We start from the raw sequence: 144,179 nt of genomic DNA on the forward strand, positions 1-144,179 counted from the left end.
TCAGTTCCAGAATGTTTATCGGGAGAAGAGATTCTTCCCGAGACCATAGACCCTGAGCTTTCAGGGGTTCCCAGACCGCGCCCCAGCCCACCAGACTGGCGTCGGTCGTGACAATGACCCACTCTGGTCTGCGGAAGCTCATTCCCTGTGACAGGTTGTCCAGGATTAGCCACCAACGGAGTGAATCTCTGGTCCTTTGATCTACTTGAATCGTAGGAGACAAGTTTGTATAATCCCCATTCCACTGTCTGAGCATGCACAGTTGTAATGGTCTTAGATGAATTCGTGCAAAAGGAACTATGTCCATTGCTGCAACCATCAATTTAAACACCAAAAAACTCTTAGCCATCTCCGTGGAGATGTTGCCTGTGCAACGGCAAAGAGAATGACTGGGGTAGGCGGAGCCTAGGAGGGATCATGTGACCAGCTTTGCTGGGCTCTTTGCCATTTCCTGTTGGGGAAGAGAATATCCCACAAGTAAGGATGACGCCGTGGACCGGACACACCTATGTTGGAGAAAATATATTATTCTGATCTCTGTGCTGTAAACTGGTGTAGCATGTGTGTCTTATAAAAACTAAACTAGATAGTTCATCAAGAAGACCAATAAATGTTTAATTCTGATCTGTAGAATGGATATTTCACTTGTGATGCTGAGTATGCATCTAATGTGTAATGTGCATATGTTACAATCTAGAGGCCAATTCTCTTTTAGATCAACTGTACGGTTCACAAAGGAAAGTTTACCATTCTGAAGAAGAAAAAGAAAAATCTAGCCATAACAAAGTAATCCCTCCTGTAATAAAAAAAAGGAACCAACCAACTCAGAAAATAGAAGCTTTACCAGTTTATTGCATAACACCAGGGGCACATAAGCGTAGAACTGGTGCTTGAAGGAAGAACATTGTTGTGCCGTGCTTCTTTTTTTGCTGTTGCTTTTGACAAAACAATGTTTATTAATGGATAATCTTTATGTTTTTCAAACGGAATGCATATATAAAATGGTGTTGTGGTTACTTATTCATATAATAGTCTGTGAAATGATTGTTTCTCATATGAAATCCAAAGGATTATATTTTCCCATAAATGAGATGAAGGTAAAGTTCTGCAACCACATCAGCATCCAGAAAGCATGCCTACAAAATAAAGTAAAAAGCATAATAAGAAGAGTGTTTATTATGCTGTATATGGTTACAGTTAAACAGTTTAGAAATAACTGAAATAGCTGAATTTGCCTATTGAAACTGACAACCTAGATTATGTATGTCAGGAATCTTTAGACTTGGAAGACAACAGCAAGGAGAGAGTGAAAAGAAGGAAAAGGCTAATTTAATTTACCGACAAAATGATTGAGGTCTGAGAAGGCACAGTGACAAGCATAGCAACCTGTAAATATATTTGTTCTCATTGGGAGATCAGTGGGTTTGCTCTTATTTCAGTCTCATAAAAAAAAATTAAAGCATCTTTGGAAACAATTAACTTTTCACTGCTGCTTCGCTGCATATAATCTCCCTTTAAGGACATGTTTTACACTATTTTATTCTTTACCTGTTTCTGTTTTGCAGGTTTGTAAAAGTGATTCAGATATTTCTATATTATTCAAGCACACTATTCATTCTATGGATGCTTCCCCTTTCAGAGATCTTATGGTTAGATATAAATAGACTAGCAATAGCTGATGCTCATATTGCCCATCTGAATAGTATTTGTCTTAATGTTAGGATATGCTATTTGAGAATGTTACACTTAGAGGTCTATCTATCAAGCCGTCAACTTTTTTGCATTCGACGGCACCAATACGCTCGACTAACATTGCGGCCCCGGACCTGAATATGATCTCCATATTTATATATGCTATTCGGCTTTTTTCCAACTTTATTTATACCCTGTCACTAAACTCCGCCACTATACTAAAAAGTTTAACCCCTATCCCGCCGCTCCCGGACCCACCGCAACTAAATAAATGTATTAACCCCTAATCCCCTGGCCTCCCACATCACTACCACTAACTAAACCTATTAACCCCTAAACCGCCAGCCCCCCACATTGCCATAAACTAAATTAAGCTATTAACCCCTAACCCTAACAACCCGCTAACTTTACATTAAAATTACAACATCCCTATCTTATAATAAATTAAAACTTACCTGTAGAATTAAATTAAACTATATTAAACTATTAATTAACCTACCCTTTTATACTACAATTACATTAAACTATTAATTAACCTACCCGAACTTTTATACTACAATTACATTAAACTATATTAAACTATTAATTAAACAACCCTAACTATTATACTAAAATTACATTAAATTACAAATTAAATTAACTATATTACATATTTAAAAACCTAACCCTACTCAAATTATTTAAATCTACAATTAAAAATTACTAAATTACCCAAAAAAATATGCTAAGTTGCAAAAAATAAAAAAACCACATTATCAAAAATAAAAAAGAATTACACCTAATCTAATAGCCCTATCAAAATAAAAAAGCCCCCCCAAAATAAAAAAACCCCTAGCCTACAATAAACTACCAATGGCCCTTAAAAAAAGGCCTTTTGCGGGGCATTGCCCCAAAGAAATCTGCTCTTTTACCTGTTAAAAAAATACAAACACCCCCCAACAGTTAAACCCACCACCCCCCAACTAACCACCCCAAATAAAACCCTATCTAAAAAACCTAGGCTCCCCATTGCCCTGAAAAGGGCATTTGTATGGGCATTGCCCTTAAAAGGGCAGTTAGCTCTTTTACATGCCGAGACCCTACTCTAAAAATAAAACCCACCCAAAAAAAACCTTTAATAAACCTAACACTAACCCCCGACGATCCACTTACAGTTTCTGAAGTTCCGCTTGAAGGATCCATCCAGCCAGCAAGAATTCTTCATCCGGACGGCCTCTTCCATCTTCATCCAGCCGGCAAAGTGTTCATCCATGCGGCCTCTTCTATCTTCATCCATCCGGAGCGGAGCAGGTCCATCCTGAAGACATCCGGCACGGAGCGGGTCCATCCTGAAGACATCAGATGAGGAGCTCCTCTTCAATATGGTTTTGGCCGTAAACTGGATCTTCAATGCAAGTGATGTCATCCAAGATGGCGTCCCTTGCATTCCTATTGGCTGAAAGGTTCCAATCAGCCAATAGGATTAGAGCCACTAAAATCCTATTGGCTGTTCCAATCAGCCAATAGGATTTAAGCAGCTCTCATCCTATTGGCTGTTCCAATCAGCCAATAGGAGGAGAGCTGCTCAAATCCTATTGGCTGATTGGAACATTGGATGACGTCACTTGCATTGAACATCCAGTTTACGGCGGAGACCGTATTGAAGAGGAGCTCCTCGTCGGATGTCTTCAGGATGGACCCGCTCTGCGCCGGATGTCTTCAGGATGGACCCGCTCCGGCTGGATGAAGATGGAAGAGGCCGCCCGGATGAAGACTTCTTGCCTGCTGGATGGATCCTTCAAGCGGAACTTCAGAAACTGTAAGTGGATTGTCGGGGGTTAGTGTTCGGTTTATTAAAGGGTCTTTTGGGTGGGTTTTATTTTTAGAGTAGGGTCTGGGAATGTAAAAGAGCTAACTACCCTTTTAAGGGAAATGCCCATACAAGAGCTAAGGTTTTTTAGATAGGGTTTTTATTTGGGAGGGATGGTTGGGGGGTGGTAGGTTTTACTGTTGGGGGTGTGTTTGTATTTTTTTTTAACAGGTAAAAGAGCCGATTTCTTTGGGGCAATGCCCCACAAAAGGCCCTTTTAAGGGCCATTGGTAGTTTATTGTAGGCTAGGGTTTTTTTTTATTTTGGGGGGCTTTTTTATTTTGATTGGGCTATTAGATTAAGTGTAATTCTTTTTTATTTTTGATACTGTGGCTTTTTATTTTTTGTAAAGTAGTGTTTTTTATTTTTTGTAACTTAGTGTTTTTTATTTTTTGTAACTTAGCGTATATTTTTTGGTAATTTAGTAATTTTTAATTGTAGCTTTAAATAATTTGAGTAGGGTTAGATTTTTAAATATGTAATATAGTTAATTTAATTTGTAGTTTAATATAATTTTAGTATAATAGTTAGGGAAGGTTAATTAATAGTTTAATGTAATTGTAGTATATTAGTTAGGGTAGGTTAGTTAATAGTTTAATATAGTTTAATGTAATTTTAGTTTAATAGTTAGGGTAGGTTAATAGTTTAATATAGTTTAATGTAATTGTAGTATAATAGTTAGGGTAGGTTAATTAATAGTTTAATATAGTTAAATTTAATTCTACAGGTAAGTTTTAATTTATTATAATATAGGGATGTTGTAATTTTAATTTAAAGTTAGGGGGTTGTTAGGTTTAGGGGTTAATAGCTTAATTTAGTTTATGGCGATGTGGGGGGATGGCGGTTTAGGGGTTAATAAGTTTGGTAATGGTAGTGATATGGGAGGCCAGGGGTTTAGGGGTTAATAATTTTATTACAGTTGTGGCAGGGTTTGGGAGCGGCGGAATAGGGGTTAATGATTTTATTACAGTTGCGGCGGGGTCTGGGAGCGGTGGGATAGGGGTTAATAAATTTTATTTAGAATGCCGCAATGTCGGGGCGGCAGATTAGGGGTGTTTAGACTCGGGGCTTATGTTAGGGTGTTAGGTGTAAACGTAATTTGTTTTCTACCATAGAAATCAATGGGATATCTGGCAGCATCGAACATAAGCTTTCGCTGCTCTCAGACTCCCACTGATTCCTATGGCATCCGTGGCCTCCAGGGTGGCGGATTGAAAACCAGGTACGCTGGGCCGGAATAGTGGCGAGCGTACCTGTTAGAAATTTGTTGACTTGCAAAAGGTGTCAGATAGTGCAGAATTTGTGTCCGGAACATCTGTAATGACGTAAGCATCGATCTGTGTCGGATTGAGACCGGCGGATCGTATGTTACGTCACAGATTTCAAATTTTGCCGGTCTGTAGGCTTTGATAAATAGGTCGGATCAAGCTCGCCACAATTACACTGCGGAATTCCAGCGTATTTCAGGTTGACGGCTTGATAAATATCCCCCTTAATGATAATTTATCAAAGATAAATGCTGGTGCATAGAGCATATCTAAAAATGCTTCTTGTGGACATTCACAGTAAAAGCTCTTACTGAAAACATTGATCGCTTTTATTTATTTTTTTCTAATACAAGTATACTGCAAAAAAGCCTCTATTCAAAATTGAAATGCACTGGTGTGCATTTCAGTTTTGGCTGGTATGTACCTTTAAGAAGATCCATAAATCCGGATTTTGCTCTTCCGCATTTTTATGGTCTTATGTTTTATACCCAACATTTTAATTAAAATTAACTTGTTCTTCACAATAGTGCACCCTTCATATATAATAATAATAATATGTGAGATGTGATGAGAAAGGAATTAGGAAGACTTTTTTATGTAACGGCTTTCACTTTATATATATTACTGTTTGCACACTGTAACATAATTTTAACTCTGAATCTGAGTCTTATATATGTGATCAGCTTACCTTTGTATAGTATTTTTTAGCAGCTGCACTGTCTTGTTTAATACCCAGCCCAAGATGGAGACATCTTGCCAAATAAAAGGTGGCCATTGCAATCCCTTTGGTTATATATGCAGCAAGACAATCTGTTTCTTTTGCCAGCTGATCAACATTGTCATATAATACGACCCTATTTTAATAAAGAACAACAGATATTAAAGTATTGCATTACATTTTCAAACTCTGAAGATTAGACAAGTTTTCATAACATTGGCCAACTATTATTTAGGTATGCTTATTCTGAAACATTTTATTTATTTTTATTTTATTCTATAAGTTGAAGACATAGCTTATATATAATATAATGCATAATTATCAGTTTCTCTGGTTTTACTATTTATAGGTATGGGTTTGACTAAAATGAACCTTTTTGTTTTATTCTATAAACTACTGACAACTGTTTTCCTAAATTCCTAATAAAAATATTGTCATTAAGACCATTTGCTTGAAGAAAATGACAATTAGTCAAAATCATGAAAAAAGATGCAGACCTTGAATAATGCAATGAAAACAAGTTCATATTAATTTTTAAACAACACAATACTAATGTTTTAACTTAGCAAGAGTTCAGAAATCAATATTTCTTTCATGTAATTAGCAAGAGTCCATGAGCTAGTGACGTATGGGATATACATTCCTACCAGGAGGGGCAAAGTTTCCCAAACCTCAAAATGCCTATAAATACACCCCTCACCACACCCACAATTCAGTTTTACAAACTTTGCCTCCCATGGAGGTGGTGAAGAAAGTTTGTGCTAGATTCTACGTTGATATGCGCTTCGCAGCAGGCTGGAGCCCGATTTTCCTCTCAGAGTGCAGTGAATGTCAGAGGGATGTGAGGAGAGTATTGCCTATTTGAATACAATGGTCTTCCTCTAGGGGATCTATTTCATAGGTTCTCTGTTATCGGTCGTAGAGATTTCTTCTCCTACCTCCCTTTTCAGATCGACGATATACTCTTATATACCATTACCTCTACTGATTCTCGTTTCAGTACTGGTTTGGCTATCTACTATATGTAGATGAGTGTCTTAGGGTAAGTAAGTCTTATTTTATTTATGACACTAAAGCTATGGTTGGGCACTTTATATGTTCTAAATATATGTGTTTAAACTTATATTTGCCATGATTCAGGATAATCAGTATTCCTTCATTCAGACTGTCAGTTTCATTATTTGGGATAATGCATATGAATAAATCTCTTTTTCTTACCTTAAAAATGTTGAATTTACATTTTTCCCTGCGGGCTGTTAGGCTCGCGGGGGCAGAAAATGCTCCAATTTATTGCGTCATTCTTGGCGCAAACTTTTTTGGCGCAAAATTTTGTCATTTCCGGCGCCATAGTTGACGCCGGAAGTTTGTTCGTGGTTGCGTCATTTTTGACGTATATGCGTTACAGACGTTTTTTTGCGCCAAAAATGTGGACGTCGTTTTTCGGCGTCAGAGGATGTGGCGTCATACTTGGCGCCAAAAAATATGGGCGTTGTACTTGGCGCCAATAATGTGGGCGTCATTCTTGTCTCCACCTTTTTTCACATTATTTAAGTCTCACTTTTTCATTGCTTCTGGTTGCTAGAGGCTTGTTTATTTGGCATTTTTTCCCATTCCTGAAACTGTCATTTAAGGAATTTGATAATTTTGCTTTATATGTTGTTTTTTCTATTACATATTGCAAGATGTCACAACCTGACCCTGGATCAGAATCTACTTCTGGAAAGACGCTGCCTGATGCTGGTTCTACCAAAGTTAAGTGCATTTGTTGTAAACTTTTGGTAACTGTTCCTCCGGCTGTAGTTTGTGTTAGTTGTCATGATAAACTTTCTAACGCAGATAGTGTCTCCATTAGTAATAATCCTTTACCTGTTGTTTTTCTTTCAACATCTAATGTTCAGGATGTTCCTGTTAATGTAAAATAATTTGTTTCTCATTCTATTAGGAAGGCTCTGTCTGTTATTCCTCCTTCCAGTAAACATAAAAGGTCTTTTAAAACTTCTCATATTTCAGATGAATTTTTAAGTGACCGCCATCATTCTGACTTATCTGTTTCTGATGAGGATCTATCTGGTTCAGAAGATTCTGCTTCAGATATTGACACTGATAAATCTTCATATTTATTTAAGATGGAGTTTATTCGTTCTTTACTTAAAGAAGTGTTGATTGCATTAGATATGGAGGAGTCAAGTCCTCTTGATACTAAATCTACTAAGCATTTAAATTCGGTTTTTAAACCTCATGTAGTTATTCCAGAAGTTTTTCCAGTTCCTGATGCTATTTCAGAAGTAATTTCTAGGGAATGGAATAGTCTGGGTACTTCATTTACTCCTTCTCCAAGGTTTAAGAAATTGTACCCTGTGCCATCTGATAGATTAGAATTTTGGGACAAAATCCCTAAAGTTGATGGGGCTATCTCTACTCTTGCTAAACGTACTACTATTCCTACGGCGGATAGTACTTCCTTTAAGGATCCTTTAGATAGGAAGCTTGAATCCTTTCTAAGGAGAGCTTATTTATGTTCAGGTAATCTTCTTAGACCTGCTATTTCTTTGAATAAATAAAAAGAGAGAAGCGCTCAACCTGGGAACGAACAATAGCATAATAGCTTGTTCTATGGCTAGTTACCACCCTAGAAGCAGCCTCTTTTTGCTCAATATGTGCCTTTCACAGAGAAGAACTTTCCTGTAGCATATCAGTCTGATCCTGACTTCACAGTACAGTCCAGCCCCGAAATACCAGGCAATCCCTCTCTGAACAAGAGAAACAGCAAAACCCCAGACGTACGTTTCGGCCTATTGTGGGCCTCATCAGTGAGGTGCAGCCATATCCCTCTAGGCACACTGATCAACGGATCCACGTCTGGATTCCCGCATCACACTTAAGGAGACTCCTTAAGTGTCATAATTTGCATAAATAAAAAGAGAGAAGCGCTCAACCTGGGAACGAACAATAGCTTCCCAGGTTGAGCGCTTCTCTCTTTTAATGTATGCAAATTATGACACTTAGGGACGTCTCCCTAAGTGTGATGCGGGAATCCAGACGTGGACCTGTTGCTCAGTGTGCCTAGAGGGATATGGCTGCACCTCACTGACGAGGCCCACAATAGGCCGAAACGTACGTCTGGGGTTTTGCTGTTTCTCTTGTTCAGAAAGGAATTGCCTGGTATTTCGGGGCTGGACTGTACTGTGAAGTCAGGATCAGACTGATATGCTACAGGAAAGTTCTTTTCTGTGAAAGGCACACATTGAGCAAAAAGAGGCTGCTTCTAGGGTGGTAACTAGCCATAGAACAAGCTATTATGCTATTGTTCGTTCCCAGGTTGAGCGCTTCTCTCTTTTAATGTATGCAAATTATGACACTTAGGGACATCTCCCTAAGTGTGATGCGGGAATCCAGACGTGGACCCGTTGCTCAGTGTGCCTAGAGGGATATGGCTGCACCTCACTGACGAGGCCCACAATAGGCCGAAACGTACGTCTGGGGTTTTGCTGTTTCTCTTGTTCAGAAAGGGATTGCCTGGTATTTCGGGGCTGGACTGTACTGTGAAGTCAGGATCAGACTGATATGCTACAGGAAAGTTCTTTTCTGTGAAAGGCACACATTGAGCAAAAAGAGGCTGCTTCTAGGGTGGTAACTAGCCATAGAACAAGCTATTATGCTATTGTTCGTTCCCAGGTTGAGCGCTTCTCTCTTTTAATGTCTGCTATTTCTTTGGCTGATGTTGCTGCAGCTTCCACTTTCTGGTTGGAGGCTTTAGCGCAACAAGTATCAGACCATAATGCTTATAGCATTGTTAAACTTCTTCAACATGCTAATAACTTTATTTGTGATGCCATTTTTTATATCATTAGAATTGATGTCAGGTATATGTCTTTATCTATTTTAGCTAGAAGAGCTTTATGGCTTAAATCTTGGAATGCAGATATGACTTCTAAGTCAACTTTGCTTTCTCTTTCTTTCCAAGGTAATAAATTATTTGGTTCACAGTTGGATTCTATTATTTCAACTGTTACTGGGGGGGAAAGGAACCTTTTTGCCTCAGGACAAAAAATCTAAAGGTAAATATAGGGCTGCTAATCGTTTTCGTTCCTTTCGTCAGAATAAGGAACAGAAGCCTGACCCTTCCTCTAAAGGAACGGTTTCTGTTGGGAAACCTCCAGTCTGGAATAAATCCAAGCCTTTTAGAAAGTCAAAACCAGCTCCCAAATCCGCATGAAGGTGCGACCCTCATTCCAGCACAGCTGGTAGGGGGCAGGTTACGATCTTTCAAAGATATTTGGATCAATTCGATTCACAGTCTTTGGATTCAGAACATTGTTTCACAAGGGTACAGAATAGGTTTCAAGGTAAGGCCGCCTGTGAGAAGATTTTTTCTCTCACGCATTCCAGTAAACCCAGTGAAGGCTCAGGCGTTTCTGAAATGTGTTTCAGACGTAGAGTTGGCTGGGGTAATTGTGCCAGTTCCAGTTCTGGAACGGGGTCTGGGGTTTTACTCAAATCTATTCATTGTACCAAAGAAGGAGAATTCCTTCAGACCAGTTCTGGATCTAAAAATATTGAATCGTTATGTAAGGATACCAACATTCAAAATGGTGACTATAAGGACTATTCTGCCTTTTGTTCAGCAAGGGCATTATATGTCTACAATAGACTTACAGGATGCATATCTTCATATTCCAATTCATCCAGATCACTATCAGTTCCTGAGATTCTCTTTTCTAGACAAGCATTACCAGTTTGTTGCCCTTCCGTTTGGCCTAGCAACAGCTCCAAGGATCTTTTCAAAGGTTCTCGGTGCCCTTCTCTCTGTAATCAGAGAACAGGGTATTGCGGTATTTCCTTATTTGGACGATATCTTGGTACTTGCTCAGTCTTTACATTATGCAGAATCTCATACGAATCAACTTGTGTTGTTTCTTCAAAGACGTGGTTGGAGGATCAATTTACTAAAGAGTTCCTTGATTCCTCAGACAAGGGTAACCTTTTTGGGTTTTCAAATAGATTCAGTGTCCATGACTTTGTCTCTAACAGAAAAGAGACGTCTGAAGTTGGTTTCAGATTGTCGAAACCTTCAGTCTCAATCTTTCCCTTCGGTAGCTTTGTGCATGGAAATTCTAGGTCTCATGACTGCTGCATCGGACGCGATCCCCTTTGCTCGCTTTCACATGAGACCTCTCCAGCTTTGTATGCTGAACCAGTGGTGCAGGGATTATACAAAGATATCACAATTAATATCCTTAAATCCCAATGTTCGATCTTCTCTGACTTGGTGGTTGAATCACCATCGTCTAATTCAAGGGGCCTCTTTTGTTCGTCCAACCTGGACTGTGATCTCAACAGATGCGAGTCTTTCAGGTTGGGGAGCTGTATGGGGATCTCTGACATCGCAGGGGGTTTGGGAATTTCAGGAGGCGAAATTACCAATCAACATTTTGGAACTCCGTGCGATTTACAGAGTTCTTCAGTTCTGGCCTCTTCTGAAGAGAGAATCGTTTATTTGTTTTCAGACAGACAATGTCACAACCGTGGCGTATGTCAATCATCAAGGTGGGACTCACAGTCCTCAGGCTATGACAGAAGTATCTCGGATACTTGTATGGGCGGAATCCAGCTCCTGTCTAATCTCTGCGGTTCACATCCCAGGTGTAGACAATTGGGAAGCGGATTATCTCAGCCGCCAGACGTTACATCCGGGCGAATGGTCTCTTCACCCAGAGGTATTTCTTCAGATTGTTCAAATCTGGGGACTTCCAGAAATAGATCTGATGGCCTCTCATCTAAACAAGAAACTTCCCAGGTATCTGTCCAGATCCAGGGATCCTCAGGCGGAAGCAGTGGACGCGTTGTCGCTTCCTTGGAATTATCAACCTGCTTATATCTTTCCGCCTCTAGTTCTTCTTCCAAAAGTGATTTCCAAAATTCTAATGGAATGTGCGTTTGTATTGCTGGTGGCTCCAGCATGGCCTCACAGGTTTTGGTATGCGGATCTCGTTCGGATGGCAAGTTGTCAACCTTGAACACTTCCGTTATGGCCAGACCTTCTATCTCAAGGCCCATTTTGCGATCAGGATCTCAAATCATTTCATTTGAAGGTATGGAGATTGAACGCTTGATTCTTAGTCATAGAGGTTTCTCTGACTCAGTGATTAATACTATGATACAGGCTCGTAAATCTGTGTCTAGGAAGATTTATTACCGAGTCTGGAAGACTTACATTTCTTGGTGTTCTTCTCATAAATTCTCTTGGCATTCTTTTAGAATTCCTAGAATTTTACAGTTTCTTCAGGATGGTTTGGATAAGGGTTTGTCTGCAAGCTCTTTGAAAGGTCAAATCTCTGCTCTTTCTCTTCTTTTTCACAGAAAGATTGCTAATCATCCTGATATTCATTGTTTTGTTCAGGCTTTGGTTCGTATCAAGCCTGTCATTAAGTCAATCTCTCCTCCTTGGAGTCTTAATTTGGTTCTGAGAGCTTTACAGGCTCCTCCGTTTGAACCTATGCATTCTCTGGATATTAAATTACTTTTTTGGAAAGTATTGTTCTTTTTGGCCATCTCTTCTGCTAGAAGAGTTTCTGAGTTATCTGCTCTTTCTTGTGAATCTCCTTTTCTGATTTTTCAGCAGGATAAGGCGGTGTTGCGGACTTCATTTAAATTTTTACTTAAGGTTGTGAATTCTAACAACATTAGTAGAGAAATTGTTGTCCCTTCATTGTGTCCTAATCCTAAGAATTCTATGGAGAAATCTTTACATTCTTTGGATGTAGTAAGAGCGTTGAAATATTATGTTGAAGCTACTAAAGGTTTTAGAAAGACTTCTAGTCTATTTGTTATCTTTTCTGGTTCCAGGAAAGGTCAGAAGGCTTCTGCTATTTCCTTGGCATCTTGGTTAAAGTCTTTGATTCATCATGCTTATGTAGAGTCGGGTAAGTCCCCGCCTCAAAGGATTACGGCTCATTCTACTAGGTCAGTTTCTACTTCCTGGGCTTTTAGGAATGAAGCTTCTGTTGATCAAATTTGCAAAGCAGCAACTTGGTCTTCTTTGCATACTTTTACTAAATTCTACCATTTTGATGTGTTTTCTTCTTCTGAAGCAGTTTTTGGTAGAAAAGTACTTCAGGCAGCTGTTTCAGTTTGATTCTTCTGCTTATAATTTCAGTTTTTTTCCTTATAAGATTAAAACTTTTTGATTTGGGTTGTGGATTATTTTCTCAGCGGAATTGGCCGTCTTTATTTTATCCCTCCCTCTCTAGTGACTCTTGCGTGGAAGTTCCACATCTTGGGTATCTGCTATCCCATACGTCACTAGCTCATGGACTGCTAATTACATGAAAGAAAACATAATTTATGTAAGAACTTACCTGATAAATTCATTTCTTTCATATTAGCAAGAGTCCATGAGGCCCACCCTTTTTTGTGGTGGTTATGATTTTTTTGTATAAAGCACAATTATTCCAATTCCTTATTTTTTATGCTTTCGCTCCTTTCTTATCACTCCACTTCTTGGCTATTTGTTAAATTGAATTGTGGGTGCGGTGAGGGGTGTATTTATAGGCATTTTGAGGTTTGGGAAACTTTGCCCCTCCTGGTAGGAATGTATATCCCATACGTCACTAGCTCATGGACTCTTGCTAATATGAAAGAAATGAATTTATCAGGTAAGTTCTTACATAAATTATGTTTTGCTGGAATAACCCTGATTTTCAATCACACATTTCATGTATCTTGGCATGCTCTCCACCAGTCTATCACGTTGTTGGGTGACTTTATGCCATTCCTGGCACAAAAATTCAGGCAGCTCGGCTTTGTTTGATGGCTTGTGACCATCCATCTTCCTCTTGATCACATTCTAGAGGTTTTCAATGGGGTTCAGGTCTGGAGATTGGTCTTGTTCTGGTGTTCCTCAAATTGTCTTGTCTGTGTGGCATTGATTATTGTCCTGCTGGTAAAACCAATCCTCAGAGTTTGGGAACAATGTCAGAGGAGGGAAGCAATTTTTCTTCTGTGGAAACATACGTGGCTTGATTCATGTGCCCTTTATCTGCCAGATTCCAGCCTTGCTGAAGCACCCCCAGATCATCTCTGATCATCCACCAATTTTCACAGTGGGTGGGAGACAAAAAAAAAGAAAAGAAAAGCTGAAAATTGGACTCATCAGAGAAGATAACTTGCACCAGGAGTGGCATAAAGTCACCCAACAGCAAGGTGGAAGACTGGTGGAGAGCATGCCAAGACGCATGAAAGCTGTGATTGAAAAACAGTGTTATTCCAGCAGATATTGATTTCTAAACTCTTGCTAAGTTAAAACATTAGTATTGTGTTGTTTAAAAATAAAAATGAACGTATTGTTCGGAGGAGGGGGGCACTGGAATATTGTACTTATGTTTAGCTAAGTTGAGGCAAGGAAAAACAGATGCATGTCCTCATACAGAATACACAAATGTAATGCTGTGCTTAACTTGAACAAGCTCTGCCCACTTGTTCACGTCTGTACAGCAAGTTATTCAAGCAGACTGTTCTTGCACTTAGTACTGTCTGCAGGTGAGTGTTTTTATGTTGCTAGACTCCAACCCTAGCTTGGGCTGCTTTTTTTGAGTGCATGCAGGGGGCTAACTGTTTGGATCCTCCTATGCTTAGCTCCTGAGATTTACTTTATACTCTAAATATAGCTAACTAAATTGCACTGCTGATATGTAGGATCAAGTGCTGATAGGGGACAAGCAATACATACATAATAACCCGTAGCCAGTCCCGAGGTAAGCTGATAAATGTGAGTACAGACTGAGATGCGTACTAGAAATCTGTAGTTTAGTTTGCTTTACAGTTTTAATCTTGCAAATTGTGCTTATAGGCTTAAGCAAATTGTGCTTATAGGAAAGGAGATTTAATCTCCTGCAACGGAAACGTTTTTTCACTGTAAGAGCAATAAAAACATAATTTATGCTTACCTGATAAATTTATTTCTCTTGTAGTGTATCCAGTCCACGGATCATCCATTACTTATGGGATATTAACTCCTCCCCAACAAGAAGTGCAAGAGGATTCACCCAGCAGAGCTGCTATATAGCTCCTCCCCTAACTGCCATTACCAGTCATTCGACCGAAAACATGCAGAGAAAGGAAAACCATAGGGTGCAGTGGTGACTGTAGTTTAATGGAAAAATTACCTGCCTTAAAGTGACAGGGCGGGCCGTGGACTGGATACACTACAAGAGAAATAAATTTATCAGGTAAGCATAAATTATGTTTTCTCTTGTTAAGTGTATCCAGTCCACGGATCATCCATTACTTATGGGATACCAATACCAAAGCTAAAGTACACGGATGACGGGAGGGACAGGCAGGCTCTTTATACGGAAGGAACCACTGCCTGAAGAACCTTTCTCCCCAAAAAACAGCCTCCGAAGAAGCAAAAGTGTCAAATTTGGAAAATTTGGAAAAAGTATGAAGAGAAGACCAAGTTGCAGCCTTGCAAATCTGTTCAACAGAAGCCTCATTCTTAAAGGCCCAAGTGGAAGCCACAGCTCTAGTAGAATGTGCTGTAATTCTTTCAGGAGGCTGCTGTCCAGCAGTCTCATAGGCTAACCGTATTATGCTACGAAGCCAAAAGGAGAGAGAGGTAGCCGAAGCTTTTTGACCTCTCCTCTGACCAGAATAAACGACAAACAGGGAAGACGTTTGTCGAAAATCCTTAGTTGCCTGTAGATAAAATTTCAGGGCACGGACTACATCTAGATTGTGTAGCAGACGTTCCTTTTTCGAAGAAGGATTAGGACACAAAGATGGAACCACAATCTCTTGATTGATATTCCTGTTAGTGACCACCTTAGGTAGGAACCCAGGTTTAGTACGCAGAACTACCTTGTCTGAATGAAAAATCAGATAAGGAGAATCACAATGTAAGGCAGATAACTCAGAGACTCTTCGAGCCGAGGAAATCGCCATTAAAAACAGAACTTTCCAAGATAACAACTTGATATCAATGGAATGAAGGGGTTCAAACGGAACCCCCTGTAAAACATTAAGAACTAAGTTCAAACTCCATGGTGGAGCAACAGTTTTAAACACAGGCTTGATCCTAGCTAAAGCCTGACAAAAAGCTTGAACGTCCGGAACTTCTGACAGACGTTTGTGTAAAAGAATGGACAGAGCTGAAATCTGTCCCTTTAAGGAACTAGCGGATAAACCCTTTTCTAAACCTTCTTGTAGAAAAGACAATATCCTCGGAATCCTAACCTTACTCCATGAGTAACTCTTGGATTCGCACCAATATAAGTATTTGCGCCATATCTTATGGTAAATCTTTCTGGTAACAGGCTTCCTAGCCTGTATTAAGGTATCAATAACTGACTCAGAAAAACCACGTTTTGATAAAATCAAGCATTCAAAGTCAGCTTCAGAGAAATTAGATTTTGATGTTTGAAGGGACCCTGGATCAGAAGGTCCTGTTTCAGAGGTAGCGACCAAGGTGGACAGGATGACATGTCCACTAGATCTGCATACCAAGTCCTGCGTGGCCATGCAGGCGCTATTAGAATCACTGATGCTCTCTCCTGTTTGATTCTGGCAATCAATCGAGGAAGCATCGGGAAGGGTGGAAACACATAAGCCATCCCGAAGGTCCAAGGTGCTGTCAAAGCATCTATCAGAACCGCTCCCGGATCCCTGGATCTGGACCCGTAACGAGGAAGCTTGGCGTTCTGTCGAGACGCCATGAGATCTATCTCTGGTTTGCCCCAACGTCGAAGTATTTGGGCAAAGACCTCCGGATGAAGTTCCCACTCCCCCGGATGAAAAGTCTGACGACTTAAGAAATCCGCCTCCCAGTTCTCCACTCCCGGGATGTGGATTGCTGACAGGTGGCAAGAGTGAGACTCTGCCCAGCGAATTATCTTTGATACTTCCATCATTGCTAGGGAGCTTCTTGTCCCTCCCTGATGGTTGATTTAAGCTACAGTCGTGATGTTGTCCGACTGAAACCTGATGAACCCCAGAGTTGTTAACTGGGGCCAAGCCAGAAGGGCATTGAGAACTGCTCTCAATTCCAGAATGTTTATTGGTAGGAGACTCTCCTCCTGATTCCATTGTCCCTGAGCCTTCAGAGAATTCCAGACAGCGCCCCAACCTAGTTGGCTGGCGTCTGTTGTTACAATTGTCCAGTCCGGCCTGCTGAATGGCATCCCCCTGGACAGATGTGGCCGAGAAAGCCACCATAGAAGAGAATTTCTGGTCTCTTGATCCAGATTCAGAGTAGGGGACAAGTCTGAGTAATCCCCATTCCACTGACTTAGCATGCACAATTGCAGCGGTCTGAGATGTAGGCGTGCAAAGGGTACTATGTCCATTGCTGCTACCATTAAGCCGATCACCTCCATGCATTGAGCTACTGACGGGTGTTGAATGGAATGAAGGACACAGCATGCATTTTGAAGCTTTGTTAACCTGTCTTCTGTCAGGTAAATCTTAATTTCTACAGAATCTATAAGAGTCCCCAAGAAGGGAACTCTTGTGAGTGGAAAGAGAGAACTCTTCTTTTCGTTCACCTTCCATCCATGCGACCTTAGAAATGCCAGTACTAACTCTGTATGAGACTTGGCAGTTTGAAAGCTTGAAGCTTGTATCAGAATGTCGTCTAGGTACGGAGCTACCGCAATTCCTCGTGGTCTTAGTACCGCCAGAAGAGCACCCAGAACCATTGTGAAGATTCTCGGAGCCGTAGCCAATCCGAATGGAAGAGCTACAAACTGGTAATGCCTGTCTAGAAAGGCAAACCTTAGATACCGGTAATGATCTTTGTGAATCGGTATGTGAAGGTAAGCATCCTTTAAATCCACTGTGGTCATGTACTGACCCTTTTGGATCATGGGTAAAATTGTCCGAATAGTTTCCATTTTGAACGATGGAACTCTTAGGAATTTGTTTAGGATCTTTAAATCCAAGATTGGCCTGAAAGTTCCCTCTTTTTTGGGAACCACAAACAGATTTGAGTAAAACCCTTGTCCTTGTTCCGACCGCGGAACCGGATGGATCACTCCCATTAATAAAAGATCTTGTACGCAGCGTAGAAACGCCTCTTTCTTTATTTGGTTTGTTGACAACCTTGACAGATGAAATCTCCCTCTTGGGGGAGAGAATTTGAAGTCTAGAAGGTATCGCTGAGATATGATCTCTAACGCCCAGGGATCCTGGACATCTCTTGCCCAAGCCTGGGCGAAGAGAGAAAGTCTGCCCCCCACTAGATCCGTTCCCGGATTGGGGGCCCTCGATTCATGCTGTCTTAGGGGCAGCAGCAGGTTTCCTGGCCTGCTTGCCCTTGTTCCAGGACTGGTTAGGTCTCCAGCCTTGTCTGTAGCGAGCAACAGCTCCTTCCTGTTTTGGTGCAGAGGAAGTTGATGCTGCTCCTGCTTTGAAATTACGAAAGGAACGAAAATTAGACTGTCTAGCCTTAGGTTTGGCTCTGTCTTGAGGCAGGGCATGGCCTTTACCTCCTGTAATGTCAGCGATAATTTCTTTCAACCCGGGCCCGAATAAGGTCTGCCCTTTGAAAGGTATATTAAGCAATTTAGATTTAGAAGTAACGTCAGCTGACCAGGATTTTAGCCACAGTGCTCTGCGTGCCTGAATGGCGAATCCGGAATTCTTAGCCGTAAGTTTAGTTAAATGTACTACGGCATCTGAAATAAATGAGTTAGCTAACTTAAGGGCTTTAAGCTTGTGTGTAATCTCATCTAATGGAGCTGATTCAAGTGTCTCTTCCAGAGACTCAAACCAAAATGCTGCTGCAGCCGTGACAGGCGCAATGCATGCAAGAGGTTGCAATATAAAACCTTGTTGAACAAACATTTTCTTAAGGTAACCCTCTAACTTTTTATCCATTGGATCTGAAAAGGCACAGCTATCCTCCACCGGGATAGTGGTACGCTTAGCTAAAGTAGAAACTGCTCCCTCCACCTTAGGGACCGTTTGCCATAAGTCCCGTGTGGTGGCGTCTATTGGAAACATCTTTCTAAATATCGGAGGGGGTGAGAACGGCACACCGGGTCTATCCCACTCCTTAGTAACAATTTCAGTAAGTCTCTTAGGTATAGGAAAAACGTCAGTACTCGCCGGTACCGCAAAATATTTATCCAACCTACACATTTTCTCTGGTATTGCAACTGTGTTACAATCATTCAGAGCCGCTAACACCTCCCCTAGTAATACACGGAGGTTTTCCAGCTTAAATTTAAAATTTGAAATATCTGAATCCAGTTTGTTTGGATCAGAACCGTCACCCGCAGAATGAAGCTCTCCGTCCTCATGTTCTGCAAATTGTGACGCAGTGTCTGACATGGCCCTAATATTATCAGCGCACTCTGTTCTCACCCCAGAGTGATCACGCTTACCTCTTAGTTCTGGTAATTTAGCCAAAACTTCAGTCATAACAGTAGCCATATCCTGTAATGTGATTTGTAATGGCCGCCCAGATGTACTCGGCGCTACAATATCACGCACCTCCCGAGCGGGAGATGCAGGTACTGACACGTGAGGCGAGTTAGTCGGCATAACTCTCCCCTCGTTGTTTGGTGAAATATGTTCAATTTGTACAGATTGACTTTTATTTAAAGTAGCATCAATACAGTTGGTACATAAATTTCTATTGGGCTCCACTTTGGCTTTAGCACATATAGCACAGATATCTTCCTCTGAATCAGACATGTTTAACACACTAGCAAATAAACTAGCAACTTGGAAATACTTTTCAAGTAATTTACTATAATATGAAAACGTACTGTGCCTATAAGAAGCACAGAAAAAGTTATGACAGTTGAAAATTAATAAACTGAAAAGTTATAGCATCAAATCTTTGTAAAAAACACAATTTTAGCAAAGGATTGCTCCCATTAGCAAAGGATAACTAACCCTGATAGCAGAAAAAAAATAAAAAAATAAATAAATACAGAAATAAACGTTTTTTTATCACAGTCAACTACAATCTCACAGCTCTGCTGTGAGTGATTACCTCCCTCAAAACAAGTTTTGAAGACCCCTGAGTTCTGTAGAGATGAACCAGATCATGCAGGGAAGACAATAAACTTCTGACTGAATCTCTCCCTCACACATAACAGTGAGAGAGATCAGTAAACTGTCATAAATTAAATAAAACGACTGCCAAGTGGAAAAAAAAATAGTGCCCAAAACATTTTTTCCTCAGAAAATTAAACGATTTTACATGCCAGCAAAAAACGTTTAACATTAATAAATTGAGTGTTATTAAAAAGCCTGTTGCTAGTCCCTGCAAATTAGGCTAAAGTTTTATGCATACAGTATAATTCCAGTGAAGTGCCATTCCCCAGAATACTGAAGTGTAAAATATACATACATGACAGCCTGATACCAGTTGCTGCTACTGCATTTAAGGCTGAGTTTACATTATATCGGTATGGCAGAATTTTCTCATCAATTCCATTGTCAGAAAATAATAAGCTGCTACATACCTCTTTGCAGATTAATCTGCCCGCTGTCCCCTGATCTGAAGTTTACCTCTCCTCAGATGGCCGAGAAACAGCAATATGATCTTAACTACTCTGGCTAAAATCATAGAAAAACTCAGGTAGATTCTTCTTCAAATTCTACCAGAGAAGGAATAACACACTCCGGTGCTATTATAAAATAACAAACTTTTGATTGAAGGTATGAAACTAAGTATAATCACCACAGTCCTCTCACACATCCTATCTATTCGTTGGGTGCAAGAGAATGACTGGTAATGGCAGTTAGGGGAGGAGCTATATAGCAGCTCTGCTGGGTGAATCCTCTTGCACTTCCTGTTGGGGAGGAGTTAATATCCCATAAGTAATGGATGATCCGTGGACTGGATACACTTAACAAGAGAAATTGTGGAACTCATTACCAAAGGAGGTAGTTAATGCCAATACCATAGATACATTTAAAAATAGTCTGGATACATTTCTGTATATAAACAAAATTCATGGATATGATTGCTAGTATTAAATGGGTCACATTTTAATGGGGTTATTTAAGCTTAACTGGAGCTTTTTGTAAGTATTTTAGATTTGTATAGGTTGAACTCGATGGACTTCAGTCTTTTTTCAACCTTATCTACTATGTTACTATGTTATAGCAAGTTTACAAAGTCTACTCCAAGTGCTGGGGTGGAGCATTGCTAAATGTGGCAAAGAAAGTGCAGGAAGTCTACTTTCTTAACCTTGCTGTACATCCTTTCCATTTTTGACATTGTTGGGTAGCAAGCATTTTCAATGGACGTTGATGTATTTTGATTTTTAGAATTTTAAGTTACAACCCCAATTAAGAAAAAGTTGGGACACTATGGAAAATGCAAAAAATCAGACAAAAAAGTCATTCAAAATCAAATTCACCCTGTACTATATTGAAAACACATTATTAATACATTATTTGATGTTTTACTTTGTGAATTTAATGTATTTTTGAAAATATATACTCATTTCAAATCTGATGACTGGAACATGATCCAAAAACAGGGACAGGGGCAATTTAGGACTAATATTGATGTGACAAGTTGAAATAAGAAGGTGATGTGAAACAGGTGAGGCAACCGTGTAATCATAGTATATAAGGAGCCTCCAAAAAAGGCCTAGTACTTCAAGAGCAAGGATGGGTCGAGGCTCGTCAATCTGCCAACACTTTGAGAACATTCCCCAAAGACAAATAGGTAGGATTTTGGGCATTTCACCTTCTACAGTGCAGAATATAATAAAAAGATTCAAGGAATCCGGTCAAATCTCTGTGAGTAAAGGGCAAGGTGGAAAACCACTTCTCAATGTGCGTGATCTCCGATCCCTCAGACGTCACTGTCTCAAAAACCGTCATGAGTTTGTAATGAATATCCTGACATGGGCTCAGGAATACTTTGGTAAACTTTTGTCAGTCAACACCATTTGCTGCTGCATCCACAGATCCAAGTTAAGGCTTTACTATGCAAAGCAGAAGCCATACATCAACACTGTCCAGAAGTGTCGCCGATTTCTCTGGACTTGGTCTCATCTAAGATGGACAGTAGGACAGTGGAATCGTGTTTTGTTGAAGTCAACATTTCAAATAGTTTTTGGAAAAAAAGCTGTTGTGTTCTCCAGGCCAAAAAGGACCATCCAAGCTGTTATCAGCGTTGTGTCCAAAGGCAAGCATCTGTCATGGTATGGGGGTGTGTCAGTGCCCATGGCATTGGTAACTTGCACATCTGTGAGGGCACCATTAATGCAAAAATATATGTATACGTTTTGGAGCAACATGTGCTGCCATCCAGACGTCGTCTTTTCCAGGGATGTCCCTGCATTTTCCAGCAGGACATCGCCAAACCACATTCTGCTTGGATTACAAGCGCATTGTTGTGTATGCAGAGGGTGCGGGTGCTAGCATGGCCTGCCTGCAGTGCTGACCTGTCTCCGGATTGAGAATGTATGGTGCATTATGAAGTGCAAAATAAGGCAACAAAGGCTCCATAAAGTTGTGCAGCTGAAGACATGCATAATGGGTGAATGGGGGGAAATTCTGCTTGCAAAACTTAATCAACTGGTATCTTCAGTGCCCAAACATTTAATATATGTTATTAAAAGAAAAGGTGATGTTACACAGTGGTAAAAAGTCGACTGTCCCAACATTTTTGGAATGTGTTGCAGTCATCAGATTTGAAATGAGTGTATATTTTCAAAAATACATTAAATTCACATCAAAACATCAAATAATATGTTAATAATGTGTCTTCAATATAGTACAGGGTGAATTTGATTTTCAAATGATTCTTTTTGGGGTTATTTTTTGCATTTTCTATACTGTACCAACTTTTTCAGAATTGGGGTTGTAAACTGCAAGGTATTGGTGGTCTTAGGCAAATAGGGATTTGAATTTGAAGATGCAATAGTTAAGTTTTAGCAGTAACATGGTACTGATCTGTAATTGAACACAATGCATTATTCAGTAATGGAAACAAATTCTAGTCATCTGCACAGTGGTTTAAGATGGTGAAATTTAGACTAAGGGGCCTATCTATCAAGCCCCGAATGGAGCTTGAGGGCTTGTGTTTTTGGCGAGCCTGCAGGCTCGCCAGAAACAGCAGTTATGAAGCAGCGGTCTAAAGACCGCAGCTCCATAACCTGTCCGCCTGCTTTGAGCAGGCGGACAGACATCGCCAGAATTCAACCCGATCGAGTACAATCGGGTTGATTGACACCCCCCTGCTGGCAGCCGATTGGCTGCGAATCTGCAGGGGGCGGCGTTGCACCAGCAGCTCACGAGCTGCTGGTGCAATGCTGAATACGGAGAGCGTATTGCTCTCTGCATTCAGCGAGGTATGTCGGACCTGATCCGCACTGTTGGATCAGGTCCGACATACCTTTGATAAATATCCCCCTTTGCATTGATATCTAACTGCTTGCTTTATTAAGCGATATTTTGCTTGTTTGCTGATGATACAAAAATTTGTAACAGAGTTCCAGGAGGGTTGATCATTCAAATGAACAGTGATATTAAAAAAATGTGTGTGTGGTAGTACACACTATTCAAGACGATTAGTGCAGGTACATCATTTCCCTCAGTTAATAGATTTCTATGAGGGCTCAAACTTAAATTCAACTCTTGAGCACAAAGCTCACAAAGAACAAAAATTCAGCTCAAGTTATGGAGTTTTTGGTTAAGTTCCTTTGCTATAAATCTTCTGTATTTTGAATGCACAAAGCAAATAATAATAGTTAAAGGGATACTAAACACAATTTTTTTTTCTTTCATGATTCAGATAGAGCATGCAATATTAAACTTTCTAATTTACTCCTATTATCAATTTTTATTCGCTCTCTTGCTATCTTTATTTAAAAAGCAGAAATATAAAGCTTAGGAGCCAGCCCATTTTTGGTTCAGAACCAGGGTTATGCTTGCTTATTGGTGGCTAAATGTAGCCACCAATAAGCAAGCCCTATCCAGGGTGCCGAACCTAAAATGGGCCGACTCCTAAGCTTACATTCCTGCAGTTTAAATAAAGATATCAAGAGAACTAAGAAAAATTCATAATAGGAGTAAATTAGAAAGTTGCTTAGAACTACATGCTCTATCTGAATCATGAAAAAAAATTGGGTTTAGTATCCCTTTAATACCTTGCTTTTTTAAAAAAAAAAAATTAAGAGAAAGCGGAATTTCAGATTGTGCACGAGTACAGACGACTTGTAATACAAGTACAATAAACATTCCTACTGCTGCTAGATAGACAGTTGCGCGCGAACAATACTGAGTTTTTCCTGGCTATTTGCTTGTGACCAAAATAGCGCGTGTATTACAAGTTAAAAGTAAACACATTTGCTTGAGCGCAATCACGATTGAGAGCTTGTAAGTACAGTTACACTCATATAAACACTGTCTGATAAAATATTTAAAAAATATATATATTTAAAAAGTTATAAGGGCTCAAAGATTGATGGTATAAGGTGGTCAAAAAAAAAAGGGTTGCAAAAGACTTAAAGAAACATTATACACTCATTTTTTCTTTTCATAAATATTTTGTAGATGATCTATTTATATAGTCCATGAAGTTTTAAAAAAAAAAAAAAAAAAGTTTAGTTTTGCTTTTTTTAAATAATATTGCTCTGATTTTTAGTCTCCTAACCAAGCCCCAAAGTTTTATGTGAATACCGTCAGCTACCTTCTCCAGCTTGCTCCTGTTTGTGTAAAGGGTCTTTTCATATGCAAAAGAAGGGGGAGGGGGGGAGTGTCTTATTTCCCACTTGCAGTGGGCTTTCCAGCTACCTTTTCAACAAAGTAAACTGAGAGCTTCTAAGTAAGTTTTTAAACAGTTTTATACTGGATTTTTATATTAGTATCTGTGCATCTTATTCTTTATAGTAGTGTCTACAGGGAGTGCAGAATTATTAGGCAAATGAGTATTTTGACCACATCATCCTCTTTATGCATGTTGTCTTACTCCAAGCTGTATAGGCTCGAAAGCCTACTACCAATTAAGCATATTAGGTGATGGGCATCTCTGTAATGAGAAGGGGTGTGGTCTAATGACATCAACACCCTATATCAGGTGTGCATAATTATTAGGCAACTTCCTTTCCTTTGGCAAAATGGGTCAAAAAAAGGACTTGACAGGCTCAGAAAAGTCAAAAATAGTGAGATATCTTGCAGAGGGATGCAGCACTCTTAAAATTGCAAAGCTTCTGAAGCGTGATCATCGAACAATCAAGCGTTTCATTCAAAATAGTCAACAGGGTTGCAAGAAGCGTGTGGAAAAACCAAGGCGCAAAATAACTGCCCATGAACTGAGAAAAGTCAAGCGTGCAGCTGCCAAGATGCCACTTGCCACCAGTTTGGCCATATTTCAGAGCTGCAACATCACTGGAGTGCCCAAAAGCACAAGGTGTGCAATACTCAGAGACATGGCCAAGGTAAGAAAGGCTGAAAGACGACCACCACTGAACAAGACACACAAGCTGAAACGTCAAGACTGGGCCAAGAAATATCTCAAGACTGATTTTTCTAAGGTTTTATGGACTGATGAAGTCTTGATGGGCCAGATGGATTCGCCCGTGGCTGGATTAGTAAAGGGCAGAGAGCTCCAGTCCGACTCAGACGCCAGCAAGGTGGAGGTGGAGTACTGGTTTGGGCTGGTATCATCAAAGATGAGCTTGTGGGGCCTTTTCGGGTTGAGGATGGAGTCAAGCTCAACTCCCAGTCCTACTGCCAGTTTCTGGAAGACACCTTCTTCAAGCAGTGGTACAGGAAGAAGTCTGCATCCTTCAAGAAAAACATGATTTTCATGCAGGACAATGCTCCATCACACGCGTCCATGTACTCCACAGCGTGGCTGGCAAGAAAGGGTATAAAAGAAGAAAATCTAATGACATGGCCTCCTTGTTCACCTGATCTGAACCCCATTGAGAACCTGTGGTCCATCATCAAATGTGAGATTTACAAGGAGGGAAAACAGTACACCTCTCTGAACAGTGTCTGGGAGGCTGTGGTTGCTGCTGCACGCAATGTTGATGGTGAACAGATCAAAACACTGACAGAATCCATGGATGGCAGGCTTTTGAGTGTCCTTGCAAAGAAAGGTGGCTATATTGGTCACTGATTTGTTTTTATTTTGTTTTTGAATGTCAGAAATGTATATTTGTGAATGTTGAGATGTTATATAGGTTTCACTGGTAAAAATAAATAATTGAAATGGGTATATATTTGTTTTTTGTTAAGTTGCCTAATAATTATGCACAGTAATAGTCACCTGCACACACAGATACCCCCCTAAAATAGCTATAACTAAAAACTACTTCCAAAACTATTCAGCTTTGATATTAATGAGTTTTTTGGGTTCATTGAGAACATGGTTGTTGTTCAATAATAAAATTAATCCTCAAAAATACAACTTGCCTAATAATTCTGCACTCCCTGTATTACATGCAGTTATATAAAAATGAGTGTATATTGTCCCTTTAAACGTATATATGCGCACATAGACATGCGTCTGAGGAAGGGGATACTTTGTCGCCGAAACGTTACTACTTTTCACAGTAAAAACATAATTTATGCTTACCTGATAAATTTATTTCTCTTGTGGTGTATCCAGTCCACGGATCATCCATTACTTGTGAGATATTCTCCTTCCCAACAGGAAGTTGCAAGCGGATCACCCACAGCATAGCTGCTATATAGCTCCTCCCCTAACTGCCATATCCAGTCATTCGCCCGACGACAAGCAGAGAAAGGAGAAACCATAGGGTGCAGTGGTGACTGTAGTTTAAATTTAAAAAATACCTGCCTTAAAATGACAGGGCGGGCCGTGGACTGGATACACCACAAGAGAAATAAATTTATCAGGTAAGCATAAATTATGTTTTCTCTTGTAAGGTGTATCCAGTCCACGGATCATCCATTACTTATGGGATACCAATACCAAAGCTAAAGTACACGGATGAAGGGAGGGACAAGGCAGGAACTTAAACGGAAGGTACCACTGCCTGTAAAACCTTTCTCCCAAAAATAGCCTCCGAAGAAGCAAAAGTATAAAATTTATAGAATTTTGAAAAGGTATGAAGCCAAGACCAAGTCGCCGCCTTGCAAATCTGTTCAACAGAAGCCTCATTTTTAAAGGCCCATGTGGAAGCCACAGCTCTAGTAGAATGAGCTGTAATCCATTCAGGAGGCTGCTGGCCAGCAGTCTCATAAGCTAAGCGTATTAAACTCCTTAGCCAAAAAGAAAGAGAAGTTGCCGAAGCCTTTTGGCCTCTCCTCTGTCCAGAGTAGACAACAAACAAAGCAGATGTTTGACGAAAATCTTTAGTAGCTTGTAAATAATACTTTAAAGCATGAACCACGTCAAGATTGTGTAACAGACGTTCCTTCTTTGAAGAAGGATTAGGACACAATGATGGAACAACAATCTCCTGATTGATATTCTTATTAGATACCACCTTAGGTAAAAACCCAGGTTTGGTACGCAGAACTACCTTATCTGCATGGAAGATCAGATAAGGAGAATCACATTGTAAGGCAGATAACTCGGAAACTCTACGAGCCGAGGAAATAGCTACCAAAAAAAGAACTTTCCAAGATAAAAGTTTGATATCTATGGAATGAAGAGGTTCAAACGGAACCCCTGAAGAACTTTAAAAACCAAATTTAAGCTCCAAGGTGGAGCAACAGGTTTAAACACAGGCTTGATTCTAACTAAAGCCTGACAAAATGCCTGAATGTCTGGAACATCCACCAGACGCTTGTGCAAAAGAATAGACAGAGCAGAAATCTGTCCCTTTAAGGAACTAGCTGACAATCCTTTCTCCAATCCTTCTTGGAGAAAATATAATATCCTGGGAATCCTGACCTTACTCCATGAGTAGCCCTTGGATTCACACCAATAAAGATATTTACGCCATATCTTATGATAGATTTTCCTGGTGACAGGCTTTCGTGCCTGAATTAAGGTATCAATGACTGACTCTGAGAAACCACGCTTTGATAAAATCAAGCGTTCAATCTCCAGGCAGTCAGCCTCAGAGAAATTAGATTTCAGATGGTTGAAAGGACCTTGAAGTAGAAGGTCCTGTCTCAGCGGCAGAGTCCATGGTGGAAAGCATGACATGTCCACCAGATCTGCATACCAAGTCCTGCGTGGCCACGCAGGCGCTATCAAGATCACCGATGCTCTCTCCTGATTGATTTTGGCAATCAGACGAGGGAGCAGAGGAAACGGTGGAAACACATAAGCCAGGTTGAAGGACCAAGGCGCTGCTAGAGCATCTATCAGCGTTGCCTTGGGGTCCCTGGACCTGGATCCGTAACAAGGAAGTTTGGCGTTCTAGCGAGACGCCATGAGATCCAGTTCTGGTTTGCCCCAATGATGAATCAATTGTGCAAACACCTCCGGATGGAGTTCCTACTCCCCCAGATGAAAAGTCTGTCGACTTAGAAAATCCGCCTCCCAGTTCTCTACACCTGGGATATGGATAGCTGATAGGTGGCAAGAGTGAATCTCTGCCCAGCGAATTATCTTTGAGACTTCTAACATCGCTAGGGAACTCCTTGTTCCCCTTTGATGGTTGATGTAAGCCAGTCGTGATGTTGTCCGACTGAAATCTGATGAACCTCATTGGCGCTAGTTGAGGCCAAGCCTGAAGAGCATTGAATATCGCTCTTAGATCCAGAATGTTTATTGGAAGGAGTGTCTCCTCCTGAGTCCATGATCCCTGAGCCTTCAGGGAGTTCCAGACTGCTCCCCAGCCTAGAAGGCTGGCATCTGTCATTACAATTGTCCAATCTGGCCTGCGAAAGGTCATTCCTTTGGACAGATGGACCCGAGATAGCCACCAGAGAAGAGAATCCTTGGTCTCTTGATCCAGATTTAATAGAGGGGACAAATCTGTGTAATCCCTATTCCACTGACTGAGCATGCATAGTTGCAGCGGTCTGAGATGTAGGCGTGCAAACGGCACTATGTCCATTGCCGCTACCATTAAGCCGATTACTTCCATACACTGAGCCACCGAAGGGCGAGAAGTGGAATAAAGAACACGGCAGGAATTTAGAAGTTTTGATAACCTGGACTCTGTCAGGTAAATCCTCATTTCTACAGAATCTATTAGAGTTCCCAGAAAGGAGACTCTTGTGAGAGGGGATAGAGAACTCTTTTCTTCATTCACTTTCCACCCATGCGACCTCAGAAATGCCAGAACTATGTCCGTATGAGACTTGGCAATTTGGAAATTTGACGCCTGTATCAGAATGTCGTCTAAATAAGGGGCCACTGCTATGCCCCGCCGTCTTAGGACTGCCAGAAGTGACCCCAGAACCTTCGTAAAGATTCTTGGGGCTGTAGCTAACCCAAAGGGAAGAGCTACAAACTGGTAATGCCTGTTCAGGAAGGCAAACCTGAGAAACCGATGATGATCTTTGTGTATCGGAATGTGAAGATAAGCATCCTTTAAATCCACTGTAGTCATGTATTGACCCTCCTGGATCATAGGTAGGATGGTACGAATAGTCTCCATCTTGAATGATGGGACTCTGAGGAATTTGTTTAAGATCTTGAGATCTAAAATTGGTCTGAAGGTTCCATCTTTTTTGGGAACCACAAACAGATTTGAGTAAAATCCCTGTCCTTGTTCCTCCTTTGGAACTGGATGGATCACTCCCATAACTAGGAGGTCTTGAACACAGTGTAAGAATGCCTCTCTCTTTATCTGGTTTGCAGATAATTGTGAAAGGTGAAATCTCCCTTTTGGAGGAGAAGCTCTGAAGTCCAGAAGATATCCCTGGGATACAATTTCCAACGCCCAGGGATCCTGGACATCTCTTGCCTAAGCCTGGGCAAAGAGCGAAGGTCTGCCCCCTACTAGATCCATTACCGGATAGGGGGCTGATACTTCATGCTGTCTTAGGGGCAGCAGCAGGCTTTTTGGCCTGCTTACCTTTGTTCCAGGTCTGGTTAGGTCTCCAGACCGACTTGGACTGGGCAAAAGTTCCCTCCTGTTTTGCATTAGAGGAAGTTGATGCCGCACTCGCCTTGAAGTTTCGAAAGGCACGAAAATTAGTCTGTTTGGCCCTTGATTTGGACCTATCCTGAGGAAGGGCATGACCTTTTCCTCCAGTGATATCAGAAATGATCTCCTTCAAACCAGGCCCGAATAGGGTTTGCCCCTTGAAGGGAATGTTAAGCAGCTTAGACTTTGAAGTAACGTCAGCTGACCATGATTTAAGCCATAGCGCCCTGCGCGCTTGAATAGCAAAACCAGAATTTTTAGCTGTTAGTTTAGTCAAATGAACAATGGCATCAGAAACAAAAGAATTGGCTAGCTTAAGTGCTCTAAGCTTGTCAAGTATGTCATCCAATGGGGTCTCTACCTGTAAAGCCTCTTCCAGAGACTCAAACCAGAAAGCCGCAGCAGCAGTGACAGGGGCAATGCATGCAAGGGGCTGTAGAATAAAACCTTGTTGAATAAACATTTTCTTAAGGTAACCCTCTAATTTTTTATCCATTGGATCTGAGAAAGCACAACTGTCCTCGACAGGGATAGTAGTACGCTTAGCTAGGGTAGAAACTGCTCCCTCCACCTTAGGGACTGTCTGCCATAAGTCCCGTGTGGTGGCATCTATTGGAAACATTTTCTTAAAAATAGGAGGGGGAGAGAACGGCACACCTGGTCTATCCCATTCCTTAGTAATAATTTCTGTAAACCTTTTAGGTATTGGAAAAACATCAGTGCACACCGGCACTGCATAGTATTTGTCCAATCTACACAATTTTTCTGGCACTGCAATTGTATCACAGTTATTCAGAGCAGCTAAAACCTCCCTGAGCAACACGTGGAGGTGTTCAAGCTTAAATTTAAATGTAGACATATCAGAATCAGGTTGAATCTTTTTCCCTGAGTCAGAAACATCACCCACAGAAAGAAGCTCTCCTTCCTCAGCTTCTGTATATTGTGAGGGAGTATCAGACATAGCTCTTAAAGCGTCAGTATGCTCTGTATTTCTTCTAACTCCAGAGCTATCTCGCTTTCTTCTAAACCCAGGTAGTCTGGATAATACCGCTGACGGTGTATTATCCATGACCGCCGCCATGTCTTGTAAAGTAAATGCTATGGGCGCACTAGATGTACTTGGCGCCATTAGAGCGTGAGTCCCTTGAGCGGGAGTCAAAGGGTCTGACACGTGGGGCGAGTTAGTCGGCATAACTTCCCCCTCGTCAGATTCCTCTGGTGATAAATTTTTTAAAGACAGAATATGATCTTTATTACTTAAAGTGAAATCAGTACATTTGGTACACATTCTAAGAGGGGGTTCCACCATGGCTTCTAAACATAATGAACAAGGAGTTTCCTCTATGTCAGACATGTTTAAACAGACTAGCAATGAGACCAGCAAGCTTGGAAAACACTTTAAATCAAGTTAACAAGCAAAAAATAAAAACGGTACTGTGCCTTTAAGAGAAACAAATTTTGTCAGAATTTGAAAAACAGTGAAAAAAAGCAGTAAATCAAACGAAATTTTTACAGTGTGTATAATAAGCTAACAGAGCATTGCACCCACTTGCAAATGGATGATTAACCCTTTAGTTCAAAAAACGGTTTTGGACAGCCTAAGAGCCCTTTAGAGAGGTCCTATAGCATTCAGGGGACTCCTGGAGGAAGCTGGATGTCTCAGTCTGTAAAAGTTACTGCGCAATAAAGCGCTAAATTAGGCCCCTCCCACTCATATTAAAACAGTGAAAAGCCTCAGGAAACTGTTTCTAGGCAAATTTAAGCCAGCCATGTGGAAAAAAACTAGGCCCCAATAAAGTTTTATCACCAAAGTATATATAAAAACGTTGCCAGTATTACCTCTGAAAGTTAGCATGATACCAGTCGCTATTAAATCACTGTATTCAGGCTTACCTTACATAAATATGGTATCAGCAGCATTTTCTAGCATTTACATCTCTAGAAAAAATTTTAACTGCACATACCTCATAGCAGGATAACATGCACGCCATTCCCCAGGTGAAGTTACCTCTCTTCAGTTATGTGTGAGAACAGCAATGAATCTTAGTTACAACCTGCTAAGATCATAGAAATCACAGGCAGAATCTTCTTCTTTTTCTGCCTGGGACAAAATAGTACAACTCCGGTACCATTTGAAAATAACAAACTTTTGATTTAAGAAAAAAACAACCATGTTTCACCACTTCTCTCTTACTACCTCCATGCTTGTTGAGAGTTGCAAGAGAATGACTGGATATGGCAGTTAGGGGAGGAGCTATATAGCAGCTCTGCTGTGGGTGATCCTCTTGCAACTTCCTGTTGGGAAGGAGAATATCCCACAAGTAATGGATGATCCGTGGACTGGATACACCTTACAAGAGAAATAGTTTTTTGAAAAAGGACCAGCAAGTACAAGTTTTTTGTTACAAATATATATATATATATATATATATATATATGTATTTAAGTAGTATTGTACACATTTCACATTCCAAAGTTATTTACTTACAGGATAATGTACTTTTTATTGTAAATACATATTTCTATATATGCATACAAACAGAGAAGCGCTCTACCAGGAATGAACAACAGCTCATATATATTTCTATATACAGTACCTATTCCTGTATGTCTATTCCTACAGAATTGCTAACTTCAATGCGCATTATTGAAATATTACATATAAAATATTTTTTAAAAATAATAATAATTTAAAATTATTATACATAGTGTAAAAAATATAGATATATACTATGGAATATTTAGAAAATTTTACAACATTTAGAATAATTTTAAATAAATGTTTTAATATTTTATATGTAATATTATAATAATGCGGATTGAAGTTAGCAATTCGACATGTGTGCTAACCCCATCGCATTAGTCCTAAATTGTGTACCCTAATGCAAGTTACGCATATTTTACATTCCTATGTTCGTCACACACAAAATTATGTACTTTTTATTATTAAATATATATTTCTTTATATATCTGATAATGTTAAAAACATAGCTATACCTATATATCTATAGAAAGATATACAGAAATAGTTATATATAGAAATATGTATTTACAATAAAACGTACATTCTGTATGTGAAGAACATTGGAATGTGAACTATTAACTTCTGTCGGGTTAGCACAGGAGTATAGGTGTACGTTTTTTTTCCTAGTTTGCTCTCTCCATTAACTTCTATGGGGAGAAGACGTTAACACAATCGCAATATTTGTGCATTGGGTTTCACTCGCGAGCAAACTTTTTACTTTCAACTTATAATACGCGTGCTACTTGACTTGAAAAAATCTCTGTCTAGCAAAATGTACACTTAAAACAGAAGCGCCAAACAGCTTTGGCTAAACATTGTAACTAACAAATTGGTCAAAATTAAGAAGATACTAAACAGGGATTAGTTTAGTTTCTGTTGCAATGCATAAATAGGTTAGGCAGTTTAATGTTTGTTAAAAAAAAGTGCTTCAGAAAAGAAGACAAACATCAAATCCTCTGCATGCAGAACCTATTGTAATTCCTGAAAATGTCTGCTGTAGATGAGTTAGTAAAGGCTGCTTAGGTAAAGAATAATGGAGAAGGGACAAAGCAGGGGGATAGTATATTATTCACTATTATAGATGCTACAAAACCGAGACAGTTGTGTTCTGTCCTAAAACCAAGCATTTATTGCAGTGACTGTAGCACAAGTGTGTTTTGTTATAATCAACAAAACCTGTGTTATTTGTTCAGTGTTTAAATGAAGATTCCTACAGTACCTATGAGAGATAATATTTTTAGAAACATTCTGTAATTTAACTAAAGATGACAACATTTGCTATCTGTACAGTCTTGCACGTTATTTTTTTTTTGCAAAATACAGATAAAATACAAAGGGCTGGATTACGAGTTGCGCACAAGCGCAAAAGTATTTATCACGTATATTTGCATGTGTTGGAAGTAGCACAGTATTACGAGTTGAAAGTAAACCCATTAGCTTGCGCACAATTGAATTTAACTAATTGAGTTTTGAATTTTGAGCAAACTACACCTGCATACAGCTGGCAAAACAAATCAGTTTGTTTAAAATGCTTAGGAATTTTCACAAGGTGAAAAAGCTTCAGACACCCTGGGAAGTCCCCTGTTCAGCCCAGGGAAGTGCCCTCTCCCTCACACTTTCTGAAATTGGCAGTTTTAGTTTGTGTAATAATAGCATGATCTGTCAGAATTCATATATATATATATGTGATATCACTGTAAGAACTCAGCTGTATGGTCAAGAAGGGGTTAACTCCTCAGATACTGAAATATAGAGAGATCACATTACCAGGCCCTGTCTGCTAATTATGACCAGCTGGTGTAAGTGAAATATATATATATATAGAGAGAGAGAGAGAGAGACCCTTTTGAGTGACCAAATGCTCTTTCCCTCCCCCGACTGCTTGGCAAAGCTGAAACCAAATACCTGGACATGAAAAAAAGGGGACTTGCATATGAGTGACATCATCATTGTGGGAGGGTTGAAAGACTTACAATAAAACCCATCAACACACACGGTTCACTCTCTTATCTTTGGGATCTTGCTCTGATAACCTCACGTGAGCACTGAGACATCCATTACAGCACACCACGCGCACTCACATTAGGATGGGCAAATGTATTAGTGTAATATTGATGTTTAGTTCAGTGCTGTGTATTTATAAGTGATCTGCATATGTGTAATTATATTTAATCTGCATATTGTAATAATGTTTATTTAGCCTCATTGTAATAAAAGCTTTGTATTGCTGAAGTAAGACTTTGTGAGTTAATGTCCTTACAAGTAGTTTAATTAAGCTAGTGATTGTGTGTTAATATTTTATAGTGAGTATAATAATTCATAAGGGATTATTAAGAGTAATATTAGAAAATCACTAAAGGGTATAGCAAACAGACACTAAGAAATATAGAGTCTTAGTTATCATTCATTTATTTCAGTTGCAGCAATGCAGCAAATTCAAGATGCAATGTAATTTTGTATATATTAACAGAAATATACAAAATATGATCATAATTTGTTAAAGTAACCCAGACGACTCATATCACGCAGTGCTGTATTGCACTGGGCTTGTCTCGCCTTAATATATAGAAATGAGAGAGATCTTGCAGTGCTAGAGAGTTCTGCCCTTTTTCTTTTGAATATTCAGTGAGTTTAGCCCCTGTGAAGTCTGAAATTGCAATTTCTCCAAACTGGAGAACCTTTGAATATCAGGGCCTCAGTCGCTATACAGCCCAGAAGCTTTCCAATAGTACTCTCCTTACAGGTACTACATAGCTGGGGGTCACAGCCTTACGCCTGAGGAGCTTCACCTATGTGTTTAACATAGGAATTTGGGGGAATGAGGCACTGGATAGTTCTTATCTAGCATCCTTAGGGCTCCATAGCAGCTCAATTTACAATTGTTTACCTCAAGAACCTTATTTTTGCATATTTATTTTTACAAATGGGTACTGTCTCCTTAAGAGCGCCAGTAACTACCTTGTGCAATTATCAGTTAGATCTCTCACAGTGCAGTTGGGCAGGAGGACACAAGGGGCCTTAGGAGAGGTGTTTTTCTACAAATTTTAAATTTTGACGGTGTATTTAAAAATCCTGCACAGGCCTTGGACCTGCATATTGTTATGGTAATAAGCTCTGCCCCCTCTCCTTGACAACCTTTTTCCATTCTCTGCATCATCTGCTGTGAATTTGATCTGGTGTATTCTTTCTAAGGTATTTTGGTGTTTTATTCTGGCAAGTTTAACCCCTTTTATGCTCTGGAGGTAAGAGCTGCTAAGGGGGTTGGGTGTTAAGAAGTTTTTCTGTGATACTTAATTTTCATTCTTGTTAGGGTATTGCTGAGTGGTATTGGATAAACTACATATGTATCACATAATTTAATATTTCATGTTAGCCAATATCTACTTTGATATGAATTGATTTGGCTATAGCCACAGCAGAGCATTTGTAAATGACTAAGAAGGGTGACACAGACCATCCCCCTCGCTGCTTAAGACATCTAAGAGTTCAAAAGAGAACATTTATCTAAAATTGTAAGAGTTAAAGTCACTTCAAAGAAACTTTTGATCACTGCCTGGAATTGTGTAATAAGACTTCCTATTAGATCACTTGAACCCCTGTGGTCAGAGAGGCCGGAAGTCTGCAGTTTGAGATACATTTTCTTCTTAAATGGAAAGAGTCCAAAGCTGCATTCATTACTTTTGGGAAATAAGAACCTGGCCACCAGGAGGAGGCAAAAACACCCCAGCCAAAGGCTTAAATACCTCCCTCACTCCCCCCTGTCATTCTTTGCCTTTTATCACATTAGGTTGGCAGAGAAGTGTCAGAATTTAATTTGTCTCTTATGGAGGATAGTACTCTTCGACATGGGACAGGAGTTTTTAGTAATCCTATCAGTCTCTCAGTGAGGGATTGGATGAAAGTTAGAGGATGCAAAACCATGCAAAACCATCCCGACTCATTTTAACAACTCCTCAAGCAATCAGCGTTGTCGAACTTTGCTCCGCTGCCTGCTTTCTTCTCTCAAGTCCATAGTGGAGGCGATGCTACTATCCGTCACACTTGAAGGGCCGTGTTCCTGTTCCACGGCGTAGATTCCGCTAAGATCGTTTCATTTCACTTTTTCGTGAATGTACTGTAATTCAGATGTTTTCCCGAGAGGCTACCAAAAGCCTTGCGGGTCTAACTTAAAGGGACAGTAAACCTAAAATATGTTATATAATTCTGCACATAGTGCAGAATTATATAACATTATATTAGTGCTATCGTTATTAAACCTTATATTCCCTTTTAATTTTTTTAAAATATGCCAGTTTTTCAGACCCGCTCTCTGTACTCTGCTGAGCGGGTCTGTTTTTATTACACAGCGCATCGGGCCAGCTGTATAGTCACAGCCCGGCCCGACCGCGCCATAACACTAAGTGCAGCTCGCTCCTGCTTACAGCTGGCCCGATGCGCTGTGGAATAAAAACAGACCCGCTCAGCAGAGTATAGAGAGCGGGTCTGAAACTGGCACATTTTAAAAAAATGAAAAGGGAATATAAGGTTTAATAACGATAGCACTAATATAATGTTATATAATTCTGCACTATGTGCAGAATTATATAACATTATATTTTAGGTTTACTGACACTTTAACATAAGGGTCTCAGTGAGTCGTCTTTAATATCTTAGAATCAAGGGTTAATATCTCCTGTTATTGAACAGGGTTTTTTTTAATCATGTTTGTTATGTGATTCAACCTGCTTATGTGTGGAGTTAATCGGGCTCATGGTTGGAACATTAAGGCCTCTGGTTGGGCACGCTTTTTTGGACTTTACGGTTCACCTTGTGGCCGGGCGTGATTACGTTCTGTCATCCATTCCTGACCGTGTGGCAAAGGAGAAATTCTAGTCCGCAGGAGTCTGATCCATAGGAGGTGGTGAGTGCCCTAGCCATTGGGGGTGTCAGGTGCCGTTTTGATTTACTTCTTAGTCCATATTTGCATATCCTCTACCCAGTTATGGAGGATTCTGATGCTGAGAATATTTTAATCTCCGATTCAGATTCTGTGTCTGGTGACGAATCCGGAATGGCCTTGTTGACACATGTCAGCCATTTATGATCTTTATGCCATGTGAGAGCGCCTTGTTCCTCTGGGAATCAAGGGACAGCTGAGCCATCCGTATCTGGGGATCCCGTCCCCCGAGAGGCGAGTTCCCTACCGTTCCATGCTTCTGCACATGCGGGTAAACCAGTTTATGATTATTCCAACATACAGGTCGGCGTGTTCCCCCCCCGGAGGTTGCAGCCACTTTCGCTTCCACGTATTTTTGGCAATTATTCGTCTGCAGAGTCCAGACGTTTATTTGTGATTGTGCTCGTGCCCTATTGTCCCGGGTCTCCCGCCTTGGGGAGGGCCTCTACAGTTCCCTGTGGGTTGTGCCTTTCGTTACAGAATTGCACACCTTCTCGTATTACACAGCCATGTTTTTCAGTTATTAAATGACCCTATCCTTGTCGGGTACGGGAATTTTCAGTCTGCTAATTCGAATGGTGCACCTCATTAGACATGTGGGGATGATGTAATCTTCTGATTGTTATTTAATGGAGGATCAGGGCTCTGTTTGGCTGGTCCTGCGGGCAGGCCTGTTTCTTCTTGGGCGTTAACCTCCGAGTTGCCTTATATTTCCTTTTATCCGATGGGGGATGTCTTTTGTTTTGTTTATGGTTTCCTTCGGGAACCTTCTGGGATCGATACTCTATTACTTCTTTGGAAGTTGTTTTGGACATGTTAGTCCTATGTTAAAAATGTCTGTTTTCCTTTATTCCCCTCTGAGGGCCCTGGGTGCAGGCTGGTCCTGTTAGGTTTATTCTGTCTTGCGGCTGTTCAGACACGTGGCGCTGTTCTGCTCAGCTGGTTCGGTCGAGGCGCCGAGTGCTCAGGTTATCATTGTTTTACATGTTTTCAACTAAGCATTAAAGAGGACCTGTGGGTCCGTGAGGCGGGAGGGATTGTTTCAGTCCATATAGCCTTCAATCATGGATGACTGGGTCAGTGGAGCTTCCGCTGCTTCACTCTCTCTTACATCTGGTATTATCAGAGTTTTTATTTTTAGTAGACAACCCAAAGTATTGATCTAGGCCTATTTTGGTATATTTCATGCCACCATTTCACCGCCAAATGCGAGTAAATAAAAAAAATAGTTAACTTTTTCACTAACTTTAGGTTTCTCACTGAAATTATTTACTAACAGCTTGTGCAATTATGGCACAAATGGTTGTAAATGCTTCTCTGGGGTCCCCTTTATTCAGAAATATCCGACATATATGGCTTTGGCATTGCTTTTTGGTAATTAGAAGGCCGCTAAATGCTGCTGCGCACCACACTTGTACTATGCCCAGCAGTTAAGGGGTTAATTAGGTAGCTTGTAGGGTTAATTTTAGCTTTAGTCTAGAGATCAGCCTCCCACCTGACATATCCCACCCCCTGATCCCTCCTTGACCCCCCTCAAACAGCTCTCTTCCCTCCCCCACCTCACAATTGTCACCGCCATCTTAAGTACTGGCAGAATTTTTTTTTTATTTATTATATATATATATTTTTATTCTGCAGTGTTGGATCCCCCCTTAGCCCCCAACCTCCCTTATCCCCCCCAAACAGCTCTCTAACCCTCCCCCCTCTACCTATTTGACGATATCTTGGGTATTGGCAGCCAGTACCCAGTTTGATAAAACCAAAGTGTTTTTTTTTTTTTTTTTTGGCTTAAAAGCCAATTTTCTGTAGTTTAGCTGCCCCCCTCAATAGCCTTCCCCCTTCCCAGATCCCTTTCTTTATATTTAATTACCCCCCTTTCCCTCTCTCTCCATCCCCTCACCTTAAATGTATTAGTACTAGCGCGCACGCTCCCAACCACTTGCGCGCACCGGATCAGGAAGTGATCCAGCGATGGGCCACCCACCCGCCTCCCTGCTATGGCTCCCACCCATCAACGATCGGCACCATTACTGGCTGATGCAGAGAGGGTCACAGAGTGGCTCTCTGCATCAGTGGGTAAAAAAAAAAAAAAAAAAAGGTATTGCAGAGATGCCTCAATATCGAGAAATCACTGCAATACCCTTAAGCGGCTGGAAGAGATCACAATCACTTCCACCGCTTGAAACTTAACTTAAAGTGACTTAAAGTGATGGGCAAGAGCGCTTTCTTAGACCGCCCCCTGGCCAATCACATTAGCACATTTAATGATATGCATGAATACATTTTTTCCCATGTGCAAAAGCCTCCACGTGCGCCCCCCTCTATCATTACTGAGTGCGCAATGTCATCATTGAGTGCCCGATAACATGGGCGCTTCCCAGGTGCTGTTGACTAGTGGTAAATATACAGAAAGTGGCAACATACTGAGTAAACAACGTGCTTGATATAGGGAGCTAATGGGTCTCCAACAGGGTAATGCAAGCAAAACTGAAGAGGTGTACCTAAAACCCAAGCCCCTATAGGGTCAGATACGTATCAGGGGATATCGTGTGCTGTTGTTTAGGATAATCAGGCAGGGAGAAGGACACAATGTGGCAGCTATCTACCCCAACAGATGGGCAGTGGTTTAAAAAATGTGAAAGGCTGTGACAACCAGTACAGTCAATACATTTGAGATTCACTAAACCGTCACTACCGTTGCCCTTCTCCTAGTCCACCAAATCCAAACACGAGAAAAATGCAATGATGAACACAGACGGGCTTTTATTGAGCGTCCGTGTTCACATTTGCGTGATGTTATCAGAGGGCAGGTATAACTGCTAAGCAAGGAAGGGCTAAACGCACCATGTGATAAAAGTTATCACAGGGTATAGACAAGCATGTTTGAAAATGGAATGTACAAAAATGATTTATCTATAACAAATATTAAGTGTATTTATTGCTTTGGACTGGCATACTTATCTTTTTGAGTGCTTTTGATTAAACATAATTCATATTTTGGGTAAATTGTCCCTAAATTAGCATTTACAGAATCCTATGAATAATCTCGTAGCCCTAAGGGATCTTTTCAGAGAATCGTCTGAGGAAATAGCTTTGGAGAATAGGGCCCTTGGTGACAGAACACCTCCTACAGTCCAGTAGCAAGGGTAAGCCACTAAGACAGTATTATTTCTGGTATATAAAGTGCAAGTTGGTGGGAAATGGGTTATTGTATCAGAGACACTGATATAAAATAGTATGCTCCGCAAGGAGTTACAACCAAGTTATATGGTTCCTCTGTTGTGAAGTGAATGTAGCCACCAATAAGCAAGCTCCTAATCTTTACATTCCTGCTTTTTAAATAAAGATAGCAAGAGAACCAATAATAAATTGATAATAGGAGTAAATTAGAAAGTTGCTTAAAATTGCATGCTCTATCTGAATCATGAAATAAAACATTTGGGTTTAGTATCCCTTTAACAGTGTTGGTTATGTTGTACTATGAAAGATTGTGATCTATTATTGTGACTCAGCAGAATATCAAACCACCTTTTTATAAATAATTTATGTATAATGTAATTTCAAGGAGTCCACAAACTTTTATTGCAACTGTAAATGTATCTCTCTTGCCCTGTGATGTCACCTAACCAAATGACTTGTATTATAAATAGCTTTATCTACAGACCAACATTAAAATTATTTAGGTAAAGTAAAATGTAATTCAAGCAAGTTTGTATGTATCAATATAATTAATATAAAACAAAATATTTTAAACAAATCTAGATGGTTATGAGAGCAATGCAAGTGATTTTACCTCTTGGCTAGCTCTGTGGTCATTGTATAAAGCTTCTTGTGGTAGTAGTAGCTAACCAGATGTCCCTGTGCATATACATTCCCCCTCTCTGCAGCCTGCTTCAGGCATTCCACAGCTGACTGTAAATTTGCCCGGATTCCATGTCCATGGAGATACATCACACCAAGTGCTCCTTGTGACTCTAGACTTCCATTACCACAAGCTTCTGAATGCCAGAAAAAAGCCTATAAAATAGAGAATAATCTCTTTAAATTAGTTCTACTGTACTTAGTTGTGTCTAGCTTTTTCATATAAGGAGCGACCTTTATTTTTAGAGACAAGAGAACAAATTATATTAAATAAGCAATACTTTAGAAAGAAGTTGAATATACACACAAGCCAAGACGGATATAATGGAACAACACAGATAGGACAGGTATCTGTAGTTTGTAGGAGAGATGTAGAGAAGTAGTGTGGTATAGAAAAGTAAAAACCACATTGTGGTCCTTGTGTCTTAGTTTTATATCAGACAGACAGAGGTGGTGGGCAAGATTCAAGAGCCACAAAAGTATAACAGTTCAGGATAAAGTACAACCATATGGAGTTCATGATCAATAGTACAGTATGGCCTGCTAGCCATTTATTTTACTGGTTACTGTATGCCCTTCATTCTGGTGGTACCAAAAAAAGCATCTCATGCAAATTGTTCTCATCCTGCAATCTGTATAGTCAATAAGCTGAGGAGAAAGGCTTTCCATTAGAGCCATAGATTTATCATGCACTTGATCTAATGTATCCTATGCTGAAGAACTGCCTCGGGCAGCCCCTTCATCTCACATATTAAGTTTTACCAATTTATGCCAAGTTTATATAGTTGCTAATAATCATGGTTCCCAAGTGTAAACCAGTAAAAGTATTACTTCTTAAAATCCAGCATTTGCTTTTATTTTACACATTTTATAATTAAAGGACAGTAAAGTCAAAATGAAACATTCATGATTCAGAATGATCATGTAGTTGTAAACAACTTTCCAATTTACTTATATTATCAAATTTGCTTTCCTCTCTTGGTATCTTTTGTTGAAAAGTAAATTTAGGTGGGCTGATAAAAGCTCAGGAGCGTGCACGTTTTTAGCAGACTATGGCCTCTATTTATCAAGCCGTCAACCACAAATACGCTGGAATTCCACAGCGTATTTGTGGAGAGGCTGATTCGCCATAGTTATCAAGCCCTACAGACCGGCAAAAGTAGAATCTAGTGACGTAACATACGATCCGGCGGACTCAGTCCGACACAGATCGATGGTTACGTCACTCCAGATGTTCCGAACGCAAGTTCGGCACAATCTGACTACTTTTGGAAGTTATCAAAGAACAACCAGGTACGCTCTGCACTTTTCCGGCCCAGAATACCTGATTTTCAATGGGCGGCGGATCCCATAGGAATCAATGGGAGTCTGACAGCAGCGAGAGCTCATGTTCGCTGCTGCCCGATATCCCATTGATTCCTATCGGAAGTGTCTGCACCTAACACCCTAACATGTACCCCGAGTCTAAACACCCCTAATCTGCCCCCCCTACACCACCGCCACCTACATTATACTTATTATCCCTAAACCGCTGCTCCCGGACCCCGCCGCAACTAAATAAAATGTTTAACCCCTAAACCGCCACTCCCGGACCACGCCGCAACTATAATAAATTTATTAACCCCTAAACCGCCGCTCCCGGACCCCGCCGCCACCTACATTATACCTATTAACCCCTAATCTGCCGCCCCCTATACCACCGCCCCCTACATAAAGTTATTAACCCCTATCCTGCCGATCCCGGACCCCGCCGCAACTAAATAAAATGTTTAACCCCTAAACTGCCGCTCCCGGACCCCGCCGCAACTATAATAAATTTATTAACCCCTAAACCGCCGCTCTCGGACCCCGCCGCCACCTACATTATACCTATTAACCCCTAATCTGCCGCCCCCTATACCGCCGCCACCTACCTGCCGATTCTGGACCCTGCCGCAAATAAATTAATTGTTTAACCCCTAAACCGCCGCTCCCGGAGCCCACCGCCACCTACATTACATTTATTAACCCCTAATCTGCCCCCCCCCACACCGCCGCCTCCACCTACATTATATCTATTAACCCCTAAACCTAAATCTAACCCTAACACCCCCCTAACTTAAATATTATTTAAATGAATCTAAATAAATATTCCTATAATTAAATAAATTATTCCTATTTAAAACTAAATACTTACCTATATAATAAACCCTAAGCTAGCTACAATATAACTAATAGTTACATTGTATCTATCTTAGGGTTTATTTTTATTTTATAGGCAACTTTGTATTTATTTTAACCAGGTACAATAGCTATTAAATAGTTGTTAACTATTTAATAGCTACCTAGTTAAAATAAATACAAATTTACCTGTAAAATAAAACCTAACCTAAGTTACAATTACATCTAACACTATACTACCATTAAATAAATTAAATTAATTAAATACAATTACCTACAATTAAATAAAAATAACTAAAATTAACTAAAGTACAAAAAAAACCCTCTAAATTACAGAAAATAAAAAAGAATTACAAGAAGTTTAAACTAATTACACCTAATCTCCCCAAAATAATAAAATTCCCTACCCTATACTAAATTACAAATAGCCCTTAAAATGGCATTTTGCAGGGCATTGCCCCAAAGTAATCAGCTCTTTTACCTGTAAAAAAAGAAATACACCCCCCAACATTAAAACCCATTAAAAGGTAGGGTGATCTTCAGAGGGTTAATCATGTGTTTGCAGGATACCAGATAAACCAGGGGCCTCCAGTGATTCAGGGAGAGGCCTAGCGCAATAGGCTCCTCTCAGCACTACTTTTTGCTGAGAGGAGCCTATTGCGCTAGGCCTCTCCCTGAATCACTGGAGGCCCCTGGTTTATCTGGTATCCTGCAAACACATGATTAAGTCTGGTGGATGACCATATTGATTCCACTCTGCCTCTATAGCATCAAAGGAGATGCTACAACAAATGTGAGTACCCATCTTAATAATTCATCAACTCATATTTGCCAAGACAATACTAGGCCATATAGGCACCTTTGTCCCTTTGTGTTGTTCATCTAGACACCACATCCACAACGGAATTTGGTCTCCTGGGTGACTAATAGAAATCCCAGACTGCTACAACAGCACCAATTGAGGTGCTTCTCTAAATGTGAGTTTATATTGATTATCCACACATATCTATATTCTGGACCAGACAATATTGGGCCATGTGGCGCTTCTGTCTCTTCTTGTCTTCTTCAATCGGATTGAAGTTCAATCCGATTGGCTGATCCAATCAGCCAATAGGATTGACCTTGCATTCTACTGGCTGTTCCAATCAGCCAATAGAATGCGAGGTCAATCTGATTGGCTGATTTCATCAGCCAATTGGATTTTTCCTACTTTAATTCCGATTGGCTGATAGAATCCTATCAGCCAATCGGAATTCAAGGGACGCCATCTTGGATGACGTTATTTAAAGGAACCGTCATTCGTCGTTTAGTCGTCGGGATCGATGGATGCTCCGCGTCGGATGTCTTCAAGATGGTGCCGCTCCTCGTCGGATGGAAGAAGATAGAAGATGCCGCTTGGATGAAGACTTCTGCCCATCTGGAGGACCTCTTCTGGCCGGATTGGATGAAGACTTCTGCCCATCTGGAGGACCACTTCGTCCGGATTCGTTGAGGACTTAGGCCCGGCTGGGTGAAGACGGCTCAAGGTAGGGTGATCTTCAGGGGGTTAGTGTTAGATTTTATTAAGGGGGGTTTGGGTGGGTTTTAGAGTAAGGTTGGGTATGTGGGTGGTGGGTTTTAATGTTGGGGGGTGTATTTCTTTTTTTACAGGTAAAAGAGCTGATTACTTTGGGGCAATGAACTGCAAAATGCCATTTTAAGGGCTATTTGTAATTTAGTATAGGGTAGGGAATTTTATTATTTTGGGGGGATTTTTTATTTTATTAGGGGGCTTAGATTAGGTGTAATTAGTTTAAACTTCTTGAAATTCTTTTTTATTTTCTGTAATTTAGAGTTTGTTTTTTTGTACTTTAGTTAATTTTAGTTATTTTTATTTAATTGTAGGTAATTGTATTTAATTAATTTAATTTATTTAATGGTAGTATAGTGTTAGGTGTAATTGTAACTTAGGTTAGGTTTTATTTGACAGGTATATTTGTATTTATTTTAACTAGGTAGCTATTAAATAGTTAATAACTATTTAATAGCTATTGTACCTAGTTAAAATACAAAGTTGCCTGTAAAATAAAAATAAACCCTAAAATAGCTACAATGTAACTATTAGTTATATTGTAGCTAGCTTAGGGTTTATTTTATAGGTAAGTATTTAGTTTTAAATAGAAATAATTTATTTAATTATAGGAATATTTATTTCAATTAATTTAAATAATATTTAAGTTAGGGGGTGTTAGGTTAGATTTAGGTTTAGGGGTTAATAGATATAATTTAGGTGGCGGCGGTGTAGGGGGGCAGATTAGGGGTTAATAAATGTAATGTAGGTGGCGGTGGGCTCCGGGAGCGGCGGTTTAGGGGTTAAACATTTTATTTAATGTGGCGGGGTCCGGGATCGGCAGGATAGGGGTTAATAACTTTATGTAGCTGGCGGCAAGGTATAGGGGGCGGCAGATTAGGGGTTAATAGGTATAATGTAGGTGGCGGAGGGGTCTGGGAGCGGCGGTTTAGGGGTTAATATATTTATTATAGTTGCGGCGGGGTCCGGGAGAGGCAGTTTAGGGGTTAATAAGTTTATTTAGGTGCGGTGGGCTCCGGGAGCGGCGGTATAGGGGGTAAAACAGTATAGTGTGGGTGCTTAGTGACAGGCTAGCAAGAAAGCTGTGAATAAGCCGATGAGCAGCGAGATCGATGACTGTCAGTTAACAGTCCGCTGCTCATCGCACCGTACTTGGTGCGCGGCTTTCTTTCATGTAATTAGCAAGAGTCCATGAGCTAGTGACGTATGGGGATATACATTCCTACCAGGAGGGGCAAAGTTTCCCAAACCTTAAAAATGCCTATAAATACACCCCTCACCACACCCACAATTCAGTTTTACAAACTTTGCCTCCCATGGAGGTGGTGAAGTAAGTTTGTGCTAGATTCTACGTTGATATGCGCTTCGCAGCAGGCTGAAGCCCGGTTTTCCTCTCAGAGTGCAGTGAATGTCAGAGGGATGTGAAGAGAGCATTGCCTATTTGAATACCATGGTCTTCCTCTAGGGGATCTATTTCATAGGTTCTCTGTTATCGGTCGTAGAGATTTCTTCTCCTACCTCCCTTTTCATATCGATGATATACTCTTATATACCATTACCTCTACTGATTCTCGTTTCAGTACTGGTTTGGCTATCTACTTTATGTAGATGAGTGTCTTAGGGTAAGTAAATCTTATTTCTATTTATGACACTCAAAGCTATGGTTGGGCACTTTATATGTAAAGTTCTAAATATATGTTTTAAACTTATATTTTCCATGATTCAGGTTAATCAGTATTCCTTATTTCAGACTGTCAGTTTCATTATTTTGGGAAATGCATATGAATAAATATTTTTTCTTACCTTCAAAAATTTTCAAATTGACTTTTTTCCTTGCGGGCTGTTAGGCTCGCGGGGGCAGAAAATGCTTCAATTTATTGCGTTATTCTTGGCGCAAACTTTTTTGGCGCAAAATTTCGTCATTTCCGGCGCCATAGTTGACGCCGGAAGTTTACACATGGTTGAGTCATTTTTTGACGCATGTGTGTTACAGACATTTTTTTGTGCCAGAAAATGTGGGCGTCTTTTTTGGCGCCAAAAAAATGTGGGCATCATACTTTGCACCATTTCTTTCACATTATTTCAGTCTCACTTTTTTGTTGCTTCTGGTTGCTAGAGGCTTGTTTGTTTTGCATTTTTTCCCATTCCTGAAACTGTCATTTAAGGAATTTGATAATTTTGCTTTATATGTTGTTTTTTTCTATTACATATTGCAAGATACTTTGCTGATGTTCCTGAATCAGAAGATACTGAGGGATTCCTGATGACTGATATCAGTCCTACCAAAGCTAAGTTCATTTATTTTAATGTTATGAATGTTTATATTTAGCTATGGTTTGTAATACGTTTTTATGTTAAACTTTTACATGCAGAGTCCATTAGTATTTATGCATTATCTATTGCTATTCTTTTTACATCTTATGTACTAGATATATTTAGGAATTTATAAGAATATTTTTCTGATTCTAGTATAAGGCTTTGTCTGCCATCCCGCCTTCTAATAAAAATTTTAGGTCTTTTTTAAACTTCTCATTTAGTTGATGAAGTTTCAAATGACCAACAACATACTGAATTATCCTTCTCTGATGGTGTTTTTTTCTCATTCAGAATATTCTTCATCAGATATTGACACTAACAAATCTACTATTTTATTTTTTAAATAGAGTACATTAGTTTTTTTGTTGAAAAGGTGTTGATAATTTTGGATATTGAAGTAACTAGTTCTTTTTGATTAAGACTAGTTAACATTTAAATTCTGCTTATTTACCTTCTGTGGTTTTTTCAGAAGTTTTTTTCCAGTTCCTGATACTAGGGAATGGAATAGGCCAGGAATTTCTTTTATTCCTTCTTTAAAGGTTTTTAACTGTATCCTTTGCCGGCAGTTAGTTTTCAGTTTTGAGGAAGATCCTCCAAGTTAATGGGACTCTCTCTACTCTTGCTAACATACTACTATTCCTATAGCAAATAGTATTTATTTTTTTCCTTCAGATGGTTGTATCTTATTTAAGGAAAATTATTTTCAGGTACTTTTCTTAGACCTGTAATTTATTTGGCTGATGTTGCAATTGCTTCATCTTTCTGGTTGGATACTTTAAGATCAAGTATCGGATTATTATTTGTTTAGCATTGTTAAAAGGACAAAATCTACTACTCATTTGAAGTTCAGACTAAGTGCTATTGCATTTTCTAGTTATCTTGCATTTGTTGATTGTGCAAGTCCAGTGTGTTGACTGGTCCTTTAACTTGATTAACATGCTAATAATTTCATTTGTGTTGTCATTTTATTAATTATTTTCGCAAATGAGGTTTAATCTATGTCTTTAGCTATTTTAGCTAGAAGAACTTTGTGATTTCAATCTTGGAATGCTAATTTGATTTCTAAAATCCATATTTCTTTTTTTCCAAGATAATCAATTATTTGGTTCATAATTGGATTTAATTATTTAACTGTTACTCTGGGCTTCAAGATTGAGTTCTAAGACTAAAACTTTAAGCTTATATTAGTTTTCTGTTCTTACTAAGGAACGGAATCCTGAATTCTTCCCCAAGTAACATGTTTATAATTGGAAGTTTTTTTCTTCATTCAATTAAGCCTTTTTAAAGTTTAAAGCTTGGCTGGTAAGGGGCAGGTTAAGACTTTTTTGAAATTTGTTTGGTTCTATTCGGTCCAAACTTCTTAGACTTTGGGTACAGAATAGGATTCAGAGTAAATCCGTCTGTGAGAAGTCTTTTTTTCTCTATCATATTCCAGCTATTCCAGTAAAACTAACACTTTCCTGAAGTGTGTTTCAGACCTATATGTTTTGGGTACTGGTGAAGTGCGGCTGGTCACCCGTTGGGGCTCAAGCGCTGCTCAGACCTGGAGTTTTCTGGGGTATTTATTCCAGTTTCATTTTAGGAACTGGGTTTTGGGGTTTTATTCAAGACTATTCATTGTTCCAAAGATAGAAAATCTTTTTGAATTGTCATATAAGTGTACCATCTTTTAGAATGGTGTTTATATGGTCTATTCTGCCTTTTTGGTCAGTGATGGCATTATTTGTTTACAATAGATACAATAGATGCATATCTTCATTTTCTGTTTTCATTCAGATTATTTTTATTTTCTGAGATTCTCTTTTTTTGACAAGCATTACCAATTTGTTGCTTTTCCTTCTGGTCTAGCGACAGCTCTAAGAATCTTTTCAAGGTTCTCAGTGTTCCTTATTTGGACGGTATCGTGGTACTGGCTCAGTCTTTTCGTTCTGCGGAATCTCATACGATTCAACTTTGTTGTTTCTTCAAGACATGGTTAGAGGATCTTTTTATCAAAAAGTTCCTTGATTCCTCACACAAGGGTCACCTTTTTTTAGGTTTCCAGATAGATTGTGTCAATGTTTTTGTCTCTAACAGACAAGTGACAAGTTTATTGGGTTCCGTTTGTCGGAACCTTTAGTCTCTATTATTTCCTTCAAGTTGCTATATATGCATGGAAGTTTTAGGTTTCATGGCTGCAGCATTGGATTCGATTCCCTTTGCTCATTTCATAGGAAACCTTTCCAGTTTTTATGCTGAATAATGGTGCAGGGATTCTAGGATATCGCTTTTTAGATCTTTGAATCCTAATGTTTAACTATCTTTGATTCGGTGGTTAAGATCACCATCATTTAGTTCTACAGTTCTCTTCGGTTCTTTCAACCTGGACCATGATCTCTACAGATGCGAGTATTTTAGGTTGGGAGGCTGTCTGAGGATCTCTGTCAGCTCAAGGGGTTTGGAAATCTCAGGAGGCGAGATTACCATTTGATATTTTGGAACTCCGTGCATTCTCAGAGTTCTTCAGTTGGTTTCTTTTTGAAGAAGAGACATTTATTGTTTTTTCAGAAAGACAATGTCACAACTGTGGCGTATGTCAATCATCAGGGTGGGACTATCAGTCCTTAGGCTATGACAGAAGTATCTCGGATATTTGCTTGGGCTAAATCCAGCTCCTATCTAATTTCTGTGGTCTTTTTCCCAGGTATAGACAATTGGGAAGCGGATTATCTCTGTTAATCAAGCTTTACATCCGGGAGAATGGTCTCTTTACCCAGATATGTTTTTCAATTTTTCAGATGTGAGGGCTTCCAGAAATAGATCTGATGGCATCTCATCTAAACAGGGAACTTCCCAGGGGCCTATTCAGGTCCGGGATCCTCAGGCGGAAGTAGTGTATGCATTGACACTTCCTTGGAATTATCAATCTGCCTATATTTTTTCATCTCTGGTTCTTCTTTTAAGAGTGATTTTCAAAATCATCAGAGAGCAATCTTTGGTGTGGCTGGTGGCTCCAGCATGGCCACACAGGTTTTGGTATATGGTTCTTGTTCGGATGTCCAGTTGCCGATCTTGGCTACTTTCATTAAGGCCAGACCTTATATCTTAACATTCGTTTTTTTCATCAGGAATTCAAATTATTAATTTGATGGTATGAAAATTTAACGCTTAGTACTTAGTCATAGAAGTATCTCTGACTCAGTGATTAATACTATGTTGCAGGCTCGTAAATCTGTGTCTAGTAGGATTTATTATCGAGTTTGGAAGATTTACATCTCATGATGCTCTGCTTATGAATTCTCTTGGCATTATTTTAGAATTCCTAGGTTTTCATAGTTTCTTCATAAGGTTTTGTCTGCATGTTCCTTGAAAGGACAAATCTCTGCTTTTCCTGTGCTGTTTCACAGTAAGAATTGCTAAATCTTTCTGATATTCATTGTTTTGTTCAGGCTTTGGTTCGTATCAAGTCTGTCATTAAACCAATTTTCCTCCGTGGAGTCTTAATTTGGTTCTGAGGGCTTTACAGGCTCTTCTGTTTGAGCATATGCTTTCTTTGGACATTAATTACTTTCATGGAAAGTATTGTTCTTTTTAGAAATCTCTTCAGCTAGAACAGTTTTTGAATTATCTGTTCTTTATTGTGAATCTCCTTTTTCTGATTTTTCATCAGGATAAGGTGGTTTTTGCTGTCCTCATTTCAATTTTTACCTAAAGTTGTGAATTCTAACAACATTAGTAGAGGAATTATTGTCCCTTCCTTGTGTCCTAATCCTAAGAATTCTTTGGTAAGATTCTTACATTTTTTGGATGTGGTAAGAGTTTTGAAATATTATGTTGAAGCTACTCAGATTTCAGACAGACTTCTAGTCTATTTGTTATCTTTTCTGGTTTTAGAAAAGGTCAGAAGGCTTCTGCCATTTCTTTGGCATCTTGGTTAAAGCTTTTGATTCATCATGCTTATTGGGAGTCGGGTTAATCCCCGCCTCAGAGGATTACGGCTCATTCTACTAGGTCAGTTTCTACTTCCTGGACTTTTAAGAATGAAGCTTCTGTTGATCAGATTTGCAAAGCAATAACTTGGTCTTCTTTGCATACTTTTACTAAATTCTACCATTTTGATGTTTTCTCTTATTCAGAAGCAGTTTTTGGTAGAATAGTACTTCGGGCAGCTGTTTCAGTTTGATTCTTCTGCTTATAATTTCAGTTTTTTTCATTATAAAAATTGAAACTTTTGATTTGGGTAGTGGATTAATTTTTCAGCGGAATTGGCTGTCTTTATTTTATCCCTCCCTTTCTAGTGACTCTTGCGTGGAAGTTCCACATCTTGGGTATCTGCTATCCCATACGTCACTAGCTCATGGACTCTGGCTAATTACATGAAAGAAAACATAATTTATGTAAGAACTTACCTGATAAATTAATTTATTTCATATTAGCAAGAGTCCATGAGGCCCACCCTTTTTTGTGGTGGTTATGATTTTTTTGTATAAAGCACAATTATTCCAATTCCTTATTTTTTATGCTTTCGCTCCTTTCTTATCACCCCACTTCTTGGCTATTCGTTAAACTGAATTGTGGGTGTGGTGAGGGGTGTATTTATAGGCATTTTTAAGGTTTGGGAAACTTTGCCCCTCCTGGTAGGAATGTATATCCCCATACGTCACTAGCTCATGGACTCTTGCTAATATGAAATAAATGAATTTATCAGGTAAGTTCTTACATGAATTATGTTTTTTGACAGCTTTCTTGATAAATTTGGCGAACGTATTTAGGTCCGCGGCGGCGATGTTAGGCGAGCTTAGGCGAGCGTATTGGGGCCGGCAAATGCAGGTAAGTAGACAGCTAGATAACTAGAGGCCTATGGCAGCAATGTTTGCAACTATATATAACATTGCTATAAACAATATTGCAAACACTGCTGCCAGAAGACACGTGCATGCTCCTGAGCTCACCCAGGATTACCCTTTAACAAAGAATACCCAGAAAACTAGGCAACATTTATAATAGAAGTAAATTAGAAAGTTGTTTAAAATTGTAAAGCTCTATCCAATCCAGGTATGTTTAATTTACTGTTCATTTAAAGTAGTAGCATGTGTACATTAGACTTCATATAAAAAAAAAACACCTTTTGTAGATCTCTTGTGGGAGGTCTTGAATAAAACATTCCCAGTATACTCTGTGCCTTCACACTTGCTTTGGGATTCCCATTATCAGCAGCAAGAAGCCACCATCTAAAAGGAAATTGAAATCAGTTTTTAAAGGATCATGCTATACGGAAAACAAGGCAAGGACAGAAAAGAGTAGCAATTACCGTTCTGCTTCAATATCTGAATAAGGCTTTCCACACCCTTCAAAACATGCTCGTCCTAAATTGTAGGCTACTGCAAATTTAAGGTGTTTAGCTTTGGAGCTGCTGGATGTGAAAACTGTTTGCATGTATTCCACTCCTTTTACCTACAAATGTAATATCAAATCATTTTATTGGTAAATATATTTACATGAATAAACATATTGTACAGTGCCTGTTGAGTATTCTAACTAATGCTCATATTACTTTACATTTTTAAAATGACAAATATTACTAAAAAAGCAGTATCTATACGCAGATTTGTTGATGCCGATTTTTGTCTATAACCCTTTTTTAATCACTCATGCATGGTCTGTAGGAAGTAATGAAATACAAGCTTTACTTTACTTTAGAAGCAAGCAAATCTACATGTAAATATAAATTTCTAAGTCTAAAAACAATTTAGTCTAACAAAATAAGGCCTTTATCATATGTAAATTGCTATAATAGAGCTACAATTAAAAAAAAAACTAGCAACCGCAGAGTTCTCATTGCAACTCCATTTAAGCAACCTGATCAAGCTCACGCTACAATATGCAGCACAGCAAAAAGTGGAGTAGTGTTGTTCGAGTTTATGATACTGGTATTTATATTACAAACAGACCAGCCCTTCCACTCTAACCGCAACAGCCCTAACTATTACATCCACCTACAAAAAATATGCACAATGACTGAGCCTGCCACAGTCACTATCCTATCCAAGATCCCCCATTAGAATATCTTTAGTTTTAAACAACCCATCTGCACAATCCTGCCCCTAGTAACTCTCTCTACATGATCTCCTTCCCCATCACAAATCCTCCCACTAGGGGCTCCATGTACTAAGCAGTCAGCGAGCTACCCGCAACAAATCTCGCGTCAAAACTCGCAAACTGATATGTACAAAGTCGTCAACTATGTTCAAACTCGCATCTTTAAAATTGCGAGCGTACTTATCCGCCAAACCTCGCTACCTCTCCATTTTTCACTGTAATTAGACACATTTGACCACCAACTCGCCAAAAACGAATGTACTAAAAAATCTATTTGTCCGCTCGCTACAATTTCCGCTCCCACCTCGTTATTTTTGCCTCGCCACCTTTTAGGTGGCGGGCAAGGTACAAAACAATAGGAAAGTCAATCTAGACGCCAGTCTAGACATATATAAAAAGCAGTAATATCAGCATTGTACAGCATAACTGGCGTCTAATTTGTCTCTCATTTCCATGTACATAAATTGCGCCAAATTTGTCGACTGTAATTAAAGAGTAATCTATATTTTAAATTTGTATTGTATAGTTGTCAATCTTTATAATTATTTTTATATTAATATTTATATATTATCAGATCCAGATGAAGCCATATCCAAATTGTAAATAAATATTACAAAAATAACGCTCTGTTATCACTCTTCAAAAAATTTTGAACAATAATAAAGTTGTTTAGATAAGTTGAACTTTTATGGGAGCAAAATTCTATTCCCGCGACTACTATGATGTTCGTGACACCTTGCATGTCACGTGTTAATAATTGGCCAGACAATTCAACTGAAAGTTAAGTACATCAGCTTAGTCGCGGCGAGCGAGGCGTCAAATTTATCAATAATCCGCCACTGCTCGCGGCGGGCTAGACTTGTCTATTTATTGGGGGATTATTAGTACATAGTGACACCGGACACCATTTCGCCCGCGGCGAGTAACGGCGAGTTTATCCGCGTCTAAAATGACGGATGAATTGACGGCTTAGTACATGTGTGTCCCCTCACCCCTTCCTATTTGATCTCCTCCACCTTCACACTTAAACAATCAGGATTGCTGATGGATGGGCTTACTATAAAATTGAGGCAGCACTCTCTTCTGGTCAGGCATTAACCCTTACCCCTCAGCATTACATGGGTGTGTTATCCTTATAGATGGGTTGCATGGGTGAAGGGTCCTACTGGTGAAATGGTTCTTATAGAGAGATAATTTAGGTAACATAGGGTATGGGGAAGCAAATGACTATGTACAGAAACTAATAGTCCTGTGACTTGGTGGGGGTTGTATAAATGGTGGCAGAACAGCACTTTTTAGAGAGGTAAATACTATTTTAAGCCTTAAAATTAAACCAATACAAATTTGTTCAAAAATATAGGACCAGCTATGCCAATTTAATACAACAGTGGATATTTAAGTTTATTGGTTTAATAGGCTGGGAGTATTGGCACTGAGGATCTTAAGGTAGTTGTTAAAGAGTTAACTACAGTGGAGAGATTAATATGGTGGCAAGAATGACACAATGCTATGCTAGTGTCCATAGCATACCAGTTGCCACTGAAAGTGACAATATAGTGATAGAAAAATGGTACAGTCTATCCATCATGTTAACATACATTCACATGGTTTAGCAGTGGTGTGGATGGAAATGGATTACAGACTAGGTTCCTATTATATAAATGTTTTTCAGGAATTTCTCTACAGATCATTGCTTTAATAAATTATGTCTAATTTAAGGACTCTCCCCTAGGTTGGCCAAGATGGAAATGTACTTTCCAATATAACTTAAAGGGACAGTCTACTCCAGAATTTTTATTGTTTAAAAAGATAGATAATCCCTTTATTACCCATTTCCCAGTTTTGCACAACCAACACAGTTATATTAATATATTTATTACCTCTGATTACCTAGTATCTAAGCCTCTGCAGACTGCCCCCTTATTTTAGTTCTTTTGACAGAGTTGCATTTTAGCCAATCTGACTCCACGGGCGTGAGCACAATGCAAACCTGTCAAATGCATTCCGATAAGAGGCAACCTTCAAGGGTTTAGAAATTAACATATGAGCCTACCTAGGTTTAGCTGTCAACAAAGAATACCAAGAGAACAAAGCAAATGTGATGATAAAAGTAAATTGGAAAGTTGTTTAAAATTTCTTTGCTAGATATATAATCATGAAAGTTTAATTTTGACTAGATTGTCCCTTATTCTAATGTTATGCTTTAGAAATAGAAAATTTCTAAGATTTAGTGAAATGTGTCCTAGAATAATATGTGAATAGGAGGAAATGGAGAGATTATTACAGTTTTAGTGAAACTCTTAGTGATATAATGCGGCAGCTTTGTATTTAAAGGGCTATTTATTTACCTTTCAAATATAACATTATATTATATATCTAGCAAAGAAAGAAGCTACTATCTTAAACATAGTGCAGAATTATCATACCTGGTCTGTTGTAACTCCCAGTCCGTCATAATACATTACTCCTATTTGATACATAGCTTGACAGTCATTTAACTTCACTTTGTCAAAATATAATAAGGCATCTTCATACCAACCCTGCAAAAGAAAGACAAAACATCAGCAACTTACTGACCAGAGTCCTCTATGTATGGATCCAATATATATATATATATATATATATATATACATAAAATGTCTGTGGCTGTGCATGTATGTGTGTGTCAGAACCGTAGTAAAAGACTGTCCAGATGTGGACCCAGCAGCTGAGTTACACTTAAACCAGGGAAAACTCTGCAACTCCCATAGTATCCTTTATAGACTAAAGTATTAACAGCCAGCAGTCACTATATTTGTCTATGAAAAAGCCCTTACAATCCGAGGGCTAAAATTAAATTATCTTAGTTTTTATCATTTTAAGCTAAACTGCACGGCTGAAATAACAAATTATTTTAATGGGAGACAGGTTTAAACCTCGGTAAGCAACATTAAAAGAAGGACTGGAGAGACAGAGCTACAAAGTGTATTCCAGCCACCAAACTTCTTTAAAAGACCTTTATTTTCACATAGGGTCTTCAGCAGAAAATTACAACGTTTCAAGCCTCAACAGGCTCTTAATCAAGTATAATTGAACATACACAGGTAAATGTCTTTATATACCCTCACCTTTTATTCAACATACTTGGATTGTTTGGGACCAGGCAAGTCCTTTATTCCGTGCCCCACAATAGAAGAAGAAGGTGTGCTGTTTTTCCTTAACCTTTTGGTGACAGAGACAGAGCTACACCCATGATCGTGAGTCTGGAGTAACTTAGCCTTTATGTGTTTTGTCAGGTGATCAAGTAATAATCCAGAGTAATTACTAACTATAAATCGTAGGAAACTGCAATGTAAATTGAGTGCTGGAAGCAAAACATAGTAAGTTGCTAAAATTAAACAACATGGCAAAAAGGATAATGAAAGTTGCATATATGGGACATCCCAGAGGTTTGTAGTTAGAGGGAGAAGCAAAAGTCCAGAAATCTGATTGTTGTTTATGGATGGTTATAAGGATATAAAAATGAATATGACTGCCCTGAGATTGTCTACCATTAAAGTCAGTCTGCTACTAGGAAGGTGTCTAAAAGCCTCTGAATATACTGGAGTTAGGACTTGTTGGGTTTCTATCTAAAATTTACATGTGATGGAATGAGAAACATCTGACCAAGAGCGATTATTCCAAATAAAGTGACAATATGTGAAGGATGGAAAGCGGCTAAGAGTTATGGCACTTTAAAGATTAGAGACTGTAGACAGATTAGTAAATATGGAATACAAACTTAAATAGGGTAGAAAAGAATAGTAAAGGAAACTCAAAGATCCCGGCACTCAAAGACCATAGTAAGATAAAAAATCCAAGTTTATTCATCAAAGTTTAAAAATAAAATGGCACTTGCACTGCACCATAAAAACAACACAAAGAGGCAAAGTGAGAGAGCCTAGACCCTCCGGATAGAAAAGAATAGTAATTTATTTGTTTTATAGAATTAGTTTTTTTATCCTTGAATCTTATAGATTAACTGACCACTTATTAGGCAATATATTAAAAAAGTCAAACCTCTTCAAAGCAAAGCTGTCCCAAAACAAAGTTTGCTGTGGTATCTCCTTCCTTAATCCTCAGTTTTAGATACTGTTCTGCCATCTCCAGTAAAGCATCACGAGTATACTCTAATAAACCAAAAATAAACAAAAATGCATACTTTATAATTCACATTGTGCATGTTTATAATATTAGAGTTGTGTCACACATCTGATATCCTGACTTGATACTAAGCTCTATTCTCCTTCACATTTATCTACTATGAAAGGAGACAGATAAATAAATAAAAAAAAAGTGCTCAGCACTAACCCAACAATGTTAAGCTGTATAGACCTGACGTTCTGAGGAAGGGAAGCATTTCCCCCGAAATGTCACAATAAAATATTAAACTTAACATCGTTGGGAGAGTGCTGAGCATTTAATTTTGCGGCATATTGTGGACTGCATTTCTCAAGTACTCTGAAGGTTTACACATAGAAGTGAGAGTGCACTAATTTAAAACTGAGATATATATATATATATATATATATATATATATAGATAGATAGATAGATAGATATAGATCTAGATATATATATATACACATACACACACATATACATATACACACAGTATCCCACAAAATTGAGTACACCCCTTACATTTTTATAAATGTTATTATATATTTTCATGTGAAAACACTAAAGAAATGACACTTTGCTACAATGTAAAGTAGTGAATGTACAGCCTGTATAACAGTGTAAATTTGCTGTCCCCTCAAAATAACTCAACCCGCAGCCATTAATGTCTAAACCGTTGGCAACAAAAGTGAGTACACGCCATAGTGGAAATGTTCAAATTGGGCCCAAAGTGTCAATATTTTGTGTGGCCACCATTATTTTCCAGCACTGCCTTAACCCTCTTGGGCATGTAGTTCACCAGAGCTTCACATGTTGCCACCGAAGTCCTCTTCCACTTCTTCATGACGACATCACAGAGCTGGTGGATGTTAGAGACCTTGTATAAGGTTTGTTTCCAGGTTGTGCAGAAATATAGGAAGTCAGCTGCAGACTTAATGAGAACTGAATATGTATCACTTTGTTGAACAGGCTATTAATTAGCATAGACTGTTTGAAAAAGTGAAATAAAGTTAATGTAATTTACATAGGTGGAGATAGAGTTATAATTCACTCTATTATTGTAACTGATATCAGTATAGGAGTAAGATTCTGAAATGTAAGCAGAGTTCCAAATTACTCATACATAGAATAGCAAGCAGGTATTGAGGGGAGTAATGTGCACAGAGAGGATTAGCACAGTTCGTCCAAAAGGTAAGCTAGCAGGTTTTAACAAAGGACTTAGGTGTTAAGTTTTCCTTCACAGCGTTACCATGATGAGGGAATTACATACGAGACACAGAGTCTTTGTACTAGCCCGCTATAGAGCCGAGATTAGTAACCGCTGGTAGGAGGAGCTGAGACTCTGACTGACAGCGGCACAAGCGGCAGTGAAAACTGTAGCTCCGGTCACAGAAGAGGTAAGCAGCTGTCTCTAAATGAGAGTTTGAATTGTAGGTTAGACAACCGGTTGAGTGCAATGTCAGAGGGCTTGATAAGATGGTAAGTGAAGTCCCACAGAGAAGGCGTGTGGCTTGTAAGCAGCTGCAGGGAAAGTGCCGATTACGGCAAAACATGAAATGTGATAAAACCTTTGTGCAGCAGAGGGTATTAGGAGCTATTTGAAAGTTGCTGTGTTATAATCCTCCTGAGGTAAAAGGATAAGTAGAATCCAGGTGACAAAGGAATAAAGCTTTGTAATCCACAAGGAGAGCTTGATAGAGAACTCAGTAGCAAAGGATAGCAGGACTGCTACAAACAGCTACATGTGCAATAACTAAGCACCTGTCTGCAGTCAGGTGATGACTTAAATGCAGACAGGTAGAGACCATGTGATTGAAAGGTAACTGGAAAAAGCGGACTGGAATCCTTACATACGCCCCCCTTCAAGGAAGCTGATCCTCGGCTTGATGCTTAGGACGATCAGGGTAGCGTCTATGGAACCGAGAGAGAAGACGAGGGGCATCAATGTGTGTATAAGGCTCCCAGGTGTCGTCGTCTGGAGAGAAACCCTTCCATCGAACAAGATACTGTAGTTCACCATTCAGAATCCTGGAGTCAAGAAGGTCCTGAACTTCAAAGGAATCGGAGTCCATAGGCAAAGCTGGAGGGGGTAGGATACTAGAAGTAGGCAACAAATCGGTAGCTGGTTTTAACAAAGAGACATGGAAGGTTGGATGGATGGGTATGGTGGATGGAAGTTCCAAAGTCACAGCATTGGCGTTGACAACTCTAGTAATGAGGAACGGACCAATGTACAAGCCAGAGAGATTTTTACATGGAACAGGCATTTTGATGTTCTTTGTGGAGAGCCATACCCTATCACCAACAGCATATGTAGGAGCAGGTCTCCTACGTAAGTCGTAGTACTTCTTTTGAGAGACTTGAGAGTTTTGCAAGTTCCGTTTCAAGAATTGGAAATTCTCTGCTATGGTTTGCAGAAGGTCATCAACTGTTGGGGAATTGACTGGTTGGTTATCATGGATGTTGAAAGAGGGATGAAAAGCATAGTTAGCGAAGAATGGTGAAAGGTTAGTAGAACTGTGGTTGGAATTGTTATAAGCAAATTCTGCCAAATATAAATACTGTGCCCAGTTGTTTTGGTGATACGAGCAGTAACAGCGAAGATACTGCTCAAGCCACTGGTTTAGCCTTTCAGTTTGTCCATTGGTTTGCGGATGAAAAGCTGTGCTTAGACGATGATCTATCTGCAAATGCTGTGAAAGATGTCTCCAAAACTTAGAGGTGAACTGCGTACCTCTATCAGTTGTTATGATACTAGGTAAGCCATGATAACGAACAACGGTATTCAGGAACAACTGTGCTGTTTCACTGGATGTGGGCAGTTTATGGTATGGAATGAATATAGCCATTTTGGTAAGAATGTCCGTGACAACTAAGATGGTATTGAAGCCCGAACTACTGGGTAGTTCTACTAGGAAATCCATACCTATGTGGAACCAAGGTCTATCAGGTATTTTGATAGGTAGAAGTTGACCATAGGGTTTGTTCCTGTCCTTTTTAGAGGTAATGCAAATCGTACAGGCTTGTATATACTTTTTAATAGTTGATATCATATTAGGCCACCAATAACATCTACAAAGAAGGTTTTTGGTTCTATTTATACCTGGATGACCAAGAAGAGGAGGGTCATGGTGTTGCTTGATTAGATTCGTCCTAAGGTCTTCTGGCACGTATAACTTATTTCCATGGAAGTACAGGTTGTTTCGGAAGGTGAGTTGTCGATGAGGTATGCCGTTATCTGATTGTAGAGACCGTTGTACTTGTGATTCAAAGGTAGGTAGGATACCTAGAAATCTTTCAGCCGGAATAATAGAGGTGGTTTCTTGTGTGTTTGGTGGTCTAGGTAGGCGTCTGGAAAGTGCATCAGCCTTGCCGTTCTTAGCACCAGGTCTGTAGATGATTTGGTAATTGAACCTGCTAAAGTATAGGCTCCAACGAACTTGTCTACTAGAAAGCGTTTTATTTTTTTGGAGGTATTCTAGATTGCGATGATCCGTATAGATGAGTATGGGGTTAGTCGTGCCCTCCAACAGATGTCTCCAGTTCTCGAAAGCCCTCTTAATTGCAAGCAACTCCTTTTCACCTATGGAGTAATTCAACTCAGCAGGAGAAAGTAACTTAGAATAAAAAGCAACAGGATGTAGAGGCTCCTTTAGACTCTTCCGTTGGGACAAAACCGCTCCAAGAGCATAGTCCGAGGAATCAACTTCGAGAATGAATTGGAGGGACGGATCAGGGAACTGTAGTATAGGGGCCGAGGTGAAAGAATCCTTGAGTGAAATAAAAGCTTGAGTAGCAGCTTCATTCCAACTATAGTAGTTGCTGAACCCGAGAAAACGTTGCAAATCCTTCCTGGTACTCGGTTGAGGCCAAGATCTAACGGCATCAACCTTGCTATCTTGCATCTTGATGCCATTCGGTCCAATAGTATAACCCAGAAAATCTATTTTAGTCGTATGGAAGACACATTTCTCCAACTTAGCATAAAGCCGGTGGACTTGAAGACGGGACAGTATCCAACTAACATGTTTGATGTGTTCATCCAAGTTGTTCGAATAGATTAAAATATCATCGAGGTAGACAACTACGCAAGTATCAAGAAGGTCATGGAAGATGTCGTTCACAAAATATTGGAACGTTGCAGGAGCATTGGTGAGGCCAAAAGGCATGACGAGGTATTCGAAGAGGCCATACCGAGTTCTAAAAGCGGTAAGCCACTCGTCGCCTTCTCTAATCCTAATGAGATTATAGGCACCTCTTAAATCCAGTTTAGTGAAAATTTTGGCGTTTTGTAGCCTTTCAATAAGTTCCGGTATAAGCGGCAATGGATATCTGTTCTTGATTGTGATTTTATTCAATTCTCTGAAATCTATTATAGGCCGTAGAGAATTGTCCTTGTTCCTGACAAAGAAGAAACCAGAAGCTGCTGGAGAAACAGAAGGACGAATGAAGCCTTTCTTAATATTCTCGTCCAAGTAGGTCTTAAGGTGATCAAGTTCTGGTTGTGACAAAGGATAGAGATGCCCAAAAGGTGGTGACGTACCAGGTTTTAGATCAATGGGGCAGTCGTAGGACCGGTGAGGTGGCAGCGTTTCTGCCTCCTTTTTGCTGAATACTTCTGCAAATTTCGAATATACCTCTGGGACCTGAGTGGAATCTACGATTTGCAATAAAGGATAATGCTGGAAGCAAGTTTGTTTGCAATATGGTGATGTAAAATCAACCTTTAGGTAGCTCCAGGAGATCTGTGGTTCATGTAGGCGCAGCCAGTGTATTCCTAACACAATAGGGAAAATAGGTGAGGTGATAACATCAAAGGTGATGTATTCCTGATGTAAACCAAGAGTAGTAACAAGAATCGGGATTGTGTGGTGGATGATAGGACCAGAGGATATTTCAGAACCATCGACTACTTTAATAGAAACAGGAGACAATTTTTTAATTAGAGGTATTTTATTTTTCGCTACAAGGGAAACATCAATATAATTGACCTGTGATCCGGTGTCAATTATAGCCTCAGTCTTCATGTGCTTGTTGTCCCACTGTAATGAGAGAGGTAAGATACAATGAGCAGGTTGATCATACACAATCAGAGAAGTCAAGGAAGAATAGGACTTACTGGTTTTGTTCTTGCGTAAAGAAGTGCACTCTCTGATTGAGTGAGAAGCTGATCCACAATACATACACAATCCTCTTGTCTTTCGTCTAAATCTTTCTTCAGAAGAGAGAGGGCCTCTGAAGAAACCTATTTCCATAGCCTCAGGATTACTTGAGGTAGCAGTATGAGAAACTGGTACATGAGCAGGTAGGGTAGACTTTCTAGGACTGGAGTCAGTGTATTGGCGTTCGGATCTTCGTTCTCTCAACCTCCGGTCGATTTGCATGGAGAGTCTAATAAGTCCTTCCAGCGAATCAGGGAGCTCAGTGCGAGCCAACTCATCCTTCACCTGATCCGATAGTCCCAGGCGAAATTGATTCTTTAATGCGATGGTGTTCCACTGGCTGTCAGTAGCGTATTGTTTAAAGTCTGTTATATAAGATTCAACAGGCCTGTTCCCTTGTTTTAGTTTCCTCAGATTGGTTTCTGCTGTGAGCTGTAGATTAGAATCTGAATATAGCTCATCCAAAACTGCAAGAAATGACTCAAGTGAGGACAAAAGGGGACTATCGGTCTCAAACAGGGTATCAGCCCAGGTGCGGGGTTCCCCGCGTAGGTATGTAATCATAGTTAAGACCTTCACCCTGTCATTTGGGTAAGTATATGGTTTTAAATTGAAGGTTAAGAGACAAGCATTTCTGTATTGGCGGTATAGAGATCTATCCCCGCTAAATAAATCCGGGGGGGAAATATGCGGTTCCACAGATGACTCAGTAGTATATGATTTAGAGGGGGCTATGTCTTTAAAAGCCTTCCTTAAGCTGTTGTTTTCAGCCTTAAGTTCCCTCATACCTTGGGTGAGCTCATCTACTCTTTGAGACAGATTATACACAATGTTACGTAAGTCTGCTGGTTCCATCTTAGAAGTGGCTTAGTTATTCTATAAGGTTGGTTTCCAGGTTGTGCAGAAATATAGGAAGTCAGCTGCAGACTTAATGAGAACTGAATATGTATCATTTTGTTGAACAGGCTATTAATTAGCATAGACTGTTTGATAAAGTGAAATAAAGTTAATGTAATTTACATAGGTGGAGATAGAGTTATAATTCACTCTATTATTGTAACTGATATCAGTATAGGAGTAAGATTCTGAAATGTAAGCAGAGTTCCAAATTACTCATACATAGAATAGCAAGCAGGTATTGAGGGGAGTAATGTGCACAGAGAGGATTAGCACAGTTCGTCCAAAAGGTAAGCTAGCAGGTTTTAACAAAGGACTTAGGTGTTAAGTTTTCCTTCACAGCGTTACCATGATGAGGGAATTACATACGAGACACAGAGTCTTTGTAATAGCCCGCTATAGAGCCGAGATTAGTAACCGCTGGTAGGAGGAGCTGAGACTCTGACTGACAGCGGCACAAGCGGCAGTGAAAACTGTAGCTCCGGTCACAGAAGAGGTAAGCGGCTGTCTCTAAATGAGAGTTTGAATTGTAGGTGAGACAACCGGTTGAGTGCAATGTCAGAGGGCTTGATAAGATGGTAAGTGAAGTCCCACAGAGAAGGCGTGTGGCTTGTAAGCAGCTGCAGGGAAAGTGCCGATTACGGCAAAACATGAAATGTGATAAAACCTTTGTGCAGCAGAGGGTATTAGGAGCTATATGAAAGTCGCTGTGTTATAATTCTCCTGAGGTAAAAGGATAAGTAGAATATAGGTGACAAAGGAATAAAGCTTTGTAATCCACAAGGAGAGCTTGATAGAGAACTCAGTAGCAAAGGATAGCAGGACTGCTACAAACAGCTACATGTGCAATAACTAAGCACCTGTCTGCAGTCAGGTGATGACTTAAATGCAGACAGGTAGAGACCATGTGATTGAAAGGTAACTGGAAAAAGCGGACTGGAATCCTTACACCTTGCGTTTCCCCACCTTCTGTTTGAGGATGCCCCACAGATGCTCAATAGGGTTTAGGTCTGGATACATGCTTGGCCAGTCCATCACCTTTACCCTCAGCTTCTTTAGAAAGGCAGTGGTCGTCTTGGAGGTGTATTTGGGGTCGTTATGATGGAATACTGCCCTGCGGCCAAGTCTCCGAAGGGAGGGGGATCATGCTCTGCTTCAGTATGTTACAGTACATGTTGGCATTCATGGTTCCCTCAATGAACTGTAGCTCCCCAGTGCCGGCAGCACTCATGCAGGCCCAGACATGACACTCCCACCACCATGCTTGACTGTAGGCAAGACACACTTGTCTTTGTACTCCTCACCTGGTTGCCACCACACACGCTTGACACCATCTGAACCAAATAAGTTTATCTTGGTCTCATCGGACCACAGGACATGGTTCCAGTAATCCATGTCCTTAGTCTGCTTGTCTTCAGCAAGCTTGTTTGCAGGCTTTCTTGAGCATCATCTTTAGAAGAGGCTTCCTTCTGGGATGACAGCCATGTAGACCATTTTTTTGCAGTGTGCGGCGCATGGTCTGAGCACTGACGGGCTTAACCCTTAAACCTCTGCAGCAATGCTGGCAGCACTCTTACGTCTATTTCCAAAAGACAACCTCTGGATATGACGCTGAGCACGTGCACTCAACTTCTTTGGTCGACCATGGCGAGGCCTGTTACGAGTGGAACCTGTCCTGTGAAACCGCTGTATGGTCTTGCCCACCGTGCTGCAGCTCAGTTTCAGGGTCTTGGTAATCTTCTTATAGCATAGGCCATCTTTATGTAGAGCAACAATTCTTTTTTTCAGATCCTCAGAGAGTTCTTTGCCATGAGGTGCCATGTTGAACTTCCAGTGACCAGTATGAGAGAGTGTGAGAGCGATAACACCAAATTTAACACACCTGCTCCCCATTCACACCTCAGACCTTGTAACACTAACGAGTCACATGACACCGGGGAGGGAAAATGGCAAATTGGGTCAAATTTGGACATTTCCACTTAGGGGTGTACTCACCTTTGTTGCCAATGGTTTAGTCATTAATGGCTGTGTGTTGAGTTATTTTGAGCGGACAGCAAATTTACACTGTTATACAGGCTGTACACTCACTACTTTACATTGTAGCAAAGTGTAATTTCTTCAGTGTTGTCACATGAAAAGATATAATAAAATATTTACAAAAATGTGAGGGGTTTACGAACTTTTGTGGGATACTGTATATGTATGTCTGTGTAAAACTAGCAATATTTTGTTGTTGCTATGTTTGATGACAACATGAAGCTACTGAAATTTAATTAATATAACAATTATAACAGACTAACATGACTATACACTGCAGTCAAGAGCAGGAAGGCAACTAAAAGGTCAGATATATTCTAAAACAGGACCATTAATAGGTGATGATTGTAATAAAATAAGGAATATTTAAAATAAGGATAATTAGTATGTCAGTAGAGTCTGTTAATTAGCTCATATATGTATATTCAAAAGTTTGTTACTTGTTTAGCTTGATATGTAGCTTGGAGTTTTGAACATTTAGTAATATTTGCTGTTATATTTAGCTTCATATAGGAGCAATTCATATATACAAGCTGAGGGATTATACATATTATCTCTTGGCAGACATTTGTAGCGGACAAGCACTGTCACTACGTAGAAGAGTACTGCTAGTCCATTGTAGTTGCAGAGGGAGGGAGGGAGTGAGCTAATGGGAGCTCAATTGTTATTTTAAAAAACTTGTTAGCGGCAAAACATGGGTGATATAGGTGTCTGGTACTAGTTTATACAGACCCCAACTGGGGCTAGTGGTTAACGTAAATCTATTCGCCAGATACTTGATTAATAGTTGTGTACCGAAGCAACGCTAAAATCACCTGGTCTCTTGCTGGTTAATAACGGACCTGAGATATCGCAATACTCACTGTAAAGACACTGTTGCCGAGTCAATGACTGCTTAAATTATTAGTATAATTGACTGGTGTTACTAAAATAATGAAGCGATCATGCTATAAATATATTAAGGTGCTAAGGTATCATTAAGTATAGCGTATTATCCAGCTATCAAGAGCTGGTAACAAAAACGTCAATAATAACTCTAGTATTAGGTGACCGACACGCTCGAGTATTCTATTTTATAAAAGTGACAATTTGACAATGTAAAATAACTCTTAAACTCCATATTCATTGAGTGTCACTTATAGAATCAGTGAGAAAGTGTGCATTGGCCTTTTACCTGATATATAACAGGCTGACAAACAATAATACGCTTGCTCTTAGCACAGACGCATAGCAGGATCTGTACTGAGATACACATTCCAGCCCAATAACTCTCAACCTAATAATAGTAAATCGATACAATATATCAACATATACTACGATACAAATCTAACGTAAGATTTACTACTGAGTGGGCAATCAGTACTATTAACAGTACAAACCAGTTTAATTATTTATTTTTCTCACAAGCAGACCGGCACTTTTGTCTACAATAATAAACTTATGTGATTCATTAATACAGTCTGCCATATCCGAATCCTGAGAGGAGACAGCAACTAGTACTACTCTAATCAGGTGGTCTAATATTTGACCCCCAGTACAATATTTAGTTGCTCTTCTAGATTAACACTCAGAGAACCAGTGATAAGAGACTTATTAAGTAAATATAATAAAGTGTACACCAAACACGTTACAATACACTCCAACTGCTATGTAATTGGGATTCCATTAATCATGGTGGCAAGCTGTTATTTAAAACAGACAACACAATACTTGTGTATACTGTTCAACAAATGATAAAATAGAACAAGTAAATTTAAATCTGATTTTTATGTTATATATTTGAACTGACATTACTTAGGTCCTATATTCAGATTGCAAATTGGTAAGTGACACCATTTCCAAAGTAACCCTGACACAATGCTGAAATAGTGTATATAGTGTTACTTTAGTGTCCTCTTCAGACCTATCAGTTCTAATATCCTGCCACCCACTAGTGAATTATATTAGTACTAAATTGAATCCTAGATAATTTATCTACCAGCACCAACCTAATATCTATTAGATGAAAATCATCATCAGTTTTCTGCTAACATTTTAGTTTTAACTACACCCATTATTTTAAATATGTTTTAAATTAAGTGAATTATCTAGTTCTCCGTTCTAATTTGTCCATAAAGTCTTAGGAGTGCTAACATAGTATCCTTATTCAATTCTCTATTGAATTTAAGTTAATATAACTTTGATACTAAGCACCACACCTCAGCTATATAATATAGTTTTAGGCGAATTTTCCCTGATCCATGATGGTGATAAGACTTTAAAGATTTATCCATAGTGGTGCCATCATTTACTTCTCTCTAGTAATATTCTAAAACAGGACCATTAATAGGTGATGATTGTAATAAAATAAGGAATATTTAAAATAAGGATAATTAGTATGTCAGTTGAGTCTGTTAATTAGCTCATATATGTATATTCAAAAGTTTGTTACTTGTTTAGCTTGATATGTAGCTTGGAGTTTTGAACATTTAGTAATATTTGCTGTTATATTTAGCTTCATATAGGAGCAATTCATATATACGAGCTGAGGGATTATACATATTATCTCTTGGCAGACATTTGTAGCGGACAAGCACTGTCACTACGTAGAAGAGTACTGCTAGTCCATTGTAGTTGCAGAGGGATCTCAATGCTCATACCCTTAATTTCTATTCTCAAAAGTTCAGAGACCCAAGAGTATATACCAGCCTGACAACCTAACTGGCTCCGCCCTCCCTCCCCTTTTTTAACTCACTTTGAGCGTCTCTTGCCCGCTGATTTCCCCCTCCCTAAAACCCATGAAGCCAACCCCCGCCATGCCTCAATATTTTTCAAATAATCATTCTAATATATGCTTTCCTAGTGCAACGCGGGGATCATTTTTAATCCTCATATTATGCAAAAATATAAAACCTTTAGTCTCAGCTTAGATAGTCCAATTTCCTCGCTAACGCTTTAAAAAGGGGCTTGAAGAGTCCCTTCTATTTGCTTCTACTGCCTAGTCACCCTTATAGCTCCTCCATATCTCTAGCCAATTTGGGATTCATCACTCTGATAATAACTGTCATCATGCACTACTTTTTAAACTCCTAAATATATATTAAGTTGGCATAATCTGTATTAGTTGACTTGGCAGTATTCTTGTAATAGCACTGTATATCTTTTATTTGCTATTGCTATTGTTTTTGGATATATCTCCTTTGTTATATTTGTTTATGACTTCAATAAAAAATTAATTAAAAAAATAAATAAAAAAAAAATAAGGATAATTATGATTATTATGTAAAATATACTTTTGTCCAAATCATATGCCAACCTGCTTTAAACAGCTAATTACCGGTTAGATTTCAAAATAGTTTAAAAATTCCCATTTTCAAAAACAAAAAATAAAATATTTTGCATTCAAAATTATTGGCAGTACAAGCTATGTCTTTGGATAACCTTTCCCACATCCTATAATATAGTTAGCTTAAAGGGATAGTCTAGTCAGAATTAAACTGTCATGATTCAGATAGGGCATGCAATTTTAAACAACTTTTCAATTTACTTTTATCATCAAATTTGCATTGCTCTCTTAGTATTCTTTGTAGAAAGCTAACCTTAGATAGGTTTATATGCTAATCTCTAAGCCGTTGAACCGCCTCATATCTCAGTGCATTTTGAAAGTTTTTGACTGTTAGAAACTGCTAGTTCATGTGTGACATAGATAATATTGTGCTCACTCCTGTGGTGTTATTTAAGAGTCAGCACTGATCGACTAAAATGCATGTCGGTCATAAGCACTGAGATAAGGGGCAGTCTGCAGAGGCTTAGAAACCAGGTAATCACAGAGGTAAAAAGTGTATTAATATAACCGAGTATGTTATGCAAAACTGGGGAATAGGTAATAAAGGGATTATCTATCTTCTTAAACTATAACAATTCTGTAGTAGACTGTCCCTTTAAATTTGACCTGTGTCCCACTGTCCATTCTGTCCCTTACTACCCAAACCTTATACAAACACTGCCAAAAACCACACAAACTGCCCATACCTCACTTGATCCCTGTTTAAAGACTGCAAAATACTGCCCAGACCTCTTCCAAACACCACATAGACTACCCAACCCCTGTCTATGGACTGAAAAATATAAACTGGACTGCAAAAAACTAACCCGAACCCTGCTCATAGATTGCCAAATACCATTTTGACTACACACATATTACCCATCCCACCCATAGATTAGATTCCAAAACCACCCAAACCCCCTCACATCACCAAAATACTACCCATAGACTGCCAAACTGCCACCCACACTTTAGGCATGATTACAAAATGAGTGTTAACGCAAACATTAGGGTTATAGGTGATAGGGTTATTCTGGTCGTAGCTGCTGGATTGCAGCAAACAAATATGTGGGACTGAAGGAAAGTGCAGTTTATACAAACGCCCACTCATTAAACTGTGGAAAATAAAGGTGAAGTGATGCTCAATCCATTTTAAACATAATCTCACTTTTACAATGAGGCCCTTCGGCAAACATGAGTGTCTATGAATGCATTGTCTTTTCCCTAGATAACACTATGGATATGCATGTTGACACTAGAAAAGAGGACTCAAAAAACCAATTGTACATGTCTACTCCTGCTGATCACCCAGCCTTAGAATTGTGACACAAATTTGAATTTGCAAAAATCCTGTGCAAAATCTACAAATCATTGAAGAAAAAAATACATTCATGGGTATTGATTTGATTATTAACATAGATTCATTTATGTGATGCCATGTTTGTAATGCTATAGAATGAGTAAAATGTATCTATATGTATTGGATAATATAATACCAGGTGCCCCAGATGTTCCAAGCAGCTTCTTGTCCTGTGAGAAATCTGGCAGCTGACATATAATATCCAGGATGCTCCCGCTGTATCTTTTTGGCAGGTCCTCTGAGCTTAGCTTCATTGTTAACACAGCTGTGACTAAAGGACGGGAAACATAATTTTATAAGTTAATTTAAAAGCACAAAAGCGTTACAAAGGCTGTTACTTTCTCATTAAACAATTTATGTTACTATAAAAAAAACACCATCTGCCTTACTTGGAGGATCCAATCAGGGCTTGAGTCTGCAAACAGTAAGGCCAACCACGGTCATAATGTTAGTATGTTGTTGCAGTTGTTATGAGTTAAAGCCAATTAAGAACAGATTTGTAGCAGATCTGCAGGGTGCATTTCAAGTTCTAGATACCTGAAATGTTATCTTATATCCTTAGATGACCACAGTTTAACATACAGGTGGTGAATTCCTAATTGTACATCAGGGTAGGTTTTTATTTATTGTGAGTGGATATTATCTCATGGCACAAAATTCTTTTTTGAATCTTAGCCCATTCATCAAATGTTTTGGAACCATAAATATACTATTAACCCCAAGGTTGCCAGTGACCCAAACGCAGAAGTGATGTAACTACCTTATCTACTGTCCGACATACATGCAATATAATCCATCTTATAGAGGGCTGTGCTGCCTCAAGTGTAGAAATAAGATTTGTAATTTGGGATGAACGTCACAGAATGTGTATGCACATAAAATACAGAGAATATAAATGAATTTATAAATATAACCAAAATACTCAAACAGAATAAACTTATCTCAGGTCACAGAGATAAGTCCTGGATCAAATGTACTTTGTAAAATAGGATGAACAAAGTTCTTATATCCGTTTTACTCCTTGGTGAAATGCACAATCCAGATGCAGCACCTCTCTAACTTCACAAAAGAGCAATAGAGATCCTAGATGAATAAATCAGAGGGCCCTTTATGTGCATATAAGTAGTTACACAACCAGTGTGAACAATAGTTAAATGGTTTTATATTAATACATATGAATCTGATTTGTATGAATAGAATTCCACCTGCTTGATCCTTTGGAGGAAGCTGCCTATCCTTTGCTTAGTGAGCTGGAGCACTGTGAGTCTCCAGAGTGCTGCAACATATTGTGAGTACCCTGCACTACTATTATTCACACTGGTTGTGTAACTACTTATGCACATGAAGCGCCCTCTGATTTATTCATCTAGGATCTACAATAAAATTTGAAATGCATTTATGTGCATTTTAAATATGACTAGAATTTCCCTTCAAGGAGGAAGATAGTAAAAAATGGACATGAAGTAGGATAAGGGAAGCATGAGGCACAGGATAAGAGTAAGGAAAAGGGGAATCGAAAAGTAAAAAAGAGAAACTTTTGGTGTTGGATAAAGTCATGAACTAAAGGAGAGACAAATGAGGACAAAGGTGAGGGAACAACCCTAGATACAGGGAAAAAATAGGAAACCAAAAGGAGAGAGGAGAAAGCTAATGTTATATTTTGTTCCAAAGACACATGCACACTCTCTTGATCCTACCCTAGCGTTGCCACCCATCCCTTAAAATACAGAACACTTATAAGCTACACATGCTGCAGGGTGTACAGGGAGGAATCTGAATAGTGCTGTCCAGAAACACAATACATGTTCCTCCCTGCACACCCTGCAGCAGGTGTAACTCATAAGTGTCCAGGAAAACATGGCTGTGTTGGTAACCCTAGCCTACCCAGCAGTGGCGGTTCTATGGGTTTGCTAAGCGCACACATCGCTCTAGCCGTTGCTAGGGGCACAGGATCTCATTCCCTGCTCGTTGCCAGGGGCTGTGTCGGGTCCGGATGCATGCGGCGCTGACGTCATCGCCTCACGCTCCTTTCTCTCAGATGCCGGTCTGGATTCTTGTGGCACGAATCCTGCACCTATGTAAGTCCCTCAATAACGATCAATCACTGCCCAAGTATAGGTGTTACTTTGTGTGCTCCTGGGTGTGATAGATAGTTACTACAGTATTGCGTTAATGTGTTTGAACCCTGCCTGTCTAACTACTCTGCCTGTTATACCCCTAATTTGCTGGATTGATATACTGCTGCTGAACCCTGCCTGTCTGACTACTCTGCCTGTTTAACCCCTAATTTGCTGGATTGCTATACTTCTGCTGAACCCTGCCTGTCTGACTACTCTGCTTATTAACCCCTGTTGTTCTGGGTTGCCTCTTTGTTGCCGAACCCTGCCTGCCTGACCATTCTAGTGGTGTGCCCTTGGACTGCTCTACTGTTATCAAAATCCTGCCTGCCTGAACATTCTAGTGGTGTGCCCTTGGACTGCTTTGCAGTTGCCAACCCTGCCTGCCTGACCATTCTAGTGGTTTGTACTTGGACTGCTCTGCCGTTGCCGCTGGGGACTGTCCTGCCTGTGGTGGTGAGTGTTGCCTTCCTCATCTTACTAACTTTCTCTGCTCGGGGATATTCCCTATCACGCCGGGATAACAAGACTACTGGCCGAGTTCGGTCTGATAGAGGAGTATCCCACGAGCATTACAGTTGAGCTGCAAAGGACTCTATATATTATGTGTCCAAACTTTTTCGCCACCTTTATTAGCACCTTTTTTAAAATATTAAGTTATAGAACCGCTACTGCTGCCCAGGTATCCTCTCCTGGAAAGGAGCTAAGTTTCAACATAGGGGAAAAAAAACATAATTTATTCTTACCTGATAAATTAATTTGTTTCTTGGTAGTGAGAGTCCACGTTCCTTATTCTTGGCCACCAGGAGGACACCCTACCTGAGCTTTATATATATCCCTCCTACTTCCCTTCCTCTCCCAGTAGTATTTATAGCCGAGGAAAGAAAAAGTAAGAAAGATAGGGTAAGAGAGGTGCAAACTAGGACTGCCGCCACCTGAAATACACTGTTGGGTGGTTCATGGACTCTCACTTCCAAGAAAGAAATTAATTTATCAGGTAAGAATAAATTATGTTTTCTTTCTAATAGTAGTTAGAGTCCACGTTCCTTACTATTGGGAACCAATACTCAAGCTGTGGAGACAACCAAAAAAATAATGGGTGGGAAATAAAAAAGGTAAGGCAGACTCCTAAACGCTAGGTAACACCCCTGAAGAACCTGTCTACCAAATGCAGCCTCCGCTGAGGCAAAAACATCAAAATGATAAAACCTTGTAAAAGTGTGGAAAGGAAGACCAAGTTGTGGCCTTGCAAATATGTTCTACAGAGGCCTTATTCTGAAAAGGCCCACAATTTAGAAGAATGAGCAGTAATCCTAACAGCTCTGCGAATTACACTCTTAAACCAAAAGGACAAAGTCACTGCTGCAGCCCTTTAGCCCTTACGTTTACCGGAGATAAAATATTGAATATTGCGCGATACGCACCCTCCTTTTTTGGAACTATGAAAAGTGTTGAAAAAAAAACCCCTTTTGCCTGTTCCTTGGGCGGAACTGGAGTAATAACTCCCATGCAGCATTGATGTGAACAATATGTATGATTGCATCAAAGATGAATAAATTCACCATCTTCAAGGCCTGAATCTTGTTTTGTATCTCTACCAAAGAAAATTCCTTAGAAACTAAATCAGATAGGGAATTACACCAAAAAGATGCTGCTCCACCAACTGTGGCAGTACCCACTGCAGTTTGAAAAAGAAATCCTCCCTGCCGAAATGCCTTTCTAAGGTAACCTTCCAGTTTCCTGTCCATAGAATCTTTAAAGGATGTACTGTCCTCTAACAGAATAGTCGTCCTCTTAGCTTATGTAGATATTGTACCCTCTACCTTAGGTATGGTGCCCCATAGTTCTAAACTAGCCTCAGCAACAGGGAAGTTTCTTAAATGTTGCTGCGGGTGTAAAAGGTACTCCTAGTTTGTCCCATTCCTTTGAAATAATTTCAGTAATTAATGAAGGAACAGGAAATGTCTCAGGAGTGAGAGACCTTAGTCTGAATATGAGATTTAATTTCTGCACAGGTTTCTCTAAAGCTGGTTTTAGAATCCTGGACACCTAGGGTCCTCAGGACCTCTTTTTAAAAGAAAGGTAATTTCCTCAGGTTCTTTAACTCTGAGCACTCTCAAGCAGGTACCACACCTTCTGACGTAGTAGATAAGCCCTTCAAGTCAGAACCTGGAGACTGACTAACAGATCTAGTGCCAGAAGTGTTACTCTTTGATTCAGGAGTATAATGTTTTGTTTTGTGATTCAGAAACAGCAGTTTGCAAAGGAGTTTAAATCCCTCTGAAAAATCAGATGTCTACTTATTAGTTACTATAGGTACCTTACTAATAGGCAGAACTACTGGAGGTGCAGCAGGTGCAGTGGCATCAGGGCCCAAGTGAGGGAGTGGGCACATTAAACAGCACAGCTGCAGGCACCATGTTAGATGGTAGAGTCTAAACATGGACATTTTCTAATAAAAAAATAGAGGTGGGTGGAGCAAAGCAGTGTGTGTGTACATGCAGTGCTCTTCTAAAGCATGATGCAGAGTGAGTGAAGCATGGCACTTCTGGCTACACTGCCTACCTGTCTCTTACAGTGCAGACAGACTGATAGATCTCTCCTGCTCTGCCCTCCCTCTAACCTCCCACTCTGGAGCTGTCTGCAGTGAGTTTGACAGCATACAGGGCAGGAGTGATATAGTGTCCCAGACAATATGGAAGGAAAGGGGGCTGTGTGTGGGGGCATCTTTTCTTTTCACTTGCTTTTGGGGGGGGTTGCAGCCTGGCTGGTCTAGTAATAGGTTCCTAGTTGGCTATATTAACTCCATTGTGTAACCTCTGACTTGTGGCTGGTATCACTCACAAACTTGTTTTAACCAATTGGATGACAGAAGGATTGTACTGTAGAAGCCAAGCCAAATTTAGCTATTCATAAAAAAATTAAAAAATTCTTGTACATAAAATTAAAAATGTATGACCGGAAAAGCCCCTGGCCCAGACGGCTTCACTAACTACTACTATAAAAAATACAGTAAGATTCTAGCCCCACACATGCTGACCCTCTTTAACTCCATTTCCGGTAAAGAACCATTCCTTAGCAATTCCCTTGCTGCACACATAACACTAATCCCAAAGGAAGGTAAGGACCACTCGAGAGTCGAGAACTATAGACCGATATCACTACTGAACACCGACGTGAAGATATATGCCAAGCTGCTGGCGACCCGGTTGAACGCCTTACTCCCAAACTTAATCCACGCTGATCAAGTGGGCTTCGTTCCCACAAGGGAAGCCAAAGACAACACTGTACGAGCCCTTAATTTGATAGATTATGTTAATAATCGCGGTGTTCCGACTGTGGTAATATCCACGGATGCTGAAAAGGCGTTCGACCGGGTCAACTGGCAGTTCCTCCGGGTGGTCCTTATGAGAATGGGCCTTGGCGAGACATTTGTAGATAGGGTATTTGCAATGTACCATTGTCCGACAGCTAGAATCCGGGTAAACGGATCTTTATCAGCCCCATTTGAGATATCTAACGGAACCAGGCAGGGATGTCCGCTGTCCCCGCTCCTGTTTGCCTGTGTAATAGAAATGCTGGCACTTAAGGTTAGACACACGGTAGACATTGAGGGAGTTGAGGTTAGGGGACATCAACATAAGATGCTTCTATATGCAGATGACGTGCTCTTTTTCTTGACGAACCCTAGACAATCTATACCAGGATTATTGAAACAGCTAGATGCATTTGGAAAGATTTCAAACTTTCTTATCAACCAGAATAAATCAGAAATCCTAAACATAAACATACCAGAAGGGGATTTAATACCTATCTCACGTATATGTACATTTAAGTGGCAAAAAAGCAAATTGAAATATCTAGGGATATTTTTAACCCCAAAGATTACCCAAATATTCGAGACAAATTTCCTACCACTTCAATCATCAATAGTATCCACCCTGTCTTCCTGGCGTAGAAAACCTCTATCCTGGGTAGGCAGGATCAGTGCCATTAAGATGAGTATCCTGCCAAAAATATTATATATCATACAGACACTACCCATAGCCCTTCCACGCACTTTTCTTACGTCCCTGCAAACTAAAATATTTGAATTTATATGGAACAAACGACACGCACGGATCAATAGGAAAGACATGTATCAGACACTAGATAACGGGGGAATGGGGGTACCTGACCTCGTCGCATACTGGAAGGCTACACACTTACAGAGAATAGTGGACTGGTATACTAACTTTAACTTTAAAATCTGGGTTCGCCTCGAACATGACATAGCTGGTACATTGCACTTAGGCACAAGATGCTGGACACCATCAATTAATAGATCACCCTAGATATACGTTGCACACACAGTACAGGAGACCATGCTGATATGGGAAAAGATACTAGTAGAGCACCCCAACATCTCGTCCACCTACTCTCCCCTTACCTCTTTCATCTCTAATAAAGAATTCGCCCCTGGCCTAGTAGCAAAGATAAAAAATGACACACAACCGGACAGGGAATTGATGATGTGCCACCTGGGTACTGAAACTCAGTTGTTCCCTAGAATGGCCCTAACTGAACAAGGCTTTAATTGTTTCAGAGATTGGTATTTTTATATGCAGTGTTACAATTACCTGTCAGGACATCCGCATAAAAGGAATATGTTGAGGCCACTAACGACATTCGAGTCCTTATGCCATAAAGAATCTCCTACAAAACACACCTTATCAATGATTTATGCACTACTGAAACAAAATTCACCAGGTCACACCCCTCACTTCATCAATAGATGGGGGGAGGAATTGGGAATTCAGATATCACACATTGACGCCTCTAAGATATTTATAGCCATTAAGAGATCTGCCACATCTAGTAACCTCATTGAGTTAAACCTGAAAATTCTCCATAGATGGTATCTTACTCCATCAAGATGCCAGAAAATATTCAGAGAAGCCTCCAACCTCTGCTGGAGGTGCCATGATCAAATCGGCCATATGGCACATATCTGGTGGCTTTGCCCTAAAATAACCCCAATGTGGGATGAAATCACAAAGGAAACATCAAAGTTACTAGATAAAGCCTTACCAGTAGACCCACTCTTGTGGCTGTTTCACATAGTCCCCAAAAAATTCACCTCAGAACAAACTAAATTATTTAACATAGCAAGTAACAGCATCAAGAAACTAATAGCCAAGAACTGGAAAAGTTCTATAATCCCGACCACTGCGCTATGGGTTCAGGAGTGCAATCGCACTATACAGCTAGAGGAATACCACTACCTTAAACAACGAAGGTTAGACAAGTACATACAGATTAAGATTTTATGGGAAGAATACTTGAGGAATAAGTTTGATACCAATAGGATATAAAACACCAAAACATATGACACTAGACACTGACAGAAGAGGTGGAAACTGACCTTGAGATACTGGAGGGGGAAAACATGAGGGACAACAGGAAGCACAATGTGTTGTTTATGTTGTTTATTCGTTTAATATGTTACTATATGATTTATTGTTTATTACCTTTATCACTACATGCTTATTTGTTTACAGCATTGTATGTGTACAACCCACACAGCTGTAAAGCCATATTGAATTGTAACCCTAACAAAAGTGCATTTACGATGTATAACTTTCTTATCTGTAAAATAAAACTATTTTTGAAAAAAAAAAAAAAAAAAAAATTAAAAATGTATGTATCTGTCAGAAGAAAAAAAACATACATACTCACACGCACATACACACACACACATATATATATATATATATATATATATATATATATGTGTGTAAATAAATGTATTTATTTATAGATCTATAAATGTATATATATTTATAATTTTCTATGGTTTAGGGTCTGATCCATTTTCTCATGCAAACTATGCAAACACTGGATGTCTTGGGGGGGGGGGGGGGAAATAAATTCTTGCACCAGGGCCCCCTGTGCATTAGGTCCACCACTGACTGAAAATGAGACTGTAGAACAAATGTCAAACGTTTAACATAATTGTGCAGAAGGGCAAACGACCACCTTCTCAAACATTTATTGTTAGGAACCACCATAACCATAACCTTATTCTCATATTACAGGGTTAGCCTCACTATTTTCAGTTTGCTCCATAACAACCAAAGATATAGGAGATTTCCAAATTACAACACAACTCCTATATATTACTTGTATATATTATATCCCACACTGTATAGTAATACATTTTCCAAACATCATTCCCATATAATCCGGCTGTGCCGGTATATTAGGAGCCTTAACAGTGTGAGATCGGCTAACAGTATGTAAAAGGAAAAAAAGGTTTCAAGTGCAGCAAACACATAACTAGTATCCTACTCTCCCCAGCACCAGTGACAATAGACCCAGTCTGACTGTGCCCTGTCACCAATAAAGGATATCCTAATTATGGGGAATAATTAGGGAATACTAAGTCAGTGACGTGGTAATTGCACACAGAGGAGCACCACCCTCACCCCTGTAACCTGCATAGTTACAACTGTAGCAAGCTACCATTGGAGGAGGCTTGGTTACTTCCCCGTGACACCAGCAACCTCCTGCACACAAACTTCACTTAGAAGAAGTATAGTGTACCAGCTGTAGAATAAAAACCCTCTATTCTGGGAACTATCCACTGAGGCTAGTAAGAAATTATTTTTATAACACTTCTACTCTCCTTGAATAGGCAAAGAAATACTGAGAGAGGAAGGGAAGTAGCAGGGATATATATAAACCTCTGGTAGGGTGTCTTTGCCTCCTCCTGGTGGCCAAGTGATGTAATCCCAAGAATAAGGAATGTGGAATCTCACTACCATTAGAAAGAAATTAGTATAGAAGTACATTTTGTATTTTTTAATTGCATGCTCTGAATGAATAATTAATAATGTTTTCATTCCATAATAAAGCTTTTTGTGTTCATTCACACGTGTAACATAGTTACTATTTTACGTGTGTAATCAAACTGTAAAATAAATAGATTGTAATTTTATGTGCAACTATATGAATTTGTGCTTACCTCTCTGTATTATAAATGTACTACATGTGTTCAGAAACAGTCTGAAGACAGCATACTTGTACTATTCTTCCTGGAATCATGTAGATAAAAAGAATATCAATACAACATTCACTCTCATTTGTGTTACAAAATATGAATATTTTACGTTGAATTTCAGTGATTAAATATATATTCCAATACACATATTAAATGCAAGTGTATCAACAGCTACGTCGCAGAGTAACTGTTTAAAAACAAAAACGTATTGGTAACATTAATCAGTGCTTACATACTACACGTACATCGCTATGACTATATATTATCAACATTATTTAGTGCTCATGTTTATAATGGATTTATATACTGACTGCAATATTAAAGTAAGAATAAAATGCCACTGTGAGTTATACCCGTTTACATTATATGCGACGCTGGCTTATTTTTCCTGAACCAGTATTGACCCCTCGGTTTGCTGCAGTTACCAGAGCGACAGTTGCCTGGCAACACCTCAAGCAAGCAAGTAACCCGCTATAGTGTTGCTTGCGTATGATGTCATCACGCTGGGAGCGGCGGCGTGGTTCGTTTTCTTTACGCTATTTATAAGTGATCACGGCGGAAATGGAATGGGCCGTGCTCTGATTATGTACAGCAATCAGTATTACTGTTTATCCTTTTTATAACAAGGTGATACTTTAAAATTCAGGGGGGAAAAAGAGCGCCTTTTAGGAAGAATATTTCAGATGACACAAGAATAATTTTCTAATTTGTACACTGGTTAAAGTGTATTTCTTATGTGCATGTGTTTACATGGTTACATTTACTTTTTCCTAAAGGAATACTGAACCTGTGTTTTTTCTTGCATGATTCAGATAGATCATGCAATTTTAAGCAACTTTCTAATTTACTCCTATTATAATTTTTTTTTGTTCTCTTGGTATCGTTATTTGAAAAAGCAGGAATGTAAGCATAGGAGCCAGCCCATTTTTGGTTCATCACTCTGAATAGTGCTTCCTGATTGGTGGCTGCATTTAGCTACCAATCAACAAGCGCTACACCAGGGGCTGAACCAAAGGTGGGCCAGCTCTTAAGCTTACATTCCTGTTTTCATAAAGATACCAGGAAAATTAGAAAAATTGATATATTAGAAAGTTGCTTAAAATTGCATGCTCTATCTGAAATATGAAACAAAAAAGGGGGTTAGTATCCATTTAATGTTATGATAATGGTTGTTGGGTTATTTGGTCACATTGAAATCCTTCATAAAATGCCTAGCAATGCTATCTCATCGAAGGCCAAGTCTCCTGGTCATACGCAATATCTGCCTATTTAGCATTTGTGGCCCTGGCGTTTATATTTATTGTTGCTGTTTTGTTCATACTCTGCTTGAATTACCTTTTGAAAGGATCCCATGTTGTGGTATGAGGTTTTAAAATCTCCTGTCATAACCCTCCTTGATACGTTAAAGGGACATTAAACACTTAGAGATGGTAATATACAATGATACATTCTTATATATTAAAACATTCTGCAATATATTTTCATTATTTAATTTGCCCCTTTTTCCTGTAATTCCATTGTGAAATTGTGAGATTTTCAGTTCTTGTTAGCAATAGAAGTGCAGAACACTGGTATATTCCACACAGCCATTGGCTGCACACTCTATTGACCTATTTATAACTGTCCCTAAATGGCCACAGTAGAGAAGGTAACCTAAGTTACAACATGGACGTTCCCATTGCTTTATAGACACTAAATACTTATTTTGTCAATATTTAAACAGCTAATTAAACTTTAAAATGCATCTACATGTTATTCTCAAACTAATCTTTTCTTTGACTGCATCATTCTATCTAGCATTTATTTAGTATTTAATGTCCTTTTAAAGGAATTTTTTTCTTTCACAATTCAGATAGTGCATGTGAGTTTGAACAACTTTCCAATTTACTTCTGTTATCTAATTAGTTTTGTTCCCTTGATATCCTTTGTTGAAAAGCATACCTAGGTAGACTCAGAAGCTGCTGGTTGGTGGATGCACATATATCCCTCATGTTATTGGCTCACACAGTACATCAGCTAGTACCCAGTGGTGCATTGCTGCTCCTCAACAAAGGATACTAAGATAATTAAGCAAATTAGAGAACAGAAGTAAATTGGAACATTGTTTAAATTTGTATTCTCTATTTATATCATAAAATAAAAATTTGGGATATTATGTCCCTTCAATATTAGTCCATATTTTCGAAATAAGAATAGCTGCTGCAACAAGCATATCCAAACTATCACAGGGTAGATTAGAGTTTAGCCAAGAACATAAGGTAATCATTTTTCCACCCATACAAAAAAAATCCCCATTTACACAAATTGATGGTGAAATACATTCCACCATCAGCTCTTTAAGCATGTGCAGGCTTGAACGAGTGTGCATGGCGTATTATACATATACCCTTCTTGTGCACAGTATTAGCCATCGTTGCCATAACAACTTTCACAAGAAGCATTTTTTTCTAATATGAATTTAATGCAGAATTATTCTAATCAAAACTAAATACACTCAAATTGAAAATTACATTTTTACTGCCACATCATACATGAATTGAACTAAACCCATTACACTAGGATTACTCAAAACTTTATTTTTTATTGAGGGCTGGTCTCAAATGGCAAGACTGGCTGGTCAAAATTACATTATACTCTCATTATAATCTATTGTTTACATTTTGCTTGTTTAATATATGTTTACATATGATAAACCTTGGGAATATGGTTATTCCAAATGAAGTTTAGCATGTTCACATTAGACATGTAGGTTTGTTTGAATTGGTACTATTATTTTTGTTATGCAGTTAGCACATTAAAGGGATAGGAAATGATTAAAGGGACACTGAACCCAAATTATTTCTTTCATTATTCAGATAGAGCATGCCATTTTAAGCAACTTTCTAATTTACTCCTATTATGCAATTTTCTTCAGTCTCCTGGTATCTTTATTTGAAAAGCAAGAATGTAAGTTTAGATACAGGCCCATTTTTGGTGAACAACCTGGGTTGTTCTTGCTGATTGGTGGATAAATTCACCCACCAATAAACAAGTGCTGTCCATGGTCTGAACCAGAAAATGGCTGGCTCCTTAGCTTAGATGCTTTCTTTTTCAAATAAAGATAGCAAGAGAACGAAGAAAAATTGATAATAGGAGTAAATTAGCAAGTTGCTTAAAATTGCATGCTCTATCTGAACCACAAAAGAAAAATGTTGGGTTTAGTATCCATTTAAGATAGAGCATGTCATTTTAAGACACTTTTAAATTCACTTCTATTTTGAAATGTGCTTCTTCGTTCTCTTGGTATCCCTTGTTGAAAAATAATACACATATATCCTACACTAGTGGGAGCTAGCTGCTAATTGGTGCCTGCACACATTTGTCTCTTGTGATTGGCTAACTAGATCTGTTTATCTAGCTGCCAGTAGTGCAATGCTGTTCCTTCAGCAAATGATAACAAGAGAATGAAGCAAATTTAATAATAGAAGCACATTGGAAAGTTATTTAAAATGGTATCTTCTATCCAAATCATGAAATAAAGATTTGAGGTTTCCTGTCTGTTTAACCATATCGGTACTTTTCTACTAAGGGACTGCCACTCTGTTGATTAATACAGAATGCCAGAAGATGGCACTATAGAGTTTTGGTCCATTAATGGAAAGTACCATTATTTTCAGAAGCATAACTTCCCTCTTAGGTGCTTCTCTTTTGTTGCATTGTTTTGTATATTTAACTCAGTATGAGACAATTAACACATAGATAATAGATATTTACATTTCCTGGCCATCCTGGAAAACATAAATTATGCTTACCTGATCATTTTCTTTTCTTCTGATGGAAAGAGTCCACAGCTGCATTCATTATTTTTGGGAAATAAGAACCTGGCCACCAGGAGGAGGCAAAGACACCCCAGCCAAAGGCTTAAATACTCCTCCCACTCCCCTCATCCCCCAGTCATTCAGCCGAGGAACAAGGACCAGTAGAAGAAATATCAGGTGAAAGGTGCCAGAAGAATAAATAAGGACGCCCCACAAAAAATTCACTTGTGGGGAGCTGTGGACTCTTTCCATCAGAAGAAAATAAAATTATCAGGTAAGCATAATTTATGTTTTTCTTCTTAAATGGAAAGAGTCCACAGCTGCATTCATTACTTTTGGGAAAACAATACCCAAGCTATAGAGGACACTGAATGCCAAGACGGGAGGGTACAATAGGCGGCCCATACTGAGGGCACCAGGCCTGAACCTCTACCCAACAAAAAAAAAACGCTTCGTCCGAAGCCGAGAAAAACCTTAAAAGGAAAGGCCCCAAGGACACTAACCCGCAGATAGTCCAGAAGCCAAGCTAGAGACCGCAAATCGGACTCAACTGAGCCAACAGTCCTTCAGGAGACACCGTCGCCCAACAGTCGGTCCCTTACCACACACCCTACAGTAATGAAGGGGACACCAGCCTAAACTACCAAGGGAACAAGGCAAAGGAGAACCGAAGGAAACTGAAAGGTCACCCCAATACATAGATGAAACCAATAGTGAACCCAGCTCACAAAGACCCAAATGGGCCCAAACAGAGAAAGGAGGCTACTCCTAGACCAAGCTGAACCCGGGATAAGACCGAGCATAGATACAGAAAAAAGTATTTTCTCCAACATCCTGCAAGCACTGAAAGACAACTGAAGACAGAGTCCTCAGAGCGTCTAAACCTAGAATACAAAAGTATACAACCACTAAAAAATGTGTAACAGACCCAGACGAAAAACCCTGAGTCGAGGACAAAGAGTCTGCATCATGACGACACAGAGGATACTTGCTAGGAAGTAGAAGCAGCCAATCACGAAACCAGACTGCAAACGCAACCTCCATTTACAGAGGGCACGCTCTAGGCAACCTAAGCCGCCAGACCTACACACAGGTCTCCAAAAGGGGAACACAGAACGTCAATTGAGGCCCCCGAGATGGAGAGGATACACCCAGAGCCCGAAGGAAGTGTAATCCCTCCGCCTGTAAACCTAGGGAGCTAGTTGGAAGCTAAATCTATATCCTAGCAGGCTGAGCTAACAGGATAGCTCTCAACTATGCTACCTAGATCCTGAAAAGGACAACAACTCTCGGAACCCACACCCAGCCGGACCAACTCAGCATCAGCGGATCCAACACAGGGGAACAGAAGAACCCCGAACCAGCTAAAGAACGAGTGGAAGGATGGCCACCCATCCCCATAGAGCACAGGTTCAACCCGACTCCTAAAACAGACGACAAGGCCATAGACCCAAAGGATCTAACAAAAGGGCCCAACAAAGTCTCACTTGGAGCCAGCAAGACTCCAGATGGAACATAACAATCCACAGTTCCAACCTCCTGGAGAAGCCCCAAGAAAGGGACTACACCTCCATAAGAAGTAGAATAACCCCTTAAGAAAATGGATGTAGCCGGAAGGGCAACCTCTGTCCTCAAGGCACGAAGCCACCTACACAGACATCCTGGAAAAGGACCCCCCTAAAAGTAGCTTGCCAACACAGATCCCCTGTGTAATGGATGCAGCAGAGACACTGCCAACCCAATTGCCTGCAGAGCAGAGAATCCAAGGGTTACCCCAGCAAGCTGACCTAGGGAATGCAACCCTAAGGCGCATCAAGCCCAATGAGTAATAAACACTCAGAAAAACCTTGACAACCATGACCAGGTCAGGTAGATTGAGCAAAGGACATAGCCCAAGTTCCCACTACCGTGGAACACCCAAACCAGCCCCAAGGCCCAAGATTCCAGTAATAACTCATAACAGGGCCCACAAGGAAAAACTCAGAGCGAAGCCTCAGCAACCGAAAGCCTCAAGGAGGAAACGGGTCCGGACACCCAATTGTTCAGGCAAACAGTACCCGAGAACTGAACACCCCATCTGACAAAAAAACAGACACAAGGGATATGGATGCAATATTCAGATCAATCCGGATAGCGAGAAGAACTTGTAAGTCCCGACCAAAGTCCTGCTAAAGTCCTACGCTCCAAGGAGCAAGGCGAGAAAAGTCGTATACGACCCTAGAGCCCCTAGACTTCTCAAACAGCCTCAGGACAACAAGCAAGGGATACCTCAAGGTCAAAATCCCTCAAGCAGGGCAAGTCTCCACATCACCTCCATACAAACAGAAGAATACAGGGAGAAAAGGCGCGAAGCCTTCCCAGCTCTGGGGAAACCCAACCTAAACCCAATGTCCCCACAGGGATCAACCATCTCCCGGGAACCCAGATCCCTATAAGGAGACCTAACTCATCCGGAGACAACGGAAGAAGACCAAAAGGTCTTATAACTCAGCCAGACAGTACACAGTTAAAGTGCAAGGGCTGCAGCTGGTTGCATTTTAAACAGCTTACGTGCACACATTCAAGGTGCAAAGAGCTGCAGCTGGTTTCAAACTGCAAACCTTCCGCATGCTAGACAGCTATTCATCATCTAGCTGTTGATGGACCAAGTTCAAAAGGACAAATCCAGAGCCTCAAAAACGAAGGCCAAACCGCTCAAACAGCGATAAGAGGGCGCTAAGCCCTCCAACCCACCACTGCGTGGGGGAGGAAACTCTAGGGTCCGATAATACCAGACGTAAGAGAGAGTGACGCATGGAAGCTCCACTGACCCAGTCATCCATGATTGAAGGCTATAAGAACTGAAACAATCCCTCCTGCCTCACGGACCCACAGGTCCTCTTTAATGCTTAGTTGAAAACATGTAAAACAATGATAACCTGAGCACTCGGCTCCTCGACCAAACCAGCTGAGCAGAACAGCGCCACGTGTTTGAACAGCCGCAAGACAGAATGAACCCAACAGGACCAGCCTGCACCCAGGGCCCTCAGAGGGGAAGAAAGGAAAACAGTGTGGTATTGAAGAGATATGAACTATGTGCTGTGTGGTATGCTAAAAAAGTCTATAGAAGCTTCCTCAATGATTCAAAAGGATTCGAACATGTGTAGTAAGGATTAGACTTCCTAGCGCTCAAAGCAAATACCCCATAAGAAAGAGTTAGTAAAAAACAAAATAGGTAAAAATAAATATTTAATATGACTGAAAACAATATATATATATATATATATATATATATATATATATAAAAGTTGATCGATAAAATGTTAGTCGATAAGAATTGCTCAGGTGAGAAATATATTCAAATGAAAAATATTCCTTAGTGTCTTTAAAGCATTGTTTGAATGTTAGGTTGGCCAACCTAATTGTACCTAAAAAGTATTATAAAAACAATATGTTGTGCAAAAGAGCTAGAGAGCAAGTTCAATGTGAAGTGATGGGATGGGAAAACAGTATATGTTTTATATTTAATATTGGTCTGTGCTGTGTACCAAATAATGTAACTATTAATTAGTCAAATAAGGGACATATAGTTGCAAAATGGTTGCAAACTAGTGCATCTATAGTTGAGCTTTAAAGCGTGTTGAATACTGATAGTATATGAGATTTATAGGGTCTATGATCTATATGATCTATATGAAAGACTGTGTATATAGCGCAAATATAAGAGGTTAAAAAGTGTCTGCTTGGCATAATAGTGGCAGATTAGCTGTGTATATAAGTTACAACATAGTATCCCACAATCATTAAGATCGCTCAGTGAACAACAGCCTGTACATAGAAACTGCTAAGATCGTGGTTTGTAAATAGTTTCAGAGTCTTGTAGTAGGCAAAATAGAATTTGAGTGTGTCCGTTATTCCTGTTAGCAAGAGAAGCATGATCGTTTTCTTTGAAGTTGGATTTGTGTCTGTAGTTAAAAGGTATTTACGCTTTAATAGCGTTTGTGTTAATGTTCCTGTAAGGATTTCTAACCTGTTAAGTTTCAGCTGTCTTGCTGAAAACACGATCGTCGGTCCTTTCACCCGCAGTGGGTCTCGTTACAGCCGCTCACTCCCCAGGATATTCAAAAATCACGCGCCTTGAGTGTAGGCTTCCCGTGATTGGTCCTAGGGGGAAGTGTACCCGGCGTTGCTCGCTTGCAGTTCTTGTGATTCCTTTGGCTCTATCGGTCGATCTGCTGTGTAGTTTTTCTTGTTTGTGGCCATTTATGACCCAAAAAGGTTGAAGGTTTTAGAGATGTAATGTTGAGATGGTATTCCACTTTTCTTGAGAGATTTAGCATTCAGAGGATTGCAACGCGTTTCAGCTGTCAAATACAGCCTTTGTCAAGCATATCCTCTATCTTCTGTGGTTTCCTTATATCCCGGATCTTAGTGTCTGATTGGTTCGAGTTTAGTTAATTGCCAATAACATTTCAAAACACCTTGGTTTATAGTAAAGTTTGAAATACTAATGAAAAAAATATTATTAAGTCAATTCACAGTACATAATACATAAATGTGGGGATGTAAATTACATATTTCAATTCATAATGATAAATACTGTTTTATTGCTCAATAGTGGTTTTTTGTTGACAGACATTAAGGAAATATACCGGCAAATATTATATGCACAAAGAGATCTAAATTTATATACACATCAGATGGGGTGAGAACTGTATATATTTATAAGATGTGTTATATAAAAATTTGGTGATATAAAAAAAAATTTTGTGGTGTAAAAAGGAAGAGTTTTAAAAGGACAATTTTTTTTGAGAAAAGGGGGGAGTTTTAGAAACCACAACCCATAATATTTTGGTCAATTTTGCAACTTTTTCTTATGGGGTAATTTTAACCATGTTCTTTTTAATGGTTAAGAAAGCAGTTTAGACTAAAGTATATATTCAATCCTTTAGGTTTAAGGGTCTGGATTTCAAATAACCATTTGGCTTCCTTTTTAAGTAAATTGTTACTTTGGTTCCCTCCTCTTATGTTATTTCTTACTTTTTATATTGCTGTAAAATGAAAGAATTTTAGATTACTATCATTACACTTTCTAAAGTGTCTTGGTACTGGAAGTTCTTTGTTTCTTTCTGTACCAGAGTTTTCTATAGATAGATGTTCTCTTATTCTTTCTTTGACAGTTCTTTCAGTTTCGCCAATATACTGTTTCTCACATTTGGTGCTCTTACGTTTTTCACACTAAGCAGGGCGCTCCGCCGATCCTCTGGCATCCACCCCAAGTGAATATTGGGGAATGATGTTTACAAGGAGCGCTTCACCCACCTTGAACGCCCCAGGCCGAGGCAAAAAAGATAGTCGAGATGGGTGAATTTCTTCACCTATGGGTCTTTTTCCATTAACGAACCAAACCTCTATTGCATTATCTTCTGGTATTCTGTATTCACAGAGTAGCAGTCTGTTATATCATCTTGAAACAGTCTAAATCTACAGAGCAACAAGTTAAAATCTGGTAATTCCAGCTAATTTTTATGTTGACTCCAGTTTATTAGAAGCTTAAAGGGAAGCCTTGGGTAGTCCTACGTGAAACTAGGTATGAACTTTGGGCAGTCTACTTTGGGATGGGAGTTGGTAGCTAGACCAGTGAACAACTTTTCTTCAACAGTTGCAGTTGACCTTCAAGACTGGTAGCACACTGAAAATCCCTGGCTGCATATGCCACGCTATAGATCAGTCTTATTATGAATTTCCTTTTTAACACTATTTGTGGGTTAGGTGTGAATTATGGACACCCTTTGAGTGGAAAAAGAAGAAGTGCGTGGGTCTGGCGCTAGTATGTGCACCTACAGCTCTCTCCAGAAAGGGTGCCTAGTCAACCTTGAGGTAGTAATACAGTGTGAAGTTTTTGAGTGAGCGCCAAAGGCAGAGGTGATATGGAACAATGAACTAGTATATTTCTCTAAAAATATATATATTTATTGCACGTTAAATATTTAATACATGGTCTAGTACACAAGAGAATAATTAATTAAAAAACATGGATCCATGTGTACATAAAACAATCAACAGTTAACACAGTAATATAGATTAAAACTAGATTGATAGGAGCAAAACTAATATAGTGTCCAGATAAAAGTCGTATCTGATACAGTAAAAGCAAAATCAATGCAATAAGGGTAGAAAAATAATATTCAAAATAAATATAAATGAATGTCCAATCGTGAAACAATCCAGTGGGTATATCCAAAAAACAATATGTAACTGTGTATCCTGGAGGGATATAGTGTTCAGTGTGCTGAAAACAATCCTGGTGTTATAAATTCAAGATGAAAACCAAATAGTCAAATCCAATAAAAATCCAAAAAATAAGAGTCCAAAGTGAAAAAATGAAAAAAAAAAAAGTGAAAAAATGTATTAAAAATGTGTAAACACAAACTACAAGATGAAGTGCTGCATCCTGTGATGGAGGTTGAGTGAACAAGAAAATGTAACTTGTTTAGAATCCCATAAAAATATATATAAAAAAACCTGTGAAAAAAATAAAAACAATACTAAGAACAATATAAAATACTTGGTTAGAGTATCAGAAATTATCTCACCATTTATATGTCAGGTGTCAGGCCTTTTTTCAAGACTGTATAAACTGGTGAGTAAACAGGACCTTTATAGGTGTTAGTCTCCAATCAAATGGCTGTGTTTGGGCGCCAAAATTTCCTCATTCTGAGGACCGCCCCTGTGCTGGTGCTTTATGAGTATGGGCAAACTTAGAATTAGTGTGGGCAACCTTTAATTAAATAAACAAACTGTTTTCCTTAAGTTAATGTATCTTATTTATGATTAAAACAATAGCCCTCTCAACTTCCTGTTCATGGAAGTCTACTCGATTAGTTTCTATCTCAGAAACAAGTCATTGTCGGATCGTAAAGAATTCACACGCCGCCGGAGTAAACAGACGTCACTTCCGGTTTCGGCTTGGTGACATCGTTTCCACTTCCGGTTTCGGTTTTCGCCGGATGTTTGCACTAATCGTCAGAGGAACAGGGATTGTGCAGGACGTGTGGTTAGAACTCCGAACGGAATTGTAATACTATATGATGCTGACTTCTCCCGGTAAGTCGATCTTCAGGGGGTTAGTGTTAGGTTTTTTTAAGGGTGTATTGGGTGGGTTTTATTTTTTGGTTAGGGACTTTAAGCTGCAAAAGAGCTAACTGCACTGGTTGTGTGGGTTGTGGGTTTTACTATTGGGGGGTTGTTTGTATTTGTTTTACAGGTAAAAGAGCTGATTACTTTGGGGCAATGGGGGGGGCTTTTTTATTTTAATAGGGCTATTAGATTAGGTGTAATTAGTTTAAATATCTGTAATTTGTTTATTATTTTCTGTAATTTAGTGTAGGTTTTTTTTTGTACTTTAGCTAATTTAATTTAGGTAATTGTATTTAATTTAGTTAATTTATTTAATTATAGTGAAGTGTTAGGTGTTCGTGTAACTTAGGTTAGGTTTTATTTTATAGGTACTTTTGTATTTATTTTAGCTAGGTAGTTATTAAATAGTATAACTATTTAATAACTATTCTATCTAGTTAAAATAAATACAAACTTGCCTGTAAAATAAAAATAAACCCTAAGATAGCTACAATGTAACTATTAGTTATATTGTAGCTATCTTAGGGTTTATTTTATAGGTAAGTATTTAGTTTTAAATAGGAATAATTTAGTTAATGATAGTAATATTTATTTAGATTTATTGTAATTATATTTAAGTTAGGGGGTGTTAGGGTTAGGTTTAGACTTAGGTTTAGGGGTTAATAACTTTAATATAGTGGCAGCGACGTTGGGGGCGGCAGATTAGGGGTTAATAAATAGTATGTAGGTGTCGGTGATGTTGGGGGCAGCAGATTAGGGGTTAATAATTATAATGTAGGTGTCAGCGATGTCGGGAGTGGCAGATTAGGGGTTAATAAATATAATGTAGGTGTTGGCGGTGTTGGGGGCAGCAGATTAGGGTTTAATCATTTTATTATAGTGTTTGCGATGCGGGAGGGCTTTGGTTTAGGGGTTAACAGGTAGTTTATGGGTGTTAGTGTACTTTTTAGCACTTTAGTTATGAGTTTTATGTTACGGCATTGTACCATAAAACTCATAACTACTGACTTTTAAATGCGTTAGGACTCTTGACAGGGTAGGGTGTACCGCTCACTTTTTGGCCTCCCAGGACAGACTCGTAATACTGGAGCTATGAAAGTCCCATAGAAAAAAGACTTTACAAAGTTTACGTAAGTTGTTTTGCGGTAAGGCCAAAGAAGTGTGCGGTCACCCTAAACCTTCAAGACTCGTAATACCAGCGGTAGGGAAAAAGCAGCTTTATGACCTCTTAACGCTGCTTTTTTACCCTAACGCACAACTCGTAATCTAGCTGTAAATTTTAACGTGACCAGAGAGACTACCAAGAGGGTCGAGTTTTCATCTGGCACAAGCCTAGGAGATTCAGAAATAGGTCTATTGCAAACAAAAATACCAATAACAAAAAGAGCAGTACAGATAGTGACAATGTGGTGAATGAATCCACCCCGGTAGTTTCTCTCATAGACGTAGAAAGAATAAACAAAAGAAAAAAGTCACATTTGTAGACATTGATATTACTGATGTTAATCAATCTTCCTTTGCAGCTTCTACCTTAGGAGATGATAATTCAGGGTCTGAGACTGGGATTGTTCATATGGCCTCAAATTCTGAACCCGTGGCAGTTTCAAATTAAAGTTTTAAACTATGGCCTGGGTTTTTGTCCCAATAACAGCTTTAATTTGTTCCACACTATAATTGATGTAAATAGATTTATCAGGAAACTGACTTTGCATAAACACTTCTTGACAGATACCACACCGGCACAGGTTTCAGATAATGTATGTTCCCAACCTGACCCCCCCCCCAATGCTAATGCATTACATTTTCAAGACACTTGTGAGCTTACCACTTTGGAAAGTCTTTACACTGAATCTAATGTTTCTGGTGAATCTACATCTGGTATATTTCTAAGGTTTTAAATGGCGTCCCAATTTTATCCACTACACAGTCGAGGCAAGACCCTTGAATTGTTTTACAAATGAGTAGTAGAAGATTTAACTTCATTACATCAATCCAAGAGAGCCACAAAGCACAACCTGACAGTAAATGAGAAGGCAGCTTTAAGCACTCTCAAGAACAATCAGTCCATTGTGATAAAAAAAAACTCTGACAAGGGGGGAAGTGTGGTTCTCTTGGATAAGACAGCATATTTTGCAGAAGCAAAAAGACAGAGGACTCTAACACATATGCCATTTTATCTTGTAACCCCATAAAAAGATTTTTTTTAAAACTTTATGACATGTTGGATGATGGTGTGTACCTGGGTATTTTGGATAATGAGTCTATGAAATATCTAAATGTAACTGATTCAATTACACCAGTGTTCCACCAATTACCTAAGGTGCATTCGAGTTTGGCTAATGTAAAGGAATGGCCTATTATCTCAGGCATTGGCTTCCTTTTGGAGTCACTGTCTGAGTGGTTTTATACTGTATTGCAACCTATTGTTTCCTCTTTACATAGCCACATTAAAAATACTACACATGTTTTGCAATTAGTCGAGGGTCTCACATGGACATCTGATTGCAGTTGGTTGACCATAAACGTGGTGTCTTTATATTCCAGTATTCCACACCCCTTAGGTATTACGGCTATTAAATATTTTCTGGAATTACACTACGATTTGGACAGCCACGCAGTCGAGTACATAATGAGGGTCACCACCTTCCTTCTACAACACAACTTTTTTCTATTTGAAGGGGTCTACTACCTGCAGAGGCAAGGCACTGCCATGGGGATGAAATTCGCCCCATCATATGCAAACATATTTATGGGATGGCTTGAGAGGTGCTTTATCTATGCGGATAGTAACCCCTATCCAGGATATATTCACTTTTACAAACGCTTCATTGATGACTTGCTTATAGTTTGGACATCAAATGAAACTAAAGCAGGACAGTTTGTGCAATTTTTAAATAGCAGTGATAATGGAGTTGGTTTTACCTTTGCGTGGCATTATTCTAAAATCAATTTTTTGGACATTACCCTAGAGGAGAATGTTGTGTCCAGTAAAGTCATCACAAGACTATATCGGAAGCCAATCTCAGGTAACACCATTCTCCATAATAAAAGTGCACATCCCAGACACGTCTTTAAGGTTATTGCAAGGGGGCAACTCTTGCATGCCAGAAGGATTTGCAGTACTAATTCTGACTTTGTGGAAGAAAGTTCTAACATGGTGAATAGATTGGTTGAGAGGGGATATCAATCAAAATGGGTCAAAAATGTGGCTAAGTAAGTGGCTAGTATGGATAGGCAAGATACTTTAAGACCTAGTTCAAAAGGTACCAAGGATGAACACACTATGTTTATCACACAGTACTCTTCGGAGTTCTATGAAATTTGCGATATCCTAAAGAAATATTTCCCTTTACTATATGGGGATAGGGGCCTGAAGACTACTGCAGAGCAGGGTTTTAAATGTGTATATTTGTGGAATTTAACCTTGGGCAATATCCTGTCCCCTACTCAGCTCCCACAAAAACAACAGCCTACTACTTGGCTAAGTGTTAAAGGCACATATAGATGTGGAGGGGCCAGATGTAAGGCTTGTGAATCCATTGTAGAAGGAAAAGAGTTTTACTCATGTTCTATCAACCAAAACTTTGAAACTAAAGGATGTCTGAAGTGCTCTACATCCTACGTCGTGTATCTAATAGAATGTATCCACCACCAATGTAAATATGTAGGTATGACTACTAGAGACATACGAACAAGGATACGTGAACATCTTGGTTATATAAAAAACAATACATTTTGTTCTGCTTTGTCACAACATTTTATTGAGGTACATGATGGGGATGTTAGACCATTCAAGTGGTGGGCAATCAAGACCATCAGGCAACCACCTAGATGGGGCAATAAAGATGCATTTTTGGCTAGACAAGAAGCCTTTTGGATTTTCAAACTACGTACCCAGGTCCCTAATGGTTTCAATTCTGAGTTCGATTTAATTAACCATTGGCGTTAAATAATCTTGTGTATATGTTAGATCATGCAAATACATTTGTGCTATACATACTAGTGTAAATCTATATGGCACAGCTGTGATGCCCTTGCATTTATCTTTACATCTATGTCTGTATCTATAAAGTTGATCTTAAATTGTGGATAGTTACTCTACCACCATATATAACTTCTTATGAGTTTATTATTATCTTGCCTTCTAATTCTATCTTCACTTGTACCCTTTACACATTTCTGTATATTTGGTGGCTATCTCCTCCATTCTTTCCAAAAACATCCATTAATATAATAGACATAGTCTATGCACCTTTTAGACATAGCTGACATATATATGTTATTTAGCCAAAGAAGTTGGAAAATATATATATATATATATATATATATATATATATATATATATATATATATGCTCCAAAAAATATACTGCACTCTCAGGATTTGATAAACAAAATAAAGTCGTCTTTAATGGATGACGTTTCAGGGAACGATCTTCCCTTTCCTCAGATCAAACAAACAGTGAATTATAGTGAATACAATAACACTTTATGTGTGCATTTGCTTACCCATACCTCCCACTTCAAACAGAAAAAGCGCCAAATTATGTGCTTAGAACGCAACCTTGCGTCTCATTCAAACACAAACCGGAAGCGCAATGGCTCCCCACTTTTTTTTTTTTTAACATTTTCAACAATAAAGTAAAAACTCGGTGTACTACTAAACTTATTATGTGACATATTAGTGTACTCCATACCCATAGTGTTGTCAGGGTGCCAGGAATCAGACTGAGATGAGAAGTGCAAAAATAATCACACCTTTATTCATAGCAAAAAATAATAAAAAGTCCACAAGTCAAATAACAAGCCAGGAGTCAAAACCAGAGCTGGTAGTCAAACGAGCCGAGTCAGGAGCCAAATCGAATAGTCAGACGAGCCGGAATCAGGAACAAGGAAAACAGCAGAGTCAGGAACAAGCCAGGGATCAGGAACCAGGAAGGACGTCAGGCAGCCAGGTAATAAACAGGAACTCTCACAAACATGTCTGAGGCAACGCAAAGGCAAAGCATGCTGAACAGAGGCCCTTTAAATAATAAGTGATGATATCACAATTCTGAGACTGCATCCTGTCTCACATGGATGATGCACACCAGTCTGGCCATAAAAGGAAGTGTAGGATATGAGCAGCATCCCCCACAATGCACCATAGTGAGGAAGAGGGGTGAGTAAAATGGCTGCCAGCAGCACATGGCAAACAACAGGGAAAAAACCCTGACAATACCCTCCCCTCAATGACCCCTCCCCTGCGGGAGGACAAAAGGCTTATTGGGGAAACGGGCATGGAAGGCACGGAGGGGGGCGGGAGCATGAACATCGGAGGAGGGAACCCAAGAACACTCCTCCGGACCGTAGCCCCTCCAGTGAACCAAATATTGTACACGGCCCCTGGACATATGAGAGTCAATAATGCTGCTGACCTCATACTCCTCATGGTTGTCAACAAAGATAGGACGGGGATGAGGCAACACAGTGGTAAACCGATTACAAACCAATGGTTTCAAGAGGGAGACATGAAAAACATTGGAGATCCGCATAGCAGGAGGTAGGTCAAGAGCGTAGGCCACAGGATTAACCCTTCGGAGTATTCGAAAAGGACCAACATAATGGGGAGCCAATTTATTGGAAGGCACACGAAGGTTCAAGTTGCGGGAGGACAGCCAAGCTCTCTCACCAACCTGGTAGCCTGGAACTTTTGGCACTGCATAGAACGATGAAGGCAATCCTGAATCTGCACCCACGTGGAACGGAGCTGCCGGAGATGCTCCTCCAAAGCCAGAATACCCTGATGCATGAATGAATCAGGCAACAAGGATGGTTGAAACCCATAATTTGCCTTGAACGGGGATAACTTGGAGGAAGCATTAATAGCACTATTACGAGCAAACTCTGCCCAAGGTAACAGTTCAGACCAATTATTGTTGTGATCTGAGACATAGCAACGGAGGAACTGTTCCAGAGCTTGATTAGACCGTTCCGCAGCCCCATTGGATTGAGGGTGATATGCCGAGGAGAAGGAAAGCTGGATCCCCATTTGAGCACAAAAGGAACGCCAAAATCTGGAGACAAACTGGCTACCCCGGTCCGACACTATCTCCTTGGGTAACCCATGTAAACGGAAGACCTCCCGGGCAAAAATTTAAGCAAGCTCCTGAGCGGTAGGCAGCTTCATCAAGAGAATGCAATGTGACATTTTAGAAAAACGGTCAACCACCATAAGGATAACAGCCATTGAAAACAGGGAGCTCGACAATGAAGTCCATGGAAAGATGTGTCCAAGGGCGCTCACCATTAGCAATAGGTTGAAGAAGACCCACAGGAAGACATTGAGGAGTCTTATTCTGTGCACAAACTGAGCAGGAGGCAACATACGCAGCAATATCAGAACGAAGACCTGGCCACCAGAATTGTTGAGTGACAGACCAAATCATTTGGTTCTTGCCTGGGTGACCTGCAGCTTTAGGATAGTGGTAAGTGTGCAAAAGTTTAGTTCGAAATTTCTCAGGAACAAAACACTTACCACTAGGTTTCTCAGGAGGTGCATTGGTTTGTGCAGCCAGGATCTCCTCCCCCAAGGGAGAAGTCAAATTAGTACGTATGGTAGCCAAAATATGGTCAGGAGGTATAACAGGAGTAGGTACAGACTCCTCCTTGGACAGAGGCGAAAATTGTTGAGAGAGGGCATCAGCCCTAACATTCTTACTACCAGGCAGGTAGGAGACCACATAATTAAACCGAGACAAAAATAGCGCCCATCTGGCCTGTCGGGGCGACAAACGTTTTGCTTCAGATAGATAAGTTAAATTCTTGTGATCAGTAAGAATGAGCACTGGCACGCTAGTACCCTCGAGAAGATGCCTCCATTCCTTGAGTGACAAAATTATGGCCAGTAATTCCCTGTCGCCAATTTCATAATTGCACTCCGCTGGAGACAATTTCTTAGAAAAGAAACCACACGGATGCAAGGAACCGTCAGGCGTAGGATGTTGAGACAAGAGCGCACCTACTCCAGTCTCAGACGCATCGACCTCAGGAATGAAAGGCAGGACAGGGTTAGGATGAGCCAGAACTGGAGCGGCAGCAAAGGCAGTCTTAAGACTATCAAAGGCCTTAATGGAAGTAGGTGACCAATGGAGTGGATCATTCTCGTTACGGGTCATGTCTGTGATATTTTTGACCAAGGAAGAAAATTCTTTAATAAACTTTCTATAGTAATTGAACCCCAAAAAACATTGAATAGACCGAAGACCAACTGGGCAAGGCCACTGCAGAACTGCAGATAACTTGTCAGGATCCATGGAGAACCCTGCAACGGAGATAACATAACCTAGGAAGGTTACTTGAGTCTGATGGAACTCACATTTCTCGAGTTTACAAAACAGGCCGTTCTCACGTAGTCTCTGAAGAACCTGTGTAACATCAGAACGATGAGCCTCAAGTGTGGGTGAGTGTATGAGGATGTCGTCTAAGTACACCACAACACACTGTTGCAACATATCTCGTAGGACATCATTAATAAATTCCTGAAAAACAGCAGGAGCATTACATAGGCCAAAGGGCATTACAAGATACTCATAATGCCCACTCCTGGTGTTAAATGCTGCTTTCCATTCGTGACCCTCCTTAATCCTAACGAGATTGTACGCTCCTCTCAAATCAAGTTTAGTAAAGACCGTAGCTCCCTTGAGGCGGTCAAAGAGTTCCGTAATGAGCGGAATAGGGTAAGCATTCTTAATGGTAAGACGATTAAGACACCTATAATCGATACATGGTCTTAACTCACCACCCTTTTTCTTCACAAAGAAGAAGCCAGCCCCAGCAGGAGAGCAGGATTTGCGGATGATTCCCCATGACAGAGCATCGGCAACATACTCCTCCATAGCACAATTCTCTGCAACAGACAGAGGGTACACCCGGCCCCGAGGAGGAATGGCTCCGGGTTGCAGGTCTATGGCACAATTGTAAGACCGGTGAGGAGGCAACGTACCGGCACGCACCTTGTCAAACACGTCTAGGAACTCTCGGTACTCCTCTGGCAATTGAGATACCGAAGAAGTGTACAAGACTTTAACTGGTTTCCGAAGACAAGTGGAAATACATTGCGGGGACCACGACAAAATTTCGGACCTGCGCCAGTCGAGACTGGGATTGTTCTTTTGGAGCCAGGGATAACCCAGAACAACCGGAAAATGCGGAAAGTTTATTACCTGGAACTGGAGGGTTTCAAAATGGAGAGCCCCAACAGCCATGGACAACAGAGCAGTTTCGTGAGTAACGAGTGCGGGCTGAAGGGGCCTGCCATCAATGGCCTCAATAGCAAGCGGAACGGACCGAGGCAAAACAGGAATGTAGTGCTTTGATACAAAAGTACTGTCAATGAAATACAAAAAGAGTGCGGGTGGCGCCACCTAAGGCTTACTGCACGTAAGAACAAATAATATTCTAAATATGTGAATAATCTAAAAATGCATAAATGTGTACACAATTACTAGTACTGCAAATTTCTAAGCACGAAGATTCATCCCTCCTAAGTGCAAACAAATTAATTAGACAATTTAATTAAACAAATTTATTACAATTAATCAGATCCTAAGTTAAAAATATTAATGACATCGGTGTCACTATATAAAAAAACTTAACTTAATATATAATATACAAAAACAAACAATCTCTCAATATAAAAACTTCTCAGTATAAAAGATTTTTCTGAATATTCAAAGAAAAAACACACAGTCTATCAGAAAGGCGATATTTATTGTATTATTAGCAAGAATTGTCTTTAGTCTCTTACTAGGATATTATTCAAATTAGCCTTAAAGAACACTTATTGTTCCAACTCAAATGTCACAAAAAATGAAACAATGTTCCATTCACTGCAGTTTTACTTGTTACTTTTGTTATTTCTGCTTTAATTGCATATCTCACTTCAATTGTTGGTTTCTTCCCACTCTACGATTGGCTCCTTAAATTACCTTATTTGTGGGTTTAATTTTCCAGGTCAGCAGGATTATGCGGTCAATACATAATCTTTCTTCCTTCTAACTTAGCTGTCTTAAGGCGGTATGCAGCTCCTCGTTGAAGCGGCAGTCAGTAAATTTACCTCCGCCTAACAACTGATACAGTGGTTGTTTGTGCGCGCAATAGTTTGAAAAAAGGCGCTATGTCACTATGGTAGTTCGTAGAAGGCTAGTAAAAAAGAAAAGGTTGAATACTAGCCTTCTACGAACTACCATAGTGACTTTGCTCCCATAACCGTCCACCAGCCTGAACCTACTATCGGAACACATCAAGTAAGGAGTGAGGCTGATTGGTGGAGCTGTAGGAGCGCCTTTTTCAAACTAGTGCGCGCACAAACAACCACTGTATCAGCTGTTAGGCGGAGGTAAATTTACTGACAGCCGCTTCAACGAGGAGCTGCATACCGCCTTAAGACAGCTAAGTTAGAAGGAAGAAAGATTATGTATTGACCGCATAATCCTGCTGACCTGGAATATTAAACCCACAAATAAGGTCATTTAAGGAGCCAATCGTAGAATGGGAAGAAACCGACAATTGAAAGGTAAAAGCAACTGGCTATACTATTTTTTCTCCACAATACTAAAGGCAGACAAGCACGGTCTTGTTTGTGCAAACTGCTAACTCTAAAGTGAACTGCTCCGAATATGTATTTCTAATGTGCAATTGCAAAAATATTAACATCAAGAAGTGAGATATGCAATTAAAGCAGAAATAACAAAAGTAACAAGTAAAACTTCAGTGAATGGAACATTGTTTCGTTTTTTGTGACATTTGAGTTGGAACAATAAGTGTTCTTTAAGGCTAATTTGAATAATATCCTAGTAAGAGACTAAAGGCAATTCTTGCTAATAATACGATAAATATCGCCTTTCTGATGGACTGTGTGTTTTTTCTTTGAATATTCAGAAAAATCTTTTATACTGAGAAGTTTTTATATTGAGAGATTGTTTGTTTTTGTATATTATATATTAAGTTAAGTTTTTTTATATACTGACACCGGTGTCATTAATATTTTTAACTTAGGATCTGATTAATTGTAATACATTTGTTTAATTAAATTGTCTAATTAATTTGTTTGCACTTAGGAGGGTTGAATCTCCATGCTTAGAAATTTGGAGTACTAGTAATTGTGTACACATTTATGCATTTTTAGATTATTCACATATTTAGAATATTATTTGTTCTTATGTGCAGTAAGCCTTAGGTGGTGCCACCCACACTCTTTTTGTATTTTAGTTTCTATCTTTTCACATTCTGTGAGTAGTGTGAATAGTGGGTAGGCTAATACTGTTTGACTAAAGCTCCCAGACTAATCGGATTGTTGTAGACAATGTCAATGAAATAGCCCGCAGCACCGGAGTCAACAAGAGCCTGAGTCACTATGGAGGAGTCCACCCAGGAAAGGACAACCGTGACAAAAGGTTTCTCCTTAAGCGGTTCCGGGGATGAGGATAAACCACCCAAGGTCTGCCCCCGACAGGACCTTAGGTGTGAGCGTTTCCCGGCCGTGTAGGACAAGACTTCAAAAGGTGGCCCTGTAACCACAATAGAGGCAGAGCCCCTCCCTCCTCCTAAAGGCCCTCTCCACCGTGGAGAGATGCGTGAATCCCTACTGCATTGGCTCAGCAGTACCTGGTGACTCGGGACCAGGAGGCATGGGAGGAGAGGGAGGCATGGGTGGGAACGAACACATAGGAGACAACGGAACAGGAGGCTTCCGCAAGCGCTCCTTGAAAGAGGGCCTCTCTCTGAGTCTGATATCAATTAGGATCAAAAAAGACACCAGTGCCTCGAGATCCTCTGGTAAATCTCTGGCAGCAACTTCGTCTTTAATCGCATCAGAGAGCCCATGAAAGAAGGAGGCAGCAAGGGCTTCATTGTTCTAACCTACCTCTGCAGCAAGTGTACTGAACTCAATAGCATACTGAGCAACAGATCTTGAACCTTGCTGAATGGACATGAGTCGTTTAGCAGCAGAGGAGGAGCGAGCCGGAACATCAAATACCCTTTGAAAGGAGGCCACAAATTCAGGGTAATTTGAAATCATAGGTTTATTAGTCTCCCACAAGGGATTAGCCCAGGCAAGAGCTGTGTCAGAGAGTAACGAGATGAGAAATCCCACCTTAGCTCTGTCAGAGGGAAACGCCTGAGGTAACATCTCAAAGTAAATGCCCACCTGGTTCAAAAACCCTCTGCACTGAATAGGATCGCCTCCATATCGCTGAGGTAGAGGTGCAGAACCGGACATGCTCCTGGTAGGCATAGGTGCAGCAGCGGAAACAGGAGCAGCCATAACTTGCGGGACACTTTGGTCCAAATGTGCAGTGCGAGTCAGCAGGGTTTGCAGGGCTAGTGCAAATTGATCCAAGCGGTGATCCTGTTCATCCATCCTAAAAATGATGGCAGGTAAAGGTGGATTATTAGCACCATCAGGATTCATGGCCTTTGCGTAATGTCAGGGTGCCAGGAATCAGACTGAGACGAGAAGTGTAAAAATAATCACACCTTTATTCATAGCAAAAAATAATAAAAAGTCCACAAGTCAAATAACAAGCCAGGAGTCAAAACCAGAGCTGGTAGTCAGACGAGCCGACTCAGGAGCCAAAGCGAATAGTCAGACAAGCCGGAATCAGGAACAAGGAAAACAGCAGAGTCAGGAACAAGCCAGGGATCAGGAACCAGGAAGGACGTCAGGCAGCCAGGTAATACACAGGAACTCTCACAAACAGGTCTGAGACAACGCAAAGGCAAAGCTTACTGAACAGAGGCCCTTTAAATGTGATGATATCACAATTCTGAGACTGCATCCTGTCCCACATGGATGATGCACACCAGTCTGGCCATAAAAGGAAGTGTAGGAAATGAGCAGCATCCCCCACAATGCACCATAGTCAGGAAGAGAGGTGAGTAAAATGGCTGCCAGCAGCACATGGCAAACAACAGGGAAAAAACCCTGACAAGTGTGCAGGAACAGGCCTGCAAAGCCATCTATCTTAATATTGTGTAATTTGTCAGACAGGAAGTGATGATAGTGTCACTTCCGGTTTCGTCTTGTGTACCACACTACATAGTCAGGGTCTGTTCCCATACTTAGACCAAAACTTAAAGGTTCCTCATAATAATATAGTGACTATATATAATGACCATATATCAACTGGGCATCCTTTTAGGCAGAATTTAAAAGATGTATACCTCTATGACCTTAATCTCATGTATGCCCATTGATATAGGATTCTACCTGAATAGAGGTGTAAACATAATTAATCATCCAAGTTCCCCCTCCATTACAGGCCAATATTAACGACGCTAGGGGTATTAATTACATACCCCTATCTGTGTACATAATCATAAAAACTGTATAGCTACAAAGAAAACAAACATGACACAAATAAAACATACGGCTAGATTATGAGTTTTGCGTTAGAGGCTATGCGGTGCTAACAAGCAGTTCATGCTCACCACTCACAGACAGCGCTGGTATTACGGGTTTTTACAAACCCAGTGTTAACTGCAAAAAAGTGAGCGTAGAGCAAAATTTTGCTCCACATCTCACCTCAATACCAGCGCTGCTTACGTTAGCGGTGAGCTGGCTAAACGTGCTCGTGCACGATTTCCCCATAGGAATCAATGGGGGAGAGTCGGCTGAAAAAAAAACTAACACCTGCAAAAAAAACAGCGTTTAGCTCCTAATGCAACCCCATTGATTCCTATGGGGAAAATACATTTATGTCTACACCTAACACCCTAACATGGACCCCGAGTCTAAACACCCATAATCTTACACTTATTAACCCCTAATCTGCCGCCCTCGACATCGCCGACACCTGCATTATATTATTGGCCCCTAATCTGCCGCTCCGGACACTGCCGCCACCTACATTATATGTATTAACCCCTAATCTGCTGCCCCCAACATCGCCGACACCTACATTATAGTTATTAACCCCTAATCTGCCGCCCCCAACGTCGTGCCACTATATTAAAGTTATTAACCCCTAAACCTAAGTCTAACCCTAACACCCCCTAACTTAAATAAAAATTAAATAAATCTAAATAAATATTCCTATCATTTAATAAATTATTCCTATTTAAAACTAAATACTTACCTATAAAATAAACCCTAAGCTAGCTACAATATAACTAATAGTTACATTGTATCTACCTTATGGTTTATTTTTATTTTACAGGCAAGTTTGTATTTATTTTAACTAGGTAGAATAGTTACTAAATAGTTATTAACTATTTAATAACTACCTAGTTAAAATAAATACAAAAGTACCTGTAAAATAAAACCTAACCTAAGTTACACTAACACCTAATACTACTCTATAATTAAATAAATTAAATACAATTAAATATAATTATCTAAAGTACAGAAAAACAAACACTAAATTACAGAAAATAATAAACAAATTACAAGAATTTTAAACTAATTACACCTAATCTAATCCCCCTAAAAAAGTAAAAAAGCCCCCCCAAAATAATAAAAAGCCCTACCCTACACTAAATTACAAATAGCCCTTAAAAGGGCCTTTTGCGGGGCATTGCCCCAAAGTAATCTGCTCTTTTACCTGTAAAAAAAAAAGTACAAATCACCCCCACCAACATTAAAACCCACCACCCACACAACCAACCCTACTCTAAAACCCACCCAATCCCCCCTTAAAAAAACCTAACAATAACCCCTTGAAAATCACCTTACCAGGAGACGTCTTCACCCAACCGGGCCGAAGTCCTCAACGAAGCCGGGAGAAGTCTTCATCCAAATGGGGCGAAGTGGTCCTCAAGACGGCATCTTCTATCTTCATCCACCCACACAACCAACCCTACTCTAAAAACCACCAAATCCCCCCTTAAAAAAACCTAACACTAACCCCTTGAAGATCACCTTACTGGGAGACGTCTTCACCCAACCGGGGCGAAGTCCTCAATGAAGCCGGGAGAAGTCTTCATCCAAGCCGGGCGAAGTGGTCCTCCAGACGGGCAGAAGTCTTCATCCAGACGGCATCTTCTATCTTCATCCATCCGGTGCGGAGCGGGTCCATCTTCAAGACATCCGACACAGAGCATCCTCTTCATCCGACGGCTCTTCTCGAATGAAGGTTCCTTTAAGTGACGTCATACAAGATGGCGTCCCTTCAATTACGATAGGCTGATCGGAATTAAGGTAGAAAAAATCCTATTGGCTGATGCAATCAGCCAATAGGATTGAGCTGGCATTCTATTGGCTGATTGGAACAGCCAATAGAATGCGAGCTCAATCCTATTGGCTGATTAATTCTACCTTAATTCTGATTGGCTGATAGAATTCTATCAGCCAATTGGAATTGAAGGGACGCTATTGTGGATGACGTCATTTAAAGGAACCTTCATTCGAGAAGAGACGTCGGATGAAGAGGATGCTCCGCGTCGGATGTCTTGAAGATGGACTCGCTCCTCGCCGGATGGATGAAGATAGAAGATGCCGTCTGGATGAAGACTTCTGCCCGTCTGGAGGACCACTTCGCCCCGGTTGGGTGAAGACGTCTCCCAGTAAGGTGATCTTCAAGGGGTTAGTGTTAGGTTTTTTTAAGGGGGGATTTGGTGGTTTTTAGAGTAGGGTTGGTTGTGTGGGTGGTGGGTTTTAATGTTGGGGGGGTGATTTGTACTTATTTTTTACAGGTAAAAGAGCTGATTACTTTGGGGCAATGCCCCGCAAAAGGCCCTTTTAAGGGCTATTTGTAATTTAGTGTAGGGTAGGGCTTTTTTTATTTTGTGGGGGGGCTTTTTTATTTTTTTAGGGGGATTAGATTAGGTGTAATTAGCTTAAAATTCTTGTAATTTGTTTATTATTTTCTGTAATTTAGTGTTTGTTTGTTTTTTGTACTTTAGATAATTTAATTTAATTTATGGAATTAATTTAATTATAGTGTAGTGTTAGGTTTAATTGTAACTTAGGTTAGGTTTTATTTTACAGGTACTTTTGTATTTATTTTAGCTAGGTAGTTATTAAATAGCTTTTTACCAGTGCCTGGCGTAGAGCCAGACTGTGATTCCCTTCGTTTTACCCACATAAAATTTTGAGCACGGGCACATGAGTAAATAGACCACATGGGTAGTGGTGCAGGTGATTGAGTGCCTGATGGTATACATCTTATTCGTATGGGGATGATGAAATTTCTTTGTTGCAATAAGTCCATTGCATGTTATGCAACCCACAAGACGATAACTTCCCTTGATGTTTATCTTTTGTTTCTTCTGATAGCACTGTTTGGGATCTGTGCGTACCAACAGGTCACAAAGATTAGTGCTCCTTTTGAATCCCACCATGGGGTTGAGTTCCTTGCTGAATCCAAGCTTAGGGTCAGATGACAAAATTGGCCAGTGTTTTCTTAGGATCTTGCCAGTATTAATAGTGCCAGGAGTATAGGTGGTCACCATGATCATCCTATTGCATTCTAGATTTTTCTTCTCTTTGTTTATCAATTCGTCCTGTGTATATTGTTGGACTGTTTCAAGAATGGGACCCATCATGTTCTGTTTATACCCCCTCTGGAAGAACTTCTTCCTAGTATCTTCCAACTGGGAGACCCCCGTGTATAAATAGAATTATTGTGGATGGTTCTAATCATTTGTGATTTGACAATACCCTGAAATAGTGTGGGTGGATGACAGCTATCAGCTCTAAGAATCGAATTACGATCTGTTGATTTTTTTATATAAAGTAGTCCCTAGTTTGGGGCCAATCTTGAAAAACCACAATTGTAGGGCGTCCATACCACCCCGCCAGATCAGGAAGATATCGTCTATATATCTTCGGTAGAAGACAAAAGACAACATCTCCCCGAGCCAAACAAAGCTATTTTCGAATTCTGACATAAAAATATTGGCATACGCTGGGGCCATATTTGACCCCATTGCCGTGCCAGCGGTTTGTACATAGAAGTCATTTTCGAACTGAAAATTATTTTGTTTGAGGCAAAACTCTATCAGGGTCATAACAAATTCCACAGGAGGGACATTGTACTGAGTATCTCCAAGTATGTGGTTCCTGACCGCCAACAGTCCCTTATCATGAGGAATGATAGTATAGAGACTGTTGACGTCCAGTGTAACCAACAAATCTCCCTTTTCAATTAGGACATCTTTCAAGAGTCTAATCAACTGGTTGCTGTCCAATAAAAATGCACGGATCTGTCTCACAATGGGCTGTAGTAAAAAATCAATGTATTGTGCCACTGGTTGTGTTAATGATCGGACCGCCGAGACAATGGGGCGCCCCGGTGGTTTTTGAAGGCTCTTGTGCACTTTGGGAATGGTGTATAACACTGGTATTCTGGGATAGTGTGTAGTGCAGAAATCACGGATCTGTTCAGGTATAAAACCCTGCTCAAACCCGAAATCCAATAAATTATACAATTTATTTTTATAGGTTCCTGTTGGGTCACCCACAAGTTTCTTATAGGTTACAGTATCCATTAGTTGTTGCAGTATGTCCTCCCTGTATTCTTTGTAGTTCATCAGGACTATTGCCCCGCTCTTGTCTACGGGCCTGATAATCAGGGAAGAATCAGACTGCAAAGATCTAATGGCGGTCCGTTCCTCAATAGATAAGTTATTTTTCCACTTGATATCATATATATCCTGTTCCAAGTCCTGTGTCACTAGTCTTGTGAACATTTTTATGCTAGGGCTGCAGTTTATTGGCTCAAATGTACTTCGTTTTTTTCAGGCTACTTGGTACTTGGTGTGTGCTGTTAGTCTGGGGCCTATTAATATGTTCTTGAAAAATTCTTTGATTTTTAGATTTCTGTGAAATCTATGTATATCCAATTTCAAATCTAGCTCAGAAATTGTGTTACTAGGGACAAAAGAGAGACCTTTGTTTAGCAAATTGGTCTCTGATGGCGTGAGTACATGTGACCTTAAATTAATCACTATATTGTCTAAAGGCCCCTGCGTGGGGGTCTGTGTCGCTTGCCCCGCCCTCCTGATGTGGGGTCTATAGTGCCGCCCCCTCTGGACCTGGTGGTCACCCCTAAAAAATGACCCTGTCCACGTTGTCCCCTCTAGTTCTGTGCCTGTGTGTTGTATGAGATACTAGGTGTAGATGTATTAGATCCAGTCCGAGATTCACTACTCACATCCATGTCTGAGGAGTCAGCTCCAATAGTATCCACTGTGTCAAATCTAACACATCTGTTTTTTTGTCTCCTTCTATGGGCCCCCTCCTGTATACTGTTTAACCATCTATATACCCTTCCTTGTGAGTAGTCATTATTCACTGTTTCTAGTTTTCTTTTCTTGAATATAATCAAGTCATTACGATATTTCTCAATTTGTTGATTAATCTTACTGAGCCAATTCTCTTGTGTGTCATTTATTAATAATGGATTCTTACTCTCCTCAAATGTGTGGATCTCTACCCTCACTTTTGCCAACAGTGTGGTCACCTCTTCAATCACTAGTAATATCAAATCCAGTGAACATTTATTTAAAATAAAATGTTTATCTTTTGTTTCTTCTGAAAGCACTGTTTGGGATCTGTGCATACCAACAGATCACAAAGATTAGTGCTCCTTTTGAATCCCACCATGGGGTTGAGTTCCTTGCTGAATCCAAGCTTAGGGTCAGATGACAAAATTGGCCAGTGTTTTCTTAGAATATTGCCAGTAATTATAGTGCCAGGAGTATAGGTGGTCACCATGATCATCCTATTGCATTCTAGATTTTTCTTCTCTTTGTTTATCAATTTGTCCTGTGTATATTGTTGGACTGTTTAAGAATGGGACCCGTCATGTTCTGTTTATACCCCCTCTGGAGGAACTTCTTCCTAGTATCTTCCAACTGGGAGACCCCCTGTGTATAAATAGAATTATTGCGGATGGTTCTAATCATTTGTGATTTGACAATACCCTGAAATAGTGTGGGTGGATGACAGCTATCAGCTCTAAGAATCGAATTACGATCTGTTGATTTTTTTTATAGAAAGTAGTCCCTAGTTTGGGGCCAATCTTGAAAATCTCTAAGTCCAAGAAGCTCACCCTTTGGCTGTCTGATGTAGTGTCCGTGTTTTTAAGAGTATTAAACTACAATTGTAGGGCATCCATACCACCCCGCCAGATCAGGAATAGCCTGTAGTGTAAAACATTAGGTAACCAGTATCGTACCTCAGTTTAGTTTTTTATTCTATGTATAAGTAGTTATATACTCCCATCAAAATTGTCACATAACCAGGTGAATATTATCCCCAAGAAAATAATAAGCAAGGGGTTCTTATGGGTCCCTAGTATGTTGTCTGTTAACTAAGGGGAATTTCAGGGGGGTAAAGATGAACAGATTAGATTTGCTAAGGATACTTTTTCCTATGCTTGCATAATAAGCCATTTCTGTGGGGGGACTGGTTTGGCTAGACAATATGAAGACTAAAATAACTGTATAAAGTGAAGGCTAGAATGGAGTGCGTAAAAAATATATATACAGGGACTATGGGGTTGTAATCTGAATTAAAGTAGAGATCGTACCTATTTCAGTTTTTAAAGTAGTATTAGAGCCAATGGTCATATTCGTGTTTGCTACTAGTGTTTAATATCAACTTATTAATTTAACTGCTTATGTATGAAAAACATACCCAGTACGTAGAGCAGGTCTAATAAATCTTATTAGACTAAAGACTTAGAACTAGACCCAGCTTTGATAAATATAACACTTTGAACGGTTAGATAAGTGGAGAAATCACTTGGTAAGATAGAGACAATATTGTCTAGTGTTCCCCACTATATGTTAGGTTGTATAGTATATATTCATAGGTGGTTGCCTCAAGTCATGATATATCTATGTCATGATATATCTATTCGATTTTTAGTTTTGTTAAATATAAAATAGTGGCTAGGGATAAATATTTGTTAAATCAGAACACATAGTTAGAACACACCCGAGCATGAATTAGTCAGTAGCTAGCTTCATATATGTAACTGATAGAACTAGGCATAACTGTAAAAATGTTAAAGAAAATGTAAGGTTGCCGCATGAGTATGGGCCCTATACCCTGTGGCACAAAACCTAAGTTCTAAGTGTTAATTTACCAAGATAACAGAACATTAAACATGTGTTAATTAGAAGCCTCCTGGTACATGTTACTCAAGCATTTACCCTGTAGGAGGTATGAGGGTTCAAAGTATATTGGCAATGTTTGGATCCATCGTGTACAATGTCACCTATGTTAAAGCAGTGCATGTAGAGACGTCTAAAGATGTCAACTTACTATTGTAAGGGTTTGTATTTCCTCTATAGGTCATCTTAGGGAATAGTTAAACATGGAGGGATTAGGCACCTATTATATTATCAAGTGTTGTATGTATTATACACACACATATATATATATATATATATATATATATATATATATATATACAGAGAAACATTGGCATACATACACACACATAAATATATCCTTATTAAAGCTAAGTATAGAGGGTTCTTCTCTCTGCAATGTAATATGAGGGGATATAGTAAATTCTAAGAGTGGGAAATCACCGGATAGATATACGTGAGCAATAGTGTCCCTGATTATAAACAACATTCAGTACTTCCAGAATATAGTGTTATCTAGAATTCTAGTAGAGGACACTTATAGACATATTATAGGCTACCTTACTTGTTTCAAATGTACCAATACATTCACGTCTAATTAGATAGCCCCGGCCGCAGGCAAACCCACATCATAAGTGTTAAGGTAGAGATATACCTATATATATCTCGATTGTGTACATACAACATGTTGGCATATGATATGTGCCTTATACAATAAGTAAGCTTAATTATATACGTCCCCCAAGAAAGCTTCTAGGTTCATGGTAATATATCTAAAGATGTGCGTGGCTTTAAAATAACTATTGTGTAGCTTCATAGGAGCCCAGAACGCAGGGCCTATTAATAACTTATTTGGGTAGTTCCAACACTGAAAAAAAGAACATTTTCCATAGGTAATAAAAACCTGAACAAGAGGATACGCTCCGGTTGATAAAATACTAACATAGCATCAATGGCGTTCTTGAGCAATGAGAACACATATTAAATCAAACTAGCAAAGTCATCATATACAGTGCAAAACGTAGGCTTTTCTAGCAGCAGGCAACAAAGATCAGACGCAGTCAGATATGCCTTTACCTGATGCCATATCTGTACTGTTGTACTGATTTTACCTTCCATTGTATCCCAAAACCACAAACTGTTAGGTCTGCCTCAGAGAACATAGTGAGTTTCTGAATCATGGAGCAGGAACAGTACTGGAGAACATCATTAGACTGTAGGGAATGTTCTGGTAGCGGCGGGTACAAGATTGTCAATGGGTATGTTGAAGTCACCTAAGATAAGAAAAGGGATGTTACAACAAAGGAAGTGTGGGAGCAAGGCTTCAAAGTGGTCTAGAAATTGTGACACTGGGCCAGGAGAAGAGATGGATGAACTTAAATTTAATTAAATATAGATGTCTTGGCTCTCCTCCTCTAATACAACTGCTGTAGCCTCTCTCTCTCCTATGGTGGCCTGCACCTCAGTCACACTTCCTGGTCAGGAGACAGAAAATGAGGCGGAGTAGGCATTCTGCCTCCGTACTGTACCTTCCGCTGCATTCCTTCACCCCTCCCTTTCTCATCTTTTGAATTTCTACCTCTTCTCCCATGTAGCTCTCTGTGTTGCTGTTATCTATTGGCCTTGTGGCCTAGCATCACAATTTCTAGACCATTTGAAGCCTGGCTCCCACAATTCTTCTCTTGTGATGTAACTTCTCTCATCTCAGGGGTGTTTAGACTTGGAGTTTATGTTACGGTGTTAGATTTAAACATAACTTTTTTCCCTATACTCATTAATGGGGTTGCATTACGGTGATCGCCATTCCGCACTTCAGGTGTTAGGTTTTTTTCTAACACCTTCTCCCCATTGATGTCTATGGGGGAAAGTGTGCACGAGCACGTCAAAGCAGCCTTTGGCTTTTGTGCGGTATGGAGCTTATCGCCACCATATTGCACGCACAAGGAGGCTTTTCAGAAACTTGTAATGGCAGCGATATGGAGAGTAAAATAACGCAACTTTTGTTGCATTCATTTCGCACCCTCTATAGGGTGTTATTTAAATTTTTTAGGCTAATTGAATTTTGGAGAATATGGACTAGTTTACATTCCATTTGTAAACAGCATATCTATTAAAATTTAGGAAGATTTTTGATGTTAGTACCAGCTCACAAAGTTACAACTGGAGTGTGAACCAGCCCTATATTGTCTTTTCTCATGGTTAAAGGGGCATTTGTTAGAGCAGGTAGTTAGTTTAAACACTAGCAATCCTGCAAGTCCAGCAGTTCTCTGCAGCTCCCGAGCAGTACTTTCACTATAATTGCCTCTAAAACAGTGTTTCTCAATTTTTTGTTACAACTTCCCCTACAGGCATAAATGTTTTGCTGTAAATACCCCAACTGCAACACATAAATATAATTAATTTTTAGATTTAAAAACATCAGAGAATTGTGCATCGGGGTAAAAAAATAACCAAAAAGGCAAGTGTTGGAGTCCACCTTGCCAGTGCTCCAGGTACCCTCAGGGTTACATGTACTACAGTTTGAGAAACAATTCTTTAAAATATAATTGAAACTCCAATACTTGACTAGAAATTATATTTAAATAAGTAATAAAAATATAGTAAAGGGCTCAGTGTCCCCAATAACACTGGAGTGTTATAAATCCAATTTGGCTGTTTGCGACCGCTCGGCCTATTCCACTCACGGTCACCTTTTACACATCAGTCTTCAGGCCGGCTTGCTTAATAATGATGTGCTTAAAGAATGTAGGACCTTGTTCACTGTAACGGTCCCTTTTAATTCTCAATGTGCCGACTAACCCTCCACTGTTACGGAATGCTCTCAATTTCAGTATTGACCACGTGTTCAACAACCACTGTGTCAATCCAGTTTTGTGTCAAAGCTTCAAACCCGTCGGAATGTGGAACCACGTTCCAGAGACGTGGTTCCTCTCAATCTGACGGGTTTGCGCGTGCACAACTCTGCAAAATCAGACTGAACAGCTGTCTGCCATCGGATTTTGCAACTGCGGGTTGCAGAATCCGACGGATAACATAATTCACATAAAGTTATTGGACTGCTACACGTATATGTGCAAATTTATGGCAGACTAAAAAAGGGGCTTGTGATGGTAGTGTCTTTTAAACAGAAATCAGTGATAGCCCACATAATTATGATGATACTGGAACTGTAGCTGTTTGTAATAACAACTAGGGCATCTTACTCCTACTCCTCTGTACTACTAAAGCCGAATAATTTGCTCCCCTTTATAAGCTTCCAGTAATTCTCCAGTTAACCAGTTATATTTTGCTTTACTTCTCAACCTGACCCCTTCTATATCCCTCTGCTTTATGTGTATTATCTTATCCGTTGGTTTCTGCGTCTCCAGAAGGGATGTAGTTCCACATTCCGAGGGGTTTAAAGATTCAACACGACACCAGTGTTCTATCGAGAACTCCAATTAATCAAAAACTCCAATCTGACGTCACTTCCGGTGATTCCATATATCTGATTGATTTGAGTCTCAGTGAGTGACAGGATTCACAACCAATCAGATGGGCACTGTAATCGCCTATCTTCACTATCTATTTTGCCTTACTTGGGGTGTATGGAGTTTTGGTTTTTGAAAAGATAGAAGGATCTTTTCTCCCTTGTAAGTTGTGTGGTATCCCGTTTATTAACCAGCGCTCTGCTTAAACACTTTTTTAATATTACTTGGGGTGTATGCCAGAGGATTGGAAGTGCGCCCCCCAAGACAGGCAAAACAGATAGTGAAAATAGAAGAGTCACCGTAAGTGACGTCAGATTGGAGTTTTTGAGGAATTGTAGTTCTCGACAGAACACCGGTCCTTGAGCAATGAATTCTGTAGGATGTGATCACTGAGCATGGAGCCCCCGAGCTCCATAATATCCAAATAACATACAATGTCCAAGCATTCCAAAGGTGCTTGGACACTGTTTGTTATTTGAATATTAACATATCACTATGATAGAGAAAACAAATATATATTAATTATTTATATCAGTATTTCTATATCATGTTTTAAAAACTGATGTTTGAAAAAAATACACTTTTAGAATTTGCTTACATTTGCATTGTGAAGCAATAACCAGACAGAGTAGCAGCAGTTATACTAAGAAAAATAAAACATTCCTGCAACAATAACATATAGAAAGGAGTATTTGCAGAAGCTATGTTATTTGAAAACAACAGACCAAGAGCCCCTGCTAGCATAGTACTACGTGACAAGACTTGACCACAAGGACATGGAGACAAGTAACAGGTGTTGGCTGAGATCATTGTGTTTAGAATATGCTTTGTTAGCTATTTAAAGTGCTTTGTAAGTTGTTTCTAGTTTCTTAAGATTGTAATATGACTGGTTTAACAGCAATAAAAATGTCAGCTAAATGTAACACAAACCGAACATAGCTGGTTGTGTTTCCTGTGTCAATATGAATACAATTACTTTCTCACAACAATCTCTGATAGTGGTGCTGAAATTAAGGATAGCAAATTTGAGAATAGAAGTAAATTGGAAAGCTGTTTTAAGCTGTATGCTCTATCTAAATCATGAAAGAAAAATTTTGGGTTTCGTGTTCCTTTTATCATTAATGCTTAGGTGATAATCAAAAACTCGCCAGCATGGAGAGAAATCTCATATAACATTTGTGAGCATTATTTTGTAATGCAAATGTGTCTCTCATTTAACCCTATATAATGAAATAAACAGCTCTCAAGTTCAACGTTGCCTTAGTTATGTGATTGCTGTCATTTCAGGTATTAGTCACACTTTTAAAAATTGTTCTTGTTTGTACAGGGTGGCAAACATTTTCGAGGGTGTGTCTAAACTGGCCATAGTCTTCTAAAAACATTTTTTTAGACTTCCGGTGGGCGGAGCTAGCGGCTGGCAGCAGAAGTACAGAGCTCCGGGAATCTGCTTCATATTAATGGTATTATTTGCTGCCAGCCAACTTTCCCCACGACGCTGCCTTACTGGGTTGCCCTCTACGGTACCCCATCCAGCCTAAGAACCATTGTGAAGGGCAGAAAATCGCCCTTGTCTCGGAAGTCATAATTGAACTGCGCCACACGGCGCGAGCGGTAACGCTGACCGGCGCCATATTGGAGGAGCTCCCCCCTTCACCTCCGTGCCAGTTTCAGCTCGGAACGGACCTTACAAGCAGACCGGCCTTGAATGTGGTAATCGGAAGGATCAGGTGAGAGGCGGTAACACCGCGGACTATTACTCAGCTGGTTAGAACCGCTCCACCTCAAACTGTGACCGTGTGATGCCCAGATAACGGGCTCCCCGGAAAGTATTCTATGCATGCCCATAATATTGCTGCACACTCCGTAAAAGTAATGTGGATGCACTAATGTAAACCCAGATCAACCAGCTCTAACTTACAACAAGGCACAACCTCACTTCCATACAGGGAGACAAACTTGTTATTAGGTTCTCAGCAGGGGGATACCAGCCTTCTTATGCCCCAGTAGTTGCTAAGGGGTGAGCGCATAAACACCTGCTCTGCTTGAGAGCTGATCATTGGGACAGTCCCTGCATAAACCATATATTGATCTATACAGACTTTTCCTATACAGACTCTTTTCACCTCATAGCTGGTATAGCTCAATTTTTTAGGATTATATTTCTGATCCATCAGCTCTGATTAAGCCTGCTACACATGACAGAAAAGAAAAAAAAACACCTTTGTCTACATAGTTGGTACAGCTAAATTTTTTATTTAACACCTGCATCTTGGCATGTGTTATCTGCAAATTCAAAATCTGTGTCCTCATCTCCTCCATTTTCCCTCCACATACCTACCTTGATTGCTGCAATACACAGTGAAACAGCGCCCTCTGGTGGTTCCTACACAGTGTCATACCATTCCCAGTAATTGTCTGTATTTTGTTCTATGAAAGTGGACGAGTATTTTCACAGGCTGCCCTCGCCTTTAAGTAGCACAATGAGTCACAGATCAAAAAATCAGGAAAAAAAACAAAAGCCTCTGACAGAAACGCAGGCAAACCCATCATTTGCAGATGCTGAAGGCAGTACTTCAGGAGATCATTCTTCACTCCTACAGGAGCTCAAGGCTTTCTTTTTACCAAAAATGGATAGCTTGCAGGCTGGTGTGGACACCTTAACCAGCGAAGTGCGGCTCTTCTCCACTCGCATGTCGGCCGCGGAACAAAGAATTTCGGGGGTTGAAGACAGACAGCAGGAATCAGAGGTTTCTTTAAAACGCCTACTGAAACAAAATCAACAGCTAATGGATAAGGTGGAGGACCTAGAAAACCGCAGCAGGCGAAATAATCTACGAATCATAGGCGTCCCTGAATCCATTAAAGATAAAGATTTACTAGAATTTGCCGCTTTAACTCTCCCGAAAATCCTGGGCCTGCCTCAGGACTGTTTACCTCTGGACATTGAAAGATCTCATCGCATAGGCCCCAACAGATATCTAGAAAATTCTAAGGAGAGGCCACGACAAGTAATCTTTAGATGCTTAAATTTCCAGGATAAGCTAGCACTCTTGCGAGCCTACAGGGCGGCTAAGGAAGTCATCTTCGAAGATCACCGTCTCTTGCTTTTCCAGGACTTTTCAGTTGAGGTCACTAAGAGACGTAAGGACTTTGCTTCTATCTGCACTACACTGCATGATCAGGGACGTAAATTTACACTCATGTTCCCAGCTACCTTGAAGATTCAGAGTCTTTCAGGCCCTAAAACCTTTCATTCGCCTGCGGCAGCACAGGCATACCTGGCATCAGAGCGGAGACAGGACAATGGCTGATGAGACTTTTTTAAGTATTATCGTTTAGAATTTCTTTTCATATGCATCATGTTGATTACATTATGTATTTTGCTCTGGCGGGTCCTGTGGCTCTGGTCATGCTTGCCAGTCTTGGCTGTGGCCGGAGGCACGGTTCCGCACATGGCAACTTGTTATCTCTGTTATTACACTACCTGTACAGGTTCATGTTTGTCTATGCATCGCACTGTTATGGTTGGGAAATATTATTCAGCATACTTAAACCTTAGTTCTAATATGCGTGTTATTAAGACAGTTCACAGCTACCGCTGGTTTCCCCTGGGTCCCCTAGTAGGCTTAGTTTTTGGCCTATCCCTCACAAATTCAAGTGGAGACCCTCTGCCCACCACTTGCCTTTTGACCGGCGCAGGTTATGGTGTTACAATTATGTTCAGGCCCCAGGGCATCGACACCGAATATAAAAAACATAGTTCCCTACCTCAAAGCCCATATACACTTTCACCTGGCTACCTAGGGCCTATCCACCTGCCCCTGCCAAATGTAGAAACCCTTGGTAAATTTTCTCATCTTAAACTCACACTGAACATTCCAGGGCTTTGTATGGCTTTATTGCTTCCTATCCCCCCCCCAAGGGCAGAATTCTAGTTCTAAGATGTTATGCTTCCTGCTATTATGCTGTGTTTTTGTTCATCAATTGGTTCTTTTATAAACAGATTACCTCTGTGACGATACCTATTGACATTACTACTACCATGGGTACTGACCTCTTACTTATACATATTGTAAACATTGCTGTATGTTCTTATTTCTTTTGTAGCAATTGCTGGATTGGGACCTGGAGGCCTCTGGACCCCCCTCCTTCATCACGTCATCCTGCCCTGAGGACACACCTATGCTTTTCCATAACTGTAAGTCACCTATTACTACCTACACCTCAGACACCACAGGGGACACTTGCTAGGACACTACCTACTAGGTCGTGCCCTCTCCATCCCTACACTCTGTAGACATGACTCTTCCCCTTAAAATTATAGCGTGGAATGTAGGGGGCATCACGTCCCCGGCAAAGAGAAGTAGGATTCTCCACCACCTACACTCACTGAAGGCTGACATTGCTATGCTCCAGGAGACAAAACTGACAGTTGAGGAACATGCGAAGTTAAAAATCAGATGGGTGGGACAGGTCCTCAGCTCCCCTACAGAGGGTAGGAAAAGAGGAGTTGCCATTCTAGTGCGAAAGGGTTTAGCGGCCTCCTTGTCAGCAGTGGACATAGACAAAAAGGGACGGTACATTGTCGCATCACTCCAGACCAATGCACATACATACACTCTCTGTAATGTTTATGGCCCTAATGAGCATGATCCCCCCTTTTGGACAAATTTATTGGCGATATTGGCCACACATAGTGCCCCTTTAATAATAGGAGGTGATTTTAATCTGGCTCAGGCTCTTCCTCTAGATAGGTTTAGAGATCCCTCAGCATCTAGCTCTTTAAAAAAACACGTGATCCGCTACAAACGTGAAGTATCCTTGATTGGATCCTTCAAGGAGACTCTGAGTTTACTAGATGTCTGGAGAGCAAGGAACCCGGATGAGAGGGATTTCACTTGCCTCTCAAAAACATACCATACTATGTCGCGTATTGACTATTTCCTAACTGCCTCAAGTATAACGCCACACATCTTATCTACTTATATTGGCCAAGTCACTTTATCAGACCATGCCCCAATTACCCTGATACTGCAGCCACATCCCCCCAGACCTCCAAACAGAAGTTGGAGATTTCCTCTCCACCTATATAACAACATTGAGTTCCGTAGACACTTAAAGGCATCCTGGGCGCATTATGCATCTGACAATGCTTGTCATTTGGGTACTCATTTCAAAAAGGTAATTTTCCAGCCTCCAGTAGATTTTTAAAAGACCTTTATTAGTTTCTTACAGGGTCCATTGTAACAACAACGACGTTTCGAACCTATACCAGGTTCTTAATCATGTTTATAGAATAGTGTGCAGGTGTGTCTTTTATACCTGTCCATTTCCTATAAGATTACACAACAGTGCCATCATGTGGTCAAAATTTAAAATTACAAGTGATAAATAAAAAACTTGAGTTATTCAGCTTCTTGTATATCTTAGATTGAATTTTTAAGCTAGTTACCCTCTTTTTCTTAATTTTTGTATAGTTATCACATGCAACATTAAAACCAAATTTTACTATATTTACAAATAAAACCTATACACATAAGATATTGGAATCATATTAGCTACTACAGATAAATGCTACAGTTACCAATCAGAAAAATAATGACCATTCAAAATCTTTATTCAAACCTTCAGGTGTCATAGTATTTAACTTATTAATCCAAAACATCTCCCTTCTTTTGAGCAATTGGTCTCTGTCACCTCCCCTCCTGGGTCTGTCAACTTGCTCAATAACTTGAAATCTCAGTTGACTGATGTTATGACCCATGGAGAGGAAGTGACAGGAAACAGGTGCCTCTGTATTTTTGTTCCTGATGTTGGATTTGTGTTCAGTGATTCTTGTTCTTACTTCCCTACTAGTTTCACCTATATAAATCCTGGCACACGGACATTTAATGAGGTATATAGAGTATGTGCTTCTACATGTTAGATATTTTTTGATTGGATATTTAGTCCCCTTAATAGGGTGGAAAAATTCTTTCCCCTTTATTATGGAGCTACAATGGCTACAATGTAGGCAAGGATAACAACCTCTATTGTCAGGTCCTATTGATGTTTGAATGCTTTTCTTTTTGCTACCAATATCTGCTCTTACTAGTAAATCTCTCAGGTTCTTGGTTTTTTTGTAAGCTACAATAGGTATATTTTTGAAATCTTCAACTTGAGGATTGCATTCTCGGAGTATGTGCCAGTGTTTATTAATAATATGTGAAATTTTAGATCCTAAAGTATTGTATTGAGTTACAAAAACCATTCTGTTTTCTTTTGTTTTGTTTTTCGTATTACAATCTTCCTTATCTTTGCAGTACTCTAATTGTTTTGTGATTAGTTCTTCTGGGTATCCTCTTCTTTTAAATTTTTCTGCCATTTCTTTTAATCTTATATCACATTTCTTTTTGTCAGTAACTATTCTTTTTACTCTTTTAAATTGACCTTGGGGTATGGCTTCTATTGTTTTTTTAGAGTGGAAGCTATCATATTGTAATACTTTATTTTTGTCTGTGGGTTTCACATATAGATCTGTTTTTAGGAAACCTTGTTCTTTATATACAAAAGTGTCTAAAAATGCTACTCCTGTATCTTCAATGTTAAGAGTGAATTTTAAACCTGTGACAGATGAATTGAGGTGCTCAACAAACTGCCATAGGCTCTCAGTGTCGCCCCACCATATGCCAAATATGTCATCCACAAATCTCCACCATGCTGCACCATATTGAAGAAATAATGGATTTGAGTATACAAATTTCTCTTCTATGTGGGACATAAAAATATTGGCATATGTTGGGGCGACACTGGAGCCCATTGCAGTACCTTGTTTTTGCAAATAAAAGGTGTCTTGGAATAGGAAGTAATTTTGATATAAAATAACAGACAATAAGTCTGTCAAAAACTGTATTTCTTTCTCAGTGTATTTGTTATTTACTTTTAATGTATTTGTTACAGCCTCAATGCCACTGGTGTGCTTTATGGAAGTATATAAACTGGTGACGTCTAGTGTATATAGGATGCATTTATCTCCAATTGGTCCGATATCTTTTAGTTTCTCAAGGAAATCATTGGTGTCTTTTAGGTAAGAAGATGTTTCTAACAAGAAGGGCTGTAACACTTTATCTAAGAAGGTTGCAATTTTAGAAAAAATGGAATTTACTCCTGCCACTATTGGGCGGCCTGGGGGTTTAAATTTGTCTTTATGTATTTTGGGTGAAGCATAAATTACAGGTCTTACTGGGTTTTTTTCTATTAGGCACTCTTTAAATTCACTAGTGATGATGCCATTCTTGACTGCTTTATTGGTAATATGTTCTATTTCTTTATTTATTTGCATTGTGGGATCTCCAGTTAGTGCTTCATATACTGTAGTATCATTTAATTGTTTTAGAATTTCATTTACATAATCTGTTTTGTTTAGTAGCACTACTGCCCCACCCTTATCTGCCTCCTTTATTATGATTTCTTTATTGTTTTGTAATTTATTGATGGCTTCTTGCTGTTTCTTATCAATTTGTACTAATTCTCTTTTTCTGTTTCTTTTTAATAAATTTTTTACTTCTTTTTGAACTAATTTTGCAAATGTAGCTACGCTATGTTGTGTTGGTGGGTTAAATTTACTCTTACCTTTGATCCCATATATTTTTGGATTGTTAAATTTAGTGTCCTTATTGATGTTGTCTTTTGCCATTATAACAGGTATTTCTGTCATACTAGTGAGTGTAGAGAAATGTACCTTGAGTTTTAGTTTTCTAAAAAATCTCTCTAAATCTTGTTCTATGACAAATTCATCATGCATATTGGATACACAATATGATAGACCTTTATTTAAAATTTTGTATTCTGTTTCTGATAAGGTGTAATTAGAAATGTTATGGACTAAATCATCCTCTGTAGTTTCAAGAACAAGAATCACTGAACACAAATCCAACATCAGGAACAAAAATACAGAGGCACCTGTTTCCTGTCACTTCCTCTCCATGGGTCATAACATCAGTCAACTGAGATTTCAAGTTATTGAGCAAGTTGACAGACCCAGGAGGGGAGGTGACAGAGACCAATTGCTCAAAAGAAGGGAGATGTTTTGGATTAATAAGTTAAATACTATGACACCTGAAGGTTTGAATAAAGATTTTGAATGGTCATTATTTTTCTGATTGGTAACTGTAGCATTTATCTGTAGTAGCTAATATGATTCCAATATCTTATGTGTATAGGTTTTATTTGTAAATATAGTAAAATTTGGTTTTAATGTTGCATGTGATAACTATACAAAAATTAAGAAAAAGAGGGTAACTAGCTTAAAAATTCAATCTAAGATATACAAGAAGCTGAATAACTCAAGTTTTTTATTTATCACTTGTAATTTTAAATTTTGACCACATGATGGCACTGTTGTGTAATCTTATAGGAAATGGACAGGTATAAAAGACACACCTGCACACTATTCTATAAACATGATTAAGAACCTGGTATAGGTTCGAAACGTCGTTGTTGTTACAATGGACCCTGTAAGAAACTAATAAAGGTCTTTTAAAAATCTACTGGAGGCTGGAAAATTACCTTTTTCAAATTGATATTGGGGTTTGGCTAACCCTTTCCTGTGCCCCTGTTTGAAAAGGAGCTGTCTCTCATCATTTATTTATATGTCATTTGGGTACGCCAGATTTGTTCTGGCACGCCTCAAAAGCGGTGATGAGAGGTCATATAACCTCCTTTGCAACACACCATAATAAGCAACTTACGAGAGTAGATGAGACTCTCCTTGCCCAACTCACTGCAGCTTACAATAACTACTTACATACCCCCACGCCAACATCTAGGAAATCTTACTACGATCTCAAACAGACAAGGGATACTTTCTTAGCTCAACAAAACAACAAGGTCAATATTCACCGACAGGGTCGCTATTACCGCCATGGTAATAAGGCCGGTAAACTGCTGGCCAAACTAGTTCATTCCTATAAACCCAAGTCTCAAATTCTAGCCATTAAATGTAAGGGTACCCTCACCGCTAACGCCAAGGAGATTATGACTGAATTTGTAGACTATTACACTTCCCTGTACTCTAAACAACCTATCCATATAGAAGCCAAGCGTGCCTTTTGGGACGCAGTAAAACTCCCCACTCTTACGGAAGAGCAGTCTTCCCTGTTGAATTCTCCTATAAGTCCCCAGGAGGTTTTCAGGGCCATACGGCAAAGTAAACTGGGCAAAGCAGCAGGCCCGGATGGGTTACCTGTAGAATATCTTAAGTTACTGGAGGAGGAGCTAGCACCAATTCTCTCATCCTTGTATTCTGCTTACCTGGCGGGCACTGAACAACTAAATGATAGATTTTCTGAGGCTAATATCTGTCTCCTTTTGAAACCTGATAGAGATCCCACCCAGACTTCTTCATATCGCCCAATCTCCCTATTAAATGGGGATTATAAACTTCTAACAAAAATCTTAGCGGACAGGTTGGCAAAGGTCCTACCACATATAGTTCATGCAGATCAAACGGGTTTTGTAAAGGGCAGATCCTCAGTTATTAACATTAGAAAAACTCTCGGCGTCGTGTCCCATTACTGGTACAACACACACACACAATCCCCATCCCAACTACCAGACGCATGCCTTCTAGCACTAGATGCTGAGAAGGCGTTTGACCAGATCGAGTGGGATCACTTACATACGTCACTGTCGCGCTTTGGTATGCAGGGTGAATTTCCCAGCTTTTTACAAAGACTATACTCAGCCCCTAAGGCCTCTCTTCTAATCAATGGAGGGCTTTCTCCTTCCTTTACGCTACAACGGGGTACGAGACAGGGATGTCCCCTCTCCCCTCTCCTTTTCGATTTAGCAATCGAACCCCTGGCGTCCTACATCAGGCAACAGTGCGCCGGCTTAGATATATGCGGCCAAAAGCAACATCTATCACTTTACGCCGATGATTTACTGCTCTTTGTAGGCGATCCTGGTTCTAATTTACAGCCTCTTCTGAAAGTTATCGATGATTTTGGCAGGTTCTCGGGGTACAAGATCAACATTGACAAATCGGAGGCCACCTGGTTGCAAAATTCCCGAAACATGAGTCTAGTAGATTTTGGTCTTAAAACTACCCAGGGTAGTTTCAAATACTTAGGCATATGGATACACGTTAACCCTCATATGTTATACTCTCTGAATCTCGCCGGGACTATAGGTGACATTAAGCAAATGCTGTTGAGCTGGATGAAACTCCCCCTCTCTCTTTCGGGTAGGGTACACCTTTTTAAAATGGTTGCCCTGCCCAAACTTCTTTATCCGTTACAGATGTTGCCCCTTCTTCTCACTCAAAAGGATGCGACATCCTTGCAAACTGCCATTGGGAACTTTGTCTGGCAGGGCAAAAAACATAGAATAGGCAGAACCCCCTTGTCAATGACAGTGGGAGGGGGAGGGCTCCGTCTTCCTAATATAATATGGTATAACTGGGCGGCTCTCTCCAGATTTGCACTGGACTGGCTGGTAGGGAAAGACTATTATACTGTCCCTGACCTAGAGTCTAACATCACTAAACCACTGCATTTAGCTTATCTGCCTCATGCACATTTGAAATCTCTATCCCCGTTCATTCAAAACCATATACTGTTTAGAGATCCTCTAAGAGCCTGGACCAAGATTTGTAGACTTTGGGGTATACAGCGTTTGGCTAGTAAATATCTCCCGATCCAGGGTAATTTGGACTTCCTCCCTGGTTACACCACGCAAGCATTTCAGACATGGCAACAATTACGACTCACACGACTTCATCAACTTTTCCGACCCCTGACTTTAGAAATACTGCCCTTCCAAGACCTACAATCACGTTATAACCTCCCGCACACACACAGGTTTGCATATTTTCAGTGCCGACACTACGTATCCACCTTGATTTCAGAGGGACTCCTATCTGTAGAAGCCTCTAATTTAGATACATTGTGTGCGCTGGCGAAGTTAGGCCCTCTGAGGCTGTCACATACATATAACTTACTGATCCGTCACTCTAAGGATCATGTGCTTCATGGCATGGTATCAAAGTGGTCCCATTTTGGGGAGCTAGAGATTGACCCGTCATTGATCGCCACGAGTTTCGAGAGGGCACACCAAAGTACTATCTCTGCAAAATTGAGGGAATCACACCTGAAATTCCTACATCAAGCTTACATCACTCCCGGCCTAAGGGCTAAATGGGTTGAGGGAGCACTCAATTCCTGTAGTAAATGCCGCCTTGAATCTCCTGATTGGGTACACCTGCTCTGGAGTTGCCCTAAAATACAAAAATTTTGGCAAAGAATTGCGTACTGGCTAACCAAATTAACTAAACAAACTGTGTCCCTCTCGGCACAACATGTGATCTTTCTGACACCTAGAGACCAGACATACAAGCACAACATTTTTTTAAATACCCTACTCATGCTAGCTAAACAAATTATTCTGAGGGAGTGGACAGGGGACCGGACCTTACCTTTTCAACACCTACTTAAAACAATTCATGATCAGATGTTGATTGAGCAGGCAGATACTAGGGGGGACCCTGAGAAAAGAGTCAAGAGATTTCTCCTTAAATGGGAGGTTTATTTGCTGCACCTACCTGACATAGTAAGGGATAGGGTTCTTCTTCCTTTTAAAAATAGCCAGTATGTTCTAAATGAAAATCTTAGAGGCAATTGGTGTCTATCCACGGATCAGGCCCGTGAGTGACCTGCCTATCGAGGGAGGGGGGACCCGGAGGTGCTCTGGGTAAGTATGGTTGCTGTATGTTTTTCTTCTTCCTTTCTTCTCTTCCTTTCATTCTTCTTTGTATGCTATTATCTTTCTTCCCTGCTCTTAGCTGATATGTTTTCTTTCTCGTTCTCTCCTCTTTTTATTTGGTTGATTGTAAAAAAAATGTTCTTAGAAAAAGTTGAGTCCCAGGACATACATGATGATCTCATCTACTTATTGTATTCTTTTGCTGGTATGCTTTGATATAACATGCTCTGAAAACTGTTTTATTCTGCAGGTGATCACTTTGTCACACCTGCATTATTATGACTGCATTTACCATGTATGACTCGGATTCTTTTCTATAAATAAAGTTTTAAAAAAAAACAAACATTTTTTTAGAAATCCTAATTATTGATCTCAGTGTTTATATTACTGCAGTGACCGGATATTGTGCCTCCTTTGGGCCTTGTCAGTAAGGTGCAGCCATAACCATAAAAGCACATTGGGCAGACTTAACAACAGCTCTGTGGCTTGTTCTATGGCCTGGTTACCACCTGGAAATAGCTTCTTTTAGCTCAATTGTGCTTTTCACAGAGGAAAACTTTCCTAAAGTACATCAGTCTGATCCTGCCAAACAATGTCAGTTTAACCCCGAAATACCAGGCAATTCTCCTCTGAACAAGGGAAAAGGCAACCCTGGACAATAGTTTAAGCATCTTTTGGGCCTCATCAGTTATATGCAGCGAATTCCCTCTAAACACATTGGGCAAGGAGTCCATGTCTGGTCTCCCCCATCACCCTTCGGAGACTTAACAAGAGCTCAGTGGCTTTTTCTATGGCCCGGTTAGCACAAGGGAGTAACATTTCTCTTGTTAAGTGTAGTCAGTCCACGGGTCATCCATTACTTATGGGATTATATCTCTTCCCCAACAGGAAGTTGCAAGAGGATCACCCAAGCAGAGCTGCCATTTAGCTCCTCCCCTCACATGTCATATCCAGTCATTCTCTTGCAACCTAACTAAAGATAGGTCGTTGTGAGAGGTCTGTGGTGTTTTTAAACTTAGTTTATTTCTTCAATCAAAAGTTTGTTATTTTAAATGGCACCGGAGTGTGCTGTTTGTGTCTCAGGCAGCATTAGAAGAAGAATCTGCCTGCGTTTTCTATGATCTTAGCAGACGTAACTAAGATCCACTGGCTGTTCTCACACATTCTGAGGAGTGAGGTAACTTCAGAAAAGGGGAATAGCATGCAGGGCCCCCCTGCAAACGAGGTATGTGCAGTAAATTATTTTTCTAAGGAATGGAATTGACTGAGAAAATACTGCTGATACCAATGTAATGTAACTTCAGCCTTAAATGCAGTGGTAGCGACTGGTATTAGGCTGATGAGTGTGTGTACACTGAAGTATTTTTCTAGGGAATGGAATTTGACTCAGAAAATACTGTTAATACTGAAGTAATGTATGAGCCTTAACTGCAGTAAAAGCGACTGGTAGCAGGCTTATTAATAACACTTCATAACTTTTAAAATGTATGTTCAAAACGTTTACTGGCATGTTAATCGTTTTTTGTGAGGTACTTGGTGATAAAACTTATTGGGGCATGATTTTTACCACATGGCTATCTTTGTTTTCTGCATAGAAACAGTTAACTGAGCTTCCCCACTGTTGTAATATGAGTGGGAGGGGCCTATTTTAGCGCTTTTTTGCGCAGTAAAAATTCAGTCACAATCTTCCTACTTCATCCTCCATGATCCAGGACGTCTCTAGAGAGCTCAGGGGTCTTCAAAATTCATTTTGAGGGAGGTAATCAGTCACAGCAGACCTGTGACAGTGTGTTTGACTGTGATAAAAACGTTAATTATTAAATTGTTATCCGTTTTTTGGGTATTAAGGGGTTAATCATCCATTTGCTGGTGGGTGCAATCCTTTGCTAACTTAATACATTTACTGTGAAAATTTGGTTGCTATAACTAATTTGGTTCATTGTTATTTCAACTGTGACAGCTTTTTGTGCTTCTTAAAGGCACAGTAGCGTTTTTTATATTGCTTGTAAATTTATTTGAAAAGTATTTTCCAAGCTTGCTAGTCTCATTGCTAGTCTGTTTAAACATGTCTGACACAGATGAATCTGTTTGTTCACTATGTATGAAGGCCAATGTGGAGCCCCATAGAAATATGTGTACTAAATGCATTGATTTCACTTTAAATAAAAGTCAGTCTTTACATGTAAAGAAATTATCACCAGACAACGAGGGGGAAGTTATGCCGACTAACTCTCCTCACGTGTCAGTACCTTCGCCTCCCGCTCAGGAGGTGCGTGATTTTGTGGCCCCAAGTACATCAGGGAGGCCCTTACAAATCGCTTTGCAAGACATGGCTACTGTTATGACAGAAGTATTATCTAAATTGCCAGAATTAAGAGGCAAGCGTGATAGCTCTGGGTTAAGGACAGAGCGCGCTGATGATGTGAGAGCCATGTCCGATACTGCGTCACAGTTTGCAGAACATGAAGACGGAGAGCTTCATTCTGTGGGTGACGGATCTGATCCAGGGAGACTGGATTCAGAGATTTCTAATTTTAAATTTAAGCTTTAGAACCTCCGCATATTGCTAGGGGAGGTATTAGTGGCTCTGAATGATTGTAACACGGTTGCAATTCCAGAAAAATTATGTAGGTTGGATAGATACTAAGCGGTACCGGTGTGTACTGACGTGTTTCCTATACCTAAAAGGCTTACAGAGATTATTAGCAAGGAGTGGGATAGACCTGGTGTGCCTTTTTCCCCTCCTCCCATATTTAGGAAACTGTTTCCTATAGACGCCACCACACGAGACTTATGGCAGATGGTCCCTAAGGTGGAGGGAGCAGTTTCTACTTTAGCTAAGCGTACCACTATCCCGGTGGAGGATAGTTGTGCCTTTTCAGATCCAATGGATAAAAAATTAGAAGGTTACCTTAAGAAAATGTTTGTTCAACAAGGTTTTATCTTACAGCCCCTTGCATGCATTGCGCCTGTCACTGCTGCGGCGGCATTCTGGTTTGAGTCTCTGGAAGAGGCCATTCGCACAGCTCCATTGGATGAAATTATGAACAAGCTTAAAGCACTTAAGCTAGCTAACGCATTTGTTTCTGATGCCGTCGTACATTTAACCAAACTTACGGCTAAGAACTCCGGATTCGCCATCCAAGCGCGCAGAGCGCTATGGCTTAAATCCTGGTCAGCTGACGTGACTTCTAAATCTAAATTGCTTAATATTCCTTTCAAAGGGCAGACCTTATTCGGGCCCAGCTTGAAAGAAATTATCGCTGACATTACGGGAGGTAAGGGCCATGCTCTGCCTCAGGACAGGGCCAAATCAAAGGCCAAACAGTCTAATTTTCGTGCCTTTCGTAACCTCAAGGCAGGAGCAGCATCAACTTCCTCCGCTCCAAAACAGGAAGGAGCTGTTGCTCATTACAGACAGGGCTGGAAAACTAACCAGTCCTGGAACAAGGGCAAGCAGGCCAGAAAACCTGCTGCTGCCCCTAAGACAGCATGAAGAGAGGGCCCCCTATCCGGAAACGGATCTAGTGGGGGGCAGACTTTCTCTCTTCGCCCAGGCTTGGGCAAGAGATGTCCAGGATCCCTGGGCGTTGGAGATCATATCTCAGGGATATCTTCTGTACTTCAAAGCTTCTCCTCCACAAGGGAGATTTCATCTTTCAAGGTTATCAGCAAACCAAATAAAGAAAGAGGCGTTTCTACGCTGTGTACAAGACCTCTTACTAATGGGGGTGATCCACCCAGTTCCGCGGACGGAACACGGGCAAGGATTCTATTCAAATCTATTTGTGGTTCCCAAGAAAGAGGGAACCTTCAGACCAATCTTGGACTTAAAAATCCTAAACAAATTCCTAAGAGTTCCATCATTCAAAATGGAAACTATTCGAACCATCCTACCCATGATCCAAGAGGGTCAGTACATGACCACAGTGGACTTAAAGGATGCCTACCTTCACATACCGATTCACAAGGATCATTATCGGTACCTAAGATTTGCCTTCCTAGACAGGCATTACCAGTTTGTAGCTCTTCCCTTCGGGTTAGCTACGGCTCCAAGAATCTTTACAAAGGTTCTGGGCTCACTTCTGGCGGTACTAAGACCGCGAGGCATAGCGGTGGCTCCGTACCTAGACGACATTCTGATACAAGCGTCAAGTTTTTAAACTGCCAAGTCTCATACAGAGATAGTTCTGGCATTTCTGAGGTCGCATGGGTGGAAGGTGAACGTGGAAAAGAGTTCTCTATTACCACTTACAAGGGTTCCCTTCCTAGGGACTCTTATAGATTCTGTAGAGATGAAAATTTACCTGACGGAGGCCAGGTTATCAAAACTTCTAAATGCTTGCCGTGCCCTTCATTCCATTCCACACCCGTCAGTAGCTCAGTGCATGGATGTAATCGGCTTAATGGTAGCGGCAATGGACATAGTACCATTTGCGCGCCTGCATCTTAGACCGCTGCAATTGTGCATGCTAAGTCAGTGGAATGGGGATTACTCAGATTTGTCCCCTCTGTAAATCTGGATCAAGAGACCAGAGATTCTCTTCTATGGTGGCTTTCTCGGCCCCATCTGTCCAAGGGGATGACCTTTCGCAGGCCAGATTGGACGATTGTAACAACAGACGCCAGCCTTCTAGGTTGGGGCGCAGTCTGGAATTCCCTGAAGGCTCAGGGATCATGGACTCAGGAGGATAAACTCCTCCCAATAAATATTCTGGAGTTAAGAGCAATATTCAATGCTCTTCTAGCTTGGCCTCAGTTAGCAATTCTGAGGTTCATCAGATTTCAGTCGGACAACATCACGACTGTGGCTTACATCAACCATCAAGGGGGAACCAGAAGTTCCCTAGCGATGTTGGAAGTCTCAAAGATAATTCACTGGGCAGAGTCTCACTCTTGCCACCTGTCAGCGATCTACATCCCAGGCATGGAGAACTGGGAGGCGGATTTTCTAAGTCGCCAGACTTTTCATCCTGGGGAGTGGGAACTTCATCCGGAGGTCTTCGCTCAACTGATTCATCGTTGGGGCAAACCAGATCTGGATCTCATGGCGTCTCGCCAGAACGCCAAGCTTCCTTGTTACGGATCCAGGTCCAGGGACCCGGGAGCGGTGGTGATAGATGCTCTGACAGCCCCTTGGGTCTTCAACATGGCTTATGTGTTTCCACCGTTTCCTCGACTGATTGCCAAGATCAAACAGGAGAGAGCATCGGTGATTCTGATAGCGCCTGCGTGGCCACGCAGGACCTGGTATGCAGACCTAGTGGACATGTCGTCCTGTCCACCATGGTCTCTGCCTCTGAGGCAGGACCTTCTAATTCAGGGTCCTTTCAACCATCCAAATCTAATTTCTCTGAGGCTGACTGCATGGAGATTGAACGCTTGATTCTATCAAAGCGTGGCTTCTCGGAGTCGGTTATTGATACCTTAATACAGGCTAGGAAACCTGTTACCAGAAGAATTTACCATAAGATATGGCGTAAATATTTATATTGGTGCGAATCCAAGAGTTACTCATGGAGTAAGGTTAGGATTCCTAGGATATTGTCTTTTCTACAAGAGGGTTTAGAAAAGGGCTTATCTGCTAGTTCGTTAAAGGGACAGATTTCTGCTCTGTCTATTCTTCTACACAAACTTCTGGCAGAAGTTCCAGACGTTCAGGCTTTTTGTCAGGCTTTGGCTAGGATTAAGCCTGTGTTTAAGACTGTTGCTCCGCCGTGGAGCTTAAACTTAGTTCTTAACGTTCTGCAAGGCGTTCCATTTGAACCCCTTCATTCCATTGATATCAAGCTGTTATCTTGGAAAGTTCTGTTTTTGATGGCTATTTCCTCGGCTTGAAGAGTCTCTGAGTTATCTTGAAAGAAAAGAAGGGGAGACCAATGGCACTACAATTACATTTAAAGCTAAGCTCAGGATCTCTTACTATAACTACTTCTGGAATAATTTCCAGATGTAATAGTATGTAATACTTGAGTCAGCGGTGCTGTGTACTTGGCTGCAACTTAGAAAACTGAGCGTGGTTAAATTAATAACCACTGAAAAGAGTACACTTATAGCACTCGAGAGCTTAATAAATAAACTGGAATTAACCAAGACATTCAAAAAGACTAATCAATGATTGAAATGATATTGTTCTCAAAGTATACAAGAACCTCACTAAATTAAAACTTAACGTTTATTAATTTAACAGTGCTAAAATTAGCGGAAAACAACACATCATTAAAAACACTAGCTAAAATAGAGGCTATGTTATATTAGAAAAAGGAGAGTATTGTGGTTGAAATTCTGGGGTCTCAACTTGGTGATATCTACAGAACTGGCTTGATTGAGAATAATAGAAATTCTAAATAGTCTGTAGAGTCTGTATATTAGATGTGGGTATGGAGAATATTGGGTGTGTTAAAGGACCGTTATCATGCGTGTGTCAATTGGGTTAACTGTTGAATGATTAACAACAATATCACAGTCCTTAAAATCTACTATAAGTAGGTAGTATTTAATGGTTAATCCCCATATGTCACTTCAATAGTTATAGCTGTTTGACGATAGGTTTTAAATGCCTAATAGTCGAAAGGGTAGTTTTCAGTATCTGAATAGATATTTTTATCACGGTTGGTTTATATATATAAGATGTAATGTGATAAGATTACCACTTTGGTTCTCTTAGGTGATAAGACCTAGAAAATGTTAATCTTCTTATTTGAAAGCACAATTTGAAAAATGTTAGACAAGCGCGTGTATGAATAGAAAAGGCTGAAGTTAGTGATATTAAGTAGCCTACTTTGTAAACTCAACTTGTCCTGAATATATTGCTAAGGTCTAATTCTTGCAATGATGATCTTATCAACTGTTACCACATGTAGTTTGTTCTAATAATTCATACTGGTGGTTGATTCTACAATTGTATAGATAGAGTTTTTACTGTGTAACATAGTTTTTATAATGTGGATATACAATAGTATTTTTTGTATCTGCTCATGTATATGTTACACTTTCTCTTGTTACAATATTTCCCAGATTCGAATAAAATGTGTTACACGTTCTCTTGTTAAAATGTAACAAATTGGATTAGGTTAGTGTAAATAAAACTTCCATTGTGTGTTGTAGTTTTTTAGGTTGAGATTTTAATGATTTGCTGTATTAAGATAGACACATACAGGTTTTTATAATGTGCCGTGGTTTATTATTGTTCTCCACGGATTAGATTTTACAATAAGGTTTTCTCCCTTTGGCTAGTTTGTTTGATTCACAAATTTTAGCCACTGAAGGATAGATAACGTTTAATGAGCGTTACTTTTTAGTATGTATTTCTTCTGTGGTAAAAAGTACTCAATGTTAGGCTGGGAGATATTTATGATTTCTACCTTTTTGTCTAGTGTACATATATTCGGAATAATTTGGTGAATCTCGTTAGAGTTAACACACTTGGATTACTAACCAAGTAAAGTACTACTATGTAATACTGGTTGATGTGCGTGTTTTTTCACATGCAAGACCTTTATTCAAATTGTGTCAATCTTGATTCAGATAAAATACATAGATAGAATACTGCACTTTCCTGTTGAAATTTCTTTATTATAACAGTCTTATTCAAATTGTTTGTGACATAAGATGAGTGCCTAAGGTCATCTATACCATCTTAGTTAAACTTATAGAGTATTATCTTTGCATTCCCTATGAATATAGGAATGTCTAAGTCTGAATACCCACATATGCGTTTTTGTTTGACCCCGTAATGTTTAAGGCATATAATTATAGACTCGGCTTTTTGTCAACTTGTCCGGTAACACCCGGTATCTATATGATTTTTGTTTGGCGCTTTGCTCTTTAAATTAAGTGTCCGTTGGGGCCAGCCAGCACCCAAGTAACGGTCAAATATTTAGAAAGCAGCCAATTATATTGTTAGCCTGTCCGATATGGCTATTGAATCAGGATTCTGCGCTCATATTATTATGTTATTTAGAACCGGTGCGATAATCTGATTTACCGGTAGTAATAAAGTATTATAGAGCTGCTGATATAGTCATATCTATGACTCGGCTGATGTTGTTTTGTAACAATGGAATGGCTTTTCGCTGTCAGTTAAATTACCGGAGGGGCGGTATGGTTCCCCAGCGGTAATTGCAAATTGGATAGCAGCCACTCTGTTAAAAGCCGGTCTAATATATGAGTTATAGATCTCCTTTTAATACATAAAATTACGGCTATATCCTAATAGATAGCCTATGCGATTGTAAACATAGCACTAATTATAGCTAGCAGCTAAAACACAGGAGCTCGCTAAGACTCCTCACCATTTCCCTAAGTACCTAACATGTTTCGCCGTATACTACGGCTTTTTCAAAACAACATCAGCCGAGTCATAGATATGACTATATCAGCAGCTCTATAATACTTTATTACTAATATGAGCGCAGAATCCTGATTCAATAGCCATATCGGACAGGCTAACAATATAATTGGCTGCTTTCTAAATATTTGACCGTTACTTGGGTGCTGGCTGGCCCCAACGGACACTTAATTTAAAGAGCAAAGCGCCAAACAAAAATCATATAGATACCGGGTGTTACCGGACAAGTTGACAAAAAGCCGAGTCTATAATTATATGCCTTAAACATTACGGGGTCAAACAAAAACGCATATGTGGGTATTCAGACTTAGACATTCCTATATTCATAGGGAATGCAAAGATAATACTCTATAAGTTTAACTAAGATGGTATAGATGACCTTAGGCACTCATCTTATGTCACAAACAATTTGAATAAGACTGTTATAATAAAGAAATTTCAACAGGAAAGTGCAGTATTCTATCTATGTATTTTATCTGAATCAAGATTGACACAATTTGAATAAAGGTCTTGCATGTGAAAAAACACGCACATCAACCAGTATTACATAGTAGTACTTTACTTGGTTAGTAATCCAAGTGTGTTAACTCTAACGAGATTCACCAAATTATTCCGAATATATGTACACTAGACAAAAAGGTAGAAATCATAAATATCTCCCAGCCTAACATTGAGTACTTTTTACCATAGAAGAAATACATACTAAAAAGTAACGCTCATTAAACGTTATCTATCCTTCAGTAGCTAAAATTTGTGAATCAAACAAACTAGCCAAAGGGAGAAAACCTTATTGTAAAATCTAATCCGTGGAGAACAATAATAAACCACGGCACATTATAAAAACCTGTATGTGTCTATCTTAGTACAGCAAATCATTAAAATCTCAACCTAAAAAACTACAACACACAATGGAAGTTTTATTTACACTAACCTAATCCAATTTGTTACATTTTAACAAGAGAACGTGTAACACATTTTATTCGAATCTGGGAAATATTGTAACAAGAGAAAGTGTAACATATACATGAGCAGATACAAAAAATACTATTGTATATCCACATTATAAAAACTATGTTACACAGTAAAAACTCTATCTATACAATTGTAGAATCAACCACCAGTATGAATTATTAGAACAAACTACATGTGGTAACAGTTGATAAGATCATCATTGCAAGAATTAGACCTTAGCAATATATTCAGGACAAGTTGAGTTTACAAAGTAGGCTACTTAATATCACTAACTTCAGCCTTTTCTATTCATACACGCGCTTGTCTAACATTTTTCAAATTGTGCTTTCAAATAAGAAGATTAACATTTTCTAGGTCTTATCACCTAAGAGAACCAAAGTGGTAATCTTATCACATTACATCTTATATATATAAACCAACCGTGATAAAAATATCTATTCAGATACTGAAAACTACCCTTTCGACTATTAGGCATTTAAAACCTATCGTCAAACAGCTATAACTATTGAAGTGTCATATGGGGATTAACCATTAAATATTACCTACTTATAGTAGATTTTAAGGACTGTGATATTGTCGTTAATCATTCAACAGTTAACCCAATTGACACACGCATGATAACGGTCCTTTAACACACCCAATATTCTCCATACCCACATCTAATATACAGACTCTACAGACTATTTAGAATTTCTATTATTCTCAATCAAGCCAGTTCTTTAGATATCACCAAGTTGAGACCCCAGAATTTCAACCACAATACTCTCCTTTTTCTAATATAACATAGCCTCTATTTTAGCTAGTGTTTTTAATGATGTGTTGTTTTCCGCTAATTTTAGCACTGTTAAATTAATAAACGTTAAGTTTTAATTTAGTGAGGTTCTTGTATACTTTGAGAACAATATCATTTCAATCATTGATTAGTCTTTTTGAATGTCTTGGTTAATTCCAGTTTATTTATTAAGCTCTCGAGTGCTATAAGTGTACTCTTTTCAGTGGTTATTAATTTAACCACGTTCAGTTCTCTCTGAGTTATCTGCCTTACATTGTGATCCTCCTTATCTGATTTTTCATTCAGACAAGGTAGTTCTGCGTACTAAACCTGGGTTCTTACCTAAGGTAGTTTCTAACAGGAATATCAATCAAGAGATTGTTGTTCCATCATTGTGTCCTAACCCTTCTTCAAAGAAGGAACGACTTTTGCATAATCTGGACGTAGTCCGTGCCCTGAAGTTCTATTTGCAGGCAACTAAAGATTTTCGTCAAACTTCTTCCCTGTTTGTCGTTTACTCTGGACAGAGGAGAGGTCAAAAGGCTTCGGCTACCTCTCTCTCTTTTTGGCTTCGTAGCATAATACGTTTAGCCTATGAGACTGCTGGACAGCAGCCTCTTGAAAGAATTACAGCTCATTCTACTAGAGCTGTGGCTTCCACCTGGGCCTTTAAAAATGAGGCCTCTGTTGAACAGATTTGCAAGGCTGCAACTTGGTCTTCACTTCACACTTTTTCAAAATTTTACAAATTTGACACTTTTGCTTCTTCGGAGGCTATTTTTGGGAGAAAGGTGCTTCAGGCAGTGGTTCCTTCCGTATAAAGTTCCTGCCTTATCCCTCCCTTCATCCGTGTACTTTAGCTTTGGTATTGGTATCCCATAAGTAATGGATGACCCATGGACTGACTACACTTAACAAGAGAAAACATAATTTATGCTTACCTGATAAATTTATTTCTCTTGTAGTGTAGTCAGTCCACGGCCCGCCCTGTCTTTTAAGGCAGATCTAAATTTTAATTAAACTCCAGTCACCACTGCACCCTATGGTTTCTCCTTTCTCGTCTTGTTTCGGTCGAATTACTGGATATGACATGTGAGGGGAGGAGCTATATGGCAGCTCTGCTTGGGTTATCCTCTTGCAACTTCCTGTTGGGGAAGAGATATAATCCCATAAGTAATGGATGACCCGTGGACTGACTACACTACAAGAGAAATAAATTTATCAGGTAAGCATAAATTATGTTTTTTTAGTACAATTGTGCCTTTCACAGAGGAAATCTTTCCTGAAGTATATCAGTATGATCCTGCCTAACAAGGTCAATCCAGCCCCAAAATGCCAGGCGATTCTCCTCTAAACAAGGAAAACGGCAACCCCAGTTGATCATTTTTGTCTCTTTTGGGCCTTGTCAGTGAGGTGGACCTATATCCTCCTAAGCACATTGTGCAAGGAGTCCACGTCTGGTTTCCCCCATCACCACAAGATTTCTGTTGTCATGGCTCTTATTGCTGAAGCTGTATTTAAATTGCTGGATCAACTCCGATATTCGCAAGACTTTCCCCCTAGCGAATATTACCTGATCCTACATTTGAAGGATTACTTGTGAAAAAAATGTTGTGAGCAATGTTAAAGATGATGAAGTGATATCAGCTCTTAATGAATGACTGGACTGTCAAGAATTCTTTTTTTTTTGGAAGGTATAAAACCCTTAGAACACTGTAGATGTGTGTTGAGATGAAGGGAGTTACTTTAAAAATATATTTAATGAGTCTTAAGAATTTTCTTTCTATGCTAAGATTAAAACCTATTGATCTATTGATCTTGGTTATATAATATACATTTGCAAGAAAAACATCTTGTTTTTTTATCTTAGACGAACAAAATGCAATTGTATTTCCCCTTGTACTTCCCCTTGTCAGTACTGAACATGTAATTTAAAGGGCCATAATACCCAAATGTTTAAACACTTGAAAGTGATGCAGCATAGCTGTAAAAAGCTGACTAGAAAATATCTCCTGGACATCTCTATGTAAAAAAGAAAGATATTTTACCTCAAAAGTTTCTCAGTAGCCACCTCCCATTGTAAAGGATTTCTAAGCAGCATATTAGTGTGTCTGTCCTGGGACAGCTTAGGGGATGAGCATCGTGCACTCTCATATTATTTACCTATTCAGCTTACTATGAAATGTCATGAGAGTTAAGTCAAATCTCATGAGATCACAGTAAAAGAGTTCATGACCTCAGCACTGCTGATGCTGCTTGGCTGCTGTTCATTTCTTCTTCTTTTTTTTTTTTTACCTGCATCTGGGAGCAGCTGAGTATAACTTTTTACACAGAACTTACTCTGCTGAGCTGAGGAGATTGTGAGATAAAATATCTTCCTTTCTTACATAGAGATGCTCAGGTTACATTTTCCTGTCAGCTTTTTACAGTTATACTGCATCAGTTTCAAGTTATTTAGCATATGAGTATTATGTCCCTTTAATCATTCATAGTCTAGGATGATACAAAAGTTTCTGAACCTCTAGCATAATGATTTCTCTAATGGCTGACAGTCAGCTTTTCTCGATGGGCCAGACAAAATACATAACTGAATTATAAGTAGGGCTGCAAACACATTTCTAAAGAGCTAGGTGTTCGTCAATCCACAAGACAAGAAAAACTATCTACCTACAGAGGAACTGCTGTATTGCTGCTAATCTCCCTAATGGGTGGGGGTACGGCAGTATTGAAATTCCTTCCAAACATTCAAAAACTTTTGTGTGCTTTCTAAGGCACATGTGCAATAGGCACATCAGCCCTGATCTACAAACTTTATTCTCAAAACTAGAAAACCTGGCATCCAATGAAACAACATTGTGTTTAGATATTGAATTTTGTGAGGGTTACCTAAAAGTTTGAATAAGTTCATATCATCCAAGACTTCTCAACCAATTGCTTGTAAGACTGTCTGTGCCACTTCATCAGAAGGTAGTGAAAACCTGTCTCTCTGTCTTGGAAAATAAAAAGCTGGGAAGTAGCATCATTATAAAAAACAATCAAAGTTGCAGTTTCATATAATGATACAAAAGAGTACAGATCTTCCCTTTTAGTGGACAGTAAGCTTTATTTTGTATGCTGTTTTATTATAGCTTTAACACCTAAGATTTATTTTACTTTTACTTGCTCTAGTACCATATATTAGCTGTCATATATTTATATAATCATATCACTTTTTCCCCCCAGTATTTATTGATTATATTTTACTTTACCCAATGATATAACCTTTACATTTGCTTGTGCAAAAATGTATGGTGTTAGTGATTGCTTGTCTAGTTTTGCACCCCGCTGTTGAAAACGTTTCCTGGATATTTTTTTTATTTAAATGTAGAAATTCAGAGAAATTAAAAAATCTTACATCAGGTAGATGTATTTGAATCCTAGTGATGCACTGTGTTCTTTCAGAAAGAAAATTATATTGAAGAAAGTGCTTTGAACCACACTAATCAAACAAAGTGACAGAGGTAAAGAAGAATGGAATTCTGGAATTCATATTAAAGAGATTGAATGAAATCCAATATAGTACTTTATAACCCTGAATATGAAGATTCTGTGAAAGCATTGTGTGATCAACCATATGAAAGGTCGAAACATGTTCAACAATATATGAAAGTATTCAACCATATAAAGGTCAGTGGCTATTTTTAGATCTATTCTGATGAGTAATAACCAGATCGTTTGTGAGAAAAGTAAGCATCTGCATGCTAAGTGTTTCAGAAATGTGGAAGAAAAAGTTTTTAGATACTCTTAAAAAAAGTCATTGAAAACAATAGTGAGCAAGGCAGAATATATGCAGTAGGAAAGGTATGTGTAGTGATGCTAATCAGCAAGGGCCCAATCCGATATGCAGCGTCTCCCGCAAAAGCCGGCGACGCCGAAATTTGTGCTGGTTTGGTATCCTATATACGGCGTAACCTAGAAGTTACGCTCGTATATTTCTGCCTTCGCCCGTAGTTTTTTGGGCCATAGGCAGGTATACCAAACCAGCGCAGTTTGGTATCCAATATACAGCGTAAGGACTTACGTGGCGAAAATGGAGACATTTTTCTCCATTTTCACCTCGCCACAAAATGCAGCCGTAGTAAGCCTTACGCTGAGTATTGGAGCCCCGTAACTCCCTAAACTACCTGCTAAATAAAACCTAACACATGCGCAATGTCTATCTACCTGTCAACCGCGATCCCCCACCGCAATCCCTAATAAAGTATTTAACCTCTAAACCGCCGCTCCTGGACCACGCCGCCACCTACATTAAATGTATTACCCCCTAATGTGATCCCCCTACACCGTCGCCAGCTACATTACATACCCCCTAATGTGAGCCCCTTACACTGCCGCCATCTACCTTACCTACCCCCTAATGTGAGCCCCTTACACCGCCGCCATCTACCTTACCTACCCCCTAATGTGAGCCCCTTACACCGCCGCCATCTACCTTACCTACCCCCTAAAGTGAGCCCCTTACCCTGCCTCCATCTACCTTACCTACCCCCTAAAGTGAGCTCCTACCCCGCCGCCATCTATTTTAAAAATATTAACCCCTAATTTAATCCCCCTACACCGCCGCCGCCTATATTAAACACATTAACCCCTAATCTAATCCCCCTACACCGCCGCCAGCTATATTAACTATATTAACCCTAATTATATTAGGGTTAATATAGTTATTATATTATATATATTAACTATATTAACCATAATTATATTAGGGTTAATATAGTTAATATCGTTATTATATTATATATATATATTAAGTATAATAACCCAAACTAACTCTAACATCCCTAACTAAATTCTTATTAAAATAGATCTAATTAATATTAGTATTATTAATTAAAATATTCCTATTTAAATCTAAATACTTACCTATAAAATAAACCCTAAGATAGCTACAATGTAATTAATAATTACATTGTAGCTATTTTAGGGTTTATATTTATTTTACAGGTAACTTGGTATTTATTTTAACTAGGTACAATAGCTATTAAATAGTTAATAACTATTTAATAGCTACCTAGTTAAAATAATTACCAATTTACCTGTAAAATAAATCCTAACCTAAGTTACAAATACACCTACACTATCAATAATTTAAATAAACTACAAATATCTAAACTAAAATACAATTAAATAAACTAAACTAAATTACAAAAAAAAACAAACACTAAATTACAAAAAATAAAAAAATATTACAAGATTTTTATTACACCTATTCTAAGCCCCCTAATAAAATAATAAAGCCCCCCAAAATAAAAAAATTTCCCTACCTTATTCTAAATTAAAAAAGTTAACAGCTCTTTTACATTACCAATCAGCCAATCGGATTGAACTTGAATCTGATTGGCTGATTCAATCAGCCAATCAGATTTTTCTACCTTAATTCCGATTGGCTGATAGAATCCTATCAGCCAATCGGAATTCAACGGACACCATCTTGGATGACGTAATTTAAAGGTACCTCATTCCTCGTTCAGTCTTCGTGCCGGATGGATGCTCCGCGGCGGAGGAGCAAAGAAAGAAGATTGAAGATGCCGCTTTGCTTGAAGACATCGCCGGATGGAAGAAGACTTCACTGCCGCTTGATTGAAGACATCGCCGGATGGAAGAAGACTTCACTGCCGCTTGATTGAAGACATCGCCGGATGGAAGAAGACTTCACTGCCGCTTGATTAAAGACATCGCCCGGATGGAAGAAGACTTCTCTGCCGCTTGATTGGACATCGCCCGGATCGGATGAAGAGTTCTGCCCGGCTGGGTGAAGACAAGGTAGGGAGATCTTCAGGGGGGTAGTGTTAGGTTTTTTTAAGGGGGGTTTGGGTGGGTTTAGAATAGGGGTATGTGGGTGGTGGGTTGTAATGTTGGGTGGTGGTATTGTGTTTTTTTTACAGGCAAAAGAGCTGTTTTCTTTGGGGCATGCCCCGCAAAAGGCCCTTTTAAGGGCTGGTAAGGTAAAAGAGCTGTTAACTTTTTTAATTTAGAATAGGGTAGGGAATTTTTTTTATTTTGGGGGGCTTTTTTATTTTATTAGGGGGCTTAGAATAGGTGTAATTAGCTTAAAAATCTTGTAATATTTTTTTATTTTTTTGTAATTTAGTGTTTTGTTTTTTTTTTTAATTTAGTTTAGTTTATTTAATTGTATTTTAGTTTAGATATTTGTAGTTTATTTAATTTATTGATAGTGTAGGTGTATTTGTAACTTAGGTTAGGATTTATTTTACAGGTAAATTGGTAATTATTTTAACTAGGTACAGTGGGGAAAAAAAGTATTTAGTCAGCCATCAATTGTGCAAGTTCTCCCACTTAAGAAGATGAGAGAGGCCTGTAATTTTCATCATAGGTATACCTCAACTATGAGAGACAAAATGTGGAAACAAATCCAGACAATCACATTGTCTGATTTGGAAAGAATTTATTTGCAAATTATGGTGAAAAATAAGTATTTGGTCACCTACAAACAAGCAAGATTTCTGGCTCTCACAGACCTGTATCTTCTTCTTTAAGAGGCTCCGCTGTCCTCCACTCATTACCTGTATTAATGGCACCTGTTTGAACTTGTTATCAGTATAAAAGACATCTGTCCACAACCTCAAACAGTCACACTCCAAACTCCACTATGGTGAAGACCAAAGAGCTGTCGAAGGACACCAGAAACAAAATTGTAGACCTGCACCAGGCTGGGAAGACTGAATCTGCAATAGGCAAGCAGCTTGGTGTAAAGAAATCAACTGTGGGAGCAATAATTAGAAAATGGAAAACATACAAGACCACTGATAATCTCCCTCGATCTGGGGCTCCACGTAAGATCTCACCCCGTGGGGTCAAAATGATCACAAGAACGGTGAGCAAACATCCCAGAACCACACGGGGGACCTAGTGAATGACCTACAGAGAGCTGGGACCAACGTAACAAAGGCTACCATCAGTAACACACTACGCCGCCAGGGACTCAGATCCTGCAGTGCCAGACGTGTCCCCCTGCTTAAGCCAGTACATGTCCGGGCCCGTCTGAAGTATGCTAGAGAGCATTTGGATGATCCAGAAGTGGATTGGGAGAATGTCATATGGTCAAATGAAACCAAAGTAGAACTGTTTGGTAGAAACACAACTTGTCGTGTTTGGAGGAGAGAGAACACCATACCTACTGTGATGCATGGGGGTGACAACATCATGCTTTGGGGCTGTTTCTCTGCAAAGGGAACAGGACGACTGATCCGTGTACATGAAAGAATGAATGGGGCCATGTATTGTGAGATTTTGAGTGCAGACCTCCTTCCATCAGCAAGGGCATTGAAGATGAAACGTGGCTGGGTCTTTCAGCATGACAATGATCCCAAACACACTGCCTGGGCAATGAAGGAGTGGCTTCGCTTCGTAAGAAGCATTTCAAGGTCCTGGAGTGGCCTAGCCAGTCTCCAGATCTCAACCCCATAGAAAACCTTTGGAGGGAGTTGAAAGTCCATGTTGCCCAGCGACAGCCCCAAAACATCACTGCTCTAGAGGAGATCTGCATGCAGGAATGGGCCAACATACCAGCAACAGTGTGTGACAACCTTGTGAAGACTTATAGAAAACATTTGACCTCTGTCATTGCCAACAAAGGATATATAACAAAGTATTGAGATGAACTTTTGATATTGACCAAATACTTATTTTCCACCATAATTTGCAAATAAATTCTTTCCAAATCAGACAATGTGATTGTCTGGATTTGTTTCCACATTTTGTCTCTCATAGTTGAGGTATACCTATGAAAATTACAGGCCTCTCATCTTCTTAAGTGGGAGAACTTGCACAATTGGTGGCTGACTAAATACTTTTTTTCCCCACTGTAGCTATTAAATAGTTATTAACTATTTAATAGCTATTGTACCTAATTAAAATAAATACCAAGTTACCTGTAAAATAAATATAAACCCTAAAATAGCTACAATGTAATTATTAATTACATTGTAGCTATCTTAGGGTTTATTTTATAGGTAAGTATTTAGATTTAAATAGGAATATTTTAATTAATAATATTAATATTAATTAGATCTATTTTAATAAGAATTTAGTTAGGGATGTTAGAGTTAGATAGGGTTATTATACTTAATATATATATAATATAATAACGATATTAACTATATTAACCCTAATATAATTAGGGTTAATATAGTTAATATATATAATATAATAACTATATTAACTATATTAACCCTAATATAATTAGGGTTAATATAGTTAATATAGCTGGCGGTGGTGTAGGGGGATTAGATTAGGGGTTAATGTGTTTAATATAGGTGGCGGCGGTGTAGGGGGATTAAATTAGGGGTTAATATTTTTAAAATAGATGGCGGCAGGGTAGGAGCTCACTTTAGGGGGTAGGTAAGGTAGATGGCGGCGGGGTAAAGGGCTCACTTTAGGGGGTAGGTAAGGTAGATGGCGGCGGGGTAGGGGCTCACTTTAGGTGGTAGGTAAGGTAGATGGCAACGGGGTAGGAGCTCACTTTAGGGGGTAGGTAAGGTAGATGGCGGCGGGGTAAGGGGCTCACTTTAGGGGGTAGGTAAGGTAGATGGCGGCGGGGTAGGGGCTCACTTTAGGGGGTAGGTAAGGTAGATGGCGGCGGGGTAGGAGCCCACTTTAGGGGGTAGGTAAGGTAGATGGCGGCGGGGTAGGGTCTCACTTTAGGGGGTAGGTAAGGTAGATGGCGGCGGGTAGGGGCTCACTTTAGGGGGTAGGTAAGGTAGATGGCGGCGGTGTAAGGGTCTCACTTTAGGGGGTAGGTAAGGTAGATGGTGGCGGTGTAAGGGGCTCACATTAGGGGGTTATAGATTTAATATAGCTGGCGGCGGGGTCCAGGAGCGGCGGTTTAGGGGTTAATACATTTTTTATTGTTAGGATAGTGGAGGGGGATAGCGGATAGAGGGTTAGACGTGTCGGGCTATGTTTGGGAGGCGTGTTAGACAGTACGGGTGATTTAATAACTTAGTAAGGTTTTGTAGGCACCGGCAGTTTCTAAAGTGCCGTAAGTCACTGGCAACTCCAGAAATTTGTACTTACGCAGATTTCTGGACATCGCTGGTTTGTCAGACTTACGGCACTTTAGCCTCTGACGGCAACGTATATAGGATAGCTCGAGTTGAGAGCTGAAACTACGGGCGGCGGGTGTTCCCTCGCTTGCGCTGCAAACTACGATCTTTATCGGATCGCGCCCCAAGTAAATTAGATTATCTCCCAACATTCAGTAATCTGGCAGCTGTAACTGACTGACAACTAGAGGAACATTTTTTTTTTTGAGGGGTGGTTTGATTGAAACATTTTATCAAGATTGTAAAGGATTATACAATCTACAGAATAAATATCAAATATAAAATTTATATAAATTCTGTCGTCATATAAAGTATTTAAAATACAACTGAAAATAAACAATATATAAACAATACAAAAAGTGAGTATACAATACTTATAACCATATTTTTATTGAGACCTTATTGTTTGAGTTTGGCTAGAGTCCAAGAGAAATGCATTCAATTATCTCTAATGTGTGTTTTATGTGATCTAATTATCAATATAGCCTAAAGGTAAAATGTTCCTTATAAAAACTGAGAGGAGGTGAGTCACAATTAACAGAAGGGGAAGCAGATATCTCATTTCACTTTCCAGGGATTTTGGACAAAATGGAAACCCTAAATGCATTTATAACAAGACGTGGCAAGGTTATCCCTGCTATTTCAAATTTCATTGAATTGATGGAAGCTTGTGCTACATTTTTATCTCCTGCTGTATGTTCTTGTGCTAGTCAGCAGCCAAATCCGTGAGGAATCAGAT

General features: G+C 39.6%; 1 protein-coding gene across 1 annotated transcript; it reads right to left on the minus strand.

Annotated features, from left to right (window-relative positions):
- Positions 1-832: 832 nt before the first annotated feature.
- LRP2BP (LRP2 binding protein) lies at positions 833-79,477 on the minus strand. Its single transcript, XM_053700849.1, has 10 exons — positions 79,383-79,477; positions 78,994-79,063; positions 70,007-70,141; positions 57,010-57,119; positions 55,398-55,511; positions 52,184-52,326; positions 51,998-52,103; positions 40,780-41,003; positions 5,498-5,663; positions 833-1,136 (listed from the first exon to the last, which is right to left on the minus strand). The coding sequence occupies exons 3-10, from the start codon at positions 70,122-70,124 to the stop codon at positions 1,071-1,073; spliced, it is 1,047 nt and encodes a 348-aa protein (XP_053556824.1). The 5' UTR covers positions 70,125-70,141; positions 78,994-79,063; positions 79,383-79,477; the 3' UTR covers positions 833-1,070.
- Positions 79,478-144,179: the final 64,702 nt, after the last annotated feature.

Source organism: Bombina bombina, chromosome 2 (assembly GCF_027579735.1).
Source record: "Bombina bombina isolate aBomBom1 chromosome 2, aBomBom1.pri, whole genome shotgun sequence".
Classification (NCBI taxonomy): Eukaryota; Metazoa; Chordata; class Amphibia; order Anura; family Bombinatoridae; genus Bombina; species Bombina bombina.

Coding starts and splice junctions, on each gene's coding strand:
- LRP2BP (XM_053700849.1), bottom strand. CDS start 70,124: ATGAAGCTAAGCTCAGAGGACCTGCCAAAAAGATACAGCGGGAGCATC. Junction 57,120..70,006: donor TGGAACATCTGGGGCACCTG/GTATTATATTAT, acceptor TTGGTTTATTAG/AGTATACTCGTGATGCTTTA. Junction 5,664..40,779: donor ACCACAGAGCTAGCCAAGAG/GTAAAATCACTT, acceptor TTATTAAAATAG/GGTCGTATTATATGACAATG.